Source organism: Patella vulgata, chromosome 8 (genome assembly GCF_932274485.2).
Source record: "Patella vulgata chromosome 8, xgPatVulg1.2, whole genome shotgun sequence".
NCBI classification, from domain to species: Eukaryota; Metazoa; Mollusca; class Gastropoda; family Patellidae; genus Patella; species Patella vulgata.
The window spans coordinates 39,262,069-39,397,470 of record NC_065886.2 but is presented as its reverse complement, the minus strand read 5'-3'; the positions used below and the strand labels follow the sequence as shown (position 1 = coordinate 39,397,470).

At 35.6% G+C, this 135,402-nt stretch overlaps 6 protein-coding genes across 6 annotated transcripts; 1 reads left to right on the top strand and 5 right to left on the bottom strand.

The window, feature by feature from the left end:
- Positions 1-16,803: 16,803 nt before the first annotated feature.
- LOC126830433 (uncharacterized) lies at positions 16,804-57,091 on the bottom strand. The gene is made up of 26 exons (XM_056102887.1): positions 56,253-57,091; positions 54,737-54,955; positions 52,270-52,370; positions 51,492-51,560; positions 50,347-50,431; positions 49,710-49,859; positions 45,132-45,521; positions 42,394-42,505; positions 41,245-41,364; positions 40,486-40,620; positions 39,731-39,923; positions 38,945-39,044; positions 38,237-38,364; positions 37,395-37,535; positions 36,693-36,831; positions 35,728-35,849; positions 35,391-35,418; positions 33,931-34,030; positions 33,338-33,383; positions 32,520-32,679; positions 28,739-29,312; positions 28,385-28,486; positions 26,918-27,291; positions 26,097-26,158; positions 24,631-24,713; positions 16,804-16,808 (listed from the first exon to the last, which is right to left on the bottom strand). Exons 2-26 carry the CDS (start codon positions 54,812-54,814, stop codon positions 16,804-16,806), a joined length of 3,597 nt encoding a protein of 1,198 aa, XP_055958862.1. The 5' UTR covers positions 54,815-54,955; positions 56,253-57,091.
- Positions 57,092-57,201: 110 nt separating this feature from the next.
- LOC126829326 (ragulator complex protein LAMTOR1) lies at positions 57,202-68,038 on the bottom strand. The gene is made up of 6 exons (XM_050559121.2): positions 67,923-68,038; positions 66,508-66,575; positions 63,126-63,209; positions 62,222-62,296; positions 61,217-61,346; positions 57,202-60,640 (listed from the first exon to the last, which is right to left on the bottom strand). The coding sequence occupies exons 1-6, from the start codon at positions 67,962-67,964 to the stop codon at positions 60,548-60,550; spliced, it is 492 nt and encodes a 163-aa protein (XP_050415078.1). The 5' UTR covers positions 67,965-68,038; the 3' UTR covers positions 57,202-60,547.
- Positions 68,039-68,204: 166 nt separating this feature from the next.
- Positions 68,205-78,979, top strand: LOC126829328 (probable asparagine--tRNA ligase, mitochondrial). Its single transcript, XM_050559122.2, has 12 exons — positions 68,205-68,398; positions 69,112-69,224; positions 69,999-70,119; positions 70,570-70,710; positions 71,319-71,399; positions 72,185-72,303; positions 73,490-73,622; positions 74,872-74,961; positions 76,042-76,146; positions 76,399-76,527; positions 77,161-77,285; positions 78,157-78,979. Exons 1-12 carry the CDS (start codon positions 68,222-68,224, stop codon positions 78,299-78,301), a joined length of 1,479 nt encoding a protein of 492 aa, XP_050415079.1. The 5' UTR covers positions 68,205-68,221; the 3' UTR covers positions 78,302-78,979.
- Positions 78,980-79,498: 519 nt separating this feature from the next.
- Positions 79,499-81,853, bottom strand: LOC126829792 (tripartite motif-containing protein 5). Its single transcript, XM_050559921.2, has 2 exons — positions 80,927-81,853; positions 79,499-79,504 (listed from the first exon to the last, which is right to left on the bottom strand). The coding sequence occupies exons 1-2, from the start codon at positions 81,806-81,808 to the stop codon at positions 79,499-79,501; spliced, it is 888 nt and encodes a 295-aa protein (XP_050415878.2). The 5' UTR covers positions 81,809-81,853.
- A 23,535-nt stretch (positions 81,854-105,388) lies between these two features.
- LOC126830434 (uncharacterized) lies at positions 105,389-110,905 on the bottom strand (the record flags this gene model as incomplete). Its single annotated transcript, XM_050560822.2, has 1 exon — positions 105,389-110,905. A coding segment is annotated over one exon (1,047 nt), but the record flags the coding sequence as incomplete, so codon positions are not given.
- Positions 110,906-117,743: 6,838 nt separating this feature from the next.
- On the bottom strand, positions 117,744-128,949 carry LOC126829733 (pancreas/duodenum homeobox protein 1). Its single transcript, XM_056102968.1, is given in 4 exon segments — positions 117,744-118,262; positions 120,590-120,609; positions 124,154-124,624; positions 128,879-128,949. Coding segments are annotated over 3 exon segments (969 nt in total). The 5' UTR covers positions 124,612-124,624; positions 128,879-128,949; the 3' UTR covers positions 117,744-117,771.
- Between the last annotated feature and the right edge of the window lie 6,453 nt (positions 128,950-135,402).

Sequence of the window (135,402 nt, the reverse complement as noted above, 5' to 3'; positions counted from 1 at the left end):
CTCTCTCTCTCTTTCTCTCTCTCTCCCTCCATGGCATTTTTAAAAGAAAGGAAGCGGTTACTTACATCAGATCTTCCGGTTGATTTGACAGAATCTCTGTAGACTTCCAGGAATAATAAAGTCAACAAACAATAGCAGGATAATTATATAACATTATACTGTTTATACCTCTACACGAGACAGCAGGAAGCTTCTCATCTTAGATCATTATCGATCTCATAAATCAATCATTAGATTATCGACTGATGGAAACACTGATCGATATAGTGATTTAAAGATGACTTGTATGGCTCTTCACGTATACGTTAATCTAGGCTACTATAAAATTGTCCATTGACTACAGCCAGTGTCCAATTTCATTCGAATTTTCCAGTTTTGTAATAGTTCAACAGCTTTGTTTCAAGGATCCCTCGTATAATAACTAGTCCAATAATTATGGCATGACACAGAAGAGTAAAATACTACTTGACTAAATGTAAATTAAACAGGACAGGGCGTTTCACCTCTATATTCCCATATTTTACCTATTATAATAATGTCCTTATTGTTCTCGAGCATACCGGTAAAGGTTGAACAACACAATCAGTTCGACATTTTCTTTAAGATTAATTTGATTTCTTCAGTTAAAAACAATCAGCCGTAAAGCGCAGTGAGAAGTCGTGATTAATTGACCCTGGGTTCATTCACATGATTTGATATACGATGACCGTGTGTTTGTTTTTTGGGTTTATAGTTAGTTGTCGTTCCTTATGGCATACTACAGTCCGATAAAAAGCCCCATGTCTAGATAATAAAATACAGATTCAACATTAAATAATGTTACACCAAGAAATCCACCAGTCTTATCTAACAAATATAAAACAAACTGCACAGATAAAGACCCCCTAAAATGGGCTTATATATAAATATTTACAAATTACTTAACTTAAACCACATTCACTCCACCGGTCTTCAAAACGACCTTCCGTCATATAGAATTGTTTATTCATCTCACCATGAACTAGAGAGCCATTATATTATTAATGTATGCAATGAAATAAAAGGGTAAGAGAACAGACCCTTGTAGTAAACCATAGTTTTGATCATAAAATTATTACCACTACACCAGATAATACTTGAGCGGGCCTTGTTGTGTCGATAGAAATGACTAGAAAACTAGTTAACATTAAAAATGAAATTAATAGAGTGATAATAATATATAGTATACCAAACAATAACATAAAGATCTTGAGTAGTTTATATAGATATAGTATATTATTACAAGTGAAAAGTTCATATAGTCTATCAATAGACACGCCTGATCATACATACTACACCAAAACATCTTATACTAGTCCCCACTCGTACATACAATTAAACTTGACTTCAGTTATTCAATATTATAAAATAACAATGTTGGAGTAGATGTAATGTAATAATATTACTCAGTCTACAAAATCTGCTGAAAGTAGATTTCTTTCTTTATTCACTATTAAAAACTTAAGAGGGTTTGTATTTTGAAGCCTGTGTCATTGCAGACTTGTGGTAAGCCCCTGGATCCATTCTCTTAATAATATTTCTTGTTTATTTCTTGCAATGTCCATATAGGTTTGTCTTATCGGTTTTGTTTGCGTGTAGTGGGGTACTCCTGCGCTTACTATTAAAACTATCAGCCATTTCGTGTCGACTTTTTTAAAAACATCTCTTTGAAAGACAGAACAGGTCGCCGCACCCCGACTTAAATATGTTTTGATTAAAAAACAAGTACAGTCGATCCTTAAAAGAATTGACATTCTCCGAGCCAATACAACATAATTCCAATATTTTCTAAGCTCATAATATTCTAAAAAAAATACCCCATCTATACATAAAAACTGCGCGGTCGAGGACACTTGAATTTAAAATTATTTACTGTATAAGATTCCCGGATTAGGTTTTTTAATATAAGTGTGATTTCTTTGATATACTCTGGCGTGAAGTGTTTTAGGGCAGATTTACGATGTATTTAACGCTTTATAGATAAATCATCTTAGAGATAATTTACAATGCGAGTAAAATTCAATATATTTTCCTTATGATCAGTCAGCTATTGAGAGAATATTGAGGAAATGATCTGAATTATGGTTCAATAGATTTATATCACCTACATAAAAAATAAACACAAAGTTATATGGATAACAATTACTATATTTCTATTAAAGCTACGTTTCAACAATGATTCTCTTGTCGTTTTCAAGCACAATACTGATACAGATAGAAGGAATGAGATATATATACTATGTACAATCACAACATTCAATGAAAACATAATTAGGAAAACAGTGACCCTTGTTCTTATAATGAAACCATATAGATTAACAAAAGCATTTAATTGTAATGTACACTAGGTAGAAACCACTTATTAATATAAGGTTATTGCCTTGATGTATTTTAATTACCATAACAATAGATAAAAGGCGAGGCCATTTTATTAACTCTAGTAATTATAATACTAACCGTGAAACTGTATGCTAATATTTATGTGTTTATAGGTTACAGAAAAAATTAATGATTATCTTATTGTTTGTTTTTATAAATTATAAGTACTATAATAATTATGTGCTGCATATAATGTAACAATACATTAAACTAAACTGCTAAACTGAGTAAAAGATACTAAGAATTTATGTGAAAGTAAAGTCTATGTTAATTATTAATTTAGTCTGTTTTAATTAATTCATCATAGGCTCTGGGGATATATAAACCACTGTCTCTGTTAAGTTCTGGTTGATGTCTCTTTATTTGTACTCCCTCCATTAATTTTCTAGTTTTCTTTTGATTGATGTTGATATTAAGGGTATTTACAGCTGACCAGTTCACTCTGTGGCGGGGGTTGTTTTTCAGGTGTTCTGATACAGCTGATTCATTGGTGGTGCCTTTAGACTGGTGCTCTTTGAGACGGATATCTAATGGACGCTTACTTTCACCTATGTAAAATTTCTTGCAGGAGCAGGTAATCTGGTAAACACTTCCCTTTGGTTGTAGAGGTATTGTTGGTCGGCATTTACCATTTGCGCTGAGGATATCTTTTATTGTAGTACCAGTGTAGAAGCTGGTGTCTATTCCCGCTGGCTTAAGGAGCCTCCGGATTTGGTAGGATAGCTTGTTGTGGAATGGTATAGAGATGCGAATTTGTGAATCTTGTTTAGTCTTAGCTAGTTTAGGTTCATTGCTGGTAGCGGTGTTGATGACTTTCTTGACTAACTGTTCAGGATATTGGTTGAGGTTGCAGAATGTATGTTTTATATGTTCTAGTTCTTTATTGAGGAGTTCAGGATTGCAGATTTTCTTGGCTCTGTGGGTGAGGGTTGAAATGATAGCTGCTTTGACTTTGATGGGATGGTTAGATTGATAATGTATGTATTGATCGGTGTGTGTGGGCTTCCGATATACACTTGTTTGGATGGTACCGCCATTTCTATTCACAAGGACATCTAGGAAGGGGATGGTTCCACAGTTTTCTTTCTCCATCGTAAATTTGATTCTAGGGTGCTGGTTGTTTAGGTGTTGTAGAAGGCAGTTAGGGTCATCTTCTTCTTTCAGCATTACAAACGTATCGTCGACCTTTCTATAATAGCATATAGGAGTTATTGGTGAGGACTGTAGAGCTTTTTCTTCCAGGGAGGTCATATAAACTTCGGTTAGTAGTGGAGATAGGGGGCTCCCCATCGGTAGGCCATGTATCTGTTGGTATAAATCATCACCCCATGTGAAGTAGGTGGTGTTGACACAGTCTGTTACTAATTTTATTATACTGTCTGTGGTGAGATGAGTATTTAAAGGTGATTGAAGTTTGTCTAGGCGGTGGCGGAGAACTTCTATAGCTTCAGATCTGGGGACATTTGTGAATAGGTCAACAACATCATATGAAACTATTTTACCTGGGTTTTGTATATTTTTGATTTCGTCACAAAATTCTGATGAGTCACGGATGAAGGATTTAGCGGACTTGCCTAGAGATGATAGGAGTTTTGAGAGGTGTTGGGCTGTGTTGTAGTGGACGGAATCTCGTGAGCAGACTAGTAAGCGAGCTTTAATGGGATCTTTATGAATTTTAATGGTGGCTCTAGCATAAGGTGGACGGGGATGGTTAGGTCGCAGTTGATAAAAAAGATTGTTGTCTATTTGTTTCTTTTCTTTAAGTTCGTTTAGAGTTTTGGTATGTTCTTTACTTATTGTGCTTGTTGGGTCTTTCCTTATTCTGCGATATGTGGTAGTATCGTTCAATAAGTTAGACACTGTTAACTGGTAATCATCTTTATCCATAATGACCGTTGCTTTACCTTTATCTGCTTGGACAATTGTAATGTTTTTATCTTCTTTTAATTCCTTTAAGGCTTCCCTTTCTAGTCTGCTGATGTTGTTAGGTTGTGGAGTGGATTTCGCTATGAGTACGGCTATTTGGTGTCTTATGTAGTCTATCTTCCCACCTGGAGCTAATTGCCGGAGGCCCTTTTCTATATTTACTATGTACTCATCATGATTCCTTGGTTTAGATGTTGGTGCGTACTTTAGACCCCTAGAGAGTAGGTTGATCTGTTCATCTGTGAGTGGACGGTTGCTGAGGTTGACGACGGTTTTGGAGAGGAATTCATCTCTAGCATTGGAGCTAGTTCTGGTAGTGGTCTTCTTGGTCTTCTGGGCTTTAAGTGACTTGTATTTCTTTGTTTGTCTAGTTTTGATTTCATCATCTATTTTTAGGTTGGATTTTGTCTGTATATTTCGGAGGGAACTGTAATCTTCATTTGATATGGTGTCTTGTAATTTTTGACGTTCTATCTCTGATTTTGCAAATATGCGGTGTTTTTCATTTCGGTAATGTTGTATTCTTTCTCGTACTAAACATTTACTAGCCTTAAGTAGAATCCTGTAAGCTGATAATGATTTAACCGGCGAATTCAGGACTAATCCTTTAGGTACTAAGTCACTGTCCCTGCATCTCATTAGAAATGTTAAACTGTTACACACTTTATCTATTGTTATGGTAATTAAAATACATCAAGGCAATAACCTTATATTAATAAGTGGTTTCTACCTAGTGTACATTACAATTAAATGCTTTTGTTAATCTATATGGTTTCATTATAAGAACAAGGGTCACTGTTTTCCTAATTATGTTTTCATTGAATGTTGTGATTGTACATAGTATATATATCTCATTCCTTCTATCTGTATCAGTATTGTGCTTGAAAACGACAAGAGAATCATTGTTGAAACGTAGCTTTAATAGAAATATAGTAATTGTTATCCATATAACTTTGTGTTTATTTTTAATGTGCTCAATTACTAAATGCCATTCAAACAGTACACCTACATAAAAATTATGACAGCAATATTCCTAAATTTATCACCAGTCTTTGTCTGTTACGTGATAATGTTCTTTTGTTGAAAATAATAATATTGCTTTAAAGAAGCGATAAAGAGACTCTCTCTTAAAGTCTTAACTGCAAGTTTTCAGGGTATGGTAAGTTTACACGTTCTACTTCTAGCAATAAAGAAGACAACTTTTCTGGGCCCGTCAAATCCATATAAACTGTTGATGTTTGCAATTGGTGCTTGTGTTTGTCTGCGATATCACCTCGGTGGAAGCAGACGTAAAATACAACTAACTCACACACACGCAATTGGTGCCCAGTCTATAATCCGTCCATAAAACATGACTGGTAAGTGTAGTAATTATTGAGAATATATCTGGTGTCGATGGAACTGGATATAAAAATTGATGTCATCATTTTTGGCGGTCTTCTTTAGCCCGGTTCTGGCGGCGGTTCATGCAGAAAAATAAGACGTTAAATCCCATGTCATTCATTCTTTCATTCATTCATTTTGGTTTCCCCAAATTATACGACCTCCGGCAATTAGGTTTACTTTAAGCGTCCAGTAAAGTGGGCCTTATCAGGAATTTATGGTATGCTACACCAGACAATTAATTATGATATATATTGGTGGATATGGCAATCTCAGCAACCAAAGCTGACACGGACTCTTTCCGTAGAGGAGATAATGTCTTCGTATGTCTTCAATTTCAATAACGCAGATAACCGAACCTTTTGGAATCAGAACGAGTCTTCAATTCGTGTATGCTTCCGATGGATTAAATGCTTAATTCACACCCGTGTTTTGGGGGTATTTTTAATTAGTTAACCGGCCATGAAAGTATAATTGTTTATCAAGTTGACCGACCGGTCTTTTAAGTAAGATTGGTTTCTTAGTTAACCGGTCTTTAAAGCAAGATCTTAGTTTTTTTTGTTTTTTTAGTTAACCGGTCTTTAAATAGAGAACCTCCTACCAGTCTTTTTTGATATCAAAAAATATCAACACAAGTTGATAAAGTAACAAAAAACGAGCCTCTGCCGAGTTTTTTTTTTACTTTATCAACGAGTGTTGATATTTTTTGATATAAAAAAAAGATGAGTATGAGATTTTATTTATCACCCAATCCCTTCTTACATGCACAAATAGATAAATATAATTCTTTGCTGTAGATTTAACTTTTACTGAACATTATGGCGTAGTGATACATCATTTTTGACAGCAATTCAACCATTGCAAAGTCCTTTATATTGACCCAGTGTTTCCATCAAGGTCAATTGAATAACAATAGTTCTTTATTAATTTAAAAAAAGTTACTTTAAATAAGAAATGAACTGTTCTTTGAAAATAAAAAAAAAGTAGTTCCTTTTCAACTGACCAATCAAATTCATGTAAAGCGATAGTACGATTTTTTGTTGTTAATTAACCTATGTTTAAATTAAGATTGTTTTTTCTTGGTTAAACGGTCTCTAAATTAAGGTTTTGTTTTTGTTAACGGGTCTTTAAAGTAAGATTGTTTTCTTAATTCACCAGTCTTTAAAGAAAGATTGTTTTCTTATTTCTTAGTTAACCGGTTTTAAAGTCAGATTTTAGGGGTTTTAGTTATCTGTGTATATTTTACGTCCAGAAATGTGTAGTACTATCGGATTTCCTTGTTGTGTTTGTTTTCTTCGTGATCGTAATATATAACACTACAGGTTAAATAGTGCCTACAACTTTATTGTTAAGCTGGAATGGCTTTGAAGGTTCTTCGTTCTCAATAAATAATAACTGCTCGGAATACCTGGGTGAGCTCTCACCAGTCTCGCACAACACCCTCTTTTAAAACCCCCTAATTTCTGCACGTCTTAGATTGAGCTTGACGTTAATTTCCATCCCAAATATGGAATAAACCTTCCCATTTCCCAAGACCATGGGGGAGAACATTACCTTATTTGGCTACCAACCATAGGTCAATAAACAGACAGAAATTGATGGATATTTTGACAATGGTTAGGATTTTACCAAAATATCACTGGGTTTTTTTTATATAAATATATCATTACGTTCATAAGTACGTGTGATTTGACTCTACAGAAAGAGTGAAGCAACAATTTTTCAAAGACCCAATATTGTCTTAAGGACCAAAGTATTACAGTAGAAGTTAGAGAGTAGCTGTTTCTCTTTTTACCTAAAACTAGTACAACATCACATGTTGTTATTTGTTATGACAACTGTTGATGTGTATAATATAGAATTAGAGAGAATCACCACGGCATGTTGATTAAAGCCACCATAAATATTTGACTATAAATTGGAAGTCAGTAAACACGTTCCTTCATTTAATATTCTATTATCTCGTGTTTCTAAACCTGATACTAAACACGTTCTACTATACTTGATTCCAAATATATACGGAAAAGAAGACATATTAAAGAAAGAATTAATCAAAAACATTCCTTGGATCGACACACAGTTCAGATGAACCAAGCTAGTGACTCGAAAGCGATTGATGAGCCAACCATGCAAATAATCATTTTAACTTTGTGCAAACAAATTTGTTTAGAAAAGGTTTAGCCATTAAAACATTATTATTTTTAAAAACAAATACCTCGAAATATATATTTGTCACCAAAACATGATATCTTTCCAGAAACTCCAAGATTATCTGACAATCGCCACCATTATATAGTTCACTGCCAGTTGCATGATATGAATGGATTTGTCAGATATCAGTGGCAAACTCGGTGGTTGATGAACGGATGGGCCAGATATCATGCATGAAAAGAGGTATTAAAACTTAAAATAACTCGTCACAAACTAGGTCATTCGGGACTAACGTTTGGTACAGTAGGAGGAAACCGGTGGACCTGGGCAAAACCCACGTCGTTGGGCAGGCGACCCCACTCCTTGTCCTTGCCACGTACAACCGGGGAATCGAAACAACGAAACTTGACTCAAGGACAAGCCTTATCAAGTTAGGCGCACGCGTTAGACCACTCGACGATACCAGCCCCCTGTTTATATAGTTGCATATAAAAGCAATGTGCTAAGGTTACACGAGTACATAAATCTCGGATTCCTTGTGTTTGTTCTAGATGCCGATATTATGGAAACCCAAGAATTAATCAGGTGATAGTCTTTAAAATAGGATTATCGTATTTATATTGCTAATGACAATAGTAAAGTCTTTTATAATTCAACAAGTCAAGCTCATGAATAATCATAAATCACAAACTATCGACATTTCTCCATATAATCAATATACTGGGCTTTATGAAATGTCATAGCTGATTTATTTAGATTTATAAAATAATAATAACAGTACTTGGAGGTCAGGTTATATAAAACATTTACAGTGAAATATGTATAATTTTGAGGCAAAAGTCAAACTGGCTTATGACCAGGTTAAAAGATGCGGGCGCCACGGTGGATCAGTAACCATGACTTCCCGGATTAAATATGAGAGAGTCCAGAAAAAAAAAGTTCGGATGGGACGAAAAACAGAATTCCCTCGTAGCACAATGTATGCCCGTTTTGATCAACCCGCTTAGTACAGATAAGTAGTGCGTAAGACCCTATTCAATTTAGTTTAAAAGAGTCATTAGGGCTTTGGAGATTTTCGCCGGAGGTTAATTTGGCAAACTCCCATGGAGATATCTGGGTGACCCTTTCACCGTAATGTTGTTTGATTCAGTGAGATGTGTTATAGTGAATCCACAAATAATGTTTAAAGTATAGTTCCTAAAACTCGCCTATATTGGCTCAGTAGTTTGAGCACTCATCCTCCCAAACCCCTCATATACTGTAAAGTCCCGGTGCCGCCACTGCACACCCAACATAAGAATGGACAAGGATACGACCACACGCTCTGAACACATGATATTGCAGCTCGTTGAGAAACCTAATCAGTAGAAATAAAATACAGGTAATTGATTTTAGATTGAATGTCAAACCATCGAAATAATACAGAGTGGAAGGCGCGCGATCCATCTATTATAAAAGTTGATTATATATTTCATTTATCCATTATTAATAAATCATTTTCTGACATCTTTCATAGATTTAAGTTTACAAATCACTTCACATAGCGGCCACACAGTAAACATGGTCCGGCTTTATGACGTAAACGCTGAAGTGATTTCCTGAAACACTTAATTCAGAACGTCTAATCATTACATGACTGATCAGGACAATATTTTATTGGATTATTAAGAACACGATTCTAAATCAAGTAGAAGCCAACAACATCATTAGGCTAACTGCGTCGCCATTAATTCGTGTGATCACCAGACAATATCTACGTGACAGTTTTCAAATCCAACATACCTGGCACAACTAAACATAATATAATGGCACCAGGATGGCGTAAAAATAGAATAATTCCCTTAACAACACTGAAGCCTCAAAATAATTCCGTGGCGGATACGGGATGAGGGGCGGAGGAGTTCTCTCTTTCAATGGTTATATGTGATTGTGGCGTATGTGGACCCCAACAAAAAGCGCAAATTTACACGTTACATAGAGAAAATATTAAAAAATGCATTTATTTCTGCGCTTTCATTAAGTAAGGGGGTGGGCCATTAGCAGCTCCACCTCGATCCACCCTTGCCAAAATGCCAGAAGATCAAGAACAATGGTCAGCTTCAAATTTAATAAATATAAAGACGTGTGTAAGTGCAGAAAAACCGAACCACGCACAAATAGAAAATAACCAAGACACACAACACACGGACGTAGCAAGCAATAAACAATTAAAACACTATCAAACTCAAATAAATTGGTCTAAAACAACGTGGGTAAGGTGTCATTTTGATCTCGATGTTCGTGAATACAACGATTATCGGCGAAACGATCAGAGAGGGATAAAAAGATGGCGATATGTCTGATGAAATAAATACAAAGCAATGGTAACATTAAATAACCATAACTTCTGTTCGGGTTGATCTATTTGTATAATTTTTGGTTGTACTACGGTGAGTTTGCTGAAAGAAGATTATTCTAATCTGTCAACGCAGATGATTATTTCAGTTATCACTCCTTGTTGTCCAAACAATAACTAAGCTTACAGTTCTTGCTCTCGGGTTGTCAATGAATTGAATGCCTATATAAGGAGTTACAATCTCCGAACATCTACGGAAATACTCAAAGTCTGAAGAAACATGACGCTGATATTTTCTAAAAGCGGAAAATAAATCCCAGGTTTACGTCAAAGGGAGATAATCTGGTCTAAGACACGTCACTGGTTGATGTAATAGTATTAATATTATCTGTTATAATAACAAAACATAATATTAATGTTCATCTCGTATCAGAGAACAAACTGTCCGTCGAAGATTGCTTCACTGACAGCAATTTGATATCTGTGATATCAATACACCAGTAGCCCACATATTCTAAGTATGCCCATTCACCCTAAACATCGCCCTAGTGTGCAACAGAAAAAAAGTAAGCTTATGACAAACTATCCAATTCACAAAATACACCAACAACCGAAATATAAAGCTATCTTGTAATACCGGTAATAAACTCTTCAAATCACAAAAATACCGCACCGCCAACAAATCTATTCGTTAGAGAACTGGACACATAAATACCGTACGTTTGTATCGTCTAATGTGCGTTTTTTTTATTGTTTAGTAAATTTCTGTTCTGTCTAGTCCAGGCAAGACATTTGCTACTCGATATACAGTGTGTTTATTTAAAACAAAACCTGGCACATGTATGGGTAATCAAGCAAGAACTTTAATTTACCGCGGTATAAGCTTATTCTTTCTTTCAAGCTGATGAAATGAAACGTATCAGATTTTGTGACTGACTATTTAAAGCACTCTTCCTGTTTCTGTTGAAACATAAGTCAAAGGTAAATCGGTGAATAATTCGTTCGTAACATCTTCTGGTCACGACAAAACAAAAACTCTGTCTATTAACTTTTACATGGGATTTATTCACTCGGTTTTACTAAATATCCCCTAAACCTAAGCAATCGGGATTTCAAGAACAAACTTCTATATACAAAAAAAAAATTTGAATCCCCAATCTAAATTATAAAAAAAAAGAATTAGAAAAACTTACAAAACCATAAAAATCTGATAATTTCCTTTCAACTTCTGTTCTAGTTTTGTTTAAAATTCAATCTTATCGAGAAGTTATCCATTGAGAATGTTTGATTTATCTGTTTGTCAGACATTGAGATCGTATAACCTCAGTACTTGAACTATTTCATTCTCTGTCCACTTATCGCACACTCACACACAGTCAATAATAAAATAGAAATGTTAAAAGTATCTTTATCTTAAATAATCTAAATACCTTGTCTATTATTTAGCCTACATACTGTCGTAAATATCGTAAATCATTCTTCTTGATTACATAAATATTATCTGTTTCAGAAAGAACTTAATCTCACTTAAGTTCACAAAATGATTTAGGCCTAGGCCTATGGCAAACAATGATTGAAAATCATGTTTATTAAAACAGTTTGATGTTTTATTAGAATCTAAGAATTGTAATAGGTGTTTGTCAGACAACGTAAAAATAACAAAGTGCCACAGTGTCATATTCAAATTTTAGTTTGGGGCATAGAAATAACTCACGTAAAAATAAATCATTAAAACTGAATTAACTTGCCTTGATTTTTTTGGGTTTTTTTCTTCTAGATCCCCATTATTGTTGACGTCATGTTGTTACGACATAACCCAGTGACGTTTTCACTTTTTATGTGACGCATATCCCATTGAACGTTTTTATGGAAAAAGCTTTATATAGGGGCGTGAGGGGGATAGGTGTTTTGGTGGTGGGGTGGGGTGCTTACCGTGCTTAAATATTACTGCACACGGATAATTCGCATCAAAAGGCATATAGATAAATTTAAGATGATTGTAATTTTTGTGATAGCACGTTAGGTTATAGCCCTAGTCTAATTGCTTTAAAGATGGATTCCCGCGTACAAACTGGGTGATTTAATGGTATATATGGACTAAAAACATATTCAAACTAATTCATTTATCATAACTTTGCTTCAAATCCCTCGCAAACATTGTAATTGCGAAGGAATGTCCTGCTATAAAAATTCGATCAAACCAGGTCATGTTTACGTCACGTGACATACCTCTCTTGGAAGTCAGAGGAGAATTCGTTGCATACATAAGACGATGTTGTCTTTAATCGCTTACTATTTATTACACATATCGAATCCTAATTAAATTCTCTGATTATCCACTACCCGCGTCTTTTTCCGTCATTTTTATCTCAGAAAGTGTTGTACGTCTAACTCTTCATAAAGTTTATCAACTTGTACATCAAGCGCTCAATGTTCGCGTGTGACCTTTGACATCACGCGTGCAGAAATTCCTAATCGTTGGGCTGTTGATTAGGGGAACCCTTATATTCTTGTCCTGTATTCGCTCCATGAGTGTTTTTCGGGGAATCCAGAGTTTTTCTAGTAAGATTGGATATATCTACTTTCCATATATACCAAAACTACCATACTTTTATTGGAAATAACCACCCGATAAATACTTTTCTGGGAACCCATCTTTTGTGTTCACACCAGGTCTTTTAGACCTGGGAAACGCGGTGACTCGGTACCAGATTAGGTGGGGTCAATGCTGACTATCTAAAATGTGGTGTCTTGGGATAACTATAGATAGACCTTGTACTGAAATCTTATTTGATGCGATTGTTTGTTTACCTGAATGCCAGAAAATCGACATAGAGTATTGGTGTGTCTTAAATTCTTCTTAACATTAATACATTTATTGCAAATCATTTCTTCTTAGGCTATAGATTTTGAAGTTGGATGGATAAAGTCACAGTTAAATTTAATTATTATATTTTTAACAAAAACTAAATCGCTTGAATTAAAAGGCGCGAGAGTTTTAGTAACCAATTTGAAGGAATAATCCCTGTTTGAATTGCAACAAAGAGCCTACCAAAGTTCACAATGATTAACTGTGTTTTTTTTCATTAAATTCTTTATTTTCGATGACCTGTAAACATACACATAAAGGTGATATACTTGTGATTTAGAGTGTAAAAGATTCGTGAAATATCTCCTTTAATCCGCTTACAATATCGTAATATTGGTCATCGAAATTCGTTTCTTCACAACGGATTATCCGCCCTTTGACCGTATTAACCTCGTTGAAAGGCGGCTTTAGGTGAGGAGTGAATATCGGAAAAGATTATAAAGCCGTTCTATTATTATGGTGGTATATCTTTATCAACTATATTAAAATATATCGAGTATCGCCTGCTCCTTACAAATGTATATCGACCGTTATTGATATATACACCTATATTTAATAGACTACTCGTTATCGTACTTATACAAGGTGTGGTGATACACCTAGCCAAGGACAGCTTTTTATTGATATCAGTTTGTTACAGATTTATCTAAACTATTTAGTACACCACTGATATGGGTGGTCCAAATATTTATATGTTGAGTTCACGCGAGGATCTGTGCGTTTCTGTTATAAATTACGTATCATCTTTAGATTGTTCAGGTGTGATGCCAACTATTCTTAACAGGAGAGTGCGTCAGGTTGTTTTGATGGAACCAAAAAGCTATTTCTCGTGCACTTACAGTGCACCTAAAAAGTCTGTGAACCGTGGAACCGAAAGTTAGAAACGCCACTGTCTGGGCAAAATCCACCTCAGATTGAATCCCCCTCTCTGGCATCAATGCACAGTGAACCGTAGAAAATAAAACATAACTCTTCCAGATATAATATATAGGTTTTTTTCAGCTATCTACTGCTTATTTGTTAATGACTGTGTTGTGTTAACGATGTGCTACAATGGCGTAAACCCCTCGTCCGATTTAATCAACTCGTGTTCATATTTAGAACTTTTATCGTATGTCTAAAAACTGTTGATGTACCTAGACAGGACTGGATAAAATAAGATTAATTTGGTACCATAAATAAATATATGATTTAAAAGGTTGTATATATGTGTGTCATATAAATCTATCTATTTACAATGCTGACCTACAAATTGCACTAGTTTTAGTGTGACGGACAATGGCCAGAATATGCCCCCTTTCAGTGTTGATGCAAGTGCCCCAGTGACACTTTCAGACAGGGGCCCCATGGCTTTATCCGACCCTGTACGTAGGGCTGACTTCTGGGGCCTGTTTCACGAAATTTTAACTAAAGATAAAATCCAAATTTTAGTAGATACTTCAATTTTGATTAGCTAAGCACTAAAATCAATCTAATATTATCCAATCAAATTAATAAAATTTGTATTTTATCTTAGTTAAAATTTCGTGAAACAGGCACCAGTTTGCTAAATTCGAAATATAATTGCACCTGTGGTAAGCACATCACACGTAATCCACATTCTTTCTATAGATAACGCGATTTTACGCTGGAAGTTTATCGAAAACTTCAAAGTATTATTATGTCCTTTTGCCACTACCTACATTGCAAAAGAGGCTTGGTGTATATCTGGCGGGTACACTATTTACCGGAATTCACCGGAATTGTACAATTAATAACAGAGAACTGTAAATCTATAGTCTTTTGACCCGGCAGCAGAGAACGGAATAAATTTGCAAAAGCTGTATCAACAAGCTTGTAAATTATGCAAATTTTATATATGATAATGTTATGGCTTTCCTTTACAAAATAAATAAACAAATAGGATTGGATTATTTTAATCAATATTTGTATAAAACCATATGGACCGTGTATATACGGTCCATGATAAAACTAAATTAACATATTGATGACATGTCAAATAAATGCTGGGAGATACTTCCAACTATTGTACTATATCTAGTTGATAAGAGACAGGTGTTTCCATTAACAAATAAATTATACAAAATAAATAGCAATAAAATAAATCATTTAAATATCTAGAATAATACATCGGTCATTTTGAGACAAACATATTGTTAGTTTTATTCTATCGGCGCTTGGTGCAATGCTAGGGAGGGGAATTAAACCCCGATATCGGAGTTTCCACTTACTTTTCATCGAAGGTTCTTTTGAGTTAGGCGGCATACACATGTCTAAGTATGGGTCACGTTTTAGTCTACGTACAAACATCTTCCACAGAAGGTCTGATTTCGCATTAACGCCGTACATCTTATCCAGACCTTCACGTAGTACACTACATTTGTTTACGTAACTAATTTCGATTGGTTACTGACCCAGTTCGCGACCTCTCTGATTCCTCGATAGAAAAGATCATCGCCAATAGAAAAGATCATCGCCAATACCATGTCTCGCTCTTTCCAACTGAAATGTCTAGCTGTAACAATCCAGTTGCAAAGTTTCAAGGTTCGCTCAATTTCAAAGTGGCTGGAACTTTTTCACTTCAAACTAGGCTTCCAACGCTTGTGTACCTAACCTAAAAGTTTGGGAAATTCAGACTAATCTAGCAATGGCTAGATGTTACAAAAGTCCCATAGTGGTTGCTTCAGGAATATGGCGTACAGACTACTATCTATAGTAGTGAATTATTGTTATCCTTACCGAGCCTTGAACAACGCCATGAACGTAACAATTCAAATCAACTAGAGACTAAAACATTTTGAAAGTAATACTGGAGTTGGAATTTGTGTAAACTCATGAAATCCAAAACGTTTGTCATTCCGAAAGCCAACAAGACAAGGGGAGTTAACTCCACAAAAAGGGAAACAACTTAGTTATTTTTAAATGGCATTTGATTCAATTACTATAGGTTTGAGAATATATTGACAATCAAAATGAATATTTTATGTCTAACTGTCTGACTCAATATACTAAACAAATATAAATACAAAACAAAAACTAATTAAGAAGGGGAGATAACAAAGCTCACGGTTTAAAAAAAAAGAACAATAATGTAAATTGTATAGCCAACAAACTGTTTAAACAAATAAACTGCAGTATAAAAAATCTAGAATATAAAATATTATTATCATTATCAGCTAAATTTATCTAAAAATATATATCAATAAATTAAAACTTCATTTTAAAAGATTATAAATCTATCAGTATCACAAGTTTTTCTAAGGCAATTATCTGTACGCAGAGACAATATAGTTCAAAGCTCAATTCTCAGGCAAAATAAGCAATTTTATAAAATTACAAAATAAAAAAAAAAATACATAAATCTGAGAACAAAAATATCACAGGAATGTAAAATGGCTCATAAACCACAAATTATCAAGACTGATCAAAATTATTATATATAGGCTACAAATAATTGAAATATCTGACGTTTAAATACAAATAATTCAAATATAAATTTATTTATTTTACATATAAATACAAATAATTCAAATATAAATCCGTCTTTTTTACATATAAATACAAATAATTCAAGTATAAATTTAATCATTAATTATCGTATATTTAAATACAAATATTTTAAATAGAAATTTAATAATCATATATAGAGTAAATGTTTTACTACTTATATATCATTAAAATTATAAACTTGGCTATAAATGAAGAATGTCTTGAATAATTTCAGCTTTAAGAATTTTATCTATTATCCTTAAATTTAGATATAATATAATGTTAATACCAATTAATAATGTCACGAAGAATATGAATTGTTTGCATAAACTAGAATCAAATAATATTCAGCTTTACACTTTTGGGTAAAACCTAAAATATTAAAGCTATGTTAATCGACAGGCATTTCTTATACAAAGTAAAAATTCAGATTTAAAGCTACAAATAAATAAGAAACTGTTTGATGTAAAGTACAAAGATTAAAGCTTTGTCTCTTATACAAGGCATTTCTTATACAAAGTAAAAATTCAGATTAATAGTTACAAATAAATAAGAAACTGTTTGACGTAAAGTACAAAGATTAAGGCTGTGTCTCTTATTCAAGGCCAAATTTATAGTTACAATAATAACTTGATATACAGTACAAATATTTAGGTCGCAGCCATAGGCGTATACAGGCTTGATGAATGTTAAGGGGGCAGAACTTGAAATACCCGAAAAAATTTTGGGTTACAGATAGCTCGATGAATGTTAGGGGGGGGGGGGCAGAACCTGAAATGCCCCAAAAATTGGGGGTTACAGATTGCGGTGCCGGTCATCTGCAATAGGTAAGGGAGCAGAGCGTACCGTGTAGACCCCCCCCCCCCCCACAGAAGAACAAAAAAAAATTTAATGTCTGCAAATGCATTTTCCTACTATTTCAGTCTGTGAATACAGCAACTTCAAAGTGATCTAATATAGCCTAACTTAGATGGCTGACTTGAATTCCAATTAACCAATCAGTCGTTTAGAGTCCACGGAGGTGGGACCATTGGGAGAAAATTTTGAAAATTTAACTGCCGCAAATGCATTTTCCTGCTATTCCAGCCCGTAAATAAAGCAACTTTAAAATGGTCCCATATAGCTACCTTAGGTGACTTATCTGAATCCCAAATCCCAAACAACCATTCAATTGTCGCGAGGTATGGGGGCCTCGCCCTCTCCAGGAAATTTTAAAAATTTAACTTCCGCAAATGCGTTTTTCTGCTACTTTACCCTGTGAATTAAGCAATCAGTTTGCAATTGAAATCCCACTCTATGCCAACCTGAATTCCAACCATCCAATCAGGCCATTGCAGCTGCATTTCCAAATAATAATCGATGACCAAAAAATGTTGCAAAAAGTAGAGTGGCACCAGACAAGATGTTTTAATTCATAGTCAATTCAGTACAAATTCGTGGCATTCAATTAAAAGAAAAGTAAAATTAGTGTTTTATTAGACTTTGGGCACTTTATTTTGCAAACTAGATGAAATAATAATAATTTTTGTTTTCATATTACCCATCTGCTCGAAAAGTCAGATTGCCCGAAAGTTAGGGTGGCAGCTTCCCCCGCCTCCCTCCCCCCTGGCTCGTACTCCTATGGTTGTGGCTGTTACACAAAATTCAGATTTATAGTCACAAAGTAAGTACTAACAAACAGCTTGATATAAAAAGTACAAAAATTAAAACTGTGTGTCTTATACAAGATAAAGATTTATACAGTAGTTACACATAAGTTTTAAATAGTCTGATATCAAAGATGGGGTTTCTATGAATATAAAGAGGCACTTTAAACAGCTAAATTGTATTTACAAATCAATGTTACAGAAAGCAATCAATTCTTTGCCCAATTATTTATCCTCTGCTTCCTCTTCTTGTTTTAATTTCTCTAATTTTAAAGCTTGTTCTTTCTCTCTGGCCTCTTTTTTAGCTTGAATGACGAGTTCAGCACAAATCTCTAATGGCGCAGGTTCTATCTGACCACTTCCTGTAATTGTATCACAATAAATCATATCATTCAGATATCTACCAATGCAGCATCACATTTACAGAGTCCTTTACATTATTCAAAGTAATATTTTCTATATATTAAATAAATTAGTCTTGACTTGTGTAGAATTGGTAATCAGTGTATAATACAATACAAATGGATTCATGCACATGCCACTTTTATGTGACTGTTTTGTGTGTTCTTAAAGTTAAAATTAACTGATCTGGACAATTTTGGGACAAAATGTTTTTTAATAAAAGAAAAAAAATACTTTTGAGTATGCATATTTATTTTTATTCTTAAATGCTGGGGCTTTATTCCATCAAGGAATAAATGTTATATCGTTCTATATTAGGTATCCTGCATACAAGTGAACTGTATCAGATAGCTACCCTGCATAAAAGTGAACTCTATTAGCTAGCTACCCTGCATAAAAGTGAACTCTATTAGCTACCCTGCATAAAAGTGAACTCTATTAGCTACCCTGTTTAAAAGTGAACTCTATCAGCTAGCTACCCTGCATAAAAGTGAACTCTATTAGCTACCATGCATAAAAGTGAACTCTATTAGCTACCCTGCATTAAAGTGAACCCTATTAGCTACCCTGCATAAAAGTGAACTCTATTAGCTACCCTGCATAAAAGTGAACCCTATTAGCTACCCTGCATAAAAGTGAACTCTATTAGCTACTCTGCATAAAAGTGAATTCTATTAGCTATCCTGCATAAAAGTGAATGCTAAACTACTATGTCAGTTCCTTAGGTGAAGAGTGAGAAATAATATATAGGCCTACCTATTAATTTTTTGGCTTCCTGTCCATCAATAATAGGATTCATCCATGTTGATATTCGTGTATTTTGTAAACCAGTTGCCGTGGGAACATAGATATAATATAACATATCTAATATCTGACGTTTACTGATACCTTTCTCTTTCTTTAATATCTGACCTGTAATATACATTACACATAATTAATATCTGACCTGTAATATACATTACACATAATTAATATCTGACCTGTAATATACATTACATACAACTAATATCTGACCTGTAATATACATTACACACAATTAATATCTGACCTGTAATTCACATTACCCGCATACACAATAGTAAACTTTAATACTAGATCTGTACTGTTTGGCAGCTGCTAAAAAAATGCTGCTTAACTTTCCCACAAGTTAATATTGCAGAGAATGTTTCCAAAAAAGGAAAAAATTATCAGCTGAAAACTGTAGGAGTACGATGGAACCTAACAACACACAGATGGAATTACAACAATTGCCAAAATCAGTCTGTCACAGTACCCAGGAGATAAGGAAGGCTGAGCGAGACAATAAGCTAAGCAATGCCAAGTCAAAATCACCCAAAATCCACAGCAAGGGACAACAAATAAGGAGAGCGAATTGCATAAATGTTTAGCTTCTTTCAAATCAAATTAATTGTAACAGAACATATCATCAATCAAAATCACTGTCACCTACCTGGTTTTCTACAGATTATCTCCCTTGCTTCTTCTATTTCTGCTTGTGAAGGATAAAGATCACACTCTTTAAAAAACTGATCCACATCCCCCATCTCTAATTCTCCTCCAAACGCTCGTCTCTCAAATACACTCTCATATCCTGAAAACACAAATATAACAACCATTCAACATACGCCGTGTGATTTTAGGCACCATTGAATTTTCATGTCTGAAGTGCTCGACCAGATGTGATGTTATGTTCATTGAACTATCTAATGATGTTATTGTGTTTGTGAACATTGTTAAATGAACCATATAATGATGTTATCATGTTCGTGAACATTGTTCATTGAACCATATAATGTTATCATGTTTGTGAACATTGTTCAATGAACCATATGATAATGTTATTGTGTTTGTGAACATTGTTAAATCAACCATATAATGATGTTATCATGTTTGTGAAAATTGTTCAATGAACAATTTAATGATTTTATGTTTGTGAACATTAACCACTGAACAATTTAATTATGTTATAATGTTTGTGAACATTATCCACTGAACAATTTAATTATGTTGTCATGTTTGTAAACATTGTTCAATGAACAATTTAATTATGTTATCATGTTTGTGAACATTGTTCATTGAACAATTTAATGATGTTATATATTGATCATGTCCGTAAACATTGGGAACCCTGGTGACTGTGAGATTGTGACTTGTTATCTAACCTGAAGTCATGGGTTTAATCCGGGTGTTGTTTGAGAAAGTTCCTCAAGATTCTCCAGTCTGGTTTCCCTTTGTCCGCAGTGCAGAACCATTATAGACTGCCCGACAAGAAACAGCATCTAATTGCATGGATAGGATGACAAAATTAAGCCCACTAATGTACTCATTGGTGTGCATGCAAAAGAACAATTCGAAATTGATTTTTCAAGTCTGATTCCCACTTTTCAGTTTGACAAAGAAAGTATGTCTAAGATGATGTATACTTTTAAATAATATTATGACTTACGTTTTCTACTGTCCATGTATGAATTCATCTCACCAATGGAGAATGGTGTTTGATATTTCTCTATACCATGATGTTTCTGTACACGTATCAACATATTTCTATATTCTTTTACCATAACAGGAAACTCAGATCCATACCACATTGCCTACAAACAGAAACGTAAGAGATATTTAATTCTAAACTACAAATAGTCATGCAAAAACATCACAAAATGTAATGATGTAATCTAAAGTAACAATATTGTCCACTGTTTGCCACCCTCTCCCCCATCCCATCCAAATCATAATTGTTAGACAGCTCCCAGTGCTGGATTGAGGCTTTGTTGGCCCTAATGCACAATTTGATAGGTGGCCTGAAAGTACAGATATTTTGGGTTTCACCAATAAAAGGAAGAAAGTTAAAATTAACAACAGAAAATTTTTTACAAAAAAAAATTCAGAACCAATATTTTTTTTGCTGAAAGTACTATAAGATTACCGTAGCTAGATGATAAATGAGTAGATGATGAAGGATGCCATTTATTCACATAAAAGTAAAGGGAAGCATTTTTGTCATCAGCTGATAATTGTCAAAAAGAAATTAACTTTATTTTTTTGTGGCCTGGATTTTTGCCTGGGTCTAAGGCTAGTGGTTAATCTGCTACATCTTTCCTAATCATAATTGTTAGACCCCCCCACCCCTCTCCAGAACCCCCTCCCCTCCAAATAACTAATTGTCATGTATAAGTACAATAAAAAGTCAGAGTAATTTACCTTGCGTTTTAACCGTTCTAATTTGCGTCTGACCAGCCAGCCTCGTACTAATTTCTGCATCATGACAGCTGCAGAATCAAGTTCTAACCTAGTTGCTCCAATATGTTTCGGATGATAAACTCTGAAATAAAACAAACAAACATTGAGGTAGATGTCCCCAGTCTGTACGTTCATACGTCCGCATCCACCAAGGGTCATATTTTAAAAAAGATGTTTCCTCACCTTAATCCCAAAATAAATAGATGATATTCATTAACTTTATTAGCTGAATACTAAAAGGGATCAAAAATTCTGGAAGAGAGTGGGATTTAACTGAGTAGTGATAAGGGATTAAATAGTACCTATTGGGTTTGAGATATTTCTATCGTTTTTGTGTCTTGGAAAGTCTCCTTTATTTTTTTTGTTTTCCTTCTTAGTGAAGCCTGTGTCACCGCAGGCTTATTGACATATGGCTGGCCACATTCACTGATATATTGCTGTTTATTGTTTAAAATGACTGTGTGTATTATGTCAAGTCCGTAGGTTTGTCTTGTGTAATTGTTTATGTGTGGTGTGGTCCTCCTGCACTCACTACTAGAGAGTTTCATGTACCTTTATGGCATGGGTTTCATGTTGGCAGTATATGCCGGTCAAGACTAAGGGCTATGGGAAATGGCTGAAACTAGATCGGACCCATCGGGCATTTTGCACAATGGAAAAAAATAGCATATTTTTCAAACCCAATTTTCAACCATGGCTACCATCGATTTCCTTTATGTAACTATAAACTCTACAGCCTGTAATGAGTAATGCAAACATATAGAAGCCACATGAATTGTAAAACTGTGGATCTTCTTCATTTTACAATTTCTAGGTGCTAAATAAAGAAATGGGGTTTTACATCCTTTCAACATAATCTTAATTTCGAGGCTAATATATGGTTCAATTTTAATTCAAAACCCATGAGATTAAGAAGATATCCCTACTCCTTGTCATGTACATCTGTGGGATTGAAACCACGCCACTGGACACAATGACAGACCTTCTGATCTAAAGTGCATGCATTAGGTCACTCAACCTAAAACATGTTGGTATACTTACTGATATATATCTACATGTGGTCCTATTTCTGATATTCGATTTACAGCAGAAACATAGTTATATGTATTCCTGTAATAAAAACACAACAATTGTTTTTTCAGATAGTTATACACATTCCTAAAATAAAAACACAATAATTGTTATATCTGATAGCTATACACATTCCTGTAATAAAAACACAATAATTGTTTTTTCTGACAGTTAATTAACAGCATTCCTATAATAAAAACAAGACATTTCTTTTACAAAAGGAATGCAACAGACCAGACATTCTGAGCCGTCCTCTTGGATCTTTGAGAAGTACCCGGCTGATGGATACATACATCATGGCCAGCATGATTCCCCAGTGAGAGGATTGAACGGTAAACTTTTCTCTGGGAGCTGAAATTGACCTGAGAAGTCAGAAACAGGCATGACAGGTGATAAAGTTCTTCTTCAACCACACTAGATTTGAACATAAGGTCAGTAGTGTGCTAACATCATGACTACTGTAATAATGTTCAACATTAGACATGATGTCACTAATAAAAGAACTCATTTTATCAACTTAACACAACTTTAAGAAATTTAAGAAATCTCTGAAACAAGTCCTGGACATGGTGTAAAAAGTTTGAAAGAATTTCGATTACATCTATAACTCTCTTTGGAGTTTTAATTTTCAACATCTTTAATATGTACTACATAGTTATGGTGACACCAGCTACTTCAACCATCTGCTACTTATGTCAATACAACTGTTTACAATTAAATAACTTACTCTTTAGCTACTTGTTGTAATTTTTTTTGTCTCTGTCTCTCCTTCTCCATTAAAACTTCCTTATATTGTTTCGCCCATTCTAGATTCCCCACATTTGACTGTCTTTTATAGATAGATGCTTTACGAGCTAGATGACCTCGAAAATGTCTGTAAAATACAGAAGTATAATATAATATAGTACGTGGAGCACAACGGCACCACACACAGACACCCAGAGGACAAACAAATGGACAAGGCACATAACACACAGACATTGGAAGTAATAATGAAAATAGGCTACTATCAAATCAATTCTCGGTATCATCCCGGTTCATATAATTTATCCAGTCCACAAAATCTGTAATAGTTATAAGACAAATTCTTCCAATCACAACCAAATGACATGAATCGTCATTTAAATAGTTTAGCTAATCTAAAATAGTTGATTAAACTGTACAAGGGCAATAAAACTGTCAATATTCTCACCTTTGAATTTCTAAAGCAGCCTTCTGTTGATCTTCTAATTTCTCTCTCTCTTCTTTATTTAACATTTTATAATCACTTGTATCAACATAACCACGATATATTCTACAATAAATATTATATATTATATAATCACTTGTATCAACATAACCACGATATATTCTACAATAAATATTATATATTATATAATCACTTGTATCAACATAACCACGATATATTCTACAATAAATATTATGTATTATATAATCACTTGTATCAACATAACCACGATATATTCTACAATAAATATTATGTATTATATAATCACTTGTATCAACATAACCACGATATATTCTACAATAAATATTATGTATTATATAATCACTTGTATCAACATAACCACGATATATTCTACAATAAATGTTATGTATTATATAATCACTTGTATCAACATAACCACGATATATTCTACAATAAATATTATGTATTATATAATCACTTGTATCAACATAACCACGATATATTCTATAATAAATATTATGTATTATATAATCACTTGTATCAACATAACCACGATATATTCTATAATAAATATTATGTATTATATAATCACTTGTATCAACATAACCACGATATATTCTATAATAAATATTATGTATTATATAACCACTTGTATCAACATAACCATGATATATTCTATAATAAATATTATGTATTATATAATCACTTGTATCAACATAACCACGATATATATTCTAAATAACTATTTCTATAATATTAATGGATTCATAACGAACATGAGATCATCTATTAGATGATTTCCTCACCAAACAGTCTGATCTCCCCAACCTGTCTGATCTCTTCCCCAACCTGTCTCACCTCACCAACCAGTCTGATCTCTCCAACATGTCTGATCTCTTCCCCAACCTGTCTGATCTCTTCCCCAACCAGTCTGATCTCTCCAACCAGTCTGATCTCCCCAACCAGTCTGATCTCTGGAACAAGTCTGATCTTCTTCCCAACTTTCCCAACCAGTCTGATCTCCCCAACCTGTCTGATCTCCTCCCCAACCTGTATTATCTCTCCAACAAGTCTGATCTCCCTAACCAGTCTGATCTCTGGAACAAGTCTGATCTTCTCCCCAACCAGTCTGATCTCCTTCCCAACCAGTTTAAAAACAGACAATACTATTCAGGTTTCCACCAGTTACTAACCCTGTTGTTTAATGTTGAAATATATATACACTAGCAGGATACCCGGCTTTGCTCGGGGGTCATAACTCCGAAACCGGAAGTGGTAGACTAACGCCACCTGGCCTATGTTACTCCACCGTCCGAGCTACCCCTATACCCAAATTTTCAGACTCGGTGCAGACCTAGTGTAGCCGCCATCCCCGAACAGACAGACTTCGCTCGGGGGTCATAACTCCGAAACCGGAAGTGGTAGACTACGCCACCTGGCCTATGTTACTCCCAGGTCCGAGCTACCCCTATACCCCAAATTTCAGACTCGGGGCAGACCTAGTGTAGCCGCCAACCCCGAACAGACCGGCTTTGCTCGGGGGTCATAACTCAGAAACTGGTAGACTAACGCCACCTGGCCTATGTTACTTCCCGGTCCGAGCTACCCCTATACCCCAAATTTCAGACTTGGGGCAGATGTAGCCGCCAACCCCGAACAGACCGGCTTCGCTCGGGGGTCATAACTCAGAAACTGGTAGACTAACGCCACCTGGCCTATGTTACTTCCCGGTCCGAGCTACCCCTATACCCCAAATTTCAGACTCGGGGCAGATGTAGCCGCCAACCCCGAACAGACAGACTTCGCTCGGGGTCATAACTCCGAAACCGGAAGTGGTAGACTAACGCCACCTGGCCTATGTTACTCCCAGGTCCGAGCTACCCCTATACCCCAAATTTCAGACTCGGGGCAGACCTAGTGTAGCCGCCAACCCCGAACAGACAGACAGACAGACAGACAGACAAACGACAGTCGCAAATATATATATATAGATATATTTACCTCTGTATATCAACAGCTGCTGCTGTTTGTTTTAGTAAATTAGCTGCCTGTAATTCCTCATCCTATATAAATAAAAATGTTTAAATATGAATTAATTTTACCATATCTTATAAAAAAAAAATGATTTAAATGAAATATAAAGATGTTGATTTAATTTCATGTGTTGTGAGACAGTTAGCTTTGTAGCAGAGGTAGGAACTTGAGTCAAGCGATTCAGGCTCAAGTCCGACTTAAAGTCGCATAAATGACCCCACTTGAAATATTTATTGCAACTCAAGACTCAACTCGGCAAGACTCACGACTTGAAAGAGTTTAGGACTGGAATCGCGGCGAAGGGGTATAACTCTAACTGACCTTATATACACCAGGGCCTTGTTGGTCGTGCAGTTTGATGTACTGGCGACTTGAACGGACTTCTTGCTTTATGAAGACTTGTGACTCGACTGGGTACTAAAGTCAGCGCTTTAGGACTCGACTCGGACTCAATGTGCAGTGACTTGGGACTCAGCTCTGACTCAAGGTCCCTCAACTTGTTCCCACCTTTGCTTTGTAGAAAGTGGGAAATGGATAGAGAGTCATGGAATTTCGTCTTATCAACACAATACTTTGATTATGTTTCATTCTATGGATACGTGTGCAATTCTAGTTAGAAGGGTTTTTTGTCAAGCAAATCAGTCTGTACATGGGTGGACCACATATTTTGTTTTATCCCATCCAAATGACTAGGCAGAATTTACTTATCACTACCAATGAAAAGCGGGAACCAGGCTAAAAAATCAATGGAGAATGAGAATGAAATGTCAAAATGAAAATTTACGTACTGGATCAGCTATTTTTTGTACTTGTGCAATTGGACGGCCAACTCTGACTAGTGATATAGATGGTGTGCCAGGTTTGCTGGTTGTTCCAGGAGTACTTAACCTTGAACTCTGCCCTGTGACCTTTGGTCTTGCATAATTATCTCCTTCCAGCTGACGTCTAAGAGTTGTGTCAGGTGTTACCATTAACCTAGGTTCACCATTGAATCTAGGTTCACCATCGAACCTAGGTTCACCATCGACCACATCTTTTCCTGGATAATGTTCTGTTGATCCGAATGTAACTTGTCGATCTAGTCCCGATATTGGTCGTCTGACGTCGGTATAATGAGCATACGGCATGGCAGAGTGAGGTTTTAATATAGAGCTAGGGTAATCTATTGGAAGAAAGAAAGAAATTTATCAATATCGTAATTTAACATTATTCTGGTAAATCATTCATCAACAATCAACATTAATTAAAATAATTTAAAAAAACGTTTAAGATTTTACAGTCTGTAGAAAATTGTTGTACATGCAACTAAATCACCAAATACAATCCTATAACAGTTACTACAACCCAGGTATTGTGTAGTTGGCTGATTTAGCAGGAATTTCTGTATTCAAAGGAGCTAACTCACTAATATTTGAGACCTACAAATTGACACAAATGGGCCGCAACATATATAATAATGTAATATGAATGTAAATAAACTGATTTACATTCAATCGTTTCTTTTACTCTAATTTCAAAGTAGTTATGTTCGGCGAAATACGCCAGAAGTCTCAATCGAATGGCAATCTCTAGCGTCTGGTTATTCCACTCTATACCGATAGTATTTATTGCGCATGCTCTCCAGATAAGAATATGGGGTCACCTTTTGACATGACTTGTTGAATATGTCTAACCTGGTTCTTCGAGTCACTTGTTACAAATTGCGCTCAAACACATTATGGTACATGATTCGTGTACCAATCGTAAAATGTTTATTTTGTCTTAAATATTGGATATCAGAAGCCCATCTTTTCCAGGTAAGATCACAGCACCAATGTTGGTTACAACTGATAAATAATTCGTGTTTTCAATGTCGAAGGTTTTGGATGATATTGAGTTAGAGACTTAGCTACTTTAATATTTAGTCTTAACCATTGTATGTAAACCGTTTAAATTCGTTGAATTGTCACGTAGTTTAAAAAGGGTCCATCTAGAATAGATAACGAGTGTCAGGTTTACAACTATTTATTTTGTGTTGAGTCATTACAGAAAACTACACAATACACGATCAGTTGCCGTGAAGATTGGCATAATAAGTGGATTGTTGTAATTAATCGTTTTTGCTGTTGTTTTTCTTGCCAACCATAATCTAGGTTACCAATTTGAATTAAAATAACTGCAGGAAGCATATAATTAAATGTCCATGTATAGGTTTCCAATAATTTTTTAATATAATCCATAAATAGAAGAAGTTGATTATGAACGAAAATATTTACCTCCATGTCCTTGTATTTGATGAACTTGAAGGGTTTCCATTAAATGTCTTTCTTCATTGGTCGAAGCCGGTGCTGTATGTAAACCTTCTCGTAATTCAGTAACTAAACACAAATAAACCAGGATTTATTCAATGGGTAATTAATTAGTAGTTGACCCAAATAGAAGCAAATAAATGGTTGCATCCTGAATTTAAATTAATAAACGGGTGTCGTTTTCTTTCTTGGCCTATCTGTCTTGTTTAGCAAGAGCCAGTCACATCTATCCTTGTAATATCTTGAAGATATTTTCATATATATTGAAACCAAATTTTGCCATCTTCAAAATAAAAAGCAAATCAATATTAGATTACTAACCATGTTCCATAAATCTTCTTGGACTTTTAATTTTCCGAGCATGATCCTCTAACTCTTTCTGATAAACGTGCCTTCCAGGACAACAACGAGGTGTTCGTCCACCAATGGAACTATATGGACTCGGAATGGAAGGTGGTGTTCTAATAGGGGGAGTTTTATGTAGGTTTTCTCGTTGTCTTTGAGCCATTTGCATGAGGTGTATGGCAGAATTGTTTGCTTTTCCAGGTATTCGTCCTGCCGACCTTTCGACCTTTGCAATCGGTGTTTGTGGCAGACATTCGATACTATAACTTTCTTTTATCAAAGTTTTTCGAGAAATGGGTGGCTGTGGTAACCTTTCATGATGAACTTTACCAACATGGTTCCTTGGCATCTGAGCACTTTGAGACCTGAGTAATGGCTGTCGTTTGACTTCCGCTTTGAATGCAAGATCGGGAGAGAATTGCCAGGCATCAGAAACAGTTAAAGGTTGTAAGGGTTGGCTTCGTTTATCTTCTGGAACTGGACCAGCACCTTCTGGTGGTATAGCACAGATTTCAATGTTGTGGTGCCCATCATCTTCTTCATCTACATTCTACAGATAAAAAAAGTTAATATTTTACTCCTTTCTACGATATTGTAATGTATTACAGCCCCATATATCACATTGCAATATAAGATTTTAATTTGATAATCTTTCAAAAAGTCCATAAATACTTGTGAAATTGTTCTCATTGATGGCTGATCTAAAAAAAATCTAACCCTAGATCATCAACTGCTGGATGAGGAATTTAAACTAGGATTAGGGAAAAGGAATGAGAAGCCGTCTTTAGGACAGACAGTTGTCAATTTGAGCGACAGACTTCTCAACCCCCTAGAAATGAACATTCTTGATAAAGGCCTTAAATTCATCCCAACCCCCACAATAACATCCATAGACCCCATCACCCAGGCAACCGATCGCTTCCAAAGAACACTTTCGTTGACTTATTTTTTTTAGGAACAAACCCGGCAGAGGTAAAAAATTATTCACAGCAAAATCCACATGGAAACCACCTAAAAAGTCATTATCACCAGCCATCCTAAAAACTTTCGACGAAATGAATATAGAAATATCATCCATTCAACCACAATCACAAAAACCAAATCTCAACCGAGCAACTAAAACGGCATTAAACATCCTTAAAAAAGACAAAAACATAATAATTAAGAAAAGCGACAAAGGCTCGTGTTGTGTCATAATGAATCGCGCAGACTATATCTCAGAGGCAGAAAAACAATTAAGTAATCCTATACATTACACTAAATTAGACCAACCCATCTTTAAGGACACCGCAACTTTAATAAACAACATCTTATATGAATTGCAGGATAAGGAATACATAACAGCAAAACAATATGATTATCTATCTGCTAAATCTGACTGCCGACAAAGACATCTCTATACACTACCAAAAATACATAAAAATCCAGAAACAGAATGGTTTATACCTAATAAAATACCCAAGGGACGCCCAATAATATCAGACTGTGGCAGCAAATCATACAACGTATCACAATATATAGACCATTTCTTATTACCCCTAGCATGCCAACACCCATCCTACCTTAAAGACACTAACGTTTTCATTCAGAAAATCAAACAGTTAATCCCCGAACACACCATTTTAATATCCATCGACGTACAAAGCATGTACACGAACATTGATAATAACACAGGTATTGAAGCAGTTAGGAAAGCATTTCTTAGGAACCCACAAGCATCCAGGCCGGACGAAGAAATCCTCAAACTACTCGACATTTGTCTGAGGAGGAATGACTTCGCTTTTAACGACCAAGTATACCTTCAGTCTTCCGGAACTGCGATGGGAAAACGATTTGCCCCGAGTTATGCAAATCTCTTCATGGCGGAGTGGGAAAGGGAAGTTCTGCCACTCTGTCCATTAAAACCAGATATCTATGGGCGGTTTTTAGATGACGTTTTCATAGTCTGGACGTACACACTAGACGAATTTTGGACGTTTTTCAACATTCTGAACAATCATCATCCATCTGTCAAATTAACTGCAAATGTAAGCCATAACAGCATAGATTTCCTTGATACTACCATGTTTAAAAGTAGCAACACCAAAATCACAGGCCAATTGGAAACTAAAGTATTTTTCAAAGAAACCGACACACATCAATTATTGTTCAAAAGCTCCTTTCACCCAAAACATACATTCTCTGGCATCATAAAATCTCAGATTCTCCGATATCATAGGATATGTACTCAGAAGACCGACTTTGAGTCAGCATGTACATTGGTATTTAACAAACTAAGGGAAAGGGGATACTCCAAACGCTATCTACGATGTATAAAAAACAACACTCTCGCTGAGCTTGCCGCCAAAGAAACAAATAATATACAATCAGCAGTTAAAACCAAAATTTGTGGCCATCCAAGATGTCAAACATGCAAAATCTTAAACATATGCGACCATTTCCATAACAAAACATCTGGCACAAAATTCCCAATATTAGACCAACTTTCATGCAGTAGTTCAAACATAATTTATCTAATTTCATGCAGAAAATGTGACAAGCAATACGTAGGGGAGACTCAAAATGCACTTAGGGAAAGAATTAACGGTCACCGGTCAGACATAGTCACCAAAAAAGACAAACCTGTCTCAATTCATTTCAACCAACCGAATCATGACATTTCTGATCTTATTGTCACGCCAATAGAAAAGACCAAGAGCGACTTTGAAACTTCAGAAGAAATTAAAACGTTTAGGCTAACAAGAGAAAAATTCTGGATTGACAAATTGAAAACAACAGCCCCCCTAGGTTTGAATATTCATACGGCTAGCGCAATAGCTCCTTTTGTAGTTCCATTTAGCGCAACAGCAGCAAGTGCATCCAAAATCATCAGAAAACACTATACTGATCTCCAAGAAAATCACCCGAAAATATTCACACAGAAACTTATAATTTCATATTTTAAATATAAAAATCTGAACGACATCCTAGTGCACAGTAAATTAGATTAAATAAGACCAGTCTCCACCCTGACCCAAAACAAACCATATATCAAATCCTATCCCTAACCGTTAGTAAATAAAATCAATTAGATATAAGAATCCCTAGCCCTAACCCGGTGATGTGGAACAAACACGATTTTTTAGAAAATCCAATCCGTAGTAGGAAACACACGAATGTGGCTCTCGGGAGAGAGCCTCAAATTTATTTTCTTTTTTCTTCAGAAACAATAATACCAGAATACCAGAAGCACCACCCAAGGAAGGCCATCAGCGCCACCAACACCAATAAACAGTGAAATCGCCTTTGTATATAAATCTAATGTATTGTATGTATTTTTAATAAAACTAGGAAATATCACGAACTAATTTTTCATCATCCTAGGTCAGTGCTTATGTGGAGACTTAACCTCTCCCCCAAATTCTTAAACCTAATCCTAGATCTTACCCTAACCCACAATCCTCCGCAACAATCACATGCCCTAGCCCTGTTTACATCTCATGACCTTGACAAAATCTGCAGGTAGCCGTAATGTTTATATCTGACATTGTTAGTGAAGGACAGAAAGAGGTCATTATAGCTGAAATATGTAGATATTGATGGCTAAGATTTTTGAGGTAAGAATAATGTCGATGTATCCCCATTCCCATTTACAAAAGATCTTTCATCTTTACCATTCACACTTGAAGCAGAAATGACAAGACTATTGAAAGGATGAAAAAGTTGATTTCATTTTTATGTCACAGACTCAAGTCTCATAAAACTGTTAAATCATCACCTGTTCACCAGGTAGACATGAATCTTCTCCAAGATGTTTTAATTCTTCATCCACATCATTAATATCTTGTTCCTCAAACTCTCCTATTGATGAGAAAGCAGCAGGTGATTGACAGATCCTCTCGTCTCTTTCCTGGATATTTACACCTACTCTAGGTTTACTGGGAAAAACAATCAAAAATATTTGTTTTATGAACGATAAGAAGTATTGTCGAAAACATCCTTTCATTGATAAAAACATTATTTAATCTTCGCTTGTAATTCTATATATGTTAAACAGAAATATATTATACATTTCAGATGGCATTTGTTCCTCCTGGTAGGACTTATTCAGATGAAGCGCTATATGGTTGGAGTTGTTCAGATGTCAATTGTCTGAAGTGCTATGGTAGGACTTATTCAGATGGCAACTGTCTGAAGTGCTATGGTTTGAGTTGTTCAGATGTCAATTGTCTGAAGTGCTATGGTTGGAGTTGTTCATATGTCAATTGTCTTATATGCTATGGTGGGAGTAGTTCAGATGGCAATTGTCTATAGTGCTATGGTTGGAGTAGCTCATAGGTCAACTGTCTTAAGTGCTATGGTTGGATGGAAAAAGAAATGGGGTTTAACATTCACTCAACATAAACCATATCATTTTGGGACTGACATATGATCTATTTCTATTTCAATTATTTACAGGGCAGTGTTTAGTGGTGGGTTGAAAACTAGAGATCCTGATGAAAACCCTTGAGGTCATGCAGGCAGTGTACAAACATGGAACCTGATTCTTGAGACATCCAGGATTTCTTCATATTATCATGTTATAAATCTACTTACTGTAATAAACCAACTGGAGCACTGACAGATCTATTACTTTCATTACCTGTAATTATAAAACATTGATTATTACCTGTAATTATACACCCCAATCTGAACACAGAGATCCATCTACTTCATACTTTGAGAATAGATCTCTGCCCTAAATGACCGCCATATCCATAAATTAGTATACTGTTCTGTAATGCGTTTCTAGCCTGTTTAAAATCTGTCATACACACGAAGACTAAATAAAGTTTTTCAATTTTATCAAATGGAAGCAGAATAAATTCTCAAAGTATACTTAGTGTATTTGACTAAAATCGTTGATTTAGGACTTAAAATGTCGGTGAACTAGCTTAGTGTCTGTTCTCAAGCAGAGCTAACTGTAAACAGACAGTTTAAGTTTAGTATGGGGTACACCCATCAATATAGTAAATACCATCATAATACTTTCAATTTTCCTTGGTATTATGATTTATCTGTTCTCAAATACAAATAGCAAGAGCAGAAGAACTGCACCACACATAAACAAACAAACAGAAAAACATATTTTGTTCAGTAAAAACTAGTAAGCACACAAATAAAATAACTACTATTAAACAGGAACTAACCTAAATGCGTTGCCGAGGCTATAAGAGATAAATATTCTTTCTGTTGATTGGTTGATGAAACTCCAGAATAATTCATTCGTCGCATCTTGCGGAAAAATTCCTAAAAAGAAAATCAATTTGTAACAATATTGTTAGGTATCTATACAGAGTTACTGTTCTTGATGTCTGAAAGCCTTAAGAGATAATAAGTGTATATTTACATTTGACAAAAAATGAAATGAAATGGGGTTTAACGTCCTACTTTTCTGCACCAACTGGGCTAATGAAGACAGGCTTATGTCATGCAGTGTGCTAAGAGTAAACTTTATCCGGACCGCAGCGCTATCCCACTTTTACATCAAATTCCAACTGAAAAGGAATTCTTTTACGTGCATCTCAATGTGTTCACTAGGGCTGCAACGACTCACAACTACCTCGATTCGGTTCGATTTTCGATTTTAACCATTCGATTTGATTATTTTCGATTCGATTATCAGCTACAATAGCCAGTAATTTTTCCTGTATATAATACATTAAAAACAATGAAAACACAACACTAAAATTCTCTTGAACACTTTTATTGGTTTGACAGGTTTGTTGTGTTTCCTGTTTTATGGGATATGTCAGTGTAGCATACTCTACAAGTTGCCACATCTTTAGAGTTTTTTCTTACACCAAAATGATCCAAAACTTTAGATTTCAAATGACCAGGTGGTCGAGAAAGTCCGTCGTCTGCCATAATTTTACCTTCCAGTCGTGTTTGCTACGGGTAATAATCGTTAAACACGAAAATATCCGAAGATAATGACCGGAATTATCAGCTAATGAGATCGTTTAGAATTTATATAACGATTACCGAAGCTATTGACCTAGATTAACATCCAATGAACATTCGGTACGTCACCAATTTTAAATAAATTAACTTTCGTCAGCATACGGAAATTGTTTTAAAGGGAGGTCACTCTGTTTTAGTTATGTTTTCGAGTGACATTCGTGTCTTGTTAAATAACGTAAATTAAAAGTTACGCAAAAACAAAGTTTTTTTTAAATTTAAGTGGACTTAATTGCTTCAGGTCTTTCATTTTTTTCCATATGGTAAGGTGTACGTTGTTTTTATTTGAAATTTAATTTGCAATTGAACCGAATCGAAATTTGAACGTTGTAGATCGTGGATCGAACCGAGGCGGCTAGTGTCGGTTATCGGTGCACCGAACTGAATCGTTGCAGCTCTAGTGTCCACAGAATCTCGGTTATTCGTACCATTCCAATGACTATACAGCTGTCCTTGTCGGGCCCTACGTCCTGCATCTCTGACAAAGCAAAACCGTGCTGGAAAATCTGAGACCCCAAGGCTAGCTAGACAGCGTCTTTTTCACTGAGACATGGTGACTCCCTTACGTTTTACAGGATCTTCAGTTATTCCGGTTCATTCATCCATTGTCTAAATTAATGTACTTAATTACATAGAAAGAACTACTTACCATGTCAAAATCAAACATGGAACCCTCTCTGTAAAATGAATTTTGAACAATTTAACAAACTGAGAAACATGAGGTAAAATAATGTCAATACAAGGTCAAAGGTCGGAAGAGATTATGGTTTTCAACACCCATCAAAACATACAACATTAGTTTATTTTATGGATCAGTGCAAACACACATTACCAACATAACAAATACAATTTCAATCCTATCACTTCCATAATTAATGAAAATACTGCTAACAGACTTTAATGATAAGACAAGGATACCCCCCGAATCCTGATATTATCATTTACTTCTGTTAAATAATTAGATCAGAATCAGTTCAAAAACTTACTGTGATGCTGAATCCCCAAGTAAATGCTGAATAACCATGATATCATCTAATGCTGATTGGTTGACGCTAGTAGTCATGTGACTAGAAGCCTGCGCTAATACTCTTTCATTCATATCGTTCTCCTGAAATTAAAACATCAACAATTATATGAAAAATAGCAGAGGCTTTCAAACTATAGAAGGGCTGCAATCCACTGGTGGGTCGCAAAGAAAATTTCTGAAATGTGCTTTTTGACACGAAGTTCAGTATATATATATATGGCACCTTAGATATATGTTACACTGTCTTGTCTACATGGCATACACACTGTGCCAATGAACCTGTGGCCTTCATGTCTTAGAGAAAGTGTTATCCATCAAAGGTCAGCGTTCATCAAAAGTTTTAAACAACATCACTAAATAAATTTTGTTAGAAATGGATGTCTGCTATAAAGAAAGGGGGTTGGGTGGCCAAATGGTTAACATGGATCACAAGGAGTGTCATTGAGTCAAGTGGCATGGTTTCAATTCCCAGCTTGTACATGACAAGGAGTAGGGTCGCCTGTCTAACCCCATGGGTTTTCTCTGGGTCATCCGGTTTCCTCCCACTGCTAAAGACCCCTATATGCACAAGTGAATTACTGAAATAAAACTGAACCATGTGTTAGTCCTGAATTGACCTAATATGTGTCGAGTGGACGTTAAACCCCATTTCTCTTTCTCTCTTTGCTATAAAGATCTTGTGCTTTGGTAGTCATCTTCTCATAAAAACTCCAACACAATAATGGAATTTCAGGCCTTGCCCTGGTTCTATTTCCATTCACAGTGTTGGCTGAGAAAGTTCCTCAGTGTGGTTTCCCCTTGTCAGAGGAAAAATAAAAAAAACCTAGTTCTTGTCTACAGTATAGGGAAACGCTGCTCTCCAGGCAAAATTTAAACCCCAATATTGTTTCCTTTCATTTCCCACAAGTTCCTGACTGGAATTACCTTTTCTGTTTTCCATTTCATCTTCATATTAACAGGAGCAGTTTTAGGTCGATGACCTGCGGTTACAGCACCTGCACTACGTGAAGATGCACGGTCACTTTTCTTCACATATGTGTGACCTCCAAATTTATTCTTTGATCTAGAATAACACGAGACTTCTATATTAATTGTACATTTAGCATGTTAATTCCTTCAATAAATATTTCATAAATAATTATGTCAGTTATCCTAAAGATGCCTGATCCCAGTTTCCAATTGGAGAAAGGCTGAAGGTGATTAAACCTGTGGCTTGCATACATGACAGGCCTTATGATCTAAAATATGAATGTTAATAATAATGTGCATTTATAGAGTGAGTAATCCATCCAAGTTGCATGCTCTAAGCGAGGTAATATGTCAATGGCTACTGTGAATAATACATCATGAACATGTCTGAATTTTAGAATTAAACTGAGCTATCGATTTGGAACACTTTAGACTTCTTCGATTTTATCTCCAGCCCAAGAAACCATAAAAGAAATGTGTCTTGTGTTAATGATCTAACATATATGTCTTAAGTTTAGATTTAAACTGAGCAATCGAGTTGGAACACTTAAGACTCGATTATGACTCTAGCCCAAACAACCCAAAAAGTCATCTGTCTTGTGTTAATGTTAGACTATCTCTCCCTTGCCCCTCACCAAAAAAAGTAAATTGTCTTACTTGTATCTAGTAGGATCAGGTGTTATTTTACCTCTCCAATCTATACCAGGTAGTGGAGTGATAGGTAAAGGTGTTGATGATAACTGATTGACAGCTACAGGTGTAACACACGTACCATGTACAGCTGATGATGGTGGTTGACTGTAAAATAATCACAAAAAACATGATCAGTTAAATTATCAATTTTTTTTCAGTCTGATTTTCTATATTGTATTAGTAAGAGCAGGAGGACTGCACCACACATAAACAATTACACAAGATAAACCTATCGACAGGACACACAATATACTCAGAGATTTCATACAATAAATAACAAAATGAAATGAAATATTGAATTCCAACTTCAAAGGGATCTTTTATGTGCACGCTAATGCATACACAGGACCTAGGTTTTTCATCCCATCCGGACGACTAGACAGCTGTCCTTGTCAGGCCCCCCGTCCTGCACCACTGACTAGGGGAAACAATGTCGGAACTTCTATTGAACTTTCTCGACCAAAACCGGTAGCAAACCTGCGACCACCAGGCCATCGTGGCTCCCCAATAAATAACAAACGTAATTATCAGATCAAGAGAATGGATCCAGTGGCCAGATGTAAGTATACACTGCGCTGTATGTATCCATCTTGTTATTTAAAATGTAATATAAATTACTGAAGATCGGAACAAAAATATATGGTGACAAATTTTTAAGTGTAAACATGAAAACCTGGCAACGTTTCGAAGAGTATTCTCTCATAATAAGCTTGATAATGTTGAGAGAATACTCTTTGAAACGTCGCACAAATAAATTAGTAATTGTTATCCTTAAGTAGGTGTAATCGTTTAGTATATTTACTTACATGGGTGTATTGTGTCTCATTGGTTGATTTATCATGGTAAAATTAGCAGGTGATAATGAAGGAGTGGGTGTGGTGGGTAAATCACTTACTGCTGGACGACGGAAACCATGATTTGCTGGCTGAATCAACTGTTAAAATATACAAACATTATATAGACACATCAAGATTTTAAAATCATGAATTAAAATGGGTTTAAACATTCCACTTTTCTGCATGACACAATTATATGGAGAGGTGACAATTCGACGACAGTTCTCTCATTCTTATGAAGCAAAAAATGTTGAAAGATTTATTTCTGGCAACATTTCGATGAGGGTTCTCTTGTCCTTCTGCATGCGCTGGGCTAATAAAGACATGTAATGAGCTATGAGTGTAATTTTGCCCTGACAGTGGCACTACAGCCTACTCTTATTTCTATTTACTAGTGACAGGGGATCTTTAACATACCCTCAGTGGTGTACATGGAACATGTTTTTTTTATCCCATCCGAATAAGTCCTTGTCAAACATATCCTTTACCACAAAGATGGGAAAGTACCTTGGAAAATCCTAAGTATCTTTCTCAGCAAGCATGGTAACAAACCCATGACGTTCTGATTAATGTGCCAGTGCCATAGGCACCAAACCACTGTGGCTTAATAAATGGGGGAGTCGATGGCTATCCAAGAATGCCAGAATATGACATAAATATAAAAACAACCATGGTTACCTTTTCTTTATACTGTTCCATACCATCTGTAACATTATCAATCATAGTAACCAAGGTATCTAATTTTATATCAACTGCTGGAATATCTCTTGGTGATTCCCTACAACACAATTAATACTTTATCACTCAATAACACATTCTACAGTAGATATCGTTTGTGTGATAACTTTCATATTCTACTGAGCGATATCTCCTAAGAGACATTGCTTTACATGAATTTTATTTATACCCAAAGAATTATATTATTTATTTATCTGTGCGTGTAAGAAAGGATTGGGTGATAAATGAAATCTTCTACACGTCTTTTTTAATATCAAAAAATATGAACACTCGTCGATAATGTAAAAAAAACTTGGCAAAGACTCGTTCCTTTTTAAAATTATCGACTTGTGTTGATATTTTTCATATCAAAAAAGACTTGTTGGAGATCCTCTATATAACAGAATATTTTAATACTGATACATACTCTCTATATAACAACAAAATATATTAATACTTATACATAGGCTACTCTCTATATATCAACAAAATATATTAATACTTATACATACGCTATATGTATCAACAAAATATATTAATACTTATACATAGGCTACTCTCTATATAACAACAAATTATATTTAAACTTATACATACTCTCTATACAACAACAAAATATATTCAAACCTATCGGTATACCCAAATTCATTCAAAATGAAAACAAACGCATCATAACAAGGGAGACAATCCCCAAACACAAACCACTTAAAAAAGGAGCATTATTATAAAATAATAAATTTGTCTGACCTGTCAACATTAATAAGATGTCTTCCTAATGGTGTTGCTGGCGTGTGTGTTCGGGTTTTACTGGAAGCTGATCTGGGGACATCAGCCGTTAATTTGGGAACTTTTAACGGATAAAATTTGTCAGCAGTTTCGTAAAAATCTTCTAAAGTTTGACTGGTTAAAACACTTTCTTTTCCTCTTGGTGATTTTGAAGCTAGAAATAAAACCAAAATATCTTTTCACAACATTATTTAACCTTTAAAGTCTCTATAAGTAAACTACAGGTCAAAAAATGGTTCAATTCCATTCAGTCCCAGATCTAGTTGATCAATAAATGTACCGGGTCAATCACATTTTGGGTTCAGTGCAAGATTGTGAATTGATTTGATTGACTGGTGGGGTTTGTAATATGATGGACTTTTGGCTAAAGGTTTCTCACTTAGCCTTATATTAATCTTATATTAGTGGCTTATTGTTGTCTTTAAACGGACTGGCTCAGATTTGTATATTGATTGAAGTTTCAAACTTCTGTTTTAATACAAAAAATGTTCAATATTTATATTCTATTAACTTGTGCTACTCTCAGAATCCACAGAATCACTGTGGTTTTCGCACCGCACTGGACCATAGGCCTATGCTCTTTTTTCTTAATTCTGCTCCATTCACGCCATTGACTTGTCCCAGACCCCCGTAGGGGTGATGATTTTCAGTTTGTCCACATATCTGCTTTAACAGATTTTCATAAAATATATAGCAATGTCTCTATAAATCCTAACCTTTAACTTTTTTCCCATCTTTAGTAAGTTCTCGTATAAGTTGTTTAGTTTGTTGTTCAGGCATCTCAGCCGATTCATGTGCGTTATATCTGATATCTAAACCTGTACCACTTCGACCAACAAAATTCATTTTACCTTAAAAATAAAAATAATTAACAGAGTTTAATATATGATAATGAAGCCAATAAAAAGTGTACAAGGACTATTTTAGAATTTTACGGCAAAATAATCTCAGCTATAACAAGCTATAACAGAGGCGAATTTAACCATAATGGGGGCCAATTCATTCTGTGGCATTAGGGATAATTTCATATTTAAAAAACACTTAGTTTTATTTAATATCACTCTTTGATTGGATGTCCCCCTGAACCTTCGATCCGGTTTCTGCCCCTCTTTGCACATCATTGAGTGTATAACACTTCTTGGTAGCCCTTCTATTTTTGGATTTAGCCATTATTTTCAAACAAATTAAACCAACAATGAAATAATCTTAAAATCATGATTTTAAGGTAAAGTCCTTTAGTTATTAATAACCTATCTCTCTGTAACATAAAAAATCATAAAACAAATTGAAACACATATATTTCTGTAACATATTTTTGGGGGGAACTCCAAAATCTTTGGGCTCGGTTTTTACATTTCCTTAAATAGGGCCCCTGATTCTTCCTAGTACCAGAAAAATATATTCCTATTCTTCTCTTCCACAAAATAAGAATTATGGTGATATAATATACTAAATATTTAAATTTCATAGCTTACCTATAATATCCTGTCCATATGTTCTTTCTTTATTAAAGGCTTGCCATGTCATTAACATATCAGCTCTTGTATTAGGTACTGTGATTGGTCGAAAAACTACACTCTGGTCATTCTTACTACCTATAACAGATTAAACAACTAGCTACATCATACCTGATAATTGTTCACAATGAACTATCACCTGTATTTATGTATATGACATATGCAGATAAATTAAACCAACAGTTGCCATATTGACGGGCAGTTTCGATCCATTTTCCACAAACTCAATCATATTAGGGTGTAACGGTGATAAATTTAAACGTTTTTTAAAATTGAATACAAATTGTTACTTCTAGATGGTCAACAAGCTAAAACTGTGATTTTTCAAACAATTCATGAAACTACGGTCCAATACATGCCAATTTCGAAAAGGAACCAAGATCTTTGGGAGACTGTTATTTCAAATTTCGTCAAAATTCAATAAAAATTGTGACCTGTATAGTGTCCACAAACAAATTGTGAGCGGACGTCCAGACGGACAGGAGAGACCACAATATATGACCACATGAAAATGTGGGGGTATAAAAACTTACTTGTTCAAAGAACACAACTACACAAATAAAATTTGTTTGAAGCTCAGGGGGAGTCATAGTAACCAGTGAAGTCATAATGTTAATATGACGTCATAACTTTGATATAAAGAATAAAGCTAAATATAGATAAATGATGTCACGGTTAAAAACAGGAATAATAGAAAAGGTGTAGATTTAAATTACAGTCAGTTCATTTAAACCAATAGGCTATACAGAATATAATCTGTGGATCCAAAATGATTCTGCAATATTAAGTTTGGCTTTATCGTTCTGAGGAATTTTATCCAGCACAGTGCAAACATAACAATCATGACCAGTCTGGTACTAAAAGGCGTGATAGTCTGACCAACATACTGTTTCTTACAAAACTGACACAACCTACACCTTTATTTGTGAATGAACAACATAACTATTTTAATACAAGATAACACATAAAATATAAAGATCTGAAATGTTTTTTTAAAATACACTTAATTTTCTTGGATATCCCAGATAAAATTCTACTGCAACTAAGATTTCAGATGCATTGATATCCGTTAAAGATAAAGTTTAAATTGTTAGAAATCAATCTTACCTTTTATACTAGTAGTGGTAGAGTTATCTGTTTGTTCTGGTGTAGTTATGTGTGGATTAACCAGACTCGCTATAGAATGAACCATCTTCTGTGGACCTCGACTTAAAGGTTGCTGATAATTACAAAATATATTTCATTTATACAACAATGTCATTTAATCCCAACTTGTGACTTGAACTAGGATATCAGGAAACATGAAGAAAACCAGGGATGGATAAAGGTATTTAGTGCACTGAGCCAAAAATTACACAGAATCCCTGGGGTAAAGAAAACACTTCACCCAGGAACTATTAATTACAATTTTGGAGATTTATATAAAAACAAAAAACACACTTATGGAAAACAACTACATGTACGGCAATACTATATACTGGAAAACACCGGAAAACACCCGGAAAACACCATTTTATACTGAATACCGGAAAACACCGGAAAAACATCCCAAATACCGGAAAACATCCCAAATACCGGAAAACACCCTAAATAGGTAACCCGGAGCCTGGTCCTCTGTGTGCGGTTTTGGACCAAGTGAGCGCCGATGAAGGAAGGTCAAGGTCATTATGATGTTCGTTTTACAAATAGCCCCCCCCCCAAAAAAAAAAAAAATTCCGATTTTTTTTTCTCCAAAATTTTTTTGACGAAAAAAAATTTCTGTCACAAAAAAAAAAAATTCAAATTTTTCCGAAAACATGGTTTTACAAAAAACATTCCGTAGAAAATAATTTTACAGAGAAAAATACTGGAAAAAAATTTAGATTTTTTTTTTGAGAGAAATTTTGGAGAAGAAATTGTTTAAAAAAAATCTGAAAATTTAGTTTTTTTTTTCTCCAAAATTTTTTTGACGAAAAAAATTTTCTGTCACAAAAGAAAAAATTCGAATTTTTCCGAAAAATTGGTTTTAAAAAAAAAACATTCAGTAGAAAATAATTTTACAGAGAAAAATACTGGAAAAAAATTGTTAAAAAAAATCTGAAAAGAAATTTTTCTTTGACCGTAGGCGACCGCTCGCTTGTATGTTAATGAACTTATTTCATCAGCGCTCACCTGGTCCAAAACCACACTCGAGGACGAAACTCCGGGTTACTAAATAGCGACCGGAAAACTTAGAAGAGTAAACTGTGCCCGAGATTTTTTTAGAAAATGCAGGTTTACTTTGAAATAGTGCAAATGATACTTTTCCATCAAAGGATGCAAGTTCTTACACAGTGCAGTATAATTTGTGCAACAGAAGACATCTCGAATATCGATTGTCGGAGAAAACATTTTCTCGGGGACATTTTTTTCCGAATACGCATTCGGTGTAAGTCTTCAGCCACCAGGAAGTGGTTAACATAGTAATGTTTTATTACGATAGTAGTACATAAAACAAATTGGTTGCCAGAGGTTCTCTGGGAGAAATTAGCCTCATCGGCTAGAGTCCTCTATTTCACAAACAAAAACAACAATTGCCTCCTTGAAAATTTATCGAACAACCTTTTTTACAGAAGTCCAGCTTACAACTTCCCGTCAATGTAATAAGATAGAATATGTACTTTTCTCATGGACAATTGGGCGAAAGTTGGAGTTTTCTCAAGGAAAACTGGTCAACAAGTTGGGGAAAAAAGCTTGAAAAGTAATCCAGAAAAAAATCATGTGTGTGGCCCTCGGAATATGATGGAATATGTTGAATATTATTATGATTCAAGTGATTATATTTGATCCTGGAATGAAAGTAAGCTCAGAAACAAGTAGATTTTTAGCCCTTCCAACGAGATGGATAGTTCTTGGAAAGGATAGACACATTTCAGATTACAGCCTGTCCAAGAATTGCGTGGCATCCATTTCGTTTGGTGATTAGGACACATAGCGGTTAAACCTGGAATTTCAAGTCGAACTATTCAGAGATTTATTAACTCGCTTTTGATGATACTTGCCGTTTTATGATGCGATTTTTTTGTTACCTAGGGAGGAGTTGGCCTAGTCGCGCCTTCCACTAATTCGTACCACCCTGATTCCAGCGTTACTAGTAAGAATCAGGAGACCGGCGCAACCGGCATATAATGGGGCCCTTCGAGGGCAGTGTTTAATCTACTGAAACACTGAAATTTACTGAAAACAAAAATTAAAATACAAAATATAATATGGTCAATGATGGAGGTAGACTGATTGCGTCTTTTAAAACATTCAAAACATAATAGGCATTAACAAAATTTTGGAGAAAAAAAAATCGGAAATTTTTTTTTTGGGGGGGGGGGGGGCTATTTGTAAAACGAACATCGTAATGAGCTTGACCTTCCTTCATCGGCACTCACTTGGTCCAAAACCGTACACCGGGTTACCTATTTAGGGTGTTTTCCGGTATTTAGTGTTTTTCCGGTGTTTTCCGGTATTCAGTATAAAATGGTGTTTTCCAGTTGTTTTCCGGTGTTTTCCGGTATATAGTATGGCCCCTACATGTAAGCCTACTAGTGTATTTTAAGGTGACGTTTCAAAGAGTATTCTCTCAACATTATAATGCTAATTTGTTTTTACTCTATCCAGTTACTAAATGCAATTTAAAGAAGACTATATAGTTGTAAATTTTCTTAGAATTATTGTTAATTCCAAGGTAACTGATTCCCTTGTTAAGCTTGATATATACTAGGCCACGATCTTGGCAACCAAAGTCCTCGTCAAGTACAACCATGGAATGAGACCACTGATGCATATATAAAACAAACCAATTGACTCTATCTATGTGGTCACCAAATGTAACATACCTGGAGTTTTCTCCCTTTAAACTGAATTGGTGATGAATAAGCCGTCTGCGCTCTTGGGATGGACATTCTGTTAACATCAATAAACATGTTTTCCTGGTCGCTGTCGCCACATTCGCTATCACGATTTAACACCTCTTCATAGTCAACCTCGGTAGTTAGGTCAAGGTCAATACCACTATGACTATTGCTATTCCCGGCAGACGAAAGATCGTCTATCCCTGTCTGAGAGAAATTATCTGTTCCTGGCTGAGAGAAATTGTCTATTCCCGGCTGAGAGAAATTGTCTATTCCCGGCTGAGAGAAATTGTCTATTCCCGGCTGAGAGAAATTGTCTATTCCCGGCTGAGAGAAATCATCATCACAACTGTTAAGAATCTTTGAAACCTGAAACTAGAAACAAAAAAACATCTATCTGAAACAGAACCTACAAATTAAAATGGTACCGGATAAAATAGATGCTAAAATCAACATGCGAGTCAAGGCATGAGGTTTAATTTCCTGTCAACACATTTTTTTAGTCATTCTGAGACTAACATGTGGTACATTTAATTTGTATGGATGCAAATTTTGACTGGACAAACTCCACCAACTCTTCTTTAAATTTCAACTGCCAAGGGATCTTTTATATGCACAACAAACTGTACACATCAATCCCGGTTCTTACTGGACAGAGATGGCACCTGCAAGGTTGACACAGAAACTGTGTCTAGATGTTTGCATGGGACAAAAACTAAGGTTCTTCGTAGAAAGCATTGGCGTGCATGAAAACAGTTGGCAGAAATGCTGTTGTCCAGGCAAAATTCTCCTACCTTTCATTACACATGTAACCATAGACATAAAAAATAAGATGGTGTTTGTCTAAAATTGACTTGATTATTGTGATGCAGAGACACTAAACCCCATTCTATTCCTAATATATAATATAGTACATATAGCACCTGTAGTCCTATATAGATGTTTGACTGTGAAAGAATGGTGATCAAACCAGAGTAATATATACAATAAAGTATATATAGTGATAGGTACAGGATTATACTATTCTAATATATAACATGGGGATTATCTCATAATAAACATTATTACATACATATTATATACACTATCAGGCCAATTACAATTAATTCAATGATTCTGGTTTTTGTTCATGTCTAATTATATTGGTTCATTGACTAGGGTTTTGATCCTGCAGGGTTGGTAGAGAAAGTTCCTCGGGATTATACAGTCTCGTCTCCCTTTGTCAATGGTGCAGAGCAAAGTGCCTGGTAAGGAAAAGTGCATAGTCATTCGAATGGGATGAAACACGAAGGTCCTGTGTTGACATTGGTAGCATGTTAGGGGGGTTGGATGGCCGAATGGGTAGCGTGCTCGTAGTATCATAAGGTTTGTCATTGAGTCAAATGGTAGGGTCACCTGTCCAACCTCGTGGGGTTTCTCCAGGTCCTCCGGTTTCCTCCCACTGCTAAAGACCCCTACGCACAAACGAATAATTGAAATAAAATTTAACCATATATGTAAGTCTCAAAATGATCTAGCCTGTGTCCAGTGGACATTAAAACCCATCTGTCTGTCTGTCTGTCTGTCTGTGTGTCTCTGTCTCTGTCTCTCTCTGGTAGCATGTTAAATATCTAAATAAGAGTAAGAAGTAATCATGCTACTGTCTGGACAAAATCTTCCTCATACCAAAGTGTGTGCTTGCCGTCATTTTGAAAAAAGTCAAGAATACCCATTAACCCATTCAAATTCCTCACCCTATCCAATAGTTGTACAGCTGTGTTTAGTTCTCCAATACAATTTAACACTAAAGACAAAACCTTTTTTGAAGGATTATTATTTTTTTTGGCCTAAGATCAAGTCAGTGCAGTAAGAGTTATAACACTTATTTAAGGCCAAACCAGATGAATTTTGAGTTTTTCAGAGTCTTGAGAAATAATAGCCACTTGAGTATTGTGAACACTTTTTTGTTTAAAAATTTCAAAACTGTGGAACTAAAAGCTGTTATTTCTAAATTATTGTTTTCTCCCAAGAAATAAGAAGCAACAACTTGAAATTTCAAAACTTTTAAATGTGAAACTAAATGCCTTTGAATAGAGCAAACAGGTTATAAAAAGTACTTATAGTTTTAAATTTTATTTTTCCCCAAGAAATAACACAAATTTTAATAGCTATAACAAAAGAACAAAAGTTCAAATTAGTGTGGCCAATGTGGCTCTGATCTTAGAAGAACAAACAAGTATTTATTGTTTTAAAACTATTTTCTCCCACGGCCATGGTGAATTGTGTTCAACCCCTGCATTGGCTGAGAAAGTTCATCAGGATTATACGACATGGTTCCACCATGTCAGTGGTGTAGGACAGAGGGCCTGGCAAAGGACAATGTATAATCATTGGGATGGGAAGTCCTGTGTACACATTGATGTGTATAAAGTAGGCCGTGGCGCTGTTTTCCAGGCAAAATTTCCCTCATAGCACACTGTGTGGTGTATGCCCGTTTTCATTTCATTACCCCAGTCGAAGTAGAACAGTATAGAATGTCAAACCCCATTTCATCTCTTCCCCCCCCCCCCCACGAAAAAAACGAATTATTTAATAGGTGTTTCAACTGGTGTGGCCTAAGTAGGTATAAACTTGTGTAATAAGAGTGTAAGTATGGGTATGTCAGTTTATAATCCTATTAATACTAGCTATAATATACTGGTATAAACACCATTTAATCAATAAATTAATCCAATAATTAGATCAATACAGATCAATATATCATAATCTATTATACTCTTGTTATTATAACTTTATACGACATACCAAGCAATTAAATCTCAAAGATATTTATTTCATTTGATCTATTATATCACTTATTCATTCAGTCACTTTTAATACTTTGAAAACTAAATATATTATACTTTAACAGTTTGACTATTCGTTCATTTACTTTCATTCATTTATCCATTAACGTCTCTGTTCCTAAACACTTAGTAGCTGATACACTGGGTTCCTTTTTTTATTGAACAGCCCCAAAACATCGTCTAATTAGAACACTGGTTTCAGTAAGTCTGCACTGATAACATATCTTATGTAAACTAATTTAAAAATTTAAATCAAAAAGTGCAATTCGTGAAAAAATGATATTCTATTTTGAAACTTACCAGTAAATTATTACTCGGTAGTTGGGTAATAAGGGAACTGAATTGTTCAAGCCCAGTTTGCCGATCTGGGGCAGTGTTGGCTGGAGACTGCAGCCAATTGGTTTTCTAGTCGTTGAGATGACTGAGGTCCATTCGTGTACACACTGGATTGGATGTAAATTGAAATTTGAAGAAGAGTTGTCAGAAATGCCGTTGTCAGCAAGTCTGGAAATATGGCACCTGTCACAACCCGTCTGGTGCCTCTCATATTGTCTGGGTTTTTTCTTTTATTAGTTTTATAAATACGTATCCGGTACCAAGTTCAAAATACCTAGTTTTGTCTGACAACTATTACTTGTTAATTCTAGGCCTAGCTGTCAAGATTAAATTCTGGTCTCTAACTTATCACACTTGATCATAATCTCAAATTAGCCAAAATATGACTTCTCAGGCAAAATGTACGAATATATAAATAATTAGGCCCCTGGCCAACAAATTAATTCAGTGGTTAATTATGTTTATTTAGTTTAGCTTAGATTTGGTGAAGAAAGGTGATAAATAACTATTGTAGTTTATTGGCAAAGATATTGATTTACAGGTGTGACTATATACAGTCATATAGATTACTACTTATATCATAGTAACTAGAATAATATTATAGTTTTACATAAACACTTCATGATATTATGATGTAAGAGTGATAAAGGTGTGAAATAGTGTTTATTGTCCATTAAACACAAAGTTATTTTGAGTCATAAATCTTTTTTTTATTATTTCAATTCACTTTTTGTTTTAGACATAGAGGAATCAAAATAAAAAAAACACAACATAATTTATATGGAAAATAGTGTAGGCTCTTTTTCCAAATGGAAATGGAAAGCTGCACCGTATTTATGAATGCGATAGGACTGGATTAATGTATGTAAAATTATCACCTCCATAATTGTTCTACTCCCAGCCCAGACATGTCTTTAAATGGTATTTGAAACACGGGTACATGGGGACAGGAATTCCTTTCTGGTACCCCATGTGATTTTTCAAATTTGTCAATTGTTTAGTATGGTCTTACTGTTTTTCAAAGTTTTTGATTTTCTATTCTTCAAATTTGGCGCTAAATCATATACAACCGTGCTAACAAACTCATCAAAATAAAAAAGCATTTAACACAACTATCTTGATCAAACAAAATGGCATGAATAGATAACAATGATAAATCTAGAAATAAATAATTAACACAAGGGATTTAGTAATTGAACATATTAACAACACAAGGTACAATTTTATGGATACACAATTACTGAGTTTATTACTATACAACATTTTGACAAGGAAACTCTCGTCTTTATTAATGAAAACGAGAGTTTCCTCGTCGCATAGTAATAAACTGTGTAATTGTGTATCTATAAAACTGTACCTTGTGTTAATATGCTGAATTACTAAATGCCTATCAAATAATTACCTCATCTTCTGAATCACTATCCGGCGCCGGTGCATGATGTGTAAAAAGCTGATCAGCTTCTGAAAGTTGTGGCATATTAAAATGACCGAGTGACATCAACTTTTTCAAAGCTTCCCGTGCTTCTTGTTTCTGATTCTCTTTTCCAAATCTCTACAGAAGCAAATAAGAGTGAATGAAATAGGGTTTCACTTCCAGTCATTTTGGGACTAACATATTGTATGGTGAAAAAATCAGTGGTAATGGATTTTTTTTATTTTGTCATTGTAACAAGAGAGAGAGAATGGGGGAATGGAGAGAATGGGGAGAGAATGGGGAGCGGAGCCAGGGAATATAAATGCGGAGGGCTTAGGCTTGTTTTATTAATCACTATAGATGTAGGTGGCATACAGAAATGTGAGAATGGAAGACATTTTAAATGTGTAAAAACAGACGAAATTAACTTTTATTAATATTCAAGTTGAGCAGCTTGTACAGTGAAGTTAACAGCGGTAATTTCAAATATTTCTATGCCTCCTCTGTCCCATCCATACACCACTTGATTTATCAGAGATAAAAGAGGACTGCCATGTAACATAAATACTATGAAACACAATTTTCTTAACTTAATTATATGAAAGAATAAAGTTGAATGACTTACAGGCCCACTATGAAGATTATGTTTATTTGCTTTATACCATAAAAATACTTTCTCTACTTCTAACTTCTGTTGTTTACCTTCACATCTATATAAACACAAAACTCATACAAATAAACTTAATGTAATTTTAGATCAAGTCTCTCTAATTACCTTTCATTATTGTGGTCTTATTACAATTACAGTGATAAAAACACTGACAGGCACTAAAGGGGTTGTGTCTGACAAAGCGTCTATTTGTGTTTTACAATGTCTGTGACAGGTGCCATATTATACATTTAATGTGACACTTCGATTAAAGCCAGAGAGAAACAAGGTTTAACATCCACTCAACACAAACTAGGTTATTTCAGGGCTAACATATGGTTCACTTTTATTTCAATAATTTGCTTGAGCATTGGGGTCATAAGCTGTGGGTTGAAACCAGAGGAACTGGAGAAAAAACACTAATTGAAACCATACATCACTTGACTCAATGACAAACCTTATGATCCATGTGCACACATTAAAGAATGTGAGGTTGGAGTGCAGCAAAGAATCGTGATTCGCCTGTTGCGCAAATTCAATGCCCTAAATCATATGTGGGGATGGACCGCGGCGACAAAATTGTGATGGGTGAACATACATATACACACTTATTTATAAAGATAAATCATCTTGTGTTAGATAACAATAAGAGAACACTTGTCAAAACATTGCACCCTATGTATAACTAACCATTTATGTATTCCATATAAATGGTGAGCCATGGTGGCTCAGTGGGTAGGACACTGGTAAGGTAAGGTCCCTAGTTCGATCCTGGTGTTGGCCAAGAGACTTTTATAGCATGGTTTACTTTTGTCAGTTGTGCATTACGGAGGACAATAGACAAGCTGTGTCTCATTCAAGGACACGAGGATTTAACATGAAGCGAGGCTGAAGATTCACTGGTATTAAATTACAGCTTCTAACTAATGTATAAGGACTGTGTAGGGATTAAGTGATGTGGTCCAGGACATGCGGATTCAACACCAACCCAGCTTCAGGGTTCACTGGTACCAAATTACAACTATGGTAGCTTCTTAATGGATATAAAGGGATCAAGTAGGGATTATGTGCGTGGTCAAATGGGTAGCTTCTTAATCTATATTCAGGGATCAAGTACTTACTTATTTAAGACATCACACAACATGGTGGTTATAATTTGGAAGAATTTTGTGTCTTTTTCTGTATTTTCCCTTCAGAAACAAAAAATGTTAATCATTAAATAATAATAAAAAAAAATAATGCAATAAATTGAATATTAAGTAAATTTTAAAACATATTTTTAAGTGATTTTATACATAAAACTATTAATTTAATAGTATTTAATGTGTTTTTTTTAAGATTAAATTCTTTGAAACTCTAATTTTAGAGCATCGAATTTGAGTGACAGACTGTTATCCAGCCGGTCAACTTCAATGCCAGTCAGTCAAGGCTGGCAAATATAACTGAAACAAGACCCCTGGTCTATGTCTATCATATAATATTCCTAAAGCATTAACCATCCCAACACTTAAGCCAGTTTTCCATGTACGCAATGCATGTGCACGAGGGGCCCATGAGCATAAGGGCCCCTTATTCAAATCTATGTTGTGAAATGCTGTCAATAAATAAATACTATACTAAACTAAATTATAAATACTTATTGTGTTACAAATTAAATCACTGATCTTGTTAGAAGTGCCAATACACTATATATATCTACATGTATATACATGTTAATTTTAACGACCATACAGCTTTCTGTTGTTTAAGATGTGCCTGCAGACTCGCAATAATGAAAACATATGCACAATAATTTTATAATCTTAAAATTTGGTAAAACCTTTTTTTATCTAAAATTATCCAACAAAAATTTCTCTTTATATTAGAATTCACGATGAATAACATATTTCAGTCACTTACATCAAGTCCTTTGGTTTGCCAGTTATATGAGCTAATTTTAGGTCTTGTTGATGTTTCTCAATAACTTTAAACAAAGTCTTAAATGCCTGCATTTTCATCAGCTGGAAATAAACAATATAAATTTTTTAGGACCAACACATTGATTGTATATAATCGTTGATGTATGTTCGTGATTGGGTGCTATGTGGTGGCTCAGTGAGTAAGATGTTGTTTCATTAACCGCCTGGAGGTCCTGTGTTCAATACTACAGCTGAACAAGAAAGTTCATTGAGAATTTCCTGCATGATTTCTCCTTGTCAGTGGTGCAAGACGGCGGGTCTAGCAAGGGACAATTTATCATACAAAAAGCTGAGGTCCTGTATAGACATTGATGTGCACTTAAAAGGTCCCTTGGCAGTTAGAATTCGATATATGAGTAGACCGTAGTGCTGCTGTCTGGGCAAAATGTCCCTCGTAGCACACTGTACGACATATATCTGACTTCATTACCCAGGCGGAGTAGAACAGTTGGCCTTTAAACCACATTTCAGTTTGTCTTAATTTTTCAAAAATTTTATTATAGACTGTGCAAGTCTAAATTGTCCATTTTTATTATTTGTTGGTGAATTGTGCATTTTTTCTAAAAATCTCATACTAAAATGTACTTTCTGGGTAAATCTTATTTGAGAAATTTTGAGAATTACAGGATTTTTTTATGAAACAGGCAAGACCAGCACCAAAACCTAATTTTTAAAGAAGGAATGTCCCTTTAATTATGTATTAACAGGTACGTAAGCTGTATAGGATTTGTTAATTGTATTAATATAACAGTCAGTTTGACATGAAGGCCTTGTTGAGGTTATCAATCCAATAAATCTTATATCAATATTGACGCATTAAACACCCACTGTATATTATAGGGAGTGATCTTATACACCAGTTATATGCCATTATTGAAGGCCAAAGTCAATATACTTTCTAACTCCTGCTTGTCAAGTGGTCTTTAATATTTAAAGTGACATTCTCTTGAAGATAAAACATTCAAAACTATCCCACTACAGGTCAATAATATATACTTTTTAATGTTAAGATTAGTCCTATTTCCGGTATCTAATTAAGCATATTGGAACATAAAAAAAAACTTTTGTGACGAATAGACTGTCTTGTACAATTAGATAGAATTATTATTACTTTATTTGTCTAAAACAATAAAAATGGTGTGCAAAACCAATCAACATCGATGTAATGGTCATCGCTTAGTTTAACACTAATTCATTTCTATGTGAAGTTTGGACCATGTATTTCTTTAAAATAAATACACTTTTGATTCTATGTTTACAAAGCCCAGAGCTTTGACCAAATTATCTTTGAAATCACTCTGAAAATGTATCTGATTTGTTTACTATCAATTGTTCACCATACCCATCGAAAAGAAGGGACATGTAGCTTTTCATTGTTTGCCTAGTAATTTGGATAGAATGAAAAATGACTGTACACCACAAATTTTCTTTATACGATAATTATTCATCAAAAATTTTATTTTTATTCTTTTCCCATCCAACACAATAAAATTTCTTTCGATTCAGGCATGCGCCAAAAAATGTTACCTCTTGAGATATTTGTGTCTATTTCAGCCAGACTTGCAAGATTTTTAGGCTCATTTTATCTAAGATGTATTTTTATATATGTGAAGTCTTTGTAAGAAAGAGTTCCGTTTGTAACTTTCTATATGAGTAAATGAAATGAAATGGGGTATAGCATCCTACTTTTCTGCTTCTGCTTCCACTGAGATAATGATGACGGGCATTCGCCATACAGTGTGCTAGGAGGGAAATTTTGCCGGGACAACGGCGCTATAGCCCACTCTTATATCAAATTCCAACTGCCAAAGGATCTTTTACATTTACACAGGACCTTGGTTTTTTGCCCCATCCAAACAACTAGACAGCTGTCCTTGCCAGGTCCTCTGTCCAGCACCACTAACAAAGGGGAAACCCCTATACAGGTAAAGGATTTGAGAGAATTTTTGGGATATAGGATGGGAAGTTAATATAGAAATAAAAAATAGGATAAATAGATCATCTAATTTGAAGTTAGGAAGAAAATGGAACTGTATAAGGTCCATGGTAAGAAGAGATTATAGTTATGATTACTATTTCCTCTTTAATATGTATTTGGATGTGTGCGTGTCTGTTGCGCAAAATTTTTTTTAATGTAAACACAAAGTTTAGGCCATACAAAAAACAGTCTTGTTTTCAGATATCGAATCATAACTCAGAAAAGGCCACATGACTCAATTTAATTTACCAATTCTGTTTTAATAGGGATAAGAGATGTCAAATTTATCTTGACACAAATTCAGGTTTTCATTTTTATAAATGTCTTGCATGTATACCATTGTCACAGGAATAAAATTTCATACCATAAGATGTTTACACACAGGGAACATTGGTCTTGATGTGGAGATTTAATATATATAGTACACTACCTTAGATTTTCGTAAAGATCGAAGTCCCTGTTCTAGTCCATCTGATCCAGACATCTTTTTACGGACAACTGTCGGCATCTTGTCTGACGTGGTTACTTTGATACTTCAGATATTGTTGGTCAAATATTAAAAATCAGGGCAATTACAGCAAAATAACCATTCTGAAATAATTTCACAAATGTTCACTTTTAGATTTAGCTCAACTATTCAAATGGTCATCTGCAAAATAAAAATAAATGTTTGTATTTCAATCATGTGTTGATGTGAAAACAGGATAATATACATTATATACAAAATGTGAAAAATGATACAGTTAAATATCAAATGTGAAAATATGATCAAGCTATAATCAAATGCTATTTCTGCATTTATTTTTTTAAAGATTAAGTTTTAAATTTAATACATTTGTGATTAATATTTTCATGCATGATTTGTAAAAGTGCATTGAGATATAACGCTGCATTGATTTATATTGTTATGTAAATGTTTTGTATGTTGCAATTTAAAAGGGTGTTCAAGGCTAAAAATGTGATATTAATTTATGTATTATGCTATTATAACAAGTGTGCTTGATTTAGTCATAAGCAAAACATGCTAACAGTTATGTAAGTCTTCACAATCCACAGGGACCTTGCATAAAATGATAAATACCACGCTATTAAATAATTAAAAACAACATATATTTTTTTTTAAGTCCCAATGCACCATTTTAAGCAACAGGAATCACTACAATAGCTACAATATTGTGAAAGATAAATCTCTAATAGGTTCAACACTGTTCAGTTTTCACAAAGATATGTTTAACTGAAATTTCACTAATCTATGCCTATGCATTATCTAGTGTTGGTATTTTGATTTTCTTTTCTTAATTATAGGTTCAATAATCAATCTGAGTGTGGATTAAGCTATAAAATATTACCGGTAGATATTTTAGTCATAAATAACAAAGTCACATCGTTACTTTATTTTCTTTTTTCCACCCAAAGTCCTGTTTTGGCACATACTTGTGAGACACTATGGTTTAATATTTTAATTTATAATATATAGGGACCAGCACCAGTGTTTCTATAGAGTAACATTTATCTTAGCAAGAGTTTATTTTTAATTGATCAATTTTGTTCAGGAATAGAGGCTGATCATGCAGTGACCCCAATGTATGCAGCTAAATCTGTAGTTTAACATTTTTCTGCAAGTCAATTGTTTTCTAGATAATTGTAAACTATATTACAATGACTATATATGATATGAAAATGTTCTTTTCATAAAGCCATATATACATGTATATAATAAATTAATATTTATATAGATTTTCTTTTTTGTTATAGTTTGTGCTTATCTTGCCTAATTCGACTACTATGTATATTTGTTAAAGGTAAGTATAAGTAGGATAGACAGTCAATATTGACTGCCAATATTAATCTTATATTGCCCAATCATACGTGTTATAAAGTTGCAACAATATTTCAATATGCATGTCAATATATACCGTTAGAAACATTATCTCTGTCGATCTCACCTTCAAGTTTATACATTAAATTTACCGGTATTTCTCCATTATCACTAACAAATATACATCCCCGTACAAATTGAATGTTTATCACGACGATAATTCCCGATTAACCCATGACCCGTTCATAACATGGGATTAGCGTCCATAACTCCCGGTCGTCACGTCACTTCCTATAATAGACTCGAATAGCAAGCCACTTGCGAAAACTAACGGGTTCTGTAAATGGAATTATCGAAAGGGCTAAAATAAATTCATTTACTTTGTAATTCAGTTTGTGTTTCTTTCACAAAATGAAAATCTAGCTTACAAATTTTAAATCTTATAACACTAAAGCTTTCTCTTCTATTATTAATGTAAAATTTGTTGAGAAAGCAAAGGATGGACATGATAAACAAGTCTAGCCAGTCTGTCGCAAAAAGCTTGACAACCCTTGAGCGTCATCACGTGACTACATTGTACATAAATGGACATAACACTTATACCATAGAAAATCAAACTGAATATTGTGTCTAATAATAATATGCTATATTTTGGGTGTGTTTTTTTTAAATCAAAATTCCCCTATTTCTGATTGTTGCTTTATCTTGTTATTATTTTCTTCCCATTATTCATTCTCTACTTAAACATGCATAATGCAAGAGCTAAATTTGCCTATTGTAGATCTTTCTTTAGGCCTTGAATATTATCTTAATTATTAATTAGACATAAATTAACTTATCAAGACCATAATCAACTCTCAATGCCATCGCTAGCCTGCGATATATAGTGGATTTGAATACATTTGTGATCGATGATTTAACGTAAAAATGGATAATCCAGACTTTGTTTATTATTGCACCAATGGTAGTAATGACAATCCAGGCTTGCCTTAAATTGAATTGCTAATATCTCGGTTCAGAGTGAAGCAATTTGAAGTTGACGTTAAATTTGATTTACAAACAAAAATACAAATATATTGGTGAAATAGTGATTTAATCTTCAAAAACAAGTTAAGACATTTGTTGTAGTGGGTGTGTTTGGTTATTTCCATGGTAACACTGCTATTAATTAAGACATTTTTAGATTATTAACGGATAAAAAATATACTGTACATAATTACACATCTATGTTTTATACCCTTATATAGATATTAAATATAGATATCATTTATTATTATTTGCTTTACATATATACACCAGCTTCTCATAATATACAAACAAATAATAGAACCAGCGACGTCAGCAGATAGCTGGGTGTTGACACCATTGGAGAATACAGAATGGCAGCAAACAAATTTTATCTACATTTAAATCCATTATTAACTAAAGACCCTTGGATGACTCTGAAAGACACAGTCATCTAAGTTTTATTAAAAACACCTTTTAAATCTATGACAAAAGGAAAGTGACTAATAAATCCTTGCCTCTCTACAATTCTGGCACATCTGATTATCATCTACATTCTTGGGTTTCAAATTAACACATATTTCAGGTTGTCCTTATTCTAAAAGACTATAATTCTATATAGACCTTAGACTTTGATACCGAAAATTTGGAGTAACTGGAATGTTGCTAACATCCTCATTCACATATTCCAGAGTGGTTTATTAGAGCTAATCTAAAACTCTGAAACATTGATTATGCCTAATCTGGTATATCGGTATATGAAAATACAAGTAATTTCCCGGAAAGACTAATAGGCCTATATCAGGTTACTAGTTATGATCATTCAGTCTATAATAATCATCACAGCAAATACAGCATGGTTATCTCCTCTATCGTGTGATTATAGAAAACCTGTTATATGGGTAATATCCAGGTTCTGATCACAACCTCAGTTTACGGCATATCATTACTATAAATAGACATGTAACTATCAAACACTGAGTTTGGAGACAGGACACCATTAATTCCTACACTGGTTACCCACAAATCTCTCCCTTTCCCTCCCTTGCGTAGAATCAAAGAAAAGGGTTTAAATCTACATATTCTACCATGTTGGATAAATATTCATGATATTAGGCGAAAGAATAAGAGGTTGTTTATGCCGAAATGTATCTTAAGATTTTCATGCTTTTAAGCAAAAGGTTGCCAAATATTGCTCTATCTGTGGTAGAAAGCATTCAACCACACAAAAATTTGGGAAAAGGTTAGAGCTGCCTAAAGTATTAACATTAGAGTCAATGGGGAAATTAATGGTGTTTAGTAACTCTCAGGAGACACATCAAGGGAGATAATTCATTAATGTCTACAGTGAATACTAATAGTGAAATTAATACAATAAAATAGTACTCATTGACTGCTCATCAAAGATACTTATACAATAACTCAAAACAACTAAACAAAAAATATAAACATACCGATACATACATATATAGATTTATAAAAACATCTATGAAGGCAGATTTATTGGTTTGAACAAGTACAGACTTTCAATTAACACAAACATTTTACTGATTCACTAAAAGTAAATTTTAAAAATATTAACAGTAGTTGATGAATATCTTGCCTATGCTTATCCCAAACATAAACCAATAGTTACTAGGATCAGCTCAATTCACTATGCCATTTGATTCTTCCATCTGTAGTAGTTTTTTGGGTTGTTTTTTTTTTAACAGAAACTGGATTGGAGCGGAAGAGAGAAATAGGGTTTAACGTCGACTCAACACATTTTGGGACTAACATTTTGTTCAATTTTATTTCAATCTTTCATTTGTGCATAGGGGTCTTTAACAGTGGGAGGAAACTGGAAGACCCAGAGAAAACCCACGAGGATGGACAGGCAACCTCCTGTCATGTTCAAGTGGGGAATCGAACAACGCCACTTGACTCAATGATAGACCTTGTGATTTCATGTGCATACATTACACTACAGGACCAACCAACCCTCCCGATTGGAGAACAGACAGAAGCCTATAGACCCCCTCTCCACACCACACACAATACAAAACAGACACATGATACGTCTACACCAATTTAACCGTTTGTTTTTCAGCACCCATTAAGATTTTGCTTCTTGTTTCTTGGTGTAAAAAAATAACAAGAAAAAGTTCTCAATGATTTTTGATCTACAGTTGTAAAGTACCTGATTGGTGTCATGCTGTGATAATGGTTAATGACCATCCGAAAAAGTCAAATGATCAGGCCAGAACCCAGTGCTATATCATACTTTCACTTCAACAATATATTAACAAAAATATGAAATTGTGTGAGTATTGAATTAACAAATCTTGGGCCTGCTCACAGCCATCACCCCGTCTTCATTAGCCCAGTCGGAGCAGAACAGTAGGACATTAAACCCCATTCCATTTCACACCCATCAAACATCAACGTACTGTTTACAGATACAATAATATTATAATTTATAACTAAATATTTCATTAATCTATAACAATATGGCTATAACTTCACTATAGGGTATGTTATACCAAAATAAATAGAGGATATTTGTCGTTTTGTCGTGAATAACATATTTTATTTCATCGAGAAGCAAGAAAACTTATATTTTCACGAATGCGTAGCATGAGTGAAAATATAAACGTTTTCTTGCTTAGAGATGAAATAAAATATGTTATTCACGACAAAACGACAAATGTTCTATTTACTTTATGATTTTACAATTATTTTAGGTAAAAACAGCATGGACTACTTTAGCCAGTGGAATAACACTTTTATTTCACTGATAAAACGCGGTATTCCACTACTGATCATAAAATAAAATAAAATATTTTTGAAAGCAGAAATATGAACAGCTACAGCACTGTCTCTCACCTACAATTTATTCAAAATAACATAAAATTGTATTTTTTTTCCCAGTCTCTGCACCTTTTTAATACATAAATATTTTTTTCTACGAGATTTTTTTTTTAGATCACATGTAATGTTGTCCGTGACATTATTCCATTGATTCATGAAAACAGTTTTAACTCAGTATTTAGCTTGAAATATTAACATTCAGATATATCTGACCATATATTTTGTTATTTTTATATGGCGTCTATTTTACTCATTGAAACTGTTTGAAATAAACAATTCTTTGGTCAATGTTTTATCCAATAATACCATACAGTGTACCGGACATGCCAGATTTCACTCGATTGAGAGTGTTTTATTTACATCCATCCATATATAATTCGATTAGGAGGCCAAGACAGAGGCTTGACATACACAGCAAAATAAATTGACTCAGACCCCCCTTAAAATATGGTGCTATATCAACGTGCGATGATTGTCTGAAAGTGTTACATATAAATGGAGGAAAGTACATGTAATATATACACGATGGAATTGAAATAAAAATAGCTAATATTTGTTCTGTTGTTTCTACGGCACACCAAATGACGCCACTAAATCTTCTTTATGTTGTACTTTTATATCTTTTATACACTTGGCCGCTTTCTCTGTCGCATTTATTATCTGAAATATAAAGCAATACATTTGGTACCAGACATTCAAGTCTACATTTCTATGAGCAAAAGGACTAAAATTACGTCACCTTTTTTTTTTGCCTACGAAGAACGGCACAAATCGCTAATGTTAAAATTTACCTGTGGCAGGTAACATTGACATCCGAGATCATTTCATACTTACATGTATGAAATGGATAAGTTGACATAATTACTTGCATTATTTAAACAATTTATGAAGCTTTTCAGGTGAGCTTTAAGTCGCTGATTACCATTTGCTGGATTTTATGGAATTAGAATCTCTAAAAGGAATATCAGTCGAAAAACGGTTCAGTTCCTTTCCGTGTGTACAAAAATATGATGAATTGAAAACTTCTCAACATCCCAGATTCACTATAGACGATATAAACAGGGTGTCATCAAAATGGCCCAAACCATTATCAAATATTAGAAAATATCACAGGATTCATAATAAATAACAAATATTTAATTGATCTTTTTATCCAAGCTATGGTCATTTTTACTGAAAGTTATGACCGTTTTGACCATATTTTGATTCGTTTTTTACTTTTAGCATGGTACTTACAAGTAGGATGTCTGCTGAGGATACAGGTGGCGCTGACAATACAGTATGTGCTGAAGTGACACCTGGTGGTAGGTTTACGTGATATGCCTGCTGTCTTCCAGAATTAGTTATCACCATATTCAATCGATTACTGGAATATACAAGTCAATAGAAGGTGTGATAAATGGAAAATCATTCCAATATTGACTATGAGTGTGTAGTGTATATAAAATAACCACACTGATGAAAAACTGGCTGGATTTCAGAACACATCTGCCCAAAAAGTAATTACGAGCAGCTGCATTATTTTAGAAAACTCAAACAAATTAGGATGTACTCTTGCTTAACATTACATCTAAATTAACTTTAAAATTCTGGAAGTTTCTTTACTAGATTTTTCTCTTGATATTTTTTCTTGTTTTGGTCAGATGAAAAATATACCACTGATATTTTTTTAAGATGCTGGCTCACTAGCCTGGAGGTTGTGTGTTCAATCCCTGCAATGGCTGAGAAAGTTCAATGGGATTTTCCAATGTAATTTCCCCATGTTAGTGGTGCAGGAATGAGGGCCTGACAAGGACAGCTGTCTAGTCATTTGGATGGGACAAAAATCATGGTCCTGTGCATACATTGGTGTGCACGTGCTGCTACCAGGGCAAAATTTCCCTCATAGCACACTGCATGGCGTATACCCGTCTTCATTAGCCAAGTCAGAGCAGAGCAGTAGGACGTTAAATCCAATTTCATTTCATTTCTATTTTTAAAGGAATGTTAATGTTTTTTTATATGTATTTTTTCATTTGGTTCAAACCATTAATTAGTTACTATTTATATGTATAGTACCACAAATGAACCTCAATTTTACTTTTATATCTAATACAGCCCTTGCATCTTAACATACAAACCAGTTGATTTAGCCCTTTGATTTTCAGGGGTGATATATGGTTTATATTCTCTGATATTTTCAACTGTCAATTCTTACTGATTAATGACAAGAATGTACATGTTATAAATATTTATACACACCTATATTGTCTCTGTCTATCGTGATATTCACTCTGTTGTAATATCTGTGAATCAGCTGTTACATCTATCACCTCCCTTTAAAAACATACAAACATAAATATCATCAAATAAAATACATATCAAATACATACAAACATATATATGATCAAATAAAATAAATATCAAATACATACAAACATATATATATATATGATCAAATAAAATAAATATCAAATACATACAAACATATATATGATCAAATAAAATAAATATCAAATACATACAAACATATATATGATCAAATAAAATAAATATCAAATACATACAAACATATATATCATCAAATAAAATAAATATCAGAGACATACAAACATATATATCATCAAATATAAACATATCGAACAGAATGAAAACCATCCAGAAAATATAAACTAAGATTTGATTTAACAACATGTTACATATTAAATAACTATTTCCATATCTTGGTTAACTATGGTTTTATACTAGTATTTACATGGATCATGGCATGTGATTACTTTCTAGTAGTCAATATTGTCCCTTTCTTAAAAACATTTTCAAATAACTAGGATTAAAGAATGAATAAATATTCTGAAGAATAATGTCAAGTGAAATTAAATAATATAAAATGAAATGTAGTGGATTTTGCCCACATAGATACATAGAATTCCAACTTTAAAGGGTTCTTTTACCCAGATGCCAACGTGTACCCTGGACCTCTGCCAGATCCTCCGTCATGTACCACTGACCAGGGGGAACCAGGTTTGAAATATTTAGGGGAATTTGCTTGGTCAACACCCAAGATCGAACCCAGTATGTCAAGGTTAATAAGTTACAAGCACCTACTCAGTGAAACACTGTGGCTCTCCAATCTAATAGTACCGTAAAGTTAATTATTACTTCTTACCGTGCATTTTTATGTAGGATTCTATTTAACGCTGATTGTTCATCACCTTTTGGAGGTTGCTGATACGTCGAGTTACTTCTATCCCTGAAATAGTAAAAGAAAGACAGTTCAGTCAAATGTCAAGGTCCCAGATTTTGCTTCTAACAATTACAAGAGTAGGCTACTAGATTAATCAGGAACTGACCATAACATCATCGCAACCATCTTGAAATTGTGCCAATCAATGCGCAATTGTTGAAAAAACAAGCAAGCCAAATTTCATGTCGATCAAACTCCAATTGATAGAGTCTTAGGCTATTTCAGAAGTGAGTCGATACAAGAACAAGAAAAAGAAGATGATTGCCAAGTGTATGGAATCAGTTCCTGGTTTAAAAACCTCCTACATGTACATGTACCTGCTGGTTTGATTGCAAAATTCATCAATATGTTTACACTAATTGATTCAATTGTATTTTAGTGTAAAATAAACATTAATAGTTAGTAGCGTTCCTTTGACTTGAAAAACCAGTTATTTTTGTGTCTCAAAATTTACATTTATGGTGATATCAGATTTGCCAACCACAGTGATAAAAAGATAGATTTCACCTACACGAATCCCTGTGAAGGTTTCCTGGTAGATTAAAATTGTTATAAAGACAATGCATGATGACAATCATGTAAGGGACAAACATGTAACAATAATTATCTCCATATACACTGTAGTTATTTATAGCTGGACTAGTATACTAGACATTTTAATTTATTTGGCTTGCTGTATACATGTAGTTTACATGGCTTGTATACAATGTACATATGTAGGACATCTAACTTGGTGTCAAACATATGCTGTCACTTAATAATAATAATAACATCGTCATTTATAAAGGAAGTTAATACATAAAAACAGTTTCTAAGGCAATTTTGGTTGTTATATTCAATAATTATATTCACTGTTATATTACAATTACACTTAAACCTGTTAAAACTCTCAGTGAATTCATCTAAAATAGGTATTCTTAAGAACCTAGTATGTCTTTTATGTTGAACCAGCAGCTAATACTGAATGCACTCATTTTTAAAATCGCTCGAAAAAAATCGCCTGCGTACCCATACACTGTCACAACGATTCTGATCGATGAACCATTTGTTCCACCGATCGGCCATATCTACCATACTAGATATTTTCGGCCGAATATTTTACGCCGGTTCACTTCACCGGCATATGCACTTGTCTTCCCATATTAACGTGTTTAGTCGAGCGAACTTCAGATACATCATTGATATCACATGATCTCAAAATAGCTGCCTCCACTTCCGAAGTGTAGTCTGACGAAATTTAATATTTGTTTATTTTTTGCAATTATTGCAATGTCTATTTTCTGTCTTGTCCTCAGTTTTACCTTGTAGATTTTTGTTTTGTGTGTAGTGCGGTCCTCCTGCACTTACTATTTGGTCAGAAATGTCTTGACTGTTTGACGTCGCAATACAAGAGTGTTAGGAGCAAATGAATAGCAGCTACCACAGCAATCTAACATTTTACAGCAATTTGCCATTTTGTACAAGTCACGTTATCCATGTAATTTACTCAGTGGCGGACGCTCTCGAGACGATCACTACATGTGCCCGTTCATGTAGGCTGGCAAATTTCAAACACCGCAATCAAGTGAAAAAATACCCTCATCTGCCAATATCTTTAATTATCCAAACAGTTATGAACCAGACAAATCATAATAATCTCAGAATCATCAGATCATAATTAAAGCCTTTAAGGCACTACCAAGATTTTAGTAAATAAAGAGGAATAAGTACATGTATGGAAGTTACAAATATCATTGAAAATCGTATTATTTTTTTTCTTTCAACAGAACAGTTAACCAATATAAATTTCAGAAAGATTAGTCAGTAAGTAAGTGCAAATTCAGTAATTTATCTGAACAGTTAATAGTGGAATAACCTATTTAAGCAAGCTTGTACAATTTATGTGAAACCCCACTCATTTGCATTTGCACACAAAAACCCAAATTAATCAAGATCAGATAACGAGCTGACAGTTCTCGCTATAATATTTAGAAAATGGATAATGAAAAGGTAATATTATGTTGAAAATTCCAGTCAATTACATCACTCTGAACCTCCCTATTGTTGTTAGAAGAATAGTGTAGCCTTGAATGGCATTGCTATGATAATAAACAAAGTCTTGTTTATCCATTTTTACGGTAACCTCAACTAACACAAAATGTATTCAAATCTATTGATAATCTAGACTATACAATGGCATCGAGAGTTGATTATGGTCTTGGTAAGTTAATTAATGTCTAATTAATAATTTATATAACATTTAAGACCTAAAGAAAAACCTCCAATGGGAAGATTTAGCTCTTACTTTTACATAACGTATATTTACTTTATATCTCTCACCAGTTCATTAATTGTATTCTTATCCATATCATTGTCTTAAGTAAATAACAACAAACAATATATATCATTGTCTGGATAAATAACAACAATCAAAGTAATTAGACTATCACAGAGACTTGTACTTACTACTTAGTGCAGTGTAATGTTAAGTGATCATAAACCTACATTGATAGTAAGTAACAAACCTTATAAAAACAACATTTTTATTTCAAAGGATAAGGACTTTTTCTTATCATTATTATCATTATACTATAAAACACCTGTATATATCTCTCTATTATTAGAAAAACGAGCAAGAAATCCAATACAACTATTAAAGAATGGTTTGACTTTATAAACCATGTTTGCTTAAATTTTGGTATTGTTATCAAAATCTCTTGTATTACTGACATTGTTAACTACTAGTAGGATACCTACCTGTAGCTTCGCCCGGGGCCCAAATTCACCAGGGCCAAATTCATACAGAGCCCAATTTTCCCCTGGCCCCAAATTCATCTGGGGTCCAATTCACCCAAGACACAAATTCGCCAGGTGCCAAAAATCACCCGGGGCCCAAATTCGATAGCCTAAAACATTCACAGGGTCATACTGGTTAATTTAGTACCACATATGTAGAGCTGGAGAGCGGCGAAGAAGCGTTATGCACCCGTGACCCAGGTCCAGATCGCCTAGGGCCCAAATTTGATGACCTAATATATTCACGGGGTCATGCTGGTTAAATTGATACCACAAATGTGGGGGTGAAGTGCGGTAACGAAATGTGATGGGTGAACATACCCCCCCCCCTCATACATGTACATGTACACAGTTTGATTTTATTTACATAGAATATAATCTCTATTAAATAAATTATGCTAAAACGCCCCTCAGAACTTAAACACCAGAAATTAATAATATTGACAGCTCTCTGGTTCAAAAGCTACAGTTTGACAATAGCAATTAACTATATGTATACATGCAGGTTGAAATGTCCAGGGATACTTACTGATTTATAGCTTGTTGATTACTAACTGATGGATCTATTAAAGGTGTTCTTTCATTAGGATTAACAGGCTGAAAATATACATCAAAACTATTTACTTTAACTTTCAGACAACAAACAACTTTCTAATAATAGACCTACAAATACTCAGCTGAACATTTAGACGTAGGCCTACATATAATTCAGAGGCTTTAGTTTTAACTAGCCACAGGGATCTAACTAACTAACTAAAGGGGTCTGGCATATATCAATGGAAAGGTCAATAAATACATTTTAATAAATAACATATTTATGTATATCTAATGATTTTGGCGGAGGTTTTCGATTAAGTATCTTGAGCCATTTCCTGGCATGTAGCTCTTCACAATCATAATATATAGACTTAAAGGAGCTAAATCGCTAATATTGTGGACCTAGAAATTGGCACAAATGAGTCGCAACACATATAATAATCTAATATGAATTTATATAAACTGTTTTACATTCAATCGTGTCCGTTTTACTGTGAATTGTCATCAGTTATGTTCGGCGAAATACGCCAAAAGTCTCAACCGCAAGTCAGTTTCTAGCATCTGGTTATTCCTGTCAACACCGATATTATTTATTGCGCATGCTCTCCAAATAAGAATATGATATCACCGTTTGACATGACTTGTGGAACATGTCTAGCCTCATTCTTTGAGCACCTTGTTACAAATGGCGCTGAAACGCATTATGGTACACGATTCGTGTACCAATGGTAAAATGTTTATTTTGTCTTAAATATTGGATATCAAGCCCATCTTTTCCAGGTAAGATGACAACACCAATGCTGATTTAAATTGCAAAAGAATTCGTGTTTTCAATGTCGAAGATTTTGGATGATATTGAGTTACGGACTTAGTTACTTTAAATAGTACAAGAATTGTAAATCTATTGATAAATACATGTTTGTGAATTTACAGATTACAGAGCGATGACATAAATTTCTGTGACATAAACTAACTCAAACCAAATCTCAACCATTAAACCACACACAGAAATAGAAAAATGCCACGGATAATAAACATCCTGCCTTTTTTAGTCACTTTTAGATAATGGCAGTCAGTTTTCACACTATCATTAGCATTAAATTTACCCATCACTGCCATCAGTCATTCTAGAATTTTGCCAGCTGAGCAAGTGGGCTGGCATATCAAACTACAAGTAACATGCTTCTTTAAAATCTAGTGCAATTTGTCAGAAAGTATGAGTAGAGAGAGAATGACCTCATCACAGCCTACTCGGCAGTGATAATCGTTGACATTATTTTGCTAAACAAAGTCATTTTAGTTAAAATAATATAATTAACCCTTGTCCAGATGTCCAAAATTTAAACGACACCATTCAAAAGATCATATTTTCATTAATTGACGACAATAAAATGTCTGCAAACCAACCCCGTAATCAGGCTCTTCTTCTTCGCTAAAACAGCATCCCATTTTGATAATTTACAAAGTTCAGATTGGTCTGCTATAAAGTTTACTCACATGACTTCCACTGCCAATCACGATAACTCTCGCAGGTGATTGGTCAAAAGTAGTTTGGTAAATTATAAATCATGCAATATAACATATTTCTAAAAATTATTAACATATGACCTATGTACAATATTCAACAAAGTTACCGTTAATTGCTAATTTAAGCACATTGTCGTTTACTTAGTCAAAAATCTAACATTTTTTCTGCAGCAAACAAGATGTCTGCGCCCATGAAAAATGTCGGCAGAGGGTTAATTCGAAGATTTATGAGTTTTAGGCGATGTTCTGTGCTGAAACCTGGTTTGACATATGCTCGTTACTCAACGATAAAGTCATCTGTGTCAGATATCTTAAAAGCATCCATTGAAAACCTAGAAAAGCCAACAATTACGCAGGTACAAAGAAAATATTGATTATTGTCGTGATCGTCCAGCCACATTGTCGAATGGCTTGATAATGGATGACGACGCCAACGTCGCCTACTACTTGTTAATTCATGGATCGGAAGGTCCATGCTTTATGTAATTGCTACATGTACTTGACATTCTTTCAGTATGAGCTGAATTGATTTAAAGGAGCTAAGTCCCTATTCTCTGGCACTTAGTTAGAAATGGACACAATTAAATGGGTCACAACACATAATAATGTAATATGAATGTATATAAAATAAACTGATTTACATTCGAAGGTTTCCGTTTTTACTGTAATTTCTAATCAGTTGTTTGGCTAAATATGCGAGGAGTTCAAATTGAATGGTAGTCTTTGGCGTCTGGTTATTTTAGTCCACACCAATCATATTCCCTCGTGTGAATTGTTTAGCCTCATTGAGTCATTCATCGAGTCGCTTCATTACAAATGGTGCTCAAAAGCATTCTGGGACGCGATTTGTGTGCCAGTTTTAAAATTTTTACTGTGGATGATATTGAGTGAAAGACATTGCCCCCTTTAAAAAATAAAAATGAATAAAAATAAAATGATTGTTGGATTTGCAAAATATCTATCGATGATTCTGTTTTATGAAGCCTTTAAATATTACTAAAGTGAGGACTCCTATGTATTATTATGTCATATATTTCTATATTAATCCATATTTTGTGTTATATTGCAGGGTTGGGTAAAATCTATCCGAAATTACAAGGAAATAATATTTCTACATATAACTGATGGTACAACATATGAACCACTACAGATTGTAATTGACAGAAATAAGATAAATGACATGTAATTGAAAATAATTAGCTTTTAACATTATTTAGTTTAAAGTGGCTGGCCCTCTTTTGATTTGGATCAAAAGTAAAAATCATCATTTTTATTGGATGTTAATTTGAGGAGTGACAATCTGTCTCTGTTGAAAGTTTTACATCTATAAAGCCAATTTGAGATATAACCAATAATGTTTTTTGATGTTGACACAGAATAACAAAAATTTGGCTAAAATTAGTAAACAAAGCAGCTTCTGCTTAAACATACATTATGCGAGAGCTAATTCTGCCAATTGCAGGTCTTTCTTTATTCCTGAAATGTTATCTAAATTATTACTTAGACATTAACTTATCCAGACCAAGTCAACTCTCAATGGCTTAGAACCCGATTTGCTGCTTCTGATTAAATCAAAAAATGGATAATCAAGACTTTTTTTTTATCATACTGACTTTGGTATAATGATGATCGAGGCTAGGCTCAAAATTCAGTCGCTAAATACTCGGTTCAGAGTGGATCAATTTGACTGAAATTTTCAGCAAATTCCCTTTACATTATCTAGTTTTTAACTATTATAGTGAGAACTACCAGCTCTTTATCTAATCTCCCATAATGTATCTTTAATCTTTCAAAACAAAAAATTGATTGTATAAAGCTGGTCCCATCACATCAAAATAGTACATCATATCAACCCAATTTAATACTTTACTTTGAACTGATCAGATTTTTTATAAATTGTTAAGATGTTAAATTCTAGCAAGCTTTAACAGTACATTTCATTTTTGTTTCTTGTAGCGATGTTACCTATGGCTGTTGTGTCAGTGTCAAGGGCCAAGCTGTCAAAAGTCAGGGCAAAAATCAAAATGTGGAATTTTTAGCAGAGTCCATGGATGTCATAGGACCATGTGACCCAATAGTAAGTTTAAAAGAAACATTCCCACTTAATTTTCAGATGAAACAATTAGTTATTGAGATATTATTGAGTCAGCAGGAAATGCAAGAATAAAAAATAATGAACAGAATACATCTTCAAAATTAACCGAAATCTAAGTCCACATTAAAAAATTTAAGTCTACTCTAGGTGCAGGACCATTGAAACATAGAACAGTCAAGATTAGGGATCAATAGTTACTATACTATCTTGGTCTAATATCTAAGGTAGAATTATAGGGTTTTGCATGCATTCAACCAGACCTTGTTGTAAGCAACCCCCCCCCCCCACCTTTCATAATATACATACAGGTGTATTGTATATTGTTTAAATAGTTTCTTTGTCGTATTGATTTTATTCCATTTGTCTATTTCAAATTATTATTTCTGTTTTATTGTTCAATTTAAGACATATTAAATGTTTTTGTTTCTTTAGGAATTTCCATTTAAACAACGAAAACATCATACATTAGAATATGAAAGGGGTTTTCCCCATCTACGAGCTAAAACCAAGTCTCACAGTTCACTCTTACGTGTACGAAATCAAGCAACAATGGCTATACATAAATATTTCCAGGTAAAAACATATTCATACTTATCTTTGTGAAAAATATATTTTGATTGGAGCTAATGATTATTTAGTTCAAACTTATATACTTCTACTGTTAAATTATTACACTTAGATACTAATAAAAAAACTTATTCCAGAAAGTTTTTAAAATGTGCTAAAAACTTATAAATACCCCTTGTTGTTCTGCCCCTTCCTACATTAAAGATGCTTTATGTAAGATTTAGATAAAAATTGATTGTTCTTGCGATCTAATTGTTCAAAAATAGATAATGAAGAAAGAATATATTGATAATTTAATTCAAATTACTTTATTCTTGGCGAAGTTATGACTGTTTGAAGATGTAATGTAGACCATTTATTATTGTAGCAACAGTACATGACAACAGAGACTAAGTGTCAATTATCCATTTTATCATTAAATTCTAAAATCATGTTGGTGTTCAAATCTGTTAAATTTGAGCCATCAGTTTTAAGAGTGCATTATAGGCTTGAAATGTAAATAAATGTCTAAATGAAAATTTATGTAAGATTGGAAGCCAAAATAAAGACCTGCAATAGGCAGATTTAGCTCTTACATAATGTATCTTTAAACATGATAATTTGTTATTTTATAGGAGAATGGTTATTGTTTTATACATACACCTATCTTAACAACTAATGATTGTGAAGGAGCAGGAGAAACATTTCAAATTGAGGTAACTACAGTTAAATGTTATTTTATTCATAAAAAGTCATGCCTGAATGTCACAATATTTTAGAAAGAAGACTTGATTTTATTCATAAAAAGTCATGCTTGAATGTCACAATATTTTAGAAAGAAGACTTTATAGAATAATCCATGAATATCCAATTTAGCAGAAGGGAGGATTTTACACTATCTCCCCAATCACCACTACAGCTGAAGCTCATCATGAGGTACACACCGATCATTGATTATGTCATAAGTCATGATTCTACACATATGGTACTCTACTGAACAGCATATATGATAATCATACAAAAGCCTTTGAACAGAAGCAGGACAACTACCAGCGAGGACAACTGCCTGGAAGGAGAACTGCATGCAAGGAGAACTGCAGTTTTGAATCATCTTCACTGGTAACCTATTGATAAGAGAAAAGTTTCAAAATTGTTCTATAATTTTATAAATACCTTTCAAACAATTGTTCTGGTCCTGCTTACCAGATCTAGTTTAACCCAAACTGCCACTGTGTGTTACAAGATCTTCTAATAATCTTCTATTAGAGATACTACAGACAAGCTATGTTTCTCTTCTGCTCTTGTTCTCAGGAATAAAGTACCAGTGCCAGTCAAAGAAGCTGTTATTGGTACTGACAGAACTGGATTCCATGTCATCAGATTGTCATTCTATCAAATATGAAGATTTCTGGCTTGGGTACCTTTTATTTAGCAATGATTTGATTAGTTTCTATATCACAGTTGCATTAAGTTTATTTATCAAATGTTGCTCTCTTTTCAGCCAGTGAAAGATTTAGCTGATGGAAAAGAAAATGCAGATGGAGAGACATATAAGAATTTTTTTGGTGAACCAACATTTCTAACTGTATCTGGTCAACTCCATCTAGAAGTTATAACAGGGTTTGTATGTAGTTCTTGGTTGATTTGGTGGGACTGTCTTTCTACATGTAACTATGTAGTTCTTGGTTAATTTGGTGGGACTGTCATAATAACTATATAGAATCACACAGATCAGTAGTGAATATTCGGTAGGCCGCTACAATCACTGATAAGGATGACATCGATGCAACTTAATGAGCCCCAAATGTTAACTTTTTTCCTCCGACAAATTAAATTCTAAAACATTTTTTTTATGTATTATAAAAATAAATAAAGATGTTTGATGTATTTGTAGGTAAAAATTTATTTCCTATTTAGTGTAAATGGGTATTAAAATGAGTAAAAGGCACCATTCTGCCCAAATCAGTCACATCTTATGTAAACAATGCATGCGGTATTGAGCCAATGATTGACGCCGCGTTATGTGACGTCATGTGTTGACGGCAGTCATCTTTTACAGAGATATTAGAAGACTTTCATAATTCTCTGTGAAACAGATTGATGTAGTATGTGTAGAATCAGCAAGTCTGTTGTAATCAAAATATTAAGAATTAATTTTTTGACGAGCAGATAGCCAGGCCTGTTATAATGATACTGTTAAACATTTTGTTAAAGTACCTCTTTTTATACGCCAACATTTTCTTGCGAATGCTTTAACACCAAAAGTTATCATCCGATTGTTTTAAAATTGATATATGTTGTTGACATTAGTGAGATGAAGAATCCTATGTAATTTCAATAGTTTCCATTTATTAAGTCTAGAGTTATGGCCCTTGTTTCACTTTGTTGGACCTTGTTGTTGACTGTGAGCCATGGTGACATGATTTCCTGGGTTCATTCCTGGTGTCAGTCAGGAAAGTTCTTCAAAATTTTTCAGTGTGGTTTACCCTTGTCAGTGGTGCAGTACAGATGGTATCACAAGTACAAGAGTCTTTTTCTTTGGATGGGATGGGATTTTCCAGCCTGGTTCCCCTTGTCAGTGGTGTAGGATGGAGGGCATGGCAAGGGACAACTTATAATCATTTGGATGGCTCGAAAAACCGAGGTTCCGTGTACCCATGAACCCTTGACAGTTCGAATTAACTAATCTATTTATAAACACAATATGTGTTTTGATGTAAGCCAGTCAGGAGCTAGGATGATGAAGATTTAGACAAGGACCTAGTAATTATATATTAAAATAACTATACTTTTATATTTATTTCAGGGCATTTCAAAAAGTTTATAATTTTGGGCCCACATTTCGAGCTGATCGATCTAAAACTCGTCATCATTTATCTGAATTTTACATGGTAGAAGCTGAGCTTAGTTTCCTTGACAACCTGGATGAATTAATGAATGTGAGTACAGATGTCAAACAAAAATTAACAAAGGCTGAATTTTTGGACCAAAAACTGCACCCCTAGCACTACTTATCTCGTACTTCTTCTTGAGGGTGACACTCTTCTAAAAAAAGCCTAAGGCTCCACCAATTCAGGAAGTATAATCGACATGAAACTTGGCATGCTTGTTCCTTGCTCAATTGCATATTGATTGACAGAGCCACAGTGGCTGAATGAGTGAGATGTTGGCTCAGTAACCTGAAGGTCCCATGTTCGATCCCTGCGTTGGTCGAGAAAGTTCATTGGGATTTGCCGGCGTGGTTCCACCTTGTTAGTGGTGCAGAACAGAGGGCCTGCCAAGGGACATCATATAGTCGTTAGGATGGGACGAAAAAACAAGGTCCTGTGTAGACATTGGCATGCATGTAAAATAACTTGGAATTTACCTCGTAGCATATGGCATATGTCTGAGTTCATTAGCCCAGTCGGTGCAGAAAAGTAGGACATTAAAACCCATTTCATTCATTTTGATATGATGTCACAATTAATTCCCTGATGGCAGCAATGATGTCATCCTCTGTTACTATCGTACCTGCTGTACACTTGAGTTTAATTTGCATGTGGTTCTGATCAATATTGCTATTGATGAGGAGCTACTGTGGCACGGTGAATATGGTGATTGCTCACTAACCAGGAGGTCTCGAGTTCAATCAGGGTGTTGGCTGAGAAAATCCCTTAGAATATTGCAGCCAGGTTTCTCTTTGTCAGTCATTCAGGACCGAGAATCTGGCATGGAAAAAGCATTGAGGTGTTTGGATGTGATAAAATAGCATCTAGTTGTTAGATGGGATGAGAAACTGAGGTCTCTTATGTACCATTGACCGCATGTTAAAGATCCCTTGACAGTTGGACTTCAAAATAAAAGTAGGCTGTAGTGCTGCTAGATTATGAAAGTGCAGATATGAACCACAGGCATATTTATACACCCACATATTCATAATTTCTAGATTTATACGCCTTTTTAACCCATTTATGGACCACAATATCAAAAATGTCTGATTAGAAAAGACAAAAACACTAAGTTTATTTGAAAGTAGTCAGAGAAGCACACGGTATAGACAGAACTCCTGCGCAATTTCCTAGGTTTTCACCAGAAAAGGCAAAAAAAAAACCCTTTAATTTTCATACCCAACCCAATCCCTTTTTGAAGAAACCTGTATCCACCCCTGATTACATCTTATTAAATGCACCTGTTCTCCTACAACAGGTAATGGAAGATTTAGTGAAGACAGTAACAAGATATATAACGCAACATTCAGAAGAAGATATCAATTATTTACAAGATAAAAAACATCAGGTAGGATATTATTTTAACCATGTATAGAACAGGATCTTCAAATTCTTCAGTAGATATCAATATTTGCAGTAAGTATTATAACTACGAGATTGCTTGTGTTGATCATCAGAAAGTAACAGAAAGCCATAAACTGAAACAATATGATAGCAGATAGGAGTTTATGATAAAGATGATGTTAGATGTATTAAAATATGATCCTTTAGTGACATTTAGCCATTGAGCTTGTTAAACCAACAAATAGCTTTACATGGAATTCAATTACTGGTTATTTTACTATGGTGCAACGTTTTGTTTATGTTAACTACAATCACTGGTTTATTATTTATATGGCACGATGTTTCAAGATGTTTTCTCTTATTGATTTTAAAGATGCCTTCCTGTGTACAAACTGGGTGATTTGATGATATATTTGGGCTAAAAACATATTTAAACTAATTAATCTGTCAAATATCCCACTCAAAACATTGTACAGTGTATTCGCAAGGAAATACCCCAAGATATAAAAAATATATATTTAGAAGCCATGTTTTTCACGTACCTTGGTTGAGGGAGGGCCCATTTTCAGAATGTATTTGTTGTTACTTACTGTCCATTTGCCATACATATTATTGATGCCTAAGTAAAATTGCAGAGTCTTTTGTACATTTAAACCCCTCAATGTTACCCAATCCACCTAACCATTCGATCAAGAAATAACAAGCACTCCCAAAGTCAAGCTGGTAGACAGTAAGCTGTTGGGTTACGAGTTAGTGATACCCTGACATTTTTGCCTGGTACTTGCCTCATGGATGTTTTTCAGAGCATCCGGTATTTTTCTAGTAAGATTGAGCGTCTCTACTTTCCATTTATACCAAATTGCCATACTTTTATTGGAAATGACTACCCTACAAATATTTTCATGAAAATGTATTTTTAAGCACAAGTGATTTTAAACTAATATACAATGTTATACAATTTGTTACTATACAAGAGAAAATATGTATAATAAATCAGTGATTGCATTCCATATAATGGTGTCTTTTTGTTTGTAATATATTATGTTTAAAATCTCAGCATTGGTCTAACTTGCTTTATTTTCAGGCAATAATAGAAAAGATGTTAAATTGTGATTTTGAAAGAATTTCTTATACCGAAGCTATCAAAATTCTGCTGAACGATACTGACCAATTCACAGCCAAATTAAAGGTACTGTGCACTTTCCGCATAGGAACATTATTAGTTAGTTATTGTTAATTCATAAGAACTGCAATTGGCTGCGTGGAGATTGTAAAGGGACATTACTCTAAAATCTATTTTTTGTTGCAATGCTCCAGATCACAATGTAAAGATAAATAAAACAAAATTTAAGCTCTAATAAAAAACGGAACAAAACTGGGATCTGTGTTGCAGCCAGATTGTAAAGTTTATAGACAGAATGAATCTATTTATATTTTCCAGTGGGGCGATGATCTTTCAAAAGAACATGAAAAGTTTTTAACAAAAGAAGTAGAAAAACCAGTTTTTATCACCGATTTCCCGGCTGTGTTAAAACCTTTTTATGCTAGACGGAATGAGGATGATAATACAGTAAGTAATCATTTCAAACACAGATGGAGAAGATAAATTACCTCTCGATTGGACTACTGTCATTTACTACTGTCCAGTAGAAATGAAATGAAATAGGGTTTAATATCTTACTGTTCTGCTCTGACTGGGCTAATGAAGATGGGCATATGCCAGGCTGTGTGTTATAAGGGAAATTTTGCGAAGACAATGGCACTATGGTCTACCTTTATATCGAATTCCAACTGTCACAGGATCTTTTACGTGCACTCCAATGTGTACACAGGACCTCAGTTTTTTGTACAATCTGAATAACTAGACAAATGTCCTTGTCAGGCCCTCCATTCTGCACCACTGACAAGGGAAATCACCCTGAAAAATCCTGCACTGGGAGCGAACCTGCAACCTCCATGCTAGCGAGCCAGCATCTTACTCACTTTAACTCTTAAGTTCCCAGAGGAAAACTGATTTTCAAAACTGCCGAAACTGCTGCAATTTTGGAAGATCCAGGGCTAACAGGTTAATGGAAATACTGCAAATTTTTCAAAAGATTATTTATTTCTTGATTTTAATTTGAATGACTTTCAAGTGGATTTAAATAAAATAGACTTTCGTGCTTTATTTGAAATGACATTTGAGTATGAATTTACTTTGTAGGTGGCAGCTGTGGATCTGTTAGTACCAGAAGTAGGAGAGTTGATTGGTGGAAGTGTAAGGGAAGAGAGGTTAAAGGTCATGGAAGATAAACTCCAATCTTTAAATCTATTGGATACTTACCAATGGTAATTCAGGATGAAGTGTTGTACACTTATTTTATTACAATATTTTCAATTCAGATGTGTATGGTTTTGTTTTTCTGTATTGCAAAGATATGTTGTAAGAAGCTCTTCTCAGACAATTCACTTCTTGAAGTTTGTCTGAGGGACTAACTCTAATTGTAAGTGCAGGAGGACCGCACTACATGCAAAACAAAAATCTACAAGATAAACCTGCAGAAAAAACAGAAAATAGACATTGCACCAAATAAACAAATATCAAATTAAGTGAATGGATTCGGGGGCAAAAAACAAAGATCCTTGTATTATCTGGTAGCAGACAACTCATTGCAGAAAAAATGTGTTACAATCATTTAATGTTATATCCATCTAATGTCTGTTAATTCATCCAGTACAGATTTGTCTTTTTATCAGTGTTTTGAACATTTTAATGCATATCAGGTAAAAAGTTAAAGATGATCATTAGTGCCTTACATTTTGTTTGCCTGTCCCCATTGATGTACATTTTGTATCTGGCTGTCATAGCAAACTGCAACCAGTAAATTACTTTTCGGTAAAAATGTTAGTAACAGACAGAGGATTTCTGACAATTTGCTTGTTTTAAGGTGATCACCATATAACACAAATCTCTATCTTTCCATATAAAATACTAAATCCTAATTTTGTGAGGTTTTGTGTGAGATTTTGTATGAGGTTTTTGTGTGAGGTTTTGTAAGAGCAGTGAGGTTTTGTAAGAGCAGTGAGGTTTAATTTCACTTTATAAAATGTGAACGCTCCCAGTTTTGGTGTTTTTCCAACATTCCAATTTGTTTCAAGAATGACTTCAGTGTTCTATTTTATATAAAATTCTCATCTTGTTTTGTTTGATTATTTCCAGGTATTTAGATTTACGACGATATGGTACATCACCACATGGTGGATTTGGTTTAGGATTTGAGAGATATTTACAATTTTTATTAGGAATATCCAATATAAAAGACATTATACCTTTCCCTAGATCAATCGGCAACTGTAAATTATAGATTAAAATATTTAATATCTTTTAGTTATTGTACGTTGCATTAACAGACAAAGGGGTGTGCAACTCCTGAAAACAGAGGTTAAAGTTGCCATAATACCTGTGTATACCTGGCTTGCACGTAAAAGAACCCTTGACAGTGAATTTGATGAAGTGGCTGCGGAAATGTTGCTGTCCAGATGAAATTATCTTCCCTTGTGTTGATCTCAAAATGCTTGAAGTATTGTGTTAACAAGACATTAAACTCTATTCCTTTCCACTGTGGCACACTAACTAGAAGATCCCTCTGTCAATATTTCCCTCATGGTGCACATAAAAGATCCCTTGGTATTTTGAATTTTGTATTAGAGTAGGTCCTAGTGCCGCTGTCTGGGCAAAATTTCCCTCATGGCACACTATATGGAGTAAGCCTATCTTCATTAGCCCATTCGGTGCTGAAAAGTAGGATGTTAAACCCCATTTCATTTTAAAGGGGGAAATGATATAAACACCATGTCAATAAATGATTTTAGTTGTTTGACTCCTTCATATTTAATTGAACAGAACCTCATTAACTTAATTAACAGTAAAATGTGGAAATGGATAGGCTATGTCTGAGGTTTTATGATAATGTCTTAATTTAAACACATACACTGATGAAATTGACACCAATCAATCATAATGATTAAAGGAAATCAAACACTTCAAAGTTGTTCTGATTTTTATTTCTCTAATATCGTTTTAAACATTTCATTCTAACCCCGGCGGCTCTTGAATCTTCCTAAGTAGCAAAATAGCCATCTAGTGGCTGGTAAGGAATTCAGTTCCGTCACAGTTGTCAGGGAACATTGTCTATTCATTCGGATGGGATAAAAAAAAACCGACTTGCCCTACCTCTGGCAGTTGGGATTTGGATGAAAAGTAGGCAGACATGCCACTGTCTGGGAAAAAATTCCCTCAAAGCACACTGCATGGCGTAGGCTCTCTTCATTAGCTTGGTTGGTGCAGAATTGTAGGACAAAATGTTAAACTGCATTTAATTTTCAATACTGTTACTTTGATACCGTTACATAATTTGGTAACGGTAGCATCGAAAATATATTGTTGTGGAGAATTTATAACAATGTATACTAACAAAATATATTTATGACGTGGTAAAAAATGAATTGAAAGACTGGAGAAATTCATTTATTTAAAACAAAATCAAACATAATACAGATATTTAAAACTGAATTATAACAATGTACAATTAACAATCTCGACGAGTTTCAGAATTTCAACTCGGTCGTGTATCGCTTTTAACAAGATTTAAAAAATTACAACGTAAACGTTGGGATAACGATTCAAAAATTAATACAGGACGTTTATAAAATATGATTTGAACTTTGTGATTTTTCAAAAGATTCGAAATTTGTAATAGGATCTGGACATATTAAATTGTAAGATACATCAAATCCGAGATTAAATCCATTGCAATAGAAATTGACTAGCTTAAAGTTCTCTCACACTATTATCATTTCGGGATTGACAGTCCCTGATCCTTTTGGTCATTAGGACTTGGAGGGTTGCGCTAGTGATCACCAGCGCCCTTATCCTGGTCATGAGTACGAATTCTTTTTTTAACACCACTACCTTTATAATGATCGCCAGCACGAACCCTTTTATGAACTACACCATCTCTATCACTGTTACTTTTATGATCTTCACTGGCCCCCTCAAGGTCTTCAGCACCGCCCACTTTATGATCTCCGCCTGTTTTATTAATATTTTTATCATTATGGCCGTCGCTTTCTCTTTTATAGCCACCAACAGCATTATTACGACCACTGGTACCCCCCATTGTATCATCTGTTCCAGATTCACCAATACTTTTAAGATCACCAGAAGCATCGACACCCGCACCACCATGAAGATTGTCCATGTCTTGTTCATCATCAGTCGAGTAATGCATATCGAAGTCAATTTCATCGCTATACTCATCATTATACGCCCCATCTTCTTCATACCAAAGACTGTCCTCCGCGCGAGAAACACTTGTGTCATAATCGACCTCATCGCCATCTTCATCATCATCTACAGAAAACATGTGATAGTCATCCAAACAATTTGAGGCCAGGTCTGCGGGAAAATCATCGTGACCGGTTATTTTCACAAGGCTTGTGATCTGAGCTTGGACCACCAACTGATCTTTGGAATTAAGATACTCAATGTCATTAGTCCATGGATATAAATAATCCTTAGCAAGCTTCCAGCGAAAATACGGATACCATGATGAAAAGCTAAATGAAGCCTTGATCTTTAAAGACAGACTTTCGTCTAAACGATTAATAACTTTTAGTATGAATGTCGTTTCATAGGTGGAGTCTTGTGCGTCAAAAAGACAAAGAGTAATGGTCGATGGAAGATTGGTTTTTGGTTGTTTGTGTTTATTTTGAAAAGAGGCTCTCAGAAACCACGACACTCCCTTCACGACATATAGTTGGCTAGCCTGTGTGATGTCCTGAGTGTTCCTGGCATCAAACGTATGCTCGAATCGATCACGACGAGTGTTCTTCGTCTTGCCGTGCGAGTTCTGGCTATATTTTCTTTCTTGATCGTCCTGGACTTTAGTCTGCGTTTCTGTCTTTGATTTTGCCCTGATTACGCTTGCCCTGTTCTTCTGAGTGTTGCTTCCCGTGGAATTACCATTCTGTAACTGACCAAGCATTCCACTCAATGACCTTTTCTGAATCTCCCCTTCTTTAAATACGAGGCACAAAGCATCTTCTGGCAGTTTTAATCTCTTAACCTCTGCCATTTTTTCTCGAACATCAGGAATCATGGTCATCATTTCTTCGAGTCGATCTTTCAACCAAACACTAGGTGTTTCTTTTGTCAGGATTTCTAGCTTCTTTATGGCTTCATCCGCATCTCTCTTCAGTTGACTCAAACTCAGTTCCCTTATTTTATAAGATGCTTCTAATTCAGATTTGATTTCCATCCCTTCATTTTCAACATGTTGATTAATTTGTTCTTTTTGTTTATCAACATTGTTAATATCAGCCTCAAGAGATGGGCGCAATTTCTTTTTTTCCTTCTTTATGTTGGACCGGAGGGTTTTCAGTTCAGCAAGTCTTTCCTTTAAATTAGCATGGACAAATTCGAGTTCTTCTCTGGTTTCTTCTTCAATATCTTCAACGTTTCGCAAAAGATGGCCTTGGTGGCTTGAAGTCAGGCATTTGGTACATATGGGTATATTACATAAGCTACAGTAAAGATCCCTTTCTTTTTTATGTTGTTGACATGAACTAAATGACGAGGTCTCTTTGTCGTCTTCAATACATAAATTGCATGGAAATTTGTCGACGCCGCCAAAGGGAATTCTTATACTTTTTCTACAGAGTGGGCAGGGAAATTCGCCAGTTGAAACATATTTCCTCACATAGTCTTCAAGGCAGGATTTACAGAAGGAGTGAAAACAGTCAATAATTTTAGGGTTGGTGAAATAATGTAAACAAATGTGGCAATCAAATTTATTTGTGAGCTCAGCCATGTTGTTTTACGCCGACTATTCTTGCTACGTATGAATAGCCTACTATTACTAATACTGTAAGAATAGTTATTGTAATTCAAGGTTTGCCTAATAACCTCAGTTCTAGTTCTACCATGTAGAGTTAACGGTGGCATTGAAAGACTCTTCACTAATCACCAGTCTAAATGAAAAAGGGGGCAATTCAATGACGTTGTCGTCACGGAAGCCTTGCAACAGTGCTCGTGTAGGCCTACTCCATTTCGTCGTGCCTTGGCCTTGGATGGGTCGTGTTTGTTATGTCGATAAGGTTATATCGTTGTTTCCACCAGATTTTTCTTTCTATGCAGACTAGAAACACCTTTCTAAATAATGTACTTGACAGTGTATGTCTGTGCCGCTTAAATTACACTTTAATAAAAGCGTAAAATCTCCCGCTTAGAAAAATTCGGAGAGTTATCTTCCCTTGGTTTGGGACTGTCTCATAAACATAAAAGTTATAATTAAAAATATAAAAAAAATTGAAACATCCCCGCTATAGGTTTTTCTACCGAGAATTCCGGACCGCTTTTCACTGTTTCAGATGTGCGCAACTGATTACCTTCAATTTTGGGAGTCAGGGGTAAGAATTTTCGAGATTTTTGAAAACGATTACGTAGCTAGGCCCAGGGGGCAAAACGCTAAAAGATAAAATCCAAGACCCGCTGGGAAATACCACAAACTAAATTTCCATCATCCTAGGTCAGTGTGTTTAACACCTTCTCTAAATTCTGAAACGCAACCCTTGTCCCTACCAGGCTGACGGAAACCTAGTTCGAGGTATTGCCTTTTATATTTAGTCAAATTCGGCCTGTAGGCCTATAATTCTTTTTTTTTTTTCTTCTTTTTTTTTTCGTATATCACCATGTCTTATGTGATCGACTGAAGTAAAAGAGCAATTCTAACACATACACACGGTAGATTTTCGCTAACTAATAATTTCTTTGAAGACAAACTGTTGTTAGTTAGACCATAGATAAATAAATATAATGTATATTATGTATTTTTATAAAACCAGGAAATACCACGATACGCGTACGGGTTCGATGTCAGGACCGCCCACCCCCACCCCGTAAAATATTTTTGGAAAATTTGACGGCCGCAAACGCGTTTTTCTGCTGAATACTGCCGCAACTTCAATGTGGCCCAGTATAGCCTACCTTAAGTGACTGACCCGAATCATAAACCAACAACCAATCGTCGAGGGTACGGGGGGCTCGCCATCCTGGAGAAAAAATTGAAAATGTAACCGTCGCAATTACGTTTTTCTGCTATTCTAGCTTGTGAGTTAAGTAACTAAAAAGTTGTCTAATGGTTTTGTAACCGAAATCACACTCAATGCCGACCTGAATTCGAACCATCCAATCAGACTGTTGCAGCTGCATTCACAAATAATAATCGATGCCCGAGTGACTCCAGACAAAAATTTAAGCCATAGTCAATTCAGTACAAATTCGTGGTATTCAATTAAAAGAAAAGTAAAGTTGGTGTTTTATTAGATCTCGGGCACTTTATTTTGCCAACTATATGAAATAATAATTTTTGTTTTCACTTTACACGTCTGCCCGAAAAGTCAGATTGCCCGAAAGTTTTGGGGGGGGGGGGCAGCTGCCCACCTGGCTCGTACACCTATGATGTCCACGAACTATATGTCCATCATCCTAGGTCAGTGCTTATGTGTGGATACTTAACTTCTGCCCCAAATTCTTAACCATTTCTACCTATGACGAAATATGCAATGGTTCTTGACTTTTAGCCCTAACCGTATCTGCTTATATATAAATGTGGATACTTAACGTCTGCCCCAAATTCTTAACCATTTCTACATCTCGTCACCTATGACGAAATCTGCAATGGTTCTTGGCTTTTAGCCCTAACCGTATCGGGGATACTTAACGTCTGCCCCAAATTCTTAACCATTTCTACATCTCGTCACCTATGACGAAATCTGCAATGGTTCTTGGCTTTTAGCCCTAACCGTATCGGGGATCACGTGGCTAAGTGGGTAAGACGCTAGCTCGCTAGCCTGGAGGTCGGGTGTTCGATCCCTGCATTGGCCGAGAAAGTTCATCCAGATTTTCCGGCGTGGTTCTCCCTTGTCAGTGATGCAGGACGGAGGGACTGACAAGGAAAGCTGTCTAGTCGTTCGGATGGGACGAAAAACCGAGGTCCCGTGTACACATTGGCGTGCACGTAAAAGATTCCTTGGCAGTTGGAATTCGATATAAGAGTAGGCCATAGTGCCGCTGTCCGGGCAAAATTTCACTCATAGCACACTGTATGGCGTATGCCCGTGTTCATTAGCCCAGGTTAGGAGCAGAACAGTAGGACGTTAAACTCCATTTCATTTCATTTCATTTCCTAACCGTATCTGGGGGAAGACTGGTATATTGGCATTAATTATGGCTTAGACCTATATAGCTTATCTGGGTGTGGACTTGTGTATCGAAAAGTCGGGTCAAACCGCTGGTAGAATTATAATATTATGCCGGTAAAAGAATGTTAATCTGTTTCTCAAGTTTCCCTGACAACGCAGCTCCAAAATCATCTTAGTGTACATGAATGCCACGTTTAGAAACTCGCTCGTTGAAATTAACCAATAGGCCAGAATTCTTCATCCATGTTAAACAATTTGGCTAAGATTTATACCACTTAAGAGATCCATCTCTTCATACCTCAGGCGGAGCTAACTGAAGACAGGCAGTCTAAAGCCCCATTTACACTTGGCCGCGATAAGCGTGCCATTCTCGACACGGTACCAGGCCGCGATAAATTTTAAAAAAATGACCCTTTACATTACTCTAAAATAACCGGCCTCGGAACTGTGCCAGACACGCCAAACGCGGAACTCTACAGAAAAGTTAATTTCAGTCCCTATGCAAATTACCCAGATGAAAACAGTTATGATGGTTGATTTAGTTTGGGCAGCCATTTTGACAGAACTGATGACATAACTGTCAAAGTTCTCGGGGAAAAGGTCAAGGTTCATTTGGCGCATGTGCAGTAATCCGTACTGAGAACCTCTCTCAGACAGGATAGCCTGGCACATCACTTCAGTGTGCCAATTTGGCACGGTACTTAGTACGGCACGCTTCTGTTTGACCCATTTACACTACAAAATCATTAACCGTGCCGTGCCTGGTACCGTGCCTGGCAGGCTTAATATTTGTAATGTAAACGGGATTTAAGTTTGAGATTAAAAAAGAAGCCTACATTAATTAAAATCAACTTACTCAAAATTAATAACGCCACTCAAATAAAAACACGGCCCACGGGCCGGACTTTTCAACATTTTAAAAGTGAAACTCTAATGAAAATAACTCGAATTCATAGACCTTCTAAAAAATGACTAAACATATTTTGACAGATTAAATAACTTAATTATAAACTATTTTATTATATTTCAGTGTGAATCCGTTATATGTTTATGAAGGGAATTATGAGACAACATCGGATGGCAATCCCGAGCCTGTAACAACATGTACATCTATAACAGGTTGTCAATCAACACCTAAACCAATCGCTGTTTAGGCATCTTTTACATTATTTTTTTTATCAAAATGTCATTCATCAGATAACAGATCGTAGCATGAAATAAGTAAACAGGAATTTAATATTCTTTATACTGGAGTGGTTTCACAAGAAATAGAAACTTTTAACACCGGTTGAAATAAATATTTTTCTTAATAATGACTGATCATAATTCTGGCCTTTTTGAAATATAATATTGTTTCTATGTCTGTTACAGTACCCAGTCTACGAGATATACCTGAAAATGTTCTCGGCTACATTGACTAACTAACTTCCATGAATAAAACACTTATGACAGGACAAAGAAAAGACAGGACAGACACCCCCCCCCCCCCCCACTGGGACGCTCGCGCGCCTTCGGCGCGTACTTGTGTGGGCCTTGGTCAATGACCTGGCACTTTATATGTTTGACACTGGTTAAGCATTATGATTACAATGATTGAAACCGCATGATATTTTGCCATTTGCGAGGGGGCGCAAAAACTCAAAACCATGATGCAAAGCTCGTCATTGCGACCCTCTCTCCTAGCCCCTGGTTCCGGTCATTGGGTAGAGACGATGATTGTTACTGATGTTGGTCTTATATAAAAAGCTTCCTGGTAGTTTATATCAATAACGTAACGTAAGTACAAAGAATATAAAACATTATCAAGGAGAAATATTTATTTACTAAATCAAACTGTTGATGTATAGATAGAATGTTAATGTAGATCGAGGGTTTGTTGAGAGTTAACTCCCATATATATATACCTATCTGTCTTTTAGTTTCAGTTGCGAGAAGACCCCCCCCCCCCCCCAGTTACGAGAAACAGTTAAAGCAGTGAGAGAGCAATTAGAAAACTTGAACAAATCCAAACGTTTTCGTCAAACGTTAAGTAAATCAGCAGCAATTACCCATGAAAACAAAGACGACTGGAGCTAAATGCAAACTCACCAATACCCATAACATCAAAAAACGGATTCAAAGAATGTAAAGAATCAGAAAGCAGGCATAATTGAAGCAAGGGTCACTCAAAAATATGCTAAATAAAAGAAACCGATTGATGTAAAGATAAGTAAACCAAAGACCGTGAAGATTCCTCAGAAACCATCTGAAAACATGAACAACAAATCAAAAGAAATCGAGGCAACAAGCAATGCTAAATCCAAGAGTGCTGCGAAGAAGACGCCAAGTACGAAAGCTCCAAATAAGTCCAGAGTTTCGCAGAACACCGGCAAACTATCTAAATCTATACTGTCGACTGGTAGCTCAAAGCAAGATAGCTTTAAACATATATCGTCACGATATTCACACCATGAAGATAAGACTTCCAGAACAGATATAGAAGATGTGACAGTCAGAACATTACCATCATCATGTAGCACCTTATACATAGATATCAGTGAAAGTTCATACTCACTGACACCTATGAGGAAGTCTTGGAATAGATGGACAGAATTTGTTTCTATTTCTATCGAAGGGGAACTATCCAATTCTTCCTGCTGCAAGCGTATGTTACAGAAAGGGTTTGAAGGAGCACAGAAGACAGCTAAAGCCATAGCAGTCTACAGGACCTCCTCTCCTGATGTTCCTTATTCTATAAATAAAATATCATTAGGAAACGACAATCATTTTATCATAGAAGTCAGAAACACAGACTGGGTTTAAAACTACCTTAATTGATTAATCCGGAAGGAACTGAAACGCCACCAAAAATTAAATCATCATTATCGGTGTTTGAAAGTCAGGAGAAGGGTTTCAAAATGGCGAAAAAAATTGGTACTGCTCCACTTCCTAATCTGATGAAAGGTCTATCACCATTACCTGGAAGATTTACTCCTAAACCTCCGGCAACTCCACCAACTTCTACCACCAACAAAACTCAACTACCATCTTTACAATCTCAAACAAAATTTAATAAAAGACAGGATTAAATGGATTTAATTTCTTTAGTCACAGTTCATTGTTTATTGTATAGCACGAAATCCACCACAATGTCCACCACAATGTCCCTATAATGCATTTCAAAACTATATACAAAAGTTTATTCTGTATTTTAAGAAAATTTTTTTTTAAAGATTTAGCTATAATAAAAAAAATATTTATAGCTATTTATCAACAATTGTAGAGAGAGAGAGAAATGGGGTTTAACGTCCACAAACTAGGTCATTTCAGGACTAACATATGGTTTAATTTTATTTCAATAATTCGCTTACTGTAACGGTTATACTGCTGAACTATATATATTTTAAAAACTGTTATACTGAACTATATATGTTATAACAACGGTTATACTGAACTATATTTTATGTTATAACAACAGTTATGCCGAACTACAGGTGTGATAACAACTGTTAAATTGAACTATATATGTTATTGCAACGGTTATACTGCTGAACTATATATATGTTATAAAAACTGAACTATATGTTATACTGAACTATATATGTTACAACAAGGGTTATACTGAACTCTATTATGTTATAACAACAGTTGTACTGAACTATATTATAACAATGTAGATTGAATTGTAAAATTGTTATACACGATAAAGCTAAAGATATAATAATTATAACATAATACACGTGTTATAGTGATATAATATATTTCACCTGGAGTGATTATACAATTATTATACACAATCTATTTATAGATAACATTATTATGTCTTTATGTCTGTAACAATAATTATTGTTGTCTGAACAGTGAATTGGTCATTGATTACATATGAACGTGAATACACTCCAGTGTCCCAGGTGAGTTCTTGGGTTAATGAACCGGTAAAAAGTGTCTGGGTATTAACTATTGAATTAAGTACATCTTTGTTGTTGATAAGTTTCATGGTAACTTGGGTTTTGCCTGATGCCAAATTTTCTCCATAAACCATCATACCCAGCTTCAGATAACTACTAGTGCTGCCTGCAAAGGCTTTGAAATGCCACAATTTATCATCTACTTTATATGCAGGACTGAATCTATCGCCATTCGTCACTTCACTGTGTTTAAAGTTGTGTGTAATCGTCACGTTTCGGGTTATTTCTATCCTTCCTATCATTTGATCAAGAGTTGAAATATCTATCACTCCAAGGTGGAATTCGCTGGTGACGTCATATAAATTGGTTAGCTCACGTGCCTCATTTTCCCCCTGCTGAATCCTGATTGTTGGCAGCACATCTAATACGTCATACATCGAATCCCCATTCAAAATAGTATTAATATTGTGCACATACTCCTCTAACTCGTCAATGAATTTTTTTGACGATACAACAATCCTCTTCATCTTTCGTTCTTCCTTTTGGCGCGCGTTTTGAACGTCTGCTTTAAATTTACACCCTCTTCTCGTGACAGCCTCACAGATTGTTTTTACCTGTTGATCGATTTGAGCACAGGATGTGTCGGCAGACGTGTTTATAGCGGAAATCTTTTTGTTAACATCATCAACATAATTCGTAAGTACTGCCATCTTTTTTTCAAATTCTGTTTTAAAAGTTTTCAATTCTGTCATAGCCTCTTTTCCGTACAGGTTTAATTCCGGTGTGTCATGATCTTTGTGATCTGATATTAGGCATTCTTTACAAATAATCTGGCAACAATCTTTACAATACAACTCCAAATTCTTGGTTGTATGGCGATTACAAAATGGCTGACTTCCACCAACCGTATTTCTGCTATGATCTAGATCTGAGACATGATGATCCGAGAAAAAAAAATCGTGTGTGGTTTTACAGGACAAACAAAAACATTTCTTACAGTCCAAGCAATGGAACTTTGATTTGGTCTTCCTCTTACATGGGTCACAATTCGGTGTCGGACTATGAATGGATTCGTTCTCCATATTTACACCCGAGCTGCTAGATGGAAAGCTTTTAATTCCGCCAACTGGAATAGTGACATCTCGGCGACATAAAGGACACGGAAACCGATTATCTTTGCCAACTTTATTAACATATTCCTCCAAACATTTCACACAAAATTCATGTCCACATTCGACAGTTTTAGGTTCTACGAATTCGTTTAAACACATACTACAGTTAATTTTATTCGTCTGTTCCGCCATGTTGTTTTCAAATCTGGGCTAATGTCTGAAAATAAAAAAAAGCAGAATAAGGATAAGGAACAAGACAAAACATCGTACATGACTCGTATTAGCCTATAGAGTTTGAAACTACAATATATGGTAAAAAGCACATCGGTGGTGTATTGTATCAATAGAGATATCTTAGTCTTCTTCACATCAGAATTCATAGGCGTACGGGCAGGTGGGGGGGGGCGGATCACAGTTGTCCCCTAACTCTCGGACAATCTGACTTTTCGGGCAGGCGGGTAATGATTAAAAAATTATTATTTCATCTAGTTGGTAAAATAAAGTGCTGGAAATCTAATAAAACACTAATTTTCTTTTTCTTTTAATTGAATACCACAAATTTGTACTGAATTAACTATGGACTAAAACATTTTGTCTGGGGTCACTCTACTTTGTGCGATTTTTCGGGCATCGATTATTATTTGTGAATGCAGCTGCAATAATTCGATTGGATGGTTGCGTTTGCAGCAGATAAATTGACAAAAAAATTTCCAAAACTTTCTTGGGGGGGTCCCTACACGGTAAGTTCCGCTCCTCTGCTCTCGCAAAAGACCGGCGCCACCGTCTGTAAAGCGCGAGACTTGATATTCGCGAGGATCGAGGACTATGATAGTCTCACAAGCTGGGCTTGTACCCAATCGAAATGCAGGGTATTACGTGAAGGACTTGATAAAATGTACGTAGTTAAAGCGAGATCAAGCCTCTCCCGGGACCAAGATTTTGGAACACCACAGGACCCACCCACTGGTTCAGGCCGATTCTACCACAAACCATTATGATTGGGCCTTCCCATGAGTCTCGTTCCGTGACACATTGGTCAGAAAAACTCTGGCCACGTCGACGCCATATTCTGGTCCTGCCATCTGCAGTTGATACACAATACCGAATCTCATCTGTGAACAGAACAGTTCTTCATTGCCTGTGTCGCCAGTTCTGGTGTTGTTGGGCAAAGTGTAGACGTTCACGTCGATGGCGATGGGTGAGGATCGGTAAACGGTAAGGTCTACGGCATTGGGTGTTCTCTCTGGTGTATCGGTACTTTTGGGTCTACCGCGTGTTCCCACTATCTGACATGCTGTCTCAGATGCCTGTGTGAAGGGATTCTGCAAGGGCTGTCGCAAAACATGGCGGTTTTATAGCCTTGTGGTAACCCTTGGTCTGTCAGTTCGGGGGCGATCATCCGTGGAGTTGGTGGCCCGAAAGCGTTACTGAAGCGTGTAGATGGTCCGAAGCGTGTAGATGACCCGAACATTGACCTGTAAGTGATTGGCAACGGCTTGGGCAGTGTGGCCAGCGTCGAGTCTTCCAAGCGCCTGGTTCCTCTGAGCTGTCGCGAGTCGTGGCATGCTGCTGACGTTGTAGTGTAAATGATTCAACCAGGTATGGGGGTGTAATTTATAGGGCTGGTCCCGGTGAACAGCACGTGCAGCACGAGTTACATGGAAATCATGGAAAACACATTACCATCTTATAAGTCAGGTTGCGTTTTTGAGAACATTTCCTGGGTTCAATTCTGTGTTTAGGAAGGAGCCTTATTACTCAGTTAAAGTTAGAGATGTGGTCACAGATATACGATGAAAACATTTGGCAAGTTTTATGCAATACGTCTATTCAGAGTAACATAACAACCTGAGGTTTCTGATGCTGTTTAGTATATATCATAAAATATATAATTACGTATAATAATAATATGAATATCATAAAATATATAATTTAAATATTACCTACATATAGGGTGGATGGTCTATACCCTGAATGGTATAGAATACTCCAATAGTCACGTCAATCTATATTACCCTAGCTGGTTAGCTATTTCCTAGAATACTTCAATAGTCGTTTATCAGATAACCGATTTAAAATGTATTTAATTATGTATCTATGATTTATTATAACTTAGTAATCCGATGACAGACTTACAGGTGATAACATAACTATCGTTGTTTTTTTTTCCTTTTAATACTTGAGAATCGTACATTTCTATTCTTTATGCTATGCTCCCTACTGTCACGTGTTGCGTTACGATAGGATTGTCCCTATTGTCATTGAGTCTACGATCTGGTACGTGCAAATATGTTCGGATACGGTCAACACGATTGCTACGACTGACCTCAATATATGATAAGACCTGATAGGATCACCACGGTTACTCCACGATTAAAAACACGATTTCAGTCGTAGCATGAATCGCGATAAACCCTTTTCATTTGCAGAGTCCCCCACCCCCACCTCCTAAACACAATTCATTTCATTTTATCAGCAAAGTAACGTAAATATTCAAAATGTGTACACTACAAATTTCAATGATACCTCAAAAGCTGAAATATTTGTTATACGCCCACATTTTCATGTGGATGTATGTTGTCGTCGCCACTGTCCGTCCGTCCACAATTGTTTGTGGACTCTCTACTGGTCACAATTCTTATCCGATTTTGACGAAACTTGAAATATAGGTTTAACTCCAAACGATCTCGACTGCTTTCGATACTTCATGGATTATGGCCCCTGATTGTACGAAAAATCAAGTTTTTAGCTTGTGGACCCAATAGAGGTAAAAAAATTTGAACCGATTTTGATTCAACTTGACATGCATATTTATAACCCAAAGTTCTTGGTTCCTTTCGAGATTTGCGCCCATCGGAACGTAACTTCCTGAATTATGGCCCCTGATTGTCCGAAAAATCGCCTTTTTTTTAGCTTGTGGTCCCTCTGCAGGTCACAGTTATTATCCGATTAAACAAACCGTTTGATTGTATCACCGTTACACCGTAAGGAAGGGTGAGTTCGAATTTCGTGAAAATCGGACCAAAATTGCCGGACAAAATGGCCGCCGTTTCAAGGTTGTGGACCCTGTAGAGGTCACAATTTTAATTCGATTTTGATGAAACTTGAAATGCATGTTTATAACCTAACGATCTTGGTCCATTTCGATATTTGGGCATATCGGATCGTAACTTCCTGAATTATGGCCCCTGATTGTCCGAAAAATCGCCCTTTTTTTAGCTTGTGGACCCTATAGAGGTCATAATTTTTATCCGATTTAAAAAAAAACGTTTTAATATATCACCGTTACACCCTAAGGATGGTTGAGTTCGAATTCCGTGAAAATCGGCCCAAAACTGTCAGACAATATGGCCGCCTCTCTTTCTCAGATAGGGTAAAAATATGGTATATCAAGTTTGTGGACCCTATAGAGGTCACAGGTTTTATCCGATTTTGTTGAAACTTGAAATGTAATTTTATAACCCAAAGATCTTGGTTCTTTTGAGACCGCTTTCGTATTATAGAAGAGTGGCTGATTAACAATGGTACTCAACAATCGAGACTATATCGTGGACAATTAAAATCCTGAGTAATTTGACTGACATTTTTTTAACATATTCATTTTTCATTATTTATTTGTTTGCGAGCTATTATAGCACGAACGGTCAGCTGTGCATTTAAATCTTACATAATGCAGCTTTAGATACCATACTTTGTACATCCATACTTTAATTAAAAGAATTGGCACTTCTTATAAATAGCCTACCCGTGTTTATATGTATAAATTGTGTAAAATGGATAACTTTATATGAAATGGTACAAAGTCTTTTGAAATGTTTGATGCGACTCTTAAAATCATATAGGAGACACTTTTTCAAATTATTGTTCCCTTGACTTACTTTTATTGCCATTTATTTTGTGGGTTTGGGTGTTGGGTGCGGGGGTCTCTTGACATTTAAATAATTCAAGTATTTAAATTACAAAGCGAAGAGGCCTGTACCGTTATACAGGTTCTAGAACCCAAACTACTTTCCTTATCCTGTATCTATGCACTCGCCTCACTCGGGCCAACGATAATATGGAGAAATGTTGGAGTTGATCAAAGAGAATTGGTGGTCTGCCTACCATTGAGACATTAAACTTAAAATGGGCCAAGGACGTCGCCTCATCCTTGTCGACACACTACCGAGCCATGCGAGCGGAGAAACTGGAGTACTTGAAGTCACGTCACTTTACCAAAGATGCTGTACGAGAGTACTAGCCACGCCCTAGCATGGGCCAAAAAAGTCCTACGGCAAGCGACTTCAGGATAGTGTGAAGACAGAGTTCCATCGCCTCCTGTCCACGGTCTCTAAAATTGTCACCAACCCTCCCCCATCACCAATGCACTTTAAACACACCCAACAAGAGAAAATTATCCTCTGGAGAAGGCACGTGCATTAACACTCCCACGAAGCGTGAAGCTGGATCAACAAGTTCGCCCCGGGTTGTGTCTGGCCCACCTGACTCGCCACTGAACGCGCTTGTCAACTGTCTGCCCCCTAGATCGCCAATCACTCCTTACCGTAGAATCACCACCAGATTTAGGCGATCACTCAACCTATCCCTAAAGAGACCTCACAGCTACAAAGGTAATGACGAGAAGGATTTATGATACCTACCACCCGTCATGGCAAAGACCCTGGTTATTGGATCCTCTAATCTGTTAGGATTGTATCCTTCCTCGGGGACTAGGAGATAAATATAGCTATTCTGGAGCCAAGATCAGCCACATAAAACAGATCCTCCAGAACTACATGAGTCCTGCACCAGAGGAATTAGTCATACATGTCGGACTCAACAACAGGAAGGAGAGTGTACCAAGGATACTCACGATGACCAGAGCAGCTTTCCCAACAACCAAGCACTTCACCACACAGATCCCCACTTCTTCCCGACTCCGACAAGAAAATCCAATCGCCTACCAAAGCATCACCAGCTATAACCAATTGATCTCCGCCGCACCTTCAACAAACGCCACCACATTACCAACCTCCAAGGGCAAAATAGAACTGAAAGGTAACATCGCCATCCACTGGAGCCCAGGCACGACCAGAGAGATCATCAACTGCTGGATGAGGAATTTACGCAAGGATTAGGGAAAATGAATGAGAAGCCGTCTTTAGGACAGATAGTTGTCAATTTGAGCGACAGACTTCTCAGCCCCCTAGAAATAAGCATTCTTGATAAAGGCCTTAAATTCATCCAAACACCCACAATAACATCCATAGACCCCATCACCCAGGCAGCCGATCGCTTCGAAAGAACACTTTCGTTGACTTATGTTTTTAGGAACAAACTTGGCAGAGGTAAAAAAAATTATTCACAGAAAAATCCACATGAAAACCACCTAAAAAGTCATTATCACAAGCCATCCTAAAAACTTTCGACGAAATTAACAAAGAAATATCATCCCTTCAACCACAATCACAAAAACGAAATCTCAACCGAGCAACTAAAACAGCATTAAACACCTCAAAAAGGACAAAAAACATAATAATTAAGAAAAGGACAAAGGCCCGTGTTATGTCATAATGAATCGCACACACTATATCTCTTGGACAGAAAAACAATAGAATTTCCTTGACACCACCGTCTTTAAAAGTAGCAACACCAAAAATACAGGCCAACTGGAAACTAAAGAATTTTTCAAAGAAACCGATACACATCAATTATTGTTCAAGAGATCCTTTCACCCCAAACACACCTTCTCTCAGATTCTCCGTTTTCATAGGATATGTACTCAGAAAACCGACTTTGAGTCAGGATATAGGCTGGTATTTAGCAAACTAAGAGAAAGGAGATACTCCAAAAGCTATCTCCGACGTATAATAAACAACACTCTAGCTGAACTACCGCCAAAGAACCAAATAATATGCAATCAGCAGTTAAAACCAAACCTTGTCGCCACCCAAGATGTCAAACATGCAAAATTATAAACATATCAGACCATTTCCATAACAAAACATCTGGTATACAATTCCCAATATTAGACCCAATATTAGACCAACTTTCATGCGGTAGTAGTTCAAACATAATTTATCTAATTTCATGCAGACAATATGACAAACAATACGTAGGAAAGACTCAAAATGCACTTAGGGAAAGAATTAACGGTCACCGGTCAGACATAGTCACCAAAAAAGACAAACCGGTCTCAATTCATTTCAACCAACCAAATCATGACATTTTTCTGATCTCATTATCATGCCAATCGAAAAGACCAAGAGCGACTTTGAAACTACAGAAGAAATCAAAACGGTTAGGCTAACAAGAGAAAAATTCTAGATGGACAAATTTAAAACAACGTCCGATTCCAGCGAGACTGATTTTTTTATACGTCCACATTCATAAGTGGACGCCGTCGCCCCTGTATGGGTGTGTAATGTGCGTGTGTGTGTGTGTGTGCGTGTCACCTTCAAGCCACAATTCTGAACTGATCGTCTTGAAACTTTACATACTTATTCCTTATAATCTAAGGACGATCCATATTGTTTTTGATGCATGCCCGACCCCCAGGGGTAGAGCCATGCCCATTTTATGTATTTGTTTGTTTGTCGTCTACAGGCCACAGTTCTTAACGGATCCACTTCAAACTCTGCATATTTATTCCTTATATCCTAAGGATCATCGCTATTGTTTTTGGTGCATGCTCAACCCCATAGATAGAGCCACGCCCATTTTCTTTTTGTGTGTCTGTGTGTCGCCTACAGGCCACAATTCTTAATCAATCGTCTTGATGACCTCAATTATTTTTTGGTACACGCCCGACCCCTTTGAACGAACCACGCCCAATTTTTGCGTGTGTCTGTGTGTCACCTACAGGCCACAATTCCTTTTGAAACTGTGCATACTTATACCCTAAGGATGATCCCTATAAGTTTTGGTGAATGCACGACCACACCCATTTATCTTTGTGTATCTGTGTGTTGCCTACTGGCCACAATTCTTAATGCGTCGTCTTGGAAATTTGCATATGTATTCCTTATGGTCTAAGGACGGCAACTATTGATTTTGGTACATGCTCCGTCTCCAAGGGACCGAGCCACGCCTAATGTTTGTGTTTATCGTATGCAGTCCGCAAGTCTGATTGGATTATCTTGGAACGTGGTATGCTTGGACGGCAACTATTGATTTTGGTGCATGACCCCCCCCCCCCCCGATCCCCTTGGGCGGTGCCACACCCATTGTTTGTTAATATTTTGACTGTAAATACTCTACTGGGTGCAATTATTAACAGATTTTGTTCTATTTCGGCATGATCCATTATTGGGTTGTACCTATTTATACTGGTCCATATCCAACCCCGCGGGGCAGAACCACACCCAATTGTTCTGTTTTGTGTCTACAGGCTGGAATTCTGAATGGATCACCTTGGAACTTTCCATATTTATTCCCTATAATACCGTAAGGATAGCAACTATTTATTTGTGGTGCATGCCCCGACCCCCTGGGCGGGTCATACCCACTTTTTTGTTAATTTGTCTGTAAATTTTGGCAAAACAAACCTAGCCTCCTTTGCCTCTTGTCATATTACAATCGTTGCAGCCATTTCATATTTCATTCTCTTCGTTTTAAAAATACCATATCAATCAAGGCAGGAATGTGGACGTATATTTCAGCGGTAGCGATGCACTTGTTTTTATTATGTTTAGCGGACACGCAGGAGCCTTTCCTGTGGGAGGAAACCGGACTACCCGGAGTAAACCAACGAGCAACATTCGTTTTTTACACCAGGTACTGAAACTACGACCGTAAGCCATAGGTGACCGGTCAGCTAGAGCCCGAAGCGCGACACTCTAGACCACTAGAACACGCAAAGTCTGTAATACGAAGGTTGTGGCCCCTCTAGAGGTCACAATTTTTATCAGATTTTGATGAAACTTAAAGCATATCTTTATTTGCCAAAGATCTTTGACCCTTTTGATATTTGCACATTTCAGGACATAACTTTCTGGATTATTGGCCTTGATTGTTTGTTTTTAGCTTATTCTCTATCCATCTCTTGCAAAATGTGGGCGTATCCTGCCTGGCAGCCGCTGGTTTCCTTTTTACGTGGCAATGTCGTGTGTTGCCATTATGGTGTAAAATCTAAGAAGAGGGTTTCAATTGACGTTTCTTGTCCGGTTTATTCGAATAATCAGTCAGGGTTTGGAGGTACAAGCATTAGAAACATTCCAAAGGGAATACACTTACAAAAAAATTACTTCTTCAGACCTATAAAGCCAAGAATGATGAATTACCTACATATATCAAAGAACTCTAAAATCATCATTTGTCGAGTTTAACACATCGATCTTCCTTCAGACAAGGAACTCCTCAAATACCAGCTGTCAATCTTTAGGATCATAGAACTTATTCGTATGCTACAATATTCACGGAATCAACTACCTCTAGAATGAAGACTTTCAAAAACATTATCTATAGCTCTTTCTCAACAATATTCTTTATAAACAGTCTGTAATGAATGTATATTGTAATTATATATTAATAGTCTGTAATCAATGTTAGTATTGTGACTATCAGTGGCGCACATATCGATTTTGTTTGAGGGGGATGTTTTGCAAAAATGAGACCGACTGATGCACAGGGCCCTAATACGAGGGATGCAGGACTTGGGTAGAAGATTTTGCAGAATTCTGATGGTCAGCAAACACTTATATCATGAGTAAAATTCAGTAGTACGCATGGGGATTCATGTTATTTATTAAGAATTTTGCACTTACATAGATAGTACTGTGAATCTGTGACAACTTATGAAAGCGATAATAATTACATCATTTACATGGACCTAAATCTTAGATATATTTTTGTGGTGAATATACATAAATTAGAAAATTCGATGGCCTCTACCATTCACGGGATCATGCTGGTTAATTTGATACCACATATGTGGGGGTGGAGCGCAGCGAGGAAGCGTGATTCGCCCGGGACCAAATTCGATGGCCTAAAAAATTCACGGGGTCCTGCTGGTTAAAGTGGTAGATGTGGGGATGGAGCGCGGCGACGAAGCGTGATGTTCGAACATACACACATACATACACACAGGCATCGAAGAGTTATCTCCATTCCTTGAAGGGACTGTCGCATAAACATTCTCATTATAATTTAAAATACAAAATATTGAAAACTTCTCCGAATGGCAAACCACCAATCTGAGAACGCATTTAGAGTTGTCTACCGAGAACACTGGACCACTTTTAACCGGTGCGCCATTTGTAATTTTGGGAGTCCTTGAACAAAAGTTTTGCGATTTTTGGAAACCCAACGTATATAGGGGGGGGGGGGGGGAGGCTGGTATAAAGGTTAGCTTATATTCTGGATGTAGACTGGTCGTCTGCGATATCAACTTGGTGGAAGCGGGCGTTATATAAAGCTACTTCACACATGATGTAGACTGGTGTATCGGAAGGCCGGGTAACCGCTATTTATAATAGTATGCCAAGTGCGCGCTGTATCATAAAGCCTGTCATTGAGTCAACTGGCGTGGTTTCGAATCCCCGGTTGTACGTGACAAGGAGTAGGGTCGCCTGTCCAACCTCGTTTGTTTTCTCCGGATCCTCCGGTTTCCTGCCACTGACAAAGACCTCTACGCGCAAACGAATTACTGAAATAAAATTAAACCATATTTAAGTCCCGAAATGACCTAGTTTGTGTCGAGTGGACGTTAAATCCCATCTCTCTCTCTCTCTCTCTCTCTCTCTCTCTAATAGTATGCCGGTATAAGAATGTCAATCTGGTTTCCCAGTTTCAATTTTTAATTAAAATGGTTAAAACTTAACGACCTACCTGGAATTGTCACCCCGTTACTTTCTTCGTCGAGCCTTAACGCCTATAAGTTCGATAAAATCCTTTATTCTCTTGTAAATTTCACATTTTTCGACACTAATCAATTTCTCAAAACATAAACATTATCACTGCGCTTGCGTAAGTTGGGTCACTCGTATATCATGTAGGGGTATAAGGTATTCCACAAATCGGGTGCATTCGGTTAATAATGCTTAGCGCGGGAGGATTCGCAGGTTTGTTTTGCGGCAGTGCGAGTGTATGTGTGTGTGCATGTGATTGTGTGCGTATGTGTGTGTGTTTAGGTTTATCGGTATTTAATATTCCTTAGAGATATTCATAGTTCTGCATGTCTCCTAAAGTATTCCTCACAGAACACTTATTTTCAGCATTAGATGGCATGGTAACCTTTCTGATAAAGTGTAAATATTGTACGATATCTTATAATTTTATGAACTTAAATAGTTTTGATTACCGGTATCAATTTTTTTATTTATATTCGCGTTCCACAGGCACACAAGATTTGTTTCAGATATTGTCGTAGATTAGATAAAAAAAAAACGAATCGCAGAAAATATAATTCCTTGAATAATGGATCATCCTTTCATCACATGCATTTGCAAGTGCACGATGATGTGTGTATGTAAGAAGGTGGATACTGGGTAAGTGATTATTGTTATTTACAATTTCAAGATGAAGATTACGCGAGATGTGAACCAATGTATCAATCGTTTATTTACTTATTTTGAGAAACAGATTAAAATGAATTTTATAAAAGTTCCAAAAAAGAGATTGCTTACGCATTGAATATACCCTTAAAATCCGTGTACGGGGCTTTGAAAAATGAATCATCTACAACGCAGGAAAATAAAAAAAGCAAGGTCAACAAATGTTCAACAAAATTAGATAATTTTGACCTGATGACAATAAGAGAGACCATCCATAAACTACACGGCAATGGCCAGTATGTAAGTGCAGTTCATTTAAATATGTTTCATCATTGCTCTTCGACTTTTACACATATGCCATGTTCTGCATTACATAACCTTGATGTAATAATTGTCTACATAATTGTCTATATAATTGAAGGTTTCATTACACATTTTACAACGCCACTTGAGAGAGAAAGATGAACAACTCTTTATCGGGCAATCAATGAAATGGGATTCAAGTACTACAGAAATCACGGTAAAAGATACGCGAAAGAAACTGTTGATATTGTTGCTGCCCGAAATAGCTATTTAAGAAACCTATGCAAGTATAGGCAAGTTTTCCATACGTTCACACGTTTTTAATAATTATTTTATGAAAATATTAGATTAGTCTGTCGAACAAAATTGTATAACTCAATTACTTATTCAAAAGTTGGATATTTTTAGGAGTGAAGGCTATGAAATTATATACCTGGATGAAACATGGTAAATGCTAACCAAGCCATCCATGGAACATGGACAGAAAACAGGAAAGGTAATGACTTTTTTAATTGCTTTCTTATTACGTATACTTATGCAAGTTTATATTTTTAATGTAGTATCTATGGATAGACATATTTTAATCATATGTTATTATATTTATAGGGTCATTGGGCATAATTCTCCCAAACTGCAATGAATGCGATAGATTCATTCCTTCTGGTAAGGGATCAAGACTGATCATCTTAGATGCTGGTTCGGTTGATCGGGATTACCAGTAAGGCACTGCGAGTTAAACCCAATAGAGATAATTCAAGGTAATACTTAACACTGCAATTTGGACGGCAGTCAAGTTGACGGTATTGAAAGATAATAAATCTTGTCTTATCTGTGATGTTAAAAAGGGTTAAAACATTCATTTATGGAAGCTTTTACTACATCTTATAACATTTTAAAGTTTATCCACATTAAATCAAAAATATTTTCATTTTAGCACAAGAAAAGGCCTATGTCGCCCGAAAAAATACCACTTTCAAAATCAAAGACGTTAAGCGTCTGTTCCTGGAGGCCAAGGCAAGTGTGACAGCTACAGACTGGGCTAAGGCATGTCAACACGTCATAGACAAGGTGGAGGATCGGTTTTAGGAAGCGGGAAGATTGAATGAGGAAGTACCACCAGCCGTATTTTCGTTCGGGAGTGACAGCGAGTTTGGGTGTGAGAGTGAAGATTTGGGCGAGAATGTCAGTGGAGAGAGTGATAGTGAAAAGGTTACTGAGAATATGGATGGCGGTGGTGTTGCGAATGAAGATTTGAGTGATGATGATAAAAATGTGTGTAGTGTATGTGATTGTCAGAACCCACCGGGAAGTGAGTCGGATGCGATTGTGGATTGGGTGGGCTGTGATTTGTGTGAAAGGTGGATGCATATGAAATGTACAGGGAAAGAGATTGATGTAAGTGCAAGTGTGGTGAAGTGTGTAGATTGTTTGCGTAAATTGTATGATAGATAGCGTGAATGTAGGCCAGACAACTTCTATAATTTATATTGTATATAGTTGGAGCATTTTCTGTGAGTTTGTGTAAATAAATGATTTTGTATAAAACAATTTATTTTCCGTTTTCTTGTTTAACAGGTAGACTGGCAGAAATTTAATTTAGTTCACGACGAATCAATGTGAATAAATTAAATGTAAAAAAACCACCCGTGGTCTGAACACAAAAACGGAATTAATGCCCTTGATCTATCAGGAGTTGACCTTGTTTGGCTACTACCCCGTTGCGTTTTCTATCATATTATCGATTGGTTAGGGGCATTTCACAAAATAAAAAACAAACTAAATCAAACAAGAAATAGAGTAGGCTATCTATAAAAATATCTTAGGAGCGCCCCCTTTTCAAATGGATTAAAACTTTTAAAAAAGAAAAAAAAAACAAGAAAATAGTATTAAAAGTCGTACAAAACCAAATAAAAGCGACAGTTATATATCTATTATCCCAAAGCTAGATACTTCCAAATTTCCATGACGTGTCACTACAATATTAGGTCACACTTTGTATGTAGTTTATATCAATTTCCGAAAGCCACCAGACTGGGGCCGCCAATTTAATATCTATGGCAGTGGAGCAAACAAGTGTGGTCTGAAACCAAATAGCAAATTCATATATTACCTCCCGTAAATAGCTCATTAAAGCAAGTTATGTTCTACTGGGTCGAAACAACTATTTAAACATGCAAGTAGGACGAAACGACCCAAAGTCAAATCCACACCCCTGTTCGATTTGGTTTATTCCAGATAACTAGGTCAAGCATGACTGTCTTCAATACCGCGAAGTAAATAAACAACGATTTTTCAAGACAGAAATGTTATATAGCTTGATCTGAAATTAGTTAACGTGCGGTAGAAAGTAAAGGGATGACAATTCCAGGTAGGTCGTTAAGTTTTAACAATTTTAATTAAAAATTGAAGAAATAGCAAGCAATTTTCGAGTCGTAGTGTCGCCTGGAACAGACAGTAAATATGTTGTTTCTTGCCATTTTTGAGTTTAATTTGCAGATTTGAAACCACGCGTATCAACAGATACCACTTGAAGATAATATAAAAGAGACATCGAAATGTCTAAAAATAGATGTATAAATAACGTCATAGATAAAATGTGACGTCACATTATTGTCCTATCATTGCACTCGGCAAACCTCGACAGATGTAGGGTACTGAAATCTGCTGAGGTTTGCCGAGTGCTATCATTGTACTGATAGACGTGAGACGTGTATTATTAAACTTAAAGGGGCATTATGGGAGATTAGATAAAGAGTTGACAATTCTCGTTATAATATTAAAAATAAATAACGTAAAAAGAATATGCTGAAAATTTCAGTCAAATGGCTCCACCCTGAACCGAGATATTAGCTTTTGAATTTTAGGCTAGCCTCGATCATCATTACTAAAGTCGGTACGATAAAAAACAAAGTCTCGATTATCCAATTTTACGTTTAATTATTTTTCAAAAAAATGTATTCCAATCCGCTAAATATCGCAGGCTAGCGGTGGCATCAAGAGTTGATTATGGCCTGGATAAGTTAATTAATATCTAATGAATAATTTAGATAACATTTCAGGCCTAAAGAAAGGCCTGCAATAGGCAGATTTAACCCTTGCATAATGTATGTATAATAGTAAATGCAGGGGGACCGCAACACACATAATTTACACAAAACAAATCTACGGACAACACAATACGGTTCAAGATTTTATTAACACAGAAAAGGTGGTTCAAAATAAATATTTAGTAAAAAGGTAAGTATTGTTTACTAATAATTTAAAAAAAACAACACAGACATAGTTTACAAAACCCACTACAATAATTCAAATAACGCTGGCAATGATATAGAACCGGGATTGAACGTTGATAACATAAAAGGTAAAATAGAAACATTTTACCAGGTTGTAATAACTATGAAGTACGTGTGTACATTTGCCTTAATAATGATTGATCATAATTCTAGCCATTTTGAAATATTATATTGTTTCTGAAAAAGTTCTAGGTTACATTGACGAACTAACTTCCATGAATAAACTTATGAAAGTTTAAATCATTGAACCAGTAAGTTCCCTTTTTATTTCCATTTCTTTTGTCGGAAGCTGGTTCTGGTGCCTCAGCGAGAAAAGACGCTAACCTGGAGATCCAGAGTTCGATCATTGTCAGTGGTGCAGGACGAGAGGCCCTAGAGTAGCAAAGGACATCATCTATTCGCGTGACGTTTGCTCGTCTTAAAGTAGGCAAGTCATCCACAGTCTTCGACATTGCAATCACGACTCACTCATTGGTCAATTTAAATCAACATTGGCGCTGTTTTCTTACCGTGACAAGAGACAAGATGGGCTTCTGATATCCAATATTTAAGATAAAATGAAAATATTTAGAATGCTTTCGAGCGACATTTGTAATGCGATGACTCGATGAACGAGGCTAAACATATCCCATAGGAAAATACTATCGGTGTAGACTGGAATAACCAGATGCGAAAGACTGCCATTTAATTTGGACTCTTCACGTATTTCGCCGAACATTTAAACTGATTAGAAATGGCAGTAAAAACAGAAACGATGGAATGTAAATCAGTTTATATACATGCATGAGGCTGAACATATCCCACAGGAGAATACTACCGTTGTAGACTGGAATAACCAGACACCAAAGACTGCCATTCAATTTAGACTCTTCGTCAAACATAAATGATTAGAAATTACAGTAAAAACAGAAACGACTGGATGTAAATAATTTTATATACATTCATATCACATTATTATATGCGTTACGGCCCATTTGTGTCCATTTCTAAGCGCCAAAGAATACAGATTTAGATCCTTTAACAACTCCGGGTGGAGTAGAAAAGTAGACCGTTAAACCCCATTCCATTTCTTTTCTGCGAAAGAACATGGTTTTTAAACAGATCGTCCTTCCAATGCAAAATAAATATCATGGCAAGACCGATAATCTAAAAATATATTTGTGACTGTCGTTTGTCTGTCTGTCTGTCTGTCTGTCTGTTCGGGGTTGGCGGCTACACTAGGTCTGCCCCGAGTCTGAAATTTGGGGTCTAGGGATACTTCGGACCGGGGAATAACATAGGCCAGGTGGCGTTAGTCTACCACTTCCGGTTTCGGAGTTATGACCCCCGAGCGAAGCCGGTCTGTTCGGGGTTGGCGGCTACACTAGGTCTGCCCCGAGTCTGAAATTTGGGGTCTAGGGATAGCTCGGACCGGGGAGTAACATAGGCCAGGTGGCGTTAGTCTACCACTTCCGGTTTCGGAGTTATGACCCCCGAGCGAAGCCGGTCTGTTCGGGGTTGGCGGCTACACTAGGTCTGCCCCGAGTCTGAAATTTGGGGTATAGGGGTAGCTCGGACCGAGGAGTAACATAGGCCAGGTGGCGTTAGTCTACCACCTCCGGTTTCGGAGTTATGACCCCCGAGCGAAGCCGGTCTGTTCGGGGTTGGCGGCTACACTAGGTCTACCCCGAGTCTGAAATTTGGGGTATAGGGGTAGCTCGGACCGGGGAGTAACATAGGCCAGGTGGCGTTAGTCTACCACTTCCGGTTTCGGAGTTATGACCCCGAGCGAAGCCGGGTATCCTGCTAGTATAGTATATAATATCATCCAATCAATGACTACCCAAGCCAGTTGCAATTATATCCTGGCGGAATGGACCATGTCTTTCAAAACGTCCGCGAGTTGTCAATTAATGACATTATGAATATACCCTAGTTTAAAATCAAATATGAACATTGCAACTAAGGTCATTTAACATAGGAATACTACGTCATCATATAACCAGTCATGATTATTCTGGTCATTTGGTAGAGACGTTGATTTTAACAGTTGTTTTTCTTATATAACAAGCTTCCTGATAGTTTATATCAATAACGTAAACCATTTATAGAAATAACAAAGAATATAAAACAGTATCAAGAAGAAATGTTTATTTACTAAATAAAATTGTTGATGTATAGATATAATGTTAATGTAGATCTAGACCCACTTACAAGAAACAGTTAGTTAAAGCATTGACAGACTAATTAAAAAACTTGAAGATATACAAACGTTTTAGTCACATGCAGCAGTTACCAGTGAAAACAAGGACAAGACGGCTAGAGCTAAATCTAAACCCAGGACACTTAAAAAAACGGGATTCAAAGAATGCAAGAATCGGAAAACAAACAGAATTGAAGCAAGGGTCACCCAAAAATCTGCTGAAAAATAGAAACCAAGGGCCGTGAAGATGCCTTAGAAACCATCTGGAAACATGAAAAACAAATCAAAAGAAACCGAGGCAACAAGTAATGCTAAATCTAAGAGTACCTCTACAAAGAAGACGCCAATTACCAAAGCCCCAAATGAATCCAAGCGATTCGCATAATACCAGTAGACCATCTAATAGTAAGTGCAAGGGGACTGCACCACACAAAATTTACACAAAAACAAATACACGTACAAGACATCATACTCAGGAAAACACAAACATACAGACAATTAAAAAAAAAAGGGAATGGATCCGTGAGTTAGCCGTAAGCGTCCACTGCGACACAGACACAGACTTCACTCAAACTTGAAAACAATTAGGAATACAACCCAAAGAACCCATTGTGTAATGCCAGCATGAGTCATGATCTGCTATATGCTACACGAAATACGAATATAAGCATATGTAGTAAAATTCAACTATACAAGTAACCACATCGGTGAAATGTATAAAAAAAAGTAGTCTAAACCCTAAATTCAATCACGAAACGCTTCAGTATTCAATACATATAGGGTACATGTTCCATCGTCACAAAAACAAAACTGAATACAAAGAAGCAAATAGGAAATGTAGACTGTCTCGAGGGACAGCCGTTTGCTGACTGAGTTGCGACGTTATTTTGGGAATGACGTCATATCTTAGAAGGTGATAAAAAAAATCACAATAATAAGGGCGATAATCCAGATAAAATAACGTTAAAAGATTAAAAACCATAAGTTTTAGCGACTAATGGGAATTATTAAGTTGTGTAATTGTACAATTTATAATATATTAATATAATACCCCACAAAAAAAATGCAAAACAGGTATGTTGAAGAAATCGTACTATGTAAGTGTATTTATAAAGGCATAAAATTAAGGGAGGTAATTCAGACAGGGTTAGATAACTACAGAAAATCTAAAATAAATTTAAATTAGATCATTATCCAGTATGTAGTCGGTTATATACTTACAAGAAATGTCAAACTTGGTATGTTGAAGAAATGGAAGTTTTGAAATTTTAAATGCGTAATTGTGTAGCGCCTTTGGCGGTGCATTTAAAGTAAAGAGATTTTATTCGGGAGAGAAATAGTTCTTTATTGTTACATATTGTCAAAAATCGTAATGCCTGTGAATAGAAAACACTATATAGCGTGGTATCTGGTATGTTACTATAGATTGACGGGTATGTTACTACTTCAAAACCAAATTTGTCCGTTTTGTCGAAAATACCGACATTAAATTTATTGTTAATTATATTGATGTCCAGTTCAAGAACAGATGCAGTACCGGAATTTTCTTTATTTAATATTAGTTCAGGAGGATATATTTCACTTTTATATTTGTTGAAATTTCCGTTATCATTGGTAGGTGTTATGTCATCAATGTATCGGAAGGTATAGTTTAGACTTTTAGCTACTTTGTAATCTGTTTTTCTTTTATGGTCTTGAAAGTTAGTGGCGTGATCCCTGTATGTTTGGAAAGAGTTAAAATAGGCATGTCTTTAAATGTTAAATGGTAGTGATTTCTCAAGAATAATTCGAAATAAAATGGAAGCACACACCTATTCCATTTTTGTTTGCCTTATTTCGGTTCTACTAATCACTAACAAGAACTGGCGAGATCGTTTCTTTTTCAATATCACCTAAAATATTGCAATAAGTGATCGACAAGAAAAGATATGTGATAGTGTTGCAAGAATTCTTGCTCTTTACATTAAAAATAGCATTATATTGTATCTTTAACTAATTATTGGATTCACACATTGAATACAAGTCATATTATCTCATAAGCACTTAAATCAAAATGAGTGAATGGTTGACATATAAAAAAAAGATTTATAAAACCTAAACATAGCTGGTTCCTTGGGAACCAGAATATCATGTTAACACGTGATTCGAAATTTACTGATTGCATCATACACTATAACCATCCAATCAAGGTCATTATTTGCAGAATCTAAAGTTATGACGTAAGCAAATCTGTTAAAAAGTCCCAACCAGCCATTTAAGATTAGATATCATTGGGTTCCGGAGAGATATCATCTGAGTTCCTAGAGACTATCGATGAATTCTCAGAGAGGGTAGACATCGCCTTGTTTCTTTAGTTGACCATGTGATGTAGCCGTTTCCGGAGTCTAGCCATGCTGGTTAGACTTTCACAGGAGTTGAGAGTAAGATGTTATTTTTAAGTATGCTAATGTAATCTAGTATGCATTGTAACCATATATATCCAGCTTGTCATACAAATATAGAACTGAACTGTTGCATCGTTTAGTTATCCCTTGTAAGACAGTAAGACAGTGAGATAGTAAGAAGGAAATACACAACGTGAAAAGGAAGCTAAAGAAGACAATTAAAAATATTAGACGATCACAAGTCTATTAAAATATGTAGCAGAGAAGAGAGTATGAGTCGCACATTGGGTGTGGGGAGTCTTCGGCTTACTGGCTTTCCACATCTAACCAGCGACGCATAGTACTGCAATAGATATTCACATTTTACACATCATATCCCAAATTTAATGATTTTATAAAAAAAAAATAATCTGTCTGAACCTTTACAACAATTTCTTGAAAAACATAATAGCTATATATAAGTTATAAGAACGGTTATATTGAACTATATATATTATGTAATAAAACGGTTATACTAAATTAAATATATTATTATACTGAACTATGTATATTATAACAACCGTTATTCCGAACTATACCAAGAGAGATTAAAGGGGTTTAATGTCCATTCGACTCTTCTGTAAGCTGACATCCCTCAATGTTTCCAAAACCGCCTACTCATTTGATCAAAAATTACCAACTGCTTTCTCAGTCAATCTAGCACACAATAAGCTGGCAGAAAACAATCGGGTTGCCCGTTAGTGATACCCTCACATTTTTGCCCAGTGCTCGCCCCATGGGTGTTTTTCGGATAATCCTGTATTTTCCTAGTAAGATTGGATGTCTATACTTTCCATACCAAATTTGCCATACTTTTATTGGAAATAACTACCCGATAAATATACTGAGCGCCATGGAAAACGCATCACTTTTTTTCCCAAATATTTTATTACTAGGTGGTTTTGTATGTCTAATATTCTGCAATACTATGAACTATTGTTTCACACAATGCTCCCAAACGCAAAAAATATCGGCCCGTGTGCACAAAACAAAATTGCACGAGATGCACATGAAAAACCCAATATTCACGTGCAGCATTGTGTGTGAGCCCTTTAAAAGCATGTTTTCAACTTAATGTGCAGTACATGAACTGTGAAACGTCAATCTGTCGTAATTTGTTGTTGGACGTGTGAAGGAATCGAGCTAGAGATGCCGAGACTTACTGAAAATCAACGGAATGAAGCCAGTGGAATGTCCAGGGCTGGCATGTCTACACGTGCTATTGCCAGACACTTCGATTGTCATCAGTCCACTATTGTAAGGTTGGTGGAACGTGTTCGAGTTACTGGATCAACACGTGACCGTCAACGTCCTGGTCCACAACGCGTTACAACCCAGACTCAAGACCGCTACATCCGGGTCACTCATCTGCGTGACAGATTCCGCCCAGCAGTCGTCGGAAGACAAGGACCAGTAAGTGCCAACACCGTAAGACGTCGTCTAAGAGAAGTAGGACTCCGTGCACGACGACCTTATGTTGGAGCTATCCTCAGGGATCATCACCGTCAGCGGCGTTTGATATGGGCTCAAGGACAAGACATGGAGAAGAGTAGACTGGCAAAGTGTGCTCTTCAGTGATGAGAGTCGCTTTCATATTTATCACTAAGATGGCCGTCAACGTGTGTGGAGACGTGTTGGGGAACGTCTTGCAGACTGCTGCGTCTTCGAAACGAATCGATGGGGTGGGGAAAGTGTAATGGTGTGGGGAGGCTTCACATTTTATCACCGGACCGCCCTACACATTTGCAGGGGTCGCATTAATGCTGTAGCCTACCGTGATGATGGCCCGACGAGGACACACGCGCTACTGACATCTGTGTCGTACTTTTGGTTTTGACCCCTCTGACTTTGTACCCTTGATTACAGATTAAACATCCATAAGTGTACAAATGTGTTGTTATTGATGTGTTCCCAATTGAATATTGTTCACAATAAGAAGCAAAATAAATAAGATATGTTTACAGGATCATTTTGTTATACGAAAAACTAAGTGATGCGTTTTCCATGGCGCTCAGTAAATTTTTGAGACAATATATCTTTGGCAGCGATAGTTGCCTGGAGACTGAATCGATCATTGTTTACAAATCCAGCTGACGACATTCTACCCTTTTCACAACCAGTATTCCAGGTGTAATCGGCCTTTAATGTGGCCAAACACGGTCTGCGCATGACTTTAACTACTGATTTCTGCTCATCGGTACTGTTGACAAGTTTAATGGTAACTTCTGGTGTGTCTGATACAAGATTTTCTCCATAAGCAATCATACCAAGTATTAGATGGCCACTTCCGGTCTCAAAGGCCTTGAAATGCCACAATGTATCTTCTACTTTATATACAGGGCTGTATCTCCAATTGTGTTTAATTTCACTGTATTTAAAGTAGTATGTAATCATAACATTTCGGGTTATCTTTAACTCTCCCATCATTGTATTAATAGTTGAAGTAGTATTTATTATTTTGCGGTCGAATTCGCTGGTGACGTCATATAACTCGTTTAGTTCACGTGCCTCATTTTCTTCCTGCTTACTCTTAAGGGTTGGCAGCCTATCTAACACGCCATACATTGAATCACCTTTCAATATAGTATTAATATTGTGCACGGACTCCTCCAACTTGTCAATGATTTTTTTTGACGATTCCACAACCCTCTTCATCTTGAATTCCTCCTTTTGGAGCTCTCTTTGCATATGTAGTTTAAATTTGCGACCCTTTGTTGTGACAGTTTCACATATAGCTTGTACTTGTTGGTCAATTTTTTTAGAAGATGTGACAGCAGACGCATTCATATAGAAAATCTTTTCGTTGACATTATCAACATAATTTTTCAATTCTGTCATAGCCAGTTTTCGGTACAGTTTTATGTCTGATGTGTCATGATCTTTGTGATCTGATATCTGGCATTTTTTACAAATAATCTGGCAGCAATCTTTACAATAAAACTCCACATTCTCAGTTTTATGACGGTAGCAAAAAAGTCGACTCCCATCAACTGTATTTCTACTATGAGTTAGATCTGAAACATGATGATTCGAGAAAAACGAATCGTGTGGGGTTTTACAGGATGCACATAAACATTTCTTACAATCCAAGCAATGGAACTTTGATATTACCTTCCTCTTACATGCTTCACAATTTGGTTTCAGGCTATTAATGGATTTGTCCTTCGAGCTGGTAGACGGTAAGCTTTTAATTCCGCTATCTGGAATGGTGACATCTTTGCGACATAGAGGGCACGGGAACTGATTATCTTTACCAACTTTACCACGTCTACGGACATACTCTTCCAAACATTTCAAACAAAATTCATGTCCACATTCAATAATTTTAGGTTCTATAAAGTCGTTTAAACAGATGCTACAGATAATCCTGTCTGTCTGTACCTCCATGCTGTTTACAAGTCAGGGCTAATGTCTGAAAATAAAATTAAAAAAACGCTAAGGAGCAAGACAAAACAGTACCACAGGATCGGCATACCCACTTCGTACACGACTCACATTAGCCTGTAGACGTAGGTCCTGTCCATACACCGTGAGACTCCAATTATGTTAAAAAGCACATGTATTGAAATAACAGAGATACGTATCTTAGCCAGACTCACATAAGAATTGGCATGAAGCGGGAAGCTGGTGGGTTAGTTGGGATTTTCCGGCGTAGTTCAACCTTGTCAGGTTGTCAGGATCGGAGGCCTGTCAAGAGACAAAGTATAGTCATTCGGATGAGACAAAAACAAAAAAACGAGATACCATGTAAACATGGACATGCACGTAAAAGATCCATTGGTAGTTCTGAGGAGAACAGCAGAATGTATGGTATCAGGCTTTCTAGAAAGACTGAGTAAGCATCTTAATCAATGAATTATTAGAAATTTTGTTAGGCAGTTCGAGTTCCGTCTATTCAACTCTCGATTGGTGTACTGATCCAAGGTTACGTTCTATATTGACTTCTAAATTGCAAGTACAAATTATCAAACAATATATCAGGCCGGAGTAATGAACCTATAAAAAAGGAGTTCAAGTGTTTTCTTCCTGGAGATCTGATTTGTGGCAAAGAACGTGACTTAACATAATTAATGTGGCTGGTTTCTATTTAATTTGTATATAAAGCTGATTTAATATTGTTTTACGTGTTTAAATTGCCTTCCTTACAGAGTTTTGATGGCATATAAGCAAGGAGTACTAGGCCCTATACTTGGGGGAGGGTGTTCGACCCCTGCATTGACAGAGTAAGTTCATCCAGATTTTCTGGCGTGGTTCCCCCTTGTCAGTGATGCAGGAAGGAGGGCCTGACCAGGATAGCTGTCTAGTCGTTCGGATAGAACCTAAAACCGAGGTACCGTGTATACATTGCCGAGCACGTAAAAAATCCCTTGACATTTTGATTTCGATTTAAGAGTAGGCCGCAGTGCCTCTGTCCGGGCAAAATTTCCCTCATGTGGCGTATGCCCATCTTCATTAGCCCAGTCCCTATACTTGAGTTTTGATGGAATACAATCAATGATTACTGATACTTGAGCCTTAATGGCACAGAATGTACTGGGTTCTATGCTTGAACCTTAATGGCACAGAAACGGAGAGTACTGGGTCCTATACTTGAGTCTTCATGGCATACAATCAATGGGCACTGGTAGATATTATATACAAAGTAGGTTTTGATATTCGAAAAAATAAACCAAATGAACTCGTAAACTGATTGTGAACAAATATAATATGATGAATGTCAACCCTTCAAATCCATATTATAAGAATTTAAACTTGTTATCGATCTAAGGATTAAATGACACCAATCAAAACTTTCATTTATAATTTTATTATTTTGAGGGTTGACAATAGTATCACTACAGAAGAAGAACAATACTGCAAGATCGCAACCGCGAAACCCCCAATGGGTTGCATATTCGTAAATCGAATAGTGAAATTATTGATTTTGTTTATCGGCCGGCTTAATTGTATTAAATTTGTGTCATGCGTACAGCACATATCGTACGTAATTATCGCTCGAAAACTAATTATAGATAGCTGTATTTTCTCCGCACACAATATCAGTCGATTTAGTAGGCTAATGAGTAAACCTAGGGCCTGTGTTTTGGTTACATTAATTTCTACTTATGCTTGAGTCGTTAAGTTTGGCTTCTCTGTATAATTAAACATAATATGGACGAGGGCTGACTAAAAAATCTAAGCCTATCTGAGAAAGACCTGTACAAAGTCGATGGTTTTAATTTATTTTTCTACACAGTCTCCTTCGATATGTACACACTTTTACCAATGATGTTGCAAGGCCTAGATGCCGGTCAGAAAGTCATTTTCTGGCAATGTATCGAGTAGTCAATCGTCGATTATCCATACCCATATCATGCACCAGGTTAATGTTTTCTTGAATGGTTGCTGTTGATGGCCTTCAACGGCGAGGGTCATCGTCAAGGCTCTCTCTGTCACGCTGAAATTCCGCGGCCCCCTTTTATACTGTGGAAAAGGAAGGGGCATGATCCTCTAAAGTGGGGACCATGTTAGCATGTATCTATGTTGGTTAGGCCTTTTAACCGCAGGTACTTGATGACTGCCCTATTGCCAGTTTTATCCATTTCTGGTGATTTCCATGGGTAGGTTCACAAGATGGTCTAGTACGAAGACAATAATAATAACACTATAGTTGCAGTTCTTATGTCTATGATTCATTCAATGATATTGTACTTATTGGTGGCAAGGTTGTTTCAACCCAATTGATCTATCCATTTTAGGCTTAGAACTGTTCAGCTAGCCCTCGTATATTATCTAATATCTAATTACATATAATAATATGACGAATATCATCAAATATCTCATTTAAATATTACCTACCTATCTGGTGAATTGTCTATATAACCCTGGCTGGTGAGCTACTGCCTTGAATACTGCTAAAGCAACGTCAATCCAGACGTTTCTACGAAAATCAATTTGAAACTGTTTGACACCAGTTGCTGCCTTGACATTGATCATTTTGTTGTTTCTTTTTGTTAATGAAATTTATAGATTTTGTAATTTATTATGTTGATATTTATTATGTATCAATGATTCGTTGAAACTTAATAATCCGATGATTCTAACCCATGACGTCAACTGGCAGACTATCGCCATTGAGAAGACGAACACTGTCAAGATTAGTCGCATCACGTCTTTTTTGTATTCCTGATTGTTTTCAAATTTGAGTGGCCCCCGGATCCATTCACTTGATTTGATATTTGTTTATTTGGTGCAATGTCTATTTTCTGCCTTGTCCGCAGGTTTATCTTGTAGATTTTTGTTTTGCGGTCCTCCTGCACTTACTATATTAGTCGTGTGGGGTTTTTTTTGTAATTCTCTCCATCTCTCCATTTGAGAAGAGAATGAAATATGTGTATTTCTAGAGGAGTTTTTCCCCACCCCCAAATAGACACACTTCTATTTTGTTTTATCAGAAAATCGATGTAAAGATTAAACAGTCTACTTCTACAAAATGTTTATACTAAAAATTTCAATGGTACTTCTGATTTTTGAAATGTTTCAAAAACTGAAATATCTGGACCAAACGGGAAGTTTGCGAGACTGGGCTTCCTATCGAGCAATTCTGTTCTCATGAAAGGGGACATCAAGGCATGCACTAAATAGTCTCAAATTCGGCAAGTGGGGCCTGAGTACACAGCCTTTTACCAACTTTAACCCATTTTGCCGCTCATTCTTGGATAGAAGTCAATCCTTCCTCAGTCAAATTATAAGCTGATTCATCGCCCTTAATAATTTCATCACAGAGACAACACATCGGTTTGTCGCCCCTTTTTAAACTCAAAATCAGCGTGGATGAAATTGTGTACCCTTTTTCTCCTGTGCAAAAAAAAATGTATTGTCTTTATGTAGCCCAGTGATTATGAGGATTCGCCGAATCCGCTAAGCCAGGATTAATGGAATCTTTTCTTTGCGTCCAGATTCAAGGAATCTGAAAGGGAAATTCTGCATCTACTCTTGCCAAATTTGAGGCAACTAAATGGATAACCAGACTTTGGAAACCAAGAAATTGCATCAAAATTTATTGTATTATCCGTTATGGAGCATGAGACATTGCTGAATCTGCTTTATCGGTGGCCAGCATTGGTGACCATCTTGGATTTCTGTATGAACTAATGATTTTTTTATGGCTGAGTTATCTTTCTTTATCATAATAGGCCACAATCAGTTGAAAAAGGATCATCAATGGCTAAAAGCATGCTATTTGGCTATTCTGGTGACTATTTTGGATTTTTGGTCACCATCTTGGATTTGAGGCAAGTTTCAGGGTGGCCCAGAAGCTTATTTGAAAGATTATGATCCAAAGAATATATATCCACTGAAAACGGCGCCATTTTTGCCTGGCATGGACCTGTCTATTTGAGACTACTTTAGAATTGGTAAAGCGGCTGGTTATTAATTAAAAGTGCATTATGTAAGAGCTAAATCTGCCTATTACAGGTCTTTTTTTGGCTTTAAATGTTAAATAAACTATTACTAAGACATTTGCTTACACAAGCCAGTAATTAACTGTTAAAACCATCGGGTTGTTGCGATATAAAACGGATTTAAACTCGATTGCCATATAATAATTTAATTTAGAATTTGGATAAAATTAAATTGAACCATGTTATTCCCGAAATGACCTGGTTTGTCGAGTTGACGTTACCCCCCCCCCCTCTCTCTCTCTCTCTCTGTTAGTATTGTAATTATATATTAGTAACCTGTAATCAATGATAGTCGACTTTACTCGTATTTAATCATAGATATAGATCGACTGAGTGATCGAATGTGGAATGTAGTTTAGGGATGCAGTAGCCTTATTCCTATTATCCAGAGGCGTGCTGGGGCCTCTGGGGGAGAGCAGACAGATCAAACTTAGGGCACTTTAGAGAGGGGGTGTTGTCAGCGCCGGGGTTTTTTTTGTTTGGTTCTCTGGCACATGCTAGAATTGATATGGCGTACATCTGAGCTATGACATACCATACATTGGCACTTGCTTCAGGGAAGCCGAACATGAACATAGCAACACTCAAGAACTAAACGAACTACGAGTAAATAAATCTTTAAAGGATTCCTTACCATTTCAGTTCACTCGATTCAGTTGGCTTATGGGTGAGGAGTAGCACTTAAGAGTGAACTGACACAAGCGCAAGAACGAGAAGATGATCAAGATATCTTTCACATTCATCGAAATAATGGGTTTGCCGCCATAATTCACCGAAAAACCTAATGTGCAATTTATAACATCTAAACAGTTTGAGACATTCTTATTTCCCACATTCCTGAAAAAAAGATAAGAAAAGAAAGAACCCCGAGCGTTCCTAGTCAAATAAATTCATTCTAGCTCTTTGAAGCTTGATATTTATAAATTTACTTTATAATAATATATAATAATTTTATTTAATACAGTACATATTGATTGTGGCTTTTGAAATCTTATAACATCTTATATACTATAATATATTGACAAATCATTAGTAAGTTAACTGCGTATTTATGTCTCCCAACATATCAAGCAAAGTTAGTATAAATAAAATGAAATGAAATGAAATGGGGGTTTACGTCCTATTGTGCTATGGGGAAATTTGCCCCGGACAGCTGCGTTAAAACCTACTCTTATTTCGAATTCCAACTGTAAAGGGTTCTTTTACGTGCACACCAAAGTGTACACGGGGCCTCGGTTTTCCGTACCACCCGAACGACTAGACAGCTGTCCTTGTCAGGCTCTCCGTCCTGCATCATTGACATGGGGGAACCACGATAGATATTGTCCTGAAGTATTTCCAGGACTGCGCTACTGCGACCGTAAATGCACAAGGTCACCGGCAAACTTGAACACAAGGCAAGAAAAATTCCCTAAAATATACAATCTTGAAAATAGCCGCGGTCTCACAGCTTTCAAGGTCAGATCGCAGACCATTGGCGTTTGTTTTGGACATTCTCAAAATAAACGCCGTGATTCGGCGATCATTTGCGACCATGGAGAACACAGCATGATATCTGGCGTTTCCACCACGCTTCTACCACGCTCTGAGACCATTTTCCGTCGCCGTAGCAGTACAGTAAGGACGCCAATCCATTCTGACAGGGGTCTCATGGTCTTAGTGGCCAGACTCAAAACAATGTAAATATAATGCGAATAAAGACGGGCATAAGACATTTTGGAATGCTTCAAGCATCTACTTGTTTGAAAATCGCAAAGCACCATAGAGAAAGTGACATAAATTGATTTGTGTGCATAGACGTGTCTGGTCCTGTACATTATCAATTGCGACTTTGTATTCATGTCATTCATGCACAATAACACTGAATACGATATATGCTTGCGTCTCATCTAAACTGTTTGAATTCTGTGTGAGATAATCCGAAAAATAAATGTTTCAGAATTTAATCTGCACTTGCTCATAGCTTTATGGTGGTCTGTACGATTGATATTCACAAAGTAGAGTTACGTCCCCTGCATTAGTTGACTAATTCGTCGTTGATTCAACCCCACGATTCATTTTACCACACCACAGAAATGAAAATTACCAAGTTACCAACAAGTAACAAGCATGTCGACCAAACCTTCAGATTATCTCTTTCCTCCGCACCATGCATGTGAAATGAACGAAATGGAGTGTTTGAAATGTTGAACCAGTTTAAGCTCTGGTCTAATTTTTCTCAGTTTCATCAATGGCCGTTTCAAGTTTTATTAAATATGCGTTTCAAATGTAGATTAAAATTTGGAAGAAATCTATATGTAGCCTATTATTAAAGGTAAACTACACCAAGTCAAAAGCTAACTTTATTCAGATTGTTATCAGTTGGTATTTTATTCGTTCGTTTCTAAAAAATACTTAAAGAGGTAAATTCTGAAAAGCTACAAATTTAAACAATCGTCTAATTTTATACATTCACTATTTTGCTTCTTCCTTTAAATTTATTTTCTTCTTTGAAGAGGGATTCATAGTTTGAATCGAATGTTTCTCACGAATTATTGTCGAGGAGTTCAGAGAAGACACTAATTCATCCCGAGGTATAGTTTTTTTCACTGGGTTGTTTTTATCGTTATTGTCCTCGTTATCGTCGTTTCCAGGGTGACACGGACTTCCCGGAGAGGAAGGTGACGCGCATGATAATTCTAACGGTAGAGGTCGCTGCTTAGCCTCGTCTTTCTTCCATTTCATTCTTCGATTTTGGAACCAGATTTTGATGTGTCGTTCAGTTAAATTCAACATGGCCGCCAGTTCGATACGTCGAGGTCTTGAGATATATTTATTATAATGAAATTCTTTCTCCAATTCTAGAAGTTGACCCCGAGTGTAAGCTGTTCTTGTTCGCTTGTTTTCGTCTTCTATGGTGAACTGCGCTCCTGTAAAGATAAATCAATTTCATTGTATGAGTAGGCCTTATCTGATCTTTCAAACATATCATTGCCAAGCAACGAATATAAACCAGTAGCTTTTTGAAGCTAGAAAAATGGGATGTTAAATCCCTTTTCATTTCAATTCAGAATTTTGGAAAGGCTCATACTGTTTACACGCTTTCTGTAACAGGGGCAATAACTTTGGGAAAAATATATCCGTGGCTCTGGATATTGAAAAGTTTCTTTCGTAATGTAACTTTAACGTATTTCGTCTGGTTCGTGGAAGTCGCTCATTCCTCCGGGCACATAATATACTGTCATAAACTAGTCATTTCTATACATCATACAGAATGTTCGTACTACGTTTAGTTTACCAGGACCCAGTTGCAGCTGGGGCGAATAGAATACAGGGATAAAGTATGTCATTTCAGGACAATCGTGTGATATGTATACTCGTTTGCCTAACCGAACAATTCCTTCAAGCTTGTAAAATTCATCGCTCAACATTTCTGGGGTGTGGAATCGTGGATCGTTTACAAGGTTTGGTTGACAAGAGGAATAACTCTGCATAAAATATATGTCTGAAAATTTACTGTCAATATTGGTTAGCAGTGCATTAATTAGTCTGAAAAAACGACCTCGAAGCTGAAGTACCTTTGACAGTTTTCATTGACATGGGTTATGACTAGTTGGACAACCCCAGCATGCTTTTTTTTCCTCAAAACCCTTGGCTTGTTGAGCACTTAGATGGTTTAAGAGGCAGTTGGGATAACTGTGCATATAATTAGTGGGCAAGTCTAAAATTCGACAGGGCTCGCCCTCGGGACTAGCCTAACAATCCACGAATGTTTTTGTGCATATAAAATAGGAAACTTTAGACTGACAAGAAACCTAACCCTTTTTCTGACGAGAAAAAAGGCGAAACTGGTGTTAAATGCACAACCATCGCTTTCAAATTAGCTAGAAGTTGTTTGAAAAAAAAAAAAAAAAAAAAAAAAAAAAACAGCCTATCGTACAATCTTTAAGTTTTAACGTAGTCATCATTAAAGCATTTTAATGGCGATGGATGAATGAGCACTAACATTACTGTGTATAGAACTGAAAGCGCATTATCAATGGCCGAAAACAGTGGTTAACACTCGCTAATAATTTTAATTTATAGGCTTACTAATGTCAATCTTCAATATTATTCTTGCAAGTCATTAAAAATATTATACTTTCAGATATTAAGTTCTATGAATGGAAAAGTGGTTTATGTCTCTATAGTGCAGTAGAGCGGAATGAGACCACTGGGGATGCTAATAAGTTATAAACAAAATATTCATACTATTGACATGAGCAACCAATATACAAACCCTCGGCCTCAATTATCCACCCAAACTAATAAACTAATGCTAATTCTGCTACCACTTCCACGCGAACCATTCCATTGTTTATCAACGTTTTTATATGCATAATAATAACAAGCTTTACAATAAAATAGTACATATTTTTTTTCACACGGTGAACGATCTGACTTGCTGTGATATTAATGATCAAGGGGTAATCGTATAATCATCTGATTGGATTGGGAAACCTTATAATCTGCATGTGTTCGTCTTTTTTATTTATTGGCCGTCAGTCATTTGAAGCCTGCAAAAGCACACCATCCAGCTCATTCTTAATAAAGAATTTTTAAAATACATACTTGGATGTGCTTATAATTACATAATAAACAACTGTTTTGAACGATCTGGCTAGTTGTGTCTTGTGGGTGACGGGGAACTTTGTAGCACTGGGTCCCGACTAGAATGTCCAGGATTCGAATCCCAGAACAGGTCGAGAATAATCTCGGATTTTCTCAATCCCATCATAGAGTGTGCCGACATGACAGGTTAATTGGCGCATAGTCCCTCGGATTGAACAAAAAAGAGCCAGTTGGAATTTGATGAAAAGTAAGTTGAACGACGCTGCTGCCCCTTCCCCCTCCTGCATTGCACACGTGACCATATAAGGTTTGTTAGTCTGAAAATGACCGAAGTATTGTATTGACAAGACATTAGACCTTTTTCCAGTAGTGCCTTTAATGACTTCATATAGTCCAGTCCAAATGAAGACTTAGTGACAGCGAATGGTTACTGGTGATTGACATATGGTCGGAGCTGAAGGTAGCCGGGGGTCAACTGATTGTCCAGTTAAGAGTGACCGGTCATTATAAACAAAAGTGTATAATTATAACAATATCTAATCAGTCAGGGGATGATTTCACCGGGGTTAAATATTGTAAGACACCTTTAAACAGATGACCAGGAGGGTCTAACCTTATGTTTATGTTTTAAAGTTATAGTAATTCTAACCAAGGGCATTGGCTTTAATAGCAATCTTAACACTTCTAGGAAACGACAGAAAACTTCAAACGTATCATTGAGCATTGTTTAATTTTATAATGTGCCATTTTGGGCGCGGCATGACACGTGCTAATTACTTAAATCATTAGACAAAATTCTATTATCAACGATACAAATACTGCATGATGATTCCATAAACCACTTTCAATTCAATAATATGCACTTCACATATCTTTCTAAAATTTGTATTTTCCGAAGCGTTAATTTTCGTGTACTTAATGTTTAATTATGTGCTTTGCGTTTTTCAGAAAAATTCAATTATCAAATTTAGATATTACCAATGAACTAAAAGCTATTTAAAATATTGAGAATGAGTTTTAGAATTATTTAAATCTTTTTACAATCATGTAGATCCGTGTAATAATTAAAGGATTAATGTTTTAGATATTTATTATACACGGTCAGTTACTGACAAGGGCGTTCTTTTGCAAACAGTGACCAACAAGGAAATATATTTCTATACATCAAATTTTTAAAAGGTCGAAAGCAATTAACCAACACGCTTTTGATGTCGAAAAGATAAACATACTCGAACTCTATCGAACTCTCCTTATGTTTTATTTTACAAATTAAAGTTCCGATGCGCCATTGACATTTGTCGTTATAATAGTTAAAAACTAGATAATGTAAAGGCAATTTGGTGAAAATTTCATTCAAATTGATCCACTATGAACCAAGAACTAAGCGACTGAAATTCCCATGAGCCTCGGTCATCATTACTAAAGTCGGTACGATAAACAGCATAGTCTCGATTATCCATTTAATTGTTTAATAGAAAAGGAAAGTTACGCAGTAAATCGGCTTACAATCCACTAATGATCGCAGGCTAGCGCTGCCATCTAGAGTTGATTATGGCCTGGATAGGTTAATTAATGTCTAATTAATAATTTAGATAACATTTCAGGCCTAAAGAAAGACCTGAAATAGGCAGATTTAGCTCTTGCATAATGCATGTTTAAGAAAACAAAATCAAAATACCAACCGGTTTGGAGTCAATCGGATTTAAACTAGGCCCATCAATAAACTATAACACATACTTATGGAAAAACAGCTATTTATTTATTTGAGCGACGTTTCGAAGAGTATTCTCTCAAAGTTATCAAGCTAATCTATCACAATATTGTAGTATGCAAGTGATTTATATTGTTTAAAATGACGCATTAGCACTTTAAAAGAATATTTGAACAAATTCCATGAAGGGGATAATATGTTTTTTTTCTCTTACATTTATTATTAAATTTTAACAAAAAGGCTCATTTTATTTAACACAATATATCTAGCTGCTATGTAATAATAACAAAATATATTCTTATCAAGATGCCATTGTATATAGTGTCAAATAAATTTCGTTAATTTATGGCAAACTTAATTTTTTTTATATATATATATTATCAGTTTATTATTTATTTAATGAATTTTTTCAAATTGTTGTTGCTTTCTCAGCGCTTATTGACAGTTCATGAAAAATCGTAACATTTCTTTAGAAATATCCTTTCCTTGGATAATTTCATGAACAACTTTCGGTATTTCAAGGTTATAAAGTTTCGTAAAGAGAACAAACTTTGACATACCCTTAGCTGCTTAGCAGTAATGGCGGCTGAAACGGCGTTGTAGGGGCTTAATTCGCAAACATTAAATAAATTGATTTTTTTTTCGAATTCAAAGCTATAAGGAAAAAATTAGAAATAAGATCTCAACTACTTCCTATAAGGCCAAATAAAAAATTACCCATGTTTCGGTTTCTTTTTGTTGAATTTGTGGAGTAAGAGTAGATAGAAACAAAAAGGGTGTAACATTCTACTGTTCTGCTCCAACCGGACTATAATAAAGACGGGCTTACGCCATACAGTGTGCTATGAGAGAAATTTTGCCCGGACAGCAGCGCTATCGAATTCCAAATGTACAGAGGACCTCGATTTTCCGTACCACTAACAAGGGGAAACCACGCTGGAACATCCCGATGAACTCCCTCGGCCAACAGAGGGAACGAACCCGCGACCCCCAGGCTTACTCACTTAGCCATAGTTGCTTCATACTGAATAGAAATAGGTCGACAAATAACTTAACCTTTCAATAAACTACACCGATACCTAGTCTATATCTTCTTGATATCATTTTAAATACCGTAAATTCCCTTACATTTCTAGTTAAATTACTGAGTAAGGTTGTTCTGTAAAATAATGCCGGTTCTGACTGTTGTAATACGAATAGTTCAGTGTCTGCAGTAAACCACAGATTTATAAGACTTGAGAAACGAGAAAATAGGTTCAATTTGGACTAAAACAAAATAGTCTCGGTCAGGTCACCGTAAACACAATAATTAATTTTAATTTGTGGTGCGGTCAATTTATTTTTCACTCCACGCTGGATAAAACATGTTATTGAGCAAAGACACGTTGTGCGCAGTGACACCCTACTTCTTTACTTTCAGTTTATTATAGTTTTCAAGCTAACTCTTATTTCAAATTCAACTGTCAAGTATTCTTTTACGTGCACCTCAACCTATACACGGGACCTCAGATTTTCGTCCCATCCGAACGACTAGACACAGTTCTATGCCAGTCCATCTGTTCTGCACCACTGATAAGGGGAAAACACACTGGAAAATTCGCAGGTACTTTCTCACTCAACTCACTCATTGAGCCACCGTGACTCCTTCCGTGTTTTAGAAGGTTAAACCGAAGGAGAATCGGTTTTCTAAATTACGTAACACGGTTAAAGGGGCGTAATATCGTTGATTTGATTTGAATAGATTACGTTCAATAATCGTTGAGGAAAATGTACCTCGACCATTATGTTATATTATCTGAACGCCTGGCTCATTTGATCTCGCTGTAAAAACCACTGACCCAAGAGATGCACGTGACGGCAACTGGTGATAAGTTGTACCCTCACTCCCTCCTCTTTGGTTAAGTTTATTGTTGTTATTCATTTCTTAGATACACAACTATTTTTCTTCCGAACTGAAATTTTTTATTGCCATACATTTTTGTTTTAAAATTTCAACTCAAGGAATTTGAGTGTCCGTTAACCCTAATTTAATCTTACCATTTAAGCCTTGACTTTAACCTTTAATAGCAATCCTTAACTTTAACTTTTGATTCCAATCCTCAAATTGTATCCTCAACTTTAATCTTTAATTTCAATCCTTAACTTTAACTTTTAATTTTAATCCTTAACTTTAACCTTTAAAATTAATCCTTAAGTTTGACCTTTAATTTTAATGCTTAATTTTCATTTTATTTTTTAATTTTAACCCTTTGACTTAAACCCTAACTTCAGTCCTTAACTGTACTCCTTAATTTTTCATCTTTAATCCGTTAAATTTAATCTTTAATTTTAATCTTTTAAATTTTACCTTCAATTTTAATCCTTAACTTTAACTGTAAACAGTAATTCTTGGCTTTAGCCTTGAAGGAAAGAACTTAGACCAACCAGTCTTTCGCCTTTGGTGGGATTTATGGAAAAAACATATCGGAAAATCAGTATATCTGTAGCTGAATTGCTACTAATAGAAATAAAACTGTCTTCAAGCAAGAAAATTACTTACCGGGCCACTGTGCTTTCCATTGATGAGCGTGAGATTTTGTAGTCTTCATCCAGGGAAACTGTAACTGGTCCCTGTCATGGCCACCGATCCGGTGAGATTGTGAGTGAGCGGGAGGCGGAACATCCATAGCAACAGGTGCACTAATCACAGGGGTCTGAATGTGAGCAGGTATCGGATTGTGGCGAGGATTCTGAGAACCGGGAGAACCACCATGCTGCGGATTGTTGCTGATCTCTGGTGAAATCTGACTCGATGTAACACCATTTGTTGAATCTTCTGGTGGTAGAAGACATTGTTCCACCACAGCCATAGCATGACCACCAAAGACACCTTGCGAACAGTTCCTGGCATAAACACATGCTGATTGCTGATTTGCGAATGGCATCATTCCTGCAGTTGAGTAACTCTCTCTAGGATACATGGTTTGACCAAAGAAGGTACCATGGGCGTCCATAACTGGTGACTATCTGGAAGAATTTGTAACAGTAATTATCAGGAATTGACGGCACCATTTTATAATTGGTCAATAATAAATGTAGCTTTAGTGTCGTCATGTGATTTAAGATGGCGGTGCCCTGTTTGTGTGAAGTAGTAGTTAAGGAATGAAGGTGGGTTATAGCATGGACCTTATAGCTTTCTAATATTGTGATATGTGACAATAAGATGGCGGTTTAATAGGATCGAGATATTGACGGATCGAGCCGACATTTTCTACTAACAGTCGTCCAACTTGGTTGTAATTATTACTAACGTTATTAGTTAAATCTGTCCGCCATGATGGCCGCGTCAATCAACAACCAATAAAAGTTTTATTACATCCAGAGATTACGACAACCGACTGACACATGTTCGCCCATTTCTGGCAGTTCAATTATACGAAATCGTCTATTGTGAAAATCTGATGGAACTCGGTGGAAGATTTGTAATGACATTCCGAAACAATACAAATTAATTATGGCCAACTTTCAATACTCGTATTGCTAGTCCTCGGAATTTTGTCTTTGGTCTTTAAAGAGAAGCAGATCCAATTAATTCATATTTCAGGGTTCCTTTAAATGTAGTTTTCATAAAAATGAAATGAAATGAGATTTAAAGTTCTAGTATTTGGAACCGACTATGTTAATTAAGACGGAGGTTTGATAAGGTTTGAGCGTTTAAAATTATAAATTATACGTTAAGACGTAAAAAAAATAGTAATGACTGTAGGGTCTCATACATTTTACTACAATGAACTATTTAAACACTGGTCATATTTCAGAAAAATTCAACTCGTCAAAAACATTTTTATAATAGCTAAAATTAAACAGCACCGACCATTGACAGTTAAGTATCGAATAATCCCGCCTTGTTTCATTAAACGTCAATGTGAAGAAACTAAAGTAGCGGATCTCCGTATTTAATTCCAACTTGGCGGTGTTTTTAATTTTGTATTTGTTTATTTTTACATTGCTCAAGGGCAGAGACAAAACTTATTACTTGTTTCAATTTATTCCCTTTAAATGTAGTTTTCATAAGGTTTTGGGTGCTTTAAATCTTAGAAATCATACGTTGGGATTGTAAAATTAGAAGAAAGGTATTACTATAACAGTGTTCCTCATCTTAAACCATTTCCACTACGGTTCCTGTATATTTCATTACATTGAAAAATATGTTATGAGTATAGATTCCACTATGATTCGCACTACGTTTTGGGGCATGTGTCTGGTTTCGTTTTGAAAAAAACTAAATCGATACTTTTCGCATGAAATGTCCCGCTTTTATTTTTAATGGTTTCACCAAAAATCAAATCATTACGAAAATAAACCACATTTTGATTTCTAAAGGCAATCTTTGACCTTAATGGCATTGGCAATCTTTTAAAAAAAATGAATTAAAAAATGGACTTTAAATGATATTGAGGGCACTTTTACAAATATTTTATGAAACGTAGAAAGTACATTGGATGGTACGCCGGCGATTTCTTCTGTCACTGGACTAGAGGATAGTTGGCATTGTCCCTCTTCTATTAAACAATCTGGTTGTTATTTGAACGAACTACAATATTTTTGAAAGTTGGACAACCCAAAGGAATATTGTCATTTCAAACATGGTTCTATGTTTTAGTATCGTTCAGTATTTACAAAGATCCACTGCAGATAAGAAATACACTGTTAGAAAAAATCTGGTAAATTTACATGAAAATTACTGGCAGCAAAAGTTGCCAGTAAATGTACTGTAAATAAACATTCAGCTGTAATATTACAGAGTTTCTGAGTAAATTTACCTAAAAACAGTAAATGGAAAATAACATGGGTTTGTTTTTTAACTTTGGACTGTAAATTCGCCGCAACACAGTAAATGAGCGGTTACAATAAGTTTGTTTTTTAACTTCCAAATGTAAATTTACCTAAAAGCAGTAAATGAAAAATTACAGACAAATGTTAAAAAAAAAACCACAATGATTTTAACTTCCGTTTACCACCCTCACCCCCCCCCCCTTTTTTTTTAGTTAAACAACAATTTCACCGTAAGAGAAATACAATCTCAATTGATTAAAACATAAGACTAATCCTGTAAGCCAATAGGTAACACAAGTCGAAACCGCCGCTCAATGATTGCGGCGGTTCCAGGCTTTCAGATGTAAGCTTACGGTACTGTCTACTGCAGGCATTGAAACTCTGCTCTAGAGACACTCCAGCAAAACACTGGCCTATCGGTTTAATTAACGATATAATACAACCTAGCCAGAAAGATGATGATGAGTTAGTTGTATTTTACGTCCGCTTCCACCGAGGTGATATCGCAGACAATAGCCAGAAAGTCAAAACATTTGTTTATACGTTTATGAACATACTTACAATCTGATTAACGTACAATGAATAATAATACACGTTGTAGATCGTATAAATAAAGGAAATTAGATATATATAACATGCAATATAGCAAATTTTACAAAATGGGACTGTCCATATTATGGTTAATAAATTAGAATGAATACTATAAGAAGATAATTATTAGGAATGGTTCGTTGCTATGGAATACTAAAATAAAATAGGAGACAGTAAATTTACCAATAAGTAAATTTACAAAATAATATGAATAAACGTAAATCTGTAAAATTACCTTCTGGCTTTGCTATTTTCAGTTCAATATTGAAATATTACGCATGTATTTTTACCGGGGTTTAAAGTGCCTTTGGTTTCGTCAAAGTTTATTTTAAAAAAGAATGAAACTTGGTAAATATACATCATTTTGGTAAACATTCCGAACATTTTATGGTAAAAACAAATAATTTAATTGCTGTAAATTTACTTATATTTCTAACCTGAAAATTTACAAAATAATGTGAGTAGATTAAAATCTCTAAAATTGCGTGCTAAGAGACAATAAATTTACCGAATACGATAACTACCAATAAGTTAAACATGCATTATGCAATAGAATCTGCCTATTGCAGGTCTTTCTTTAGGTCTGAAATGTTATCTAAATTATTATAGACATTTATAACATGAAAAGACCATAATCAACTCTCGATGCCATCTTATGTGTTGGATTTTCACTGGATTTGAGTCCGATCTGGGGCTCAACACTTATTAATGATTAAATTCAAAAATGGATAATCAAGCGTATGTTTTTTTTATCGTACTGACTTTAGTAATGATGATCTAGTCTAGGCTTAACATTCAGTTTCTAATATCTCGGTTCAGAGTGGAGGAATTTGACAGAAATTTTCAGCATATTTCCTTTACATTATCTAGTTTTTAACTATTATAGTGAGAACTGCTGTAATTTTATTTATATTTCTAACCTAAAAGTAAATTTACAAAATATTGTGAATAAACGTAAGATCTGTAAAATTACACGCTTGATTGTTTATTTTCAGTTCAGTTTGGAAATATCACATATGTAAGAATGTATTTTTACTGATTTTGAATGTGTCTTTGATTTCATCACCGTCTATTGTAAAAAAAGACACAAAACTCTGTAAACATACACGAAACTCCGTAAAAATACGCCAGACTTGGTAAATCTACTATATTGTGGAGAATATACCGATAATTAAGGTACAAAAACTACTTGTGCTACTGTAATTTTACATAAATTTCTAACAGTGTATAATATATGGTCAAAACCTGCTAACGCCTCCTAGAATTTGGATATGCACTCTTTTTTTAAAATCCGACAGATTCCAAGCCGGGGGATTATTAATCGTTGATCTTTTGATTTTGTTTTCTTCATTAAATAACCAATTTGGTTATATTTTAGGGTAGAATAAGCCGTGAAAAATTGGATAATATCCTAAAAATACAAATAAGACCTTTAAGACAATAAAACTTGTACACTTTCTGTTAGAGCAATAAAACGTGACTCCCTTGGCGTGTGTATGTATCCGAGCCTGGTTACAAAACTTATTTGTATGGAAATTTTAGTCTTGAACAATCTGGTATTACATAATTAATATCTTATTTTTCCGTGACTTCTTGAAAAGCAATCGATTTTTTTCTGAAACAGTTATCTGGGGAATACAAACAAACGTGGGTTTTGTTCGTTTTACCAAGTACAAGGATCTCAGTGGTTGTCGGCATTTGATATATGAATATACAATAGTGTTCTATTGAATTGGGAATGATACGTGTTTGGTTTTTATTTTAAATTAGAAGTCGAAAATTTGAAATTACATATAAATATATATTTATTTTTTTTATCCAGGATATTTTTTTTATTTTAATTTAAATACTTACCAGATTATTTATTGTAAGAGACAAAGTTCCTGTGGGTTTTGGAAAATTTAAAAATAGCTTCTTTGTATTTCCAAAAGTCAATATATTTTAGGCTTTATTTAGAGCACATGGACAATTGTTTCTTAATTCTGTGATTAGAATAACCTTGGGTTCTATTGCAGTTAGTTGGTCAAACCTAGGTTACATTTTGTTTTATACGCAGAATATGTTTTTAACGTGCACACTTTTAATTCTATTTAATAAATCCACATGGTCATAACGAAATTGTCATCTTATTACCAGTTTTGAAATGGAATTACTGCGATGGTAAACGGCTGTTTTCGGCTAATATTATTTTCCGAACACCTTCGCAGGGAGATACAATCATCAATAAATGTATTTCTGTATTCCATATAATCACTGCTGATGTTTTATTGTACAATATGTCTGTTTACATGATTTGGCTGGGATATCGGTACTTGTAATTGTAATCCAGTTGTAGCGATCTCATCCGACTTCACTAACAATAACGCCGCCCCACAGAAAATTCCAATGTTGTTAAAACAATTAAAGGTCGATCCAACTATTTAATTTCATTCACATAAATTAATCCATTTGGACTTCATAGTTTGATAATATTCTTTGGGGTTGAAGAAACGAAAACACTTTAGTTTTTTATTGACGAGCGTTGTTTCTTCGCAATACCTATTCGACGCGTACAATTCTACAGAACATCTTCACAGATATCCAGATGATTTGAAGATGGTGGTCATTGTCTTCATACGTAACAATAAATCCAAATCAACCGCCATTTCAGATAGTAATGAACAGAATAATTATCGGTGACCTTTGATGGGTAGCAACAGTTTCACATATACAACTTTAGACAATCTGTATTTGAAATTCAAATATTTCACAGGGAATGACAGTGAATTTATGAGCCGCACATGTCATTCATTTTAAAATAATACGAACCAGGTAAGGCCGTGTACAGAGATTAAGTTCTATGTTGGGGTTTTATCTGTTATCTGTCAGCTAACTAAGATATGCGAACTGTGAGTCGAACCTCTCATATCTTGTAACTATTGTATCGATGTTGCACAAAGCTTGGTGATGAAGGAATGCCACGAGATAAACCTGCTCAGGACTAAAGTTTCACTGATTTAAATGTTAAAAGCGCTTTCTTTAAATAAACAAAGGATAGATTATGGACGGGATATGATACAATAAGGCTACATCTCTTATATAAATCATGACATTACAGTCGTATGGTGAAGTTTACCAACCTTTATTAAAGATGTAGTGGAAACGAGACACTAGTTGCTGTACTTTGAAAACAAAACACCTTCCCTGACTAAAACAAGTTTTGTTAAAAATAGAACTGAAAATAGCCCAGATAAGACAAGTCTTATTTGTTGAAACGATAGTAAAAACAAAACAACTTCCCTAACTAAAACAAATTTTGTCAAAAACAGAACTGAAAATAGCCCGGATAAGAGTAGACAAGTCTTATTTGTTAAAACGATAGCAACGAAAATTTAGTTATTATAGAGCTACTCTAGTAACGTCCGCCATGATATTGGTACTAATACTAGTTTGATCAGAGAGGATAGAACTAATACTAAGGTTTTTCATTCAAGCAGGATCGAGTCAAAACAACTCTAGGACTGGTTGGACCTAATAGAATTTTAGTTCAAATAAGCCAGGTAGGGCTAAACCTACCCTAGGCTTTCCCAACAGAGTAGAGCTAAACTACTTTATTCCAGACTGGTAGAGCTAAAACTGCTTAGTTCAGTCATGGTAGAGCTAAAACTACTTTAGTTCAGTCCAGATATTAGTCCAACTGAGGAGAGGTAAAACTACTTTAGTCCAAATGGAAACCACTCTAGTCTAGCCGCTTAGAGCAAAAATTAATCCAGTCCAGCTGGGTATAGAGCTAAAACTAATCTAGTCAAGCTGGGTACCGTAGAGCTAAAACTAATTTAACCCAGCTGGGTAAGGCTAAAACTAATCTAGTTCAGCTGAGTAGAGCTAAAACTAATTTAACCCAGCTGGGTAGGGCTAAAACTAATCTAGTTCATCTTGTTAGGGCTAAAACTAATTTAACCCAGGTGGGTAGGGCTAAATCTAATCTAGTCCAGCTGGGTAGAGCTAAAACTAATCTAGTCCAGCTGGGTAGAGCTAAAACTACATGTACTTTAGTACAGTCAGACAAGTTTCAGCAAAAACCTGGTATAACCCAGCCACGCTATGGTTCGACCAGTTCAGTCAGAAAGAGTTAATAATAAGAAATGAAATGAAATGGGGCTTAACGTCCTACTGTGCTAATTAAGATGGACATACACCATACAGTGTGCCATAAGGAAATTTTGCCCGGACAGCGGCACTACGACGTATTCTTATATCGAATTCCAACTGCCAATGGATCTTTTACGTGTACGCCAAAGTGTACACGAGATCGGCTTTTCGTCCCATCCGAACGACTATTGGTATTCGCTTGTCAGGCCCTCTGTGCTTCATCTCTGACAAGGGGGAACCATGCCGGAAAATCCCGAGCCAACGTCTTACCCGCTGAACCACCGTGGCTCCCAGTTCGGTAAGAAAAGGAACGGGTAGAGCTAACACGACCCTTGTTCAGTCAGACAGAGTAGAGCTAATTGATGGATTTGAATAATTATTTGACTAATATGTTTTAGTGTACTTATAATTAAGAGCCCATTTGGGGTTCATTTAATACAAAATCCCGTATAATATCAGTTTACAAACACTACCACCTTCAAGATGTCAGGCGTTCGAGACAGGTTTCTTGTTCCTGGATTACGTATCTATAACTAAGACGTGTGCGAGTGATGTCTTACTGCCATGGTTACGGTTGTTGGGGTTTTGTCGCTGGTTGGGTATTTTCTACCAGCGAGTAATAGAATTTTATTCCTGTGTTTTAATTACCCCATGGAAAAGTGTACTAGCGGTATAGAACAATCGGATTATCAGGTCATAAGATGTACCATTAGAGAGCACTTTTCGGAGATCAATTAAAAAAAGGACTTCCCCTTTAAAGTATACCTTTAAGACACTATATGATTTTAAAACTGTCATACTGTGTCTGGTTATTAATGTTTGATTTCTCGACAATAGATATTGACATAAGATCAGACCTGGATTAACCATTAAGCAAAGTAAACATGTGATTAGGTCCCGGACTTACCGTGGTACAAATTTAAATATCCAAGATGACCCTTACGTGACATTGTCTGCTTATTATGTCATGCAGAATTGGTGGCATCATCCGGATTCTGAATCCACACATAGTGAAGATATAAAAATCCGTCAAAAATATTTGTTGGGCGATACAGCTGAAGCATTGTCCAGAAAACAGGCGTCCCATGCTAAACAACAAAAAAATACACAACATGAAATTTAATAAATACAGTCTTCATCTTAATTCGGTACGGGGCATATATCACATATTCAATGAAAACACGCTGAAGCCTTCGGATAAGTAACTGGCAAATTATCTGGAATGTAACTTGTTTGGCGTATTTGTCCTGAGAATATCCGTAAAGTATGGACTTAGATAGACTTAATATAATGGATGTACAACATGGGTCAGTTCCTCGGTAACATTAAATGCCTAAGAGGGGATAAGGGGGAACTGTTGTATTGGACTTCTGCTGACAACAGATATCTACTATTTGAAAAGCTCTGTGCAAACGTGCATTGTAGAAATGATGGTAAAATAAATCTAATATTTTAATAATTTCATTAATCTGCAATTCAATGAAATTATCCAGAATTTTGCTAACATAAAATCTAGAAAAGGGCTATTTTAATTTCAGAATGAATATGATGATGATTTTGTTTCATTTTGATGTATTCATATAGATGTGGGCACCTTGATTTATTCAGTGTTTACAGCTTCGAAAGGTGTTAACCCTGCCTTGCATAAGATAGTTTAAGAGAATATAATTGATTAGTTGTTTTCTAAGATGTGTACTAGTATAATTATTTTAATACATAATATGCTGATAAAACAATATTCTCTGTTCAGGCGTCGTTGACATTGGACATAAACCTTTAAATCAGACTTCATTTATATTCGAATGTAATAAATTCCAATCCCTTCCTTTTCAAATAAATCTTAAAATAATCTGAGATCGGCTGACATGATCTTTTATTACAGGATACTTGAAAGTGACATTGAAAATAAATCGTGGGAAAGACCAACTAAGTAGGGTCATTGTTGATTCCATTTGGTATAGGGGACGTCACGTGCTGTGACTGGTCAGCGTTCTGGGCGAGCAGGGCAACATTTAACCTAGTATCATGTAAGAGTAATTGTATTGCTATGGTAATGATAATATCATTTTTCCATTTACAGTTATTTCAATAAAAAAATTAATCACCCTCTTCCGTAAATCAACCAGTTGGAGACAAAATCGTTAGTGCACGCGCTTGATCTCACGAGCTGGCCTCGCGCTCAGTCAGCACAACGTAACAACCATTGTAAGATGTTTGACGCGTGTGACCCACACCCGAATGACTAATCAAGCGAAGAAAGGAAACAATGCGCGTGATAAATAGAACATTAATTCCCAGATTGTTTGATTAGTATCGAAAAAAAATTCATTTTTGATCCGAAAGTTGACGGTTCACGACACAGGAAGAAACCAACAATACGGAAATGGCGATAAAGAAATCTAGGCAACAATGCAAAACATCGGTTTAACCCGCATCAAACAAACGCAGCAATATTTGATTGTTTTAATTACGGATAAAATAGATTAATCAAACATTACATGGTTTTGTTCCGGGATATTTTTATTAATTTGTCTTTCTGTTCTGTGTCTATTCTAGTAATTATACGTTAGTTACTTCGATTCGACGCTCGTGCTATTACCTCCCTTGTTTTATAATAAATGATCAGGAAATTTGTTCAGCCATTTTGTAATAAGCTTTGTGTAATTTATCAATTTGTTGTGACGGAAACAAGATAAATGACTCGGGATTTTTTTCTTGGCAAGATATCAAGCTAATAATAACAAATATAAAGTGTTGCTATTCTACATCGATTCTCGTTAATAATCTTAGAGGGGAAGTAGAACAGAATGGAATAAGGGTTTTAAACTGTCGACTCTTTTCCGTCATTTTGAGACTGGCATATGGTAATTTTAATTCTTTTCAATGGCGTTTTCAATTCGAGAGATACGTATTTGCGAATTATCATACATAGCCTACGTCATAACATTTCGGTCTAAGGTATCGTATGTTTTGTGTCAGCTACTCGCTTGTGCGCTGGGGTCATCAACGGGGTGGAGTAGGGTGCGACGAAACCCTACAGGGTTATGCAGGAGCAAACCACGAATCGAACCCATTTAATCGTAGCATATGATCAACAGCGAACGAGTTCGGCCATTTGGTCTACTTTTTCTCCCAACATGTCCGGGGGGTGGGAGTGGAGGACGTGTTACTTTTAACCCAGAAAGTGTATTCAACCCTGAAGATACTTGTTTTTACCAATGAGATAACTTAATTGTATTAATGTTCTTGCTCTGCAACTGTAATTACATTCTAGATTTAAATTAGAAAATGTTAGAATGCATGAGAGTTATCCCCCTTGCATAACATAAAACGCAACCGCATATCTTTTCAGCGACGCATAAGTACTAGCTCTGAATTTCCTGTTAGATTCAAGATAATTATTAACTGGATAATTAAAATCCTCAAACTACCATTGTTGTTGTGCGTAAAAATGGAGCATATACTGCTTAATGTTTCTTCTTTAAATAATTTTTCCAAACTTACTCAATCTGATTAAAATACAGATCTATATTTCGTTTCGGTTTTTTTTATACTTTCGATGGACTACACTACATGAAGATCTAACTAGTTGTACGCAAAGGTCGTGTCAGGGGTCGTACGAGCGGCCCGATGACGTCAGACATTGGTTAATCAACCAGCGTTGACGTTTCTAGTGGTTTACCCACAGTTCCGTGCACGGCACGCCAAGAAGTCGCCGTAACAGACCCTTACAAGGGCTTATCCCTCAGTCCCTCCAACCAAAACGCCGGTAATATAACAACTCTTCCAGATCCTAGTGTAATAAAGACAAGTAAAACGAAATTTTAAACTATAAAAAACGAAACAAAATAGGATCTATGTTTTAATCAGATTGAAACTTACTTGGACCGACACTTTTTCAAATCTATCAATTCTTACATAATTTATGACAATTTAAAGTTTTCATGGTTTCTGTTGATTTCACAGTGCTATATGTATGCGTGTTAAGCAAATAAATTGATAATAATTTATACAAACCAAACCATTGTGCTCGAACGTTTTTACAGTCATGTGTGGTCAATTACATAATAATACCATTCTTTACATTTAAAAAGGTTTGTGTGAATGATCTGGCATATTTTTTACTTTCGAGATATCAGACCCGTCGGATATAATTAGGTACAGCCAGGTCTGATTTTAACAAAGAAGTGAGGCTTCTAGAAAGTAGACTTTCAGAAGAAACCCCTGTTATGCTCTATACTGATCCT

What these genes read in the sequence shown, in the direction of transcription:
- LOC126830433 (XM_056102887.1), bottom strand. Translation starts at nt 54,814, where the DNA reads ATGCCGACAGTTGTCCGTAAAAAGATGTCTGGATCAGATGGACTAGAA. An exon ending in ATAGTGATTCAGAAGATGAG is followed by an intron (nt 45,522 to 49,709) that starts GTAATTATTTGA and finishes TTTTGTTTCTAG; the next exon opens with TTTCAGGTTTCAAAGATTCT. An exon ending in AAGAAGATTTATGGAACATG is followed by an intron (nt 28,487 to 28,738) that starts GTTAGTAATCTA and finishes ATTTGTGTTTAG; the next exon opens with TTACTGAATTACGAGAAGGT.
- LOC126829326 (XM_050559121.2), bottom strand. Translation starts at nt 67,964, where the DNA reads ATGGGATGCTGTTTTAGCGAAGAAGAAGAGCCTGATTACGGG. An exon ending in AATCAACAAGCTATAAATCA is followed by an intron (nt 63,210 to 66,507) that starts GTAAGTATCCCT and finishes TTACTATTTCAG; the next exon opens with GGATAGAAGTAACTCGACGT. An exon ending in ATCCTACATAAAAATGCACG is followed by an intron (nt 62,297 to 63,125) that starts GTAAGAAGTAAT and finishes ATGTTTTTAAAG; the next exon opens with GGAGGTGATAGATGTAACAG.
- LOC126829328 (XM_050559122.2), top strand. Translation starts at nt 68,222, where the DNA reads ATGTCTGCGCCCATGAAAAATGTCGGCAGAGGGTTAATTCGAAGATTT. An exon ending in CTATACATAAATATTTCCAG is followed by an intron (nt 70,711 to 71,318) that starts GTAAAAACATAT and finishes GTTATTTTATAG; the next exon opens with GAGAATGGTTATTGTTTTAT. An exon ending in ACCTGGATGAATTAATGAAT is followed by an intron (nt 73,623 to 74,871) that starts GTGAGTACAGAT and finishes CTCCTACAACAG; the next exon opens with GTAATGGAAGATTTAGTGAA.
- LOC126829792 (XM_050559921.2), bottom strand. Translation starts at nt 81,808, where the DNA reads ATGGCTGAGCTCACAAATAAATTTGATTGCCACATTTGTTTACATTAT.